Source organism: Condylostylus longicornis, unplaced genomic scaffold (assembly GCF_029603195.1).
Source record: "Condylostylus longicornis isolate FDR11 unplaced genomic scaffold, ASM2960319v2 ptg000013l, whole genome shotgun sequence".
NCBI classification, from domain to species: Eukaryota; Metazoa; Arthropoda; class Insecta; order Diptera; family Dolichopodidae; genus Condylostylus; species Condylostylus longicornis.
In genome coordinates this window covers 8,913,400-9,033,021 of record NW_026577982.1, presented here as the reverse complement: position 1 = coordinate 9,033,021, position 119,622 = coordinate 8,913,400, and the positions used below count along the sequence as shown (strand labels likewise).

Below are 119,622 nucleotides of genomic sequence, written 5' to 3'. Positions count from 1 at the left end.
AAATTAAGTGAATTTAATTAAATTTAATTAAATGTCAATTTATTATCAATATCATTAATTATTTTTATTAAAATATTTTGTTTTTTTATTATTTTAATATATTGTTAATTATATTTCTAGTCAAAATTTTTGTTATTATCCTAAACGTTATAATACGAAACAACCCTTTTAATTAGATTTATTTGACATTTTTTTGAAAATTACCATAAAATAATTAATCTAAAATTAATTTATTATGATTGATTTATTTGATTGATTGAAAAAAAAAACAGCAATCACAAAATATTAAATTTAATTATAAAATTCTAATTAATCATCATTAATATTTGAATAATCTTTACTTTTAAATTATTCAAGCATAAAGTATTCAATCAAATATTATAAAATAATTAATATAATAAATTCATTTTAATTTAAAATTTATTCCAATAAAGAAAATCGAAAACATTAAATTAAATTAATGTTCTTACAGAAGTTCTTATTTAATATTCTTTTAACTTATTTAAGAAACTGTGTTTGTGCTCATAAAATCATAAAATATTTCAATCATAACATATGAACAGTTCGAATTTCGAAAAATTATTTTGCAAACATTCATAATTTTTTAAAATTTGAAATTTCAATGTTAAAATAAATCTAAATTATAAATAATTTTATTTAAATTTAATTTAAATATTTACTTTAAACCAAAATAAAATATAAATTTTATTATTAATTAACAAAATAATAAATTCGATGTTGACGGCAACCTTATAATTGTTCGAAATTTTTTTATTTTTTTTGTTCACTATTTTCGAATATTTACTAAAACATTATTATATATTGAAAATTTTATTATACATATTTTGTTTTTGTATATTATATTGTATAAAAAATTAAAAAAATGTCCTAAAATTAATAAAAAAAAGAAATTATAAATTATTTTTATTTTTGCAAAAAATTATATAATTACTTTTTCATAGAAAATGTAATTAATGTAATAATTATTAATTATAGTATAATAAAGTAGAAAGAATTAAATTTGAAGCAACTTTTATATTTTATTATGCAAAAAAAAAAAAAATAAAAATGTAAAACAAAAATAAAGTATGGAACACAATGTAATTAATAATTTTAAATTTTTTAATTCTATAGAAAAAGCGATGAACTAGCAAAATATTTTACTCTAATATATAAATTAATTATAATTTAATAAATTTATGTATAGTGCCTACGCCTAAATTCGAAATGATCCTATCTCTGAACAAATTTTAACAGTCACATGATATTATTTGTCTAGATTGCGCTAAACGATGAATATTTGTTTATTAAACTCATATTTATTCTAAAATTTAAATCTTATTGGAAAATTAATTATTAGAATATTAATATTAATATTAAAATTAAGAGTGATGGCCATTTTGAAACAAAAATTTAAATATTATTATGCAATATATTAGGCATAATATGTGATTCTTATATGCGTGCATTTCATCAATATTATAATAAATTATTTTGTTAAAAATTAGCGGCCTAATTATGTATCTCGCCTTTTTATCTCACTCTTTATTCACTTTCAAATCAGAATTTTCCTTTTTTCTAATGAATATTATCATTTTGCCAATAAGATTACTCAGTTTTTCAATTAGATTTTAACATCTTTTTTCAGATTATCGTATATCACCCTCAAAAACAAAGTGAATATAAATAATGACTAAATTTAGTAAAAATAGGTTTTAGAAAAAAACGAAATTCACAAGACGGAAAAATTCTTCTCATTCCAAAATTATACATTATACAAATACATGTAGTCATTCACTTTCTTCTCATTTGGCGAGTAAATTAGCAAGACACGTCCTCAATTATTTTTCGGTAATTAATTAATTAATAGCATAGCAATTCAAATTTCGAAAATATTTTCTACTTCATAATAAATATTAGGATTTTATCCAAAATTTTAAGTGTTAAGTTTTTTTTTTGCCCAAAAATTGCTTACTTATTAAAAAATTTAAAATTATCAAATACATTTTATAATAACTTTTTTCTTGTTTTCATTTTTAATTTTCATCTTAACTTAATGTTTTAAATTCTCTAAATTTAAAAAATAAAAAAAAAACAAATCAATATATTTAAATTTATTGTAGCGTGAAATCTGTTTTAATTTTTAGCATTATTATTAAATATTTAACTTTATATTTAATAGAAGATTAGATTAAAAAAATAAAATAATAAATCATGTTGAGCCAAATAAATAAAATTAAATTGATTTTAATTTTATATGAATAAAAAAAAAATAAACTAATTAAATAAAATTTGATATCTCATTGGAATAAAAATTTTAATTATTATAAAAATTTTTTTTTTAAAAAATATCTTCTTAATTATAGTTATAAAAAAATAAAAATTTTAAATTTTACAATTATAAAAAAGAAAAAAAAAATAAAATTTAATATTATTATTATTAAAAAGTTTAAAAATAAAAAAAAAACACATAAAAAAAAATAAATTGAAAATGTTGCCTTATTAAAAATTAAGCATAATTATTTTAATTTAATTTTTAATTTCGTTTTTTTTTTCATTCTTAATTATTTTTAATTAATTATAAAGGAAAATTGTATATAATGTAGAACAAAGAAAATTTGGAATTCATTAAATTTTAATATTAAATGCAAAATGCAATTATATTTAAATAAAATTTTTGATTTTTATGATTTTAAAATTTTCATTTTAAAAAAAAATTAATTATAATTTTTGAAATTACTTTTTGAATAATTAATTAACTATATACATGTTTTTCTTAAATTCATAATAAAAATATTTTAGTCATGCAATGGGTATATTGAATAAAAAATAGTAAATACTTAAAAGTAAAAAGTAAATGAAGAAATATTGCCTCCCTAGCAAAAGTATAATAATTTCATTTAAATAAGTAATTAAATTTATTTTTACTACTAAGAAATTTCTGGAAATTTTTGGAAAATACTACAAAGTATTTACCTTATGTTTGAAAAATAATGGAAATTTACTAAAAATACATGATTTTGAATGTGATGTGCAACAGAATTAAAATGTTTTTTAGGAATTATGATAGATAGAATATTTAGGTTACTGTATTTGGCTTTGCAAACATATCATAAGTAAAAATATTTCCATTTAATTTTTATCTGTGTAAGTGATCCTCTTCTGGATTCGTTAAAAATTCATTCCATAAAACATCGATATTAGTAGACGCTCAACTCATAGATTTTTCAATTTATCGGGACTAAAATTTCTTCTTCTTCTTCGATAATACTTAGATTCACGTATTTGCTGCATATCAAGCCCTCAAAATTTTAAGTTTTTACTACAAATATCACATCATTTCAAAAAAATAATCAAAAAATTTTTTTAAAATTAGTATTTTGTACTGTATACCGATAAAGTAAAAGCTTAATATTAAGTCTTAACTTATTAAGTAATTAATTTATTTTTAAGTATTTAATTAATATTCCCCTAGTAAAAGTATTTACTATTTTTTATTCAGTAGGCTCAATTATAATATTATTCTTCTTTATATATTATTATTATTCACAGTTATAATTGTCAATAAAATATTTGCAAATAATTTTTAAAAAACAAAATTTTTGACAAATATTTAAAATTATATTTTAAACTTACATATTTTAACTTATATGTACTGTGTAAATATTATAATATAATAATCGTTGATAAGTCAATTATATTTTACAATTATATATACTTGAATTATTTCAATATAATTGACAATTAATTAATTATTTGAAAATAATTATTATTTCTATTAAATATTAAACAATTTTAAATTCCTATATTATATATACATATTTATTAAATTTACATAATGAAGATAAAAGAATATTATTCAATAACCATTCCAAAGATTTTGGAATTTAAAATAAATTGAAAAGCATTTAATTTTATTATTTCTTATTGTAATTTTTGTATAGTTTTTAATTTTAAATAATATAAATTATTATTGTTGAAAATTTTACAGTATATAAGCTCTAAATGCATTTCAATCTAAACTAAAATTATCAGCCCTATCATGAATCCCACTCGTAGACGCCTATGAATTACGAGCTCAGTTACGTACATTTTTTTAACATTAATTTTTACTACGAACGTAATTTACGAATTTTCTCTTTTACGAATATTCGGATCACAATGTTAGTAATTCGACATTAAAAATTTAACATTTTCAAGACTACGAACGAAATTCATGATAAGACTGTGTAATTTGTATAATATTTTCTTAAATATAATTTATATTTTATTATATAAATTAATACTTTAAAATATCTTTAAAATTATAAACAAATTTTCAAATTGCATACCCTACTTCTGTTTTTATTAAATACCTACTCATTTTATTAAATTAATTATAAATTAAATTAATAAAATGAATTTAGTTTCAAATTATTCTATTTTATTATACAATAATTCTTATTATTTAATTTTATTGTTATATTATATTATATTGTTTAAATAATAATTATTTTGCAAAAAAAAAATATTTGTCAAAAATTATATAAACAATTTCCTTATTATCGTAAAATTATTTAAAGATTTGTAATAAAATATTATTTAATGTTTGAATTCTAAAATATTTTATGTGAAAAGAAAATTCTTAATTCAAATCCCAAATAAAATTAAAAAAAAAATCAAATAAAAAACTAAATTTGAAAAAATTCAATTTTTTTTTGTTTTTAGATCTCGTATTTTTAAAAATAATATTGTATATAATATACATATATGTATGTATGTATTTCGTTTAATAAATCTTGAAAAATTTTTAAAAATTTATTTTTATTAGAATTTTAATCAAAACAAAAATTTTTAACAAAAAAATTTAAGGAATTAGTATATGTATTTATATTTGATTCTTTATTATCGCATAATTAATTTCTCGGGGAAAATATTATTCAATGTGTAATGAGTTCTTAAGTTTTTAAGTAATTGTTTAGTTAATAGCTTAATGTAATAGTCACAAATTACTAGGTGATACACTATAATATAGTCACAAATTTTTTAATATTATTTTACTGCTGTTTTACAATCAGAAATTCTAATTAATTTTATTCTATACAATTTTTTTAATAAATATTGAATAACACGCCATTTTCATTCTTCACTTCGTGTGTTACTGCATAAGATGACACAAAGAATGAGTAACTGAATGTAATTTGGAACCTCTTCTACTAATATTTCACTCGATATTGCATATTACACATGTATAGAATTCCATGAAATTACTCTCTCTATTTATCCAAATGGATTAGGAAATGGCTAAAAAATAAGAAAATTATTTTACAATTTTTATCTACGTTAACAAAATTAAAATAAATAGTATATAATTTTCTTCTAACAGATGTTACTGTTATTCTTTAAAAATAATCAAAACTTAAATAAAGTTTTTAACAAATTGTTAATGTTAATTTTTATATTATTAAACAAAATTATTAAATTTCGACTTAATTTCAATCATATTAAATATTAAAAGCCCCTTTTTAATGAAAGGAACCCTAAATTTTATTTAATAACAGACAATTAAAATACAACCAAAATTTATTTTTTACTCATAGACGTACAAAATTTGAATTTTAAGAATAAAAAACACAAAAAAATATCACATAGAATTTCATACAAACTAAAAAGAGAAAAATAATTTTGAACTGATTTTTTATTAAAAACAAATTAATAAATTTAGAATAAAAACAAAAAATAAATAAATAAATCAAATTATAAAACTATGTACTTAAAAAATAGAATATTGAAAAAAATTTAGGTAAAAAAAAGGTTTAAAAATATTCAAAAAAAAAATCCCAGATGTTATTTATTTATTTTAGCCCTTAATGATTGTACACAATCCTTTATACATTTATGCATTTTATCCCAAGTATCGAATCACTACTTAATGAATATCGATATTTATCGTAAAAATTTTAAAAATTTTATTAAAGGCAAGAATCATAAAAAAAATATATGATCTAGTTTGTCTTTACAATAATAATATCGAACTTTATAGGATAACTATCGCTATCACCAAGAAATTCGATACTCAGAATAAACCCCATCGTTAATAAATTTTTAAACATATCATTTACATCAAAAATACAAATGCGACATGAAAATATATTTCAAAATATAATTTAATTTATTCCACATGTTACAAAATGTCAATTATATACTAAAATTTCCCACATTAATTAAATTAATTATGTATTTTAACTTTTTTTTTAAGTATACACGTATGTATTTTAATAAGATGATTTATTTTGAAAGTAACCATAAAGTCCATTTGCAGTTTTATTTCCGAATCAATAATAATATCAATAGTTTGAATTATTAGAACTTATGTTTTCGGATAGAAAAATAAATATTCTATAACAAAGCAAATATTCACTTAAACGAATTTTTAATTATTTTAAACCCAAACGGTTCAAGATTTTATTTTTAATTGAAATGGACTTGGAGTCACTTTCAATATAAACCATTCAAATGTATTTTATATTACAAATGTTAAATTTTGTATAACACTACATTGCATAAATCATTTTATTTCAAATGACAATTGTAAGTCAAAAAAACTAATTGTATACTGGTGCATATGTTTTAGTACACTTTATGGAACTAGTTTCATCTTCATTATTGTAACATTCTAGTTTTTTGTATTACTATTATAATTTATATTATATAATATATCAATATTAAATGTACAGGGTGATTATATCGACAATTTACTGAAATAATAATATGATAAAAAAAAAAGTAAACAAAATAAATATTATTAAAAGGGCCTAATTTTTTAATTGAGTTTCGAAAAAACAAAAAAAAAAAATAAGTAAACTTCAATGAAATTCAAGCATAGCCACAAGTTATAGTAACAACCCCAGAAGTAATGTTTGTTGTACCTAAAAAACAATATATATATTAACATTTGAATAATAATATCTGAAATATGTGAATTTGAACTTACAAATATACATATTTATTCAATATAAATATAGATTTAGAAGTATAACATTCTTATGATCTAAAAAATTTTAATATTATATTTAAAATATCTAATAATTTAATTGATATACTTAAATGTATATAAAAATATACTTATAATCACTCTGTATACCTTCTTATTATTTATTTATTCTTTAACTATATTTATAAAATTTTAAATACTTTATTTTTTAATAATTATACGTAATATTCGAATTCAAAATATTTAGCATCCCCGTTTTATTATATATAAGATCAATGCCACCCCCTCCTTCCCTCCTCTTTCCTAAACCAAAATATATGTAAATTTACAAATACAAAAAAAAAGTTTATACACACACACATTAATGAAACATATACATATATTATGATTGTACATATCGCAAAAGAAAAATGAAAAAAAATATGAAATAAAAAATTTAAAGTGTAAAATTAAAAAAAAAACAAGAATCCCTAAGAAATTAAATATTAAAAAATGAAAAAAAAAAATAAAATAATTAAATATTGTCAATTCTTTAATTCAATTTTTGTGCTATATAAAAAAAAATCAAAAAAAAAAAATAAATAAAAAAAAACAAATCCCTTAAAAAGCTAAAAAATATGAAAAAAAAAATAGAGAAAATTTTAATTATAAAAAAAAAAGAAATGAAAAAAATTAATTAATTATGTATACACACACATATATATAATTATATATTTAGAAAAAAAATAATAATTATATTATATATAAAAAAAAAATTGAGATGAAAAAATTGTAAAAATGAGAAAAATGGAGAAGAAAAATTATTATTATTATTATTAATTAAAATATTTAATTATATAAACGAAAAGAAAATCTTATTATTATAATTTTAAGTTAAAAATAAAATAAAAGAAAAAAACAAAAAAAAATTGAAAATTGCGGAAAATTTAAAGAGGAAAACAAAAATGAAAAAAAAAAATAAATAAAAAATGTAATGAAAAATTTGAAAAAAAAAAAATTCTTTGCATTTTTATTCTACAATTTTTTGCTCCAAAAATTCACCCTATACAACTAATTTAAATGTGTAAATCATCCTTAAATTATACTCTATTCAAATATTAGACTGGCTTAACATTCCTAAAATTAAGATCTATTTTTAAAATAACTATTTTTTGTTGCATTTTACAATTCATATTGGAATTAATTATTAGCACTTAGTACTTGAATAAAATATTCTTTGGTTTCTGATTTGAATTCCACAAGTTCCAACTACTTATGCATAGCGCCTCTTTAGAAGTACGTTGTAAACTGAATGCGCTTTATTGTATTTTACGACTTAATAGCGAAATCTAGTATTTGATGATAAGATACGTATTTTACCTGCTACATCTCTAATATTCTGACTATGTACTTCATTATTTAAAACAATTTCGACATTTTGTGTTAATGTTATTGTTACACATAGAATGCAATTGATTTGCAATTTCACTTCTTATTGTTTATTGGCAGCATTTTGTTTCCTATATGAATGTCATGTTTTGCCGATCTGATGTGATATCCAAACAAACATTTTTAATTTGTTTTGAGCTATTTGAACTAGGATGATATTTTCATTAAATGCGTTAACCCAAATATGAATGGCATAATGTTATTGTAGAGTGAAACATACTCTGGAGTACAGCAATCTTTTAAGTTTATTTGAATTATTTCAGCTTATTAATATAAATATTCCAGCTATTAATTTAGTTTTCATAAATTACTCGTACATTTATTCCTTCAATGTATTTTTTTCGTCCAATATTACTTCTAGATATTTACTGCTACGTACAATTTCCAATTTGTATACTACATCTGTTGTTTCTCTTTTGAATTTGAATATTTATTTATATAATAATTAACAGCATTTCTGATCTCATACAGAGTTTAAAAACTGGATCAGTAATTTCGATGACGATAATTACATTTACCCGTCAAACCAAAACATGTGCGGTTGTAGACGCAGCTTCATCATTTTTGATGTGATAATAAGTGTAGAAACAAATATGTTTTTTGAAGTATAACTTGACACTGATATAGCTTGTATGATATACATCCCTAAAAAAAATATTTAAAATTCATTAATTAATTAAAAACAATAAAAATATTTAAATATGTTCCTAACGTCTCTAATACAACTACAATATTGTATCAGTCAATTGACTGGAAGAATTCCTTTTTACACTTTTTTTATTACAACTTCAGTCATATTTATGTATATATATTTTTAGTTTTATACCAAAAGCAACTTATATATTTTATAATCTATATTTAAGTTTTTTTATTGTAATTTTGAAAAACGAAGAAACTTATTGTTGAGATTAAATCATTTTATATACTCATGAAGCGTGAATGATGCACGCGGATTTTTAAAAAAAAGTTTTTTTTTTTTAATTCACCTCAAAATTTTGTAATTTTAAAAATAAAAATTTTTCACCATTATGTTGTAATTCACCACACTGTGTGAAAAATTTACCACACACACTCTTGCGGTCAAATTTTGAAATACTAGTTGAAAAAATATTTTCCATCCATCTTAGTGAGTTTTGAAATCTTAAAATTTTTTTTTCACAAAATTTTGAGAAAAATAGTATAGATGTCGCATAACGAATCAAGAAGAAATTTTCACAAATTTATTCTAATAAATTATAGATGCTGTTGGTGTCGAACCTGACCTTGTTTAAATTTTAAATAAAATTTTAAAAAATAAAAATAAATAAAAATATAATATAAATTTTATATAAATTTTTCTGTTTTTTTTGGGCTTATTAAAGTCTTACTAAAATTGTACATTATTTATTACTATTATTGCATACAAATTTATTAATTTACACCTGTTTGAGAAATTTTTCGACGATATTAATTAACCATCACAAACTATACTTTAACAAAATTTATAAAATAATGTTAAATAGATTTTATATTATAATAATTAAATAATAATAATATAAAACAATTATAACTTTAATTATATCTTTATACATATAGTTACATCTACGCATGTCTCGTTTTTACCAACGGAAATTTAAATAAGGCAATTTATTTCAAACCATTAAATTTTGAAATGGTCATAATTGATTAATTTTGGACCTAATAACAGTACTGCAATAATGGAACAGAAATTTAAAATATAAAACCTGGTTATGGTTATATTAGTAAAATTTTTATAGCTATAGTATATAGATTTACAGTATTAGACAAATATGCGAAAGAATACTAATAATGCTTCATCATTCAAAACCGTTATTTAAAAAAATAATTACAAAAATCTAATTCCAGTTTCAAAATTTCATTATTTTTTTTCATAATTTATTTTCTATAAAGCTTGGACTACTTTGAAAGAATAAAATCTCATGATTCCAGTTAAATTAATTTAACAAAATATGCAACAAATTTATTAAATTGTATTTAAAATAAATAAAAAGTTTAATTTTATTAAATGTGCAAATTAAAAACAATTAATTATTTAAATTTTAATTACTTGTTTATAATATTTTGTGGTTAGACATGCATGCTATTACGCTCTGAAACACAAATTCTTATTTTAATTGCTTCGCTTGTAAATTAAAGTGCTCTTTATAAAAACATTGTTGCTATTTTTTTTATATTTTTAACGTTTTAACTGAATTTTTTATGGTCAAAAATTAAATGGAATTAAAAGAAAAGCATGAAACGCTTACCAGATTTCTTATGAATGCACTTTTTCTTTCTTTAATTATAAAAATAAAATATTTACACCTAAAAATATTTATAAGAAATTTTAAAATTTCACAGACGACTATTGATTTTCAGAGTTGTAAGTACAATAACGAATCGACCCATTCGGTATTTAAAATATTTGATAATGCGATCACGCCAACTATATTCAAAAATTGAATTAATATTATATATAGATATTTTCTGATTTAATTCCATTTTTAATATTATATTGAATTATTTATTTACAGTAGTATAAAATTTATTAAATAAAATAAAAATTCGAAAAAGAAAGTTCAAAATTAAAACTCATTTGTAAAATTAATGGTGCTTGAATTTTGATCGAACCATAATTAACAATAAATAGTTTTATTTAAGAAAGTGCAATTTTATTAAGCGTTTATTATTCTAGATATGCGTTCACATTTTATATAACACAAATTTAAAATTCAATTTTAATTCTTAAAAACTATATAAAAAATTTGTTTTTTTGGCAAATCATTAAAAATAACTTTTTAAATATTTCTTTTATTTTACGTTTTAATTTATTTTTAGAAAGTTAATCACGCATATTTTCGAATTTTATGAAATTAAATTAATTAAGGTTATTATGCTAAAATGAAAATCTACTGTGATCTCGATATCGATTAAAAATTGATATAACATTTATTCATTTAGTTTGTTACAATCTTCATATACTTATTTATCGAGAAAATTTTTGAATATGCTGTGCTGTAGATTGTAAAATACTTATGACTGACTGCAGATTACTGAGATATGAGCTAAAGAACTCCTTCAGCCACCGTAGCCAGCAATAGCTTCTTATAGCCATCTCATATTTTACTCATACTATCTCAATCTATAACATAGCAGTTCTGAAGAGAGAGCAAAAGAGAAGGAATAGCTTCATATGATGACATTGCTCTGTAGTCTCTCAAAGTCAGATATTGAATGTTTACAGAAGTTGACGTTTTATAAAAGTTAAATTCGAAATAAATTTAATATGCGATTCCTTTCATCATTTCAGAAATTGGATATTTTTAAAGACCAAGTTAAATTTTAAATATTTCACATTTGCAATAGCCAACATTAATCAAAATAGTAAGGATTTTCTAAAATGTCTTAAATATATTTTTGTACTACTAGCAACACACACTGTTATCAGTTTTTATTCACATAGTAAAACACGCAGTCGTTCTTTGATAGTCATACCCCTCCCTCGCACTTAATCAATAAGAACTTTTGCAATTAGTTTTCATAGTTTCAGTTCAAAATTATTAATCGCGTAAGTGCAAAAATAAAAGAAAAAAAACTTTAATTATTTTAAAAAAATTTCATCAAAACGATATTTTTTATAGAGAAACTTAATATCGATTTAAAATGCATTAAAGTAATCCCACCTGCATTTGCAGTAATATCTTATTAATCTCATAAAATTTAAGATAACATAAAACTTGTATTGTATATGGCACGTAAATCAAATACAAATCGTTATCATATCATTAAAAAAACTTGCTTGATCTCTCTAGTCACACTTCCACCTCTAATAATTCAAGAAATACATGTAGTTTTTAACACAATAGTTTTAATTGCTTATTTCAATTATCTTATATACGTATAAATTATATTGAAAATTTTAGAGTTATTAAATAATTCTTTCAATTAAGATATTTGTTTTCTGTCAACGCAAATTTATGCATTTTTCTTGTAATTCCCATATTACACATTTATAACTCCATTCAAATATTTTAATCAACATATGACAACAAAATGTCCAGTCTTATACCTATATTTTTGCATTAAAGATCCAGTTTTAAAAAATACCAAAGATAATGAAAATGTTAGCTGGTTAAACAAGTGTTTAACCCACAACTATTATTATTATTATTATTATTTTTATAATATAGATTTCTTAATATTTGTTTAAATTATTTAATTATTTTCGTAATAAATTATATTTTCAAATTACTTAAGATAATATAGGAAAAATATAGTGAAAATTTATACATGTGTCCTTGACTAAAAGTAACCAGATTTGTTTAGCATAAAATAATTATAATGGAAATAAATTCAATGAAGACATTTAACTATGTATACTATAGAAATTATTTACAAGTTGTAAATTACAACCAAAAACAAATTAATTTAAAAATACTCTGATTGTATATTATTTAAATCCCCAGCTTCAGTAAAATTAAGGTTTCGCCTCTTCTTTAATTACAATAATTTTCACATTATATTTTTAAAGAAGTTATCAACTAGAAATAAAAATAAATAATTATAATTAATCTTACTATATTACAAAAGTTATATTCGATATTTTCTTATTTGAATTTTTATTTTAAAGCATTGTAAATAAATAACTTGCCTGTAATACGATCGACGAACTGTTAATAACAACATGCAGAGCATCATTTGTTTTTTTTTAATATATTAATTCATATATGTAGAAATATTATTACTCGTAATAGAAAATTAAATTTTTCTATTTGTTACAAATAAAATTGTTAATTAAATTTAAATTTGAAGTAGAAAATCAACAACAAGATTTATCAATTGAAATTAAATTAATTTTCAAAATAAAATAAAAAAGATTTGCAAAATGTCCAGTCATTATACCAATCTCTTGTAAGATATTATTTTTATAAGTATTAAATTTAAATTAATTAGAAGTATCCAACATATTCATGTAAATCCTATAAATATTGCTGTTTATGTTTAGAGAAATCTTATTCTAATTCGAATTAAAATTCAATTGAATATTGGAGTGGTGTTACAATTTAGAGAAAATTCTTCGTACTATGTAGGTATCGAAAAATATTTTCTTACATATTATTTAAAAATTTCCGTAAGCCACATATGATTAGTAATTTTTATGTTTCTTCCATTAATCACTATTTGAGTTGAATCACTATTTGAAGGTTAAAGTAATTCCATATACCAATCTCCTGATCGTTTGATTCATCAATTAAATTTACCTAAAATTAAGAAAATTATTTAAATTTAATATTTAATTTAATTTCAATTTATAGACACAATACTAGGTACATAAATTTTGAATAAATTTTCTAAGAACTTATACATTACAAACTTTATTCAAAATTCAGATCAACTTAATAAAATGGTATGAATGTATTCATATCATATTTTATATACATGTATTATCACTCATTTAATCATGTTGGATGATAATAATATAAATTTGCGGTGGCAAATAAAAATATTCCAAACTAATGTAGAAGAAATTAAATGAAAATGTATTCAAAACCAGAAATATTTGTATAATTAATATCATTGCTAATTAAATTATTTTAATGTCTACCGTAATGAAAACAAACCATTTTTAATGTATTAGCATTCCAACTTGCATGAAACTGTTGTTTGGTATACGTACGATCACCAAAGTACTTACATATATGTAGGTACCTAACTATAGTAAAATCGTTTCACATATACATATCTGCATAAAAGAAATTTTAATAATTTTTTCTTTTTGCTCCAATAACTCTTTCAATCTTAAAATGTTATACTTAAATAAAAAAAATGAAAATAGTGATTCTTGCAACTATTTTTAGTTTTCATAAGGTGTTATATAACTTATACTTAATTTAAAGAGTCACTTTCCTGCTGAACGCCTTATTTCAATCAGATTCGGGAGCAATTTCAAATAGCTATGTAATTTTTGTAAAAGCATAAAAACCTCATACATATATGCTTGGAGTACTTCAAACATTTGCACTTTGGCAATATATTTTTTGAAAATCGAACAATTTTAACAAAATTATAATTTTAGCTGTACGAGTCTGCTATTTTCAATATCATTTACATACATATGCACAATTAAAACAAAATATAACTTAATTATGATGCGAATTCACGTCAATTTTTGACAACACTTTTGATTATACTAAATAACTTAAATATGTAATTTGTTTCTACAGCCTGCAGTTTACTTCTGTCGTACACCACACAAATTAAAAAATTCGCCACCTGATTAAATGCCTCAAATACTTTACAGAAAAATAATTTGAATTTCAACCAAAAATTACTAATATAGCAAAGTGCAAAGGCCGGATCATTTACAATTTGTTAATTAATAATAATCAACAATGGGCAAATTTCCGATTCCATTCACCAACAGCTCTAAATTTTATCTATCTATACGCTTGAAATGCATAATATTTGTGTAATATGCATGAACATAATACAACAATAGTTTAAACGTATTGTTGAAATTATCAATAAATTGTTTGTAGCAACCAAAACTCATTTAGTGTAAAAACAGACTTTAGCTTTTAAGCGCAGAACGAAAATGACAAACGACATCCGTCGCTAACACAGAACTTAACTTAGAAAATGATAAACAGTATTATTCATATAACGTGCCACATGGAAAGAGATGATGTCGAAAAAATGGCTAGCTACATTTTTATTATTTGTATCTGAATAAATTTTGACATTCCGCCGCGGAAAATTGCTCCAACTCTGCTTTCTCCTTTAATGTTATTATAAACGAATAATCAACAACTAATTAAATTTCTAAAATAAAAATAAAACTCCTTCACTCCGATTATTTAAAATTTTTTAATATTTTGAAAAAATGTAGAGAAAAAAAATCATTTTTTTCATTTTCTTTTTGTTATTTTTTTAATTCTCATGAATTATTAATTGAGAAAATTTGTTAAATTTAATAAAATTAATAAAGATAAAAACTCTTTTTTTAAACAATTTTCGTTTGGTGGTCAATTTTTAATTTTATTATTTTTTAATAATTTTCATTATTTCTGATCTGAATCATCGTATATAGAGCGAATTATTTTTTAAATTTAAGTGCGCGCATGAAAACTTTTCTTATAAAATATGCACATATTATGCCTACATATCCATGTCTATATTTTAAAGACATTGAAAATCATTGCCCATTTCAGACAGATGCGCAAGAAGTTTTTAATTCCGTCCGATTTAATTTAGATTTTTTGTTCTGTTTTATTGTTGTAAATGTGCAGAATGCAGAACAAAAAATCAAATGCAAAAATGCATACATCGACTTAAGAAACTCTGAATGGAATTCTTTTGATGTTTGTACCTATATAAGTAGGGGCCCAAAACCGCACTGTCACCTCCTAGTGGTGGGCCCCGGTAATGGCGGAGGATAAAGGGGTGATTGAAACGATCAAAGTTACGTTCGTGTCGTGGTCATGTCTCGCGGCGAGCCTCTTGCTTTGTGAGTTTCAGCCCTATATCTATACGTCAGCTGACGACAGGCGTCCCAAGTCAAGGTGGAACAGCATATGCCGATGACTGCGTGGCTAAGGGGGAGCTTAGTCGTTAGTATGCGGACTCTGGATACCAGGCGCCCTCCAGTTTAAATGAGCCTTCCCATGGTATGCCGGGCTCTGCCATGGGTGACTTTACTTTCCCGCGCTACTCGTGGGACAGAAATGGAAAACAACAACAACAACAACAAGACAAATAACAACAGTGACAACAACAACAACGACACTAAGGACAACATACAACCACTTAGTGCTCAAGGGTCTTCGGAACCAGAGCTTTTCTCAACTGACGCAGAGGAGGAACTCCTTCTCACGCCAGTGGAGGAAAAGGCGTCGCCTCCGATGGAGACGGATAATCAGGATCCTCTTGGACCTATTATCCAAAAAACTGAGGAGGACCTGAAAAGGTTGGACATCAGGGGAAAAAAACAATATTTCTCTGGTGCATCCAAGCGGCGTATCGCGGCTTATATCAGGGATGGCATGTCCCCAGAGGAAGCTCGCAGATACGAGAAGGAAAGGCTGGAAAAGCTGAAGGCCTGCGGATCGGTTGTTGTGGCCGACCATCCCCAAAAGAGGGAAAGGTCGGAAAGCAACACCCCTGATGCAGGGCCCTCAAAGAAGAGGTCGATGAAGGGCAATGTTGAGGGAAAGGTCCCTGGGAACATTCCTCAACAAAACCCGAAAATGACTTCTTATCGGGATGCAGTAGCGCAGGTCAAGGTGGCCATCACTCATAGACTGCATCCAGAGGAAAGGCTATCCGAAGTCCAGATGGGGAAAATCAAAGTAGCCATCATGGATGAAATGGATAGGGTTGTGGACTCTCATCCACAATTCACTGCAGCGTTGCAAAGGGACGGATGGATATCCGTAACATGCAACAATCAAGACACCAGGGAGTGGATAACCAGTGTCTGCAGGAAGATAAAGCCTTGGGACGGTTGCGATGTCGTGGTACTGGATGGCGGCAGCATGCCCAAACAGCATGTCTGCGTCACCTACGTACCAAAGGACGAGACAACCGTCAGTCTCTCCAGGGACAAATTTCTAAGTAGGATAGGGAAGCAAAATCCCAGCCTCAAGATAAGTTCCTGGAGGGTGCTGAGGATGGATAAGGAAAAGGACGGGGGCTGCTCCATCACCTTTTCCGTGGATGATTCCGGATTGGAAGATCTACGGAAAGCGGAGTTCCGACTTTTCCTGAATTTCTTCCGTGTTACCGTTCGGGTTAAAGGAAGAAAATCCTCTCAAGGTGCTGGCGGCAGGGCAGGACAAAATAAAAAACCAGTGCCCACCGCGACAACGACAACGACGAGCACTTCAGGCCAACCAAAAGAGCCAAAACTCATTGGAAAGTCTGAAGTCGCTCCGAAAATGGCGGCAAGGGAAACGGAAGGACCATCGACCAGCACGCCAAATACAAGCGTCCCGGGGGAACCAAAAGGGCTCAAGCCCATTGGGAAGCCCGGAAATGCTTCGGTATTTGCTGTTGGAGGGGCCAGCGTGGCACCTGGGGCGGCAAAAGAGGCTGTGGCAGGGCAGGCGCCCACCAAGATGTGTAAAAAGGCGAAAATGGGAGGTAAGGCTCATGTAAAGCCTTTGTCTAAAGGGCCAAAGCCCATAGACAAGAGCCGGAGGAAATAATATGGCTGTGAGGTGCATCCAAATAAATCTACAGCATGCTAGGGCATCTACTGATGTTCTGGCTCATAGATTTATGAAGGATCACCTCGATATCGCCCTTATCCAAGAGCCTTACATAGTGAAGGATCAGGTTAAGGGCCTAACAGGTGAGCTATTGTATGATAATACAACTGGGGGCAGGCCTAGGGCTTGCATCTTGTTTAGTAAAAAGCTAACGTATTTTCCCATTCCAGATTACTGTTCTAAGGATCAGGTAGCTGCGTTGGTGAAGGTGAAGTCCTGCGGGGGCTGGACAGAGTTCATTGTGTGCTCATCCTACCTCCCGGGGGACTGTGCCCACCCGGACGAGCAACTGAAGGATCTAGTGGACTTTTGTGGAAGGAGGAACTTCCAACTTATAATAGGAAGTGATGCCAATGCCCACCACACCGTCTGGGGAAGCAGCAATATAAACAAAAGAGGTGAGTGCCTACTTGAATTTATATATAGCAATAAATTAATGATTATGAATGAAGACAATAGGCCGACATTCATAAATGCAATTAGGGAAGAGGTCCTTGACATCACCCTTTGCACTGAATTTATCGGCAGTAGGATTGGTGGATGGCATGTCTCAAATGAGACATCCATGTCCGATCATAGGCAGATTAGGTTTGATATCATGGTCTCCGGGGGCCTGGCAGAAGAAATATATCGTTTCGAATTGACCCCAATCCACAGATTGGAGTCAATTCGAAACGCTCCTCATGGATGGGATTAGATCCGTTCCTGCTTCTGTCAGAACGGTGATGGATATCGAACTGGCCAGCGAGGCCCTGACGGCGGCTATTACTAATGCCTATCACGGGAGCTGCCGTGCTAAGCCGAGGCGGAGCAATAGGAAGTGCCCGTGGTGGAATGAAGAGCTTTCAAGGCTTAGACTAAAGACCAGAAAGCTATTCAATAAGGCCAAGGCGTCAGGTTCGTGGGAAGAGTATAAGGACTCACTCACAAAATACAATAAAGAAATTAGGAAAGCGAAGAGAATCTCGTGGAGGGCGTTCTGCAAGGGCATTGATGAACTCCCCAGCAGTGCGCGTCTTCACAGGGTGCTTTCCAAAAAGTATGCTAGTAGGTTGGGCCTAATGGAACGTCCTGATGGCTCCATGACTGAGAACGGAAGGCAGACGTTGGAGCTTATGGCGTCAACGCACTTTCCTGACTCGGAGATTCTTCGGAATCACTCAAATGCAGTCATCGAACCGGGGGCACCCTGGCCCAGAAGGGATGACTGGCAACGATCCCGTCTAGTCTTCACGATGGGCAGGATTAGATGGGCTGTTTTCTCTTTCAGGCCCTTCAAATCTCCAGGTGATGACGGGATATATCCTGCATTTTTGCAGAGGGGTTTCCAACATATCGCTAGAGCACTGTTGGGAATTTTTCGCGCCAGCTATGCGTGGGGTTACATCCCTCAGGCATGGAGGGTGGCTAAAGTGACGTATATTCCGAAGGTGGGTAAGCGACCAAGCAACCACCCAAGGTCTTTCCGTCCAATCAGCCTTACTTCTTTTCTATTGAAAGCAATGGAAAAAGTGATTGATAGATTTATACGGGACGGTGCACTGGGAAGCAATCCCTTGCATGAATCTCAATACGCCTATCAGTCGGGAAGGTCTACTGTACTCGCTCTGCAGAGTCTGGTGGGGGTCCTTGAAAACTCACTGGAAGTGCGGGAGGTAGCAGTTGGCTGCTTCCTTGATATAGAGGGAGCTTTTGACAACACCCCATATCATGTCATCTGTGAGTCGTTGCACAAACGAGGGATTGATGCGACGACTAGCAGATGGGTCAATCGGATGCTACAGGATAGGATTATTAAGTCCACCATAGCTGACGATATACTCTTCATCTCCGCTGCAAAAGGATGTCCGCAGGGCGGGGTTCTTTCGCCCCTCCTGTGGTCCATTGTAGTGGATGATCTAATAGCTGCTCTCAGGGGCTCCGGGGCGCGTGTCTGGGGATACGCTGACGATGTGGCCTTCGTCGTGCGGGGAAAATTTGAGAGCACTATTTCTGATCTTCTACAGCAAAATTTACGTGTTGTGGAAAGGTGGTGCAAAGGCGTTGAGTTAAATATAAATCCAAGCAAGAGCACTTTGGTCGCCTTCACCAGACGCAGAAGCAGGGACAGATTAACGAGCCCAATTCTGTTTGGTGAACGTATCAGTTACTCGAGGGAGGTGAAGTATCTGGGGGTAACCCTGGATGATCGTCTCTCTTGGAATACCCATATCGATAGAGTTATCGGGAGAGCTACGGCGGCCTTGTGGACGTGTAGGAGCTTCATCGGGGGGACCTGGGGAATTGGTCCCAGAATAGCACTGTGGCTATATACGGCCCTTGCTAGGCCCATCGTCACCTATGCGTCGATTGTATGGTGCCGTAAAGCTCAGCAGGCGGGTGTGCGGGCCAAGCTGGAAAAGCTACAGAGGCTGGCCTGCCTGGGAGTGACCGGGGCGATGCGGACGGCTCCCACCGCTGCATTGGAGGTGATGATCGGATTGCCGCCACTGCACCTCCATATATTGAAGGAAGCTCGGCTGGTGACTTACCGACTTCTCTCTGGCGAGGACGGGGCAGGGCTAAAGTTGGCCCACAGAACTCACAGAGACTTCATTGAGGGCGATCCGATTCTAAGGATAACCATGTCAGATACCTGTCTGCCGCGGTACAACTTCGACCACAGGTACGGGGTTCTGTTTCCTGATCGATGGACGTGGGATCGGGGTGGTCCGGTACTTAGGTCGGGTTCGAGCGTGTGGTATGCGGACGGATCCAAAACGGAGTCGGGTGTGGGCTCGGGCGTATACGGTGTCCGCCCGGACACGCGTGTATATGCAACCCTTGACCCGTATTGCACAGTGTTCCAGGCCGAAATACATGCAATAGAGATCTGTCTGAGAATCAATTTGGAAAGGGGGTATAGAAACCGCACCATCTATGTGTTCTCAGACAGCAGGGCTGCACTGCTGGCGCTCCGTTCAGCTCAGGTTACATCCAAGCTGGTCTGGAGCTGCCTTGCTGCACTTATGGAATTGGCATCGGAAAACAGAGTGATGCTCATTTGGGTGCCGGGCCATAGTGGCCATGCGGGCAACGAAGTTGCCGATGAGTTGGCGCGGAGGGGATCTGGGGCTGCCTTTGTGCAGCCGCTGCCTTTCTGTGGTCTGCCTTCTTCCGCCGTGGGGGCCAGGCTTGCCTGCCTACTCGCGGCGGAATGCAGTCGTCACTGGCGGGACACGAAAGGGTGCCGTCATGCGAAGGTGTTTGTTCCGGCGTGCTCCGGCGGATTCGCTGCGGAGTTGCTGGGGATGAGCAGGAGCCGGGTTCGCACTATTGCGAATTTCTTCACGGGGCACTGCCCGGTGAAATACCACCTGCACAGGCTGGGGAAGTCGGGCTCCCCCCTGTGCAGATTTTGTGGGGGTGGCGATGAGACCGCCGTGCACATTCTCTGCGACTGTCCGGCACTGGCTGTTCGGCGCCGCAATTGTCTTGGACATGGGTCCCTAAGTGTTCGGGAACTATTGTCCAACTCCCTTAGGGATATCTCCGGCTTTGTGATTGGGACGGGGATATTATAGACGGGAGGGTGGGGTGGCTACAATAAGTCAAAAATGGCTGCGGTGGCTTGGGGGGATACTCCTGTCCCCACTCAGTTCCCTTAGAATCTACAATCTATCTACCTATATAAGTAATTCATAAATAATTTTTTGAATTCAATAAAAATTTAGGATGTGGAAAGAATTATATAAAATGTAAAGAAAATAACAGACAAAACTGTAATTTAAACATAACGCTACAAGTATATGGAAACAAATACAAGGCAAAAATCTTTATTTCAAATAAAAACACGTGTAAACATAGTAATTAATTATTAAAGAAAATTTTATTATTATGTATTTTAAAATGACAGATTGTCATTGATTTTGTATTGAAAAATTTATTTATTTAGCATTTAATTGACAAAATTAAAAGAGCTATGAAAAAATAAACGAAATTCTGCAACCTACCTTCTATAATCAAAACTGTATTGCTAAATACTCGTTGAATAAGTCATGCTGACGACAGTCACGTCACGTTACATCTGCATGTTCTATGATATCAAATAAACGCAAATATATGTAAATACATAGTTCATCCCATGTGGCAATGTAGAGTATTTGTTACTTTGGCTAATATTCCGCAAATTTTCAGTTGCTCTTACTCGTTTTAAGATAAACCGATGGAAAATAAATAAGAAATAAAACTATTGCAAAAATAAAAACTACATGTGTGGCGGCGATCTTCATACATGATTCCACAAAATTAAAAAGGAAAACTGTTATATGAAACTTATAGTTCTGTAAAACTTTTATACAACTTCTTTAATTATTTTTATTTTTATAACTTCATTATATCTATACAAAATTTCAAGATTAACTTTAATATAAGTTTAAATAGATTATTAAAAATTCAAAAAGAGAAAAAAAAAAGATCATTAAACTTTCTTTTATTTATTAAATTTCAGAATTTACTCTGTATTCTGTATTCATTATATTCTCTTCATTGACAAAAATCGAAAAAAAAAGTGTAAGCAAATAATCAACATTTTGAATACAAAAGCTTTAATTAAGGCACGTTTTCTTGCAAAAATGGATTTAACAATTTAATAGACGTCTTAATTTTGAACTCATCAAAAAACATGAGATTAGTTTGAATTTTGTATTTGAAAGATGGAAAGACTGAACTTAAAGAAGTTGACAAAAAGAAATTAATACTTGATTAACTTCTAAAATTAAAGATTTTCAATATTTATTATTTTTCTTAGTAAATATTTTAAATTATGCAAACAAAGAATTTAATCATCAAGACCAATTTATAGTTAAAAAATTTCATTATCAAACACAATTATTGTTAGATCAATAGCTTTGTGGAAACACCATAATGCTTTTTTGTACGTTAAACCGGAAATTATATTAGAGGGGAAACGCAGGTTATTATAAAACCCTGTCGTTTTAATAATAATGCTTTATTATTCAAAAAAATAATACTAATGAAAATTATACTATTATTAATACAAAATAAGTATTAAACACTCATGTACACATTGTACAATAAGCAAATGGGTCTAAATTTTCAATTTTAACACATAGTTACAGTGTCATAAATCTTAAAATAAAATTCAAATTTTTACTCTAGCTGCTAGCTAGCCTAATAAATTTACTTGAAATTTATATACATATACATAAGTATACATAAGTGCGTATGTAAGTGCTTTTTCCAAATAACCCATAAGTAGTTACTATTCTACAATCGAATTTGAAAATTTCTTTAGTTTAGAAAACAGGGTTAAAATTTGTTCAATAATCAATTGTCAAAATTGTCGTCAATCAAAATTTCTGATTTTTAATTTCTATATTTTTACTCTACAAAATCTAATTATTTTTACTCTACATTCTACAATAATTCTTATATTCTATAATATTCTATAATACTTTTTTCTCCCCACTTTTCAATGGTGCATAATCATAACTTGAATTGTCAACTCTTTCTTATATCGTTGATATATCGTATTTTTATGCATCCTACATGTTGTATTGCACATCTATCTACTACATCGTTCACACCAAATAAAATTATATACATATATATATAAATGTATGTACATATCTGTATAACTTCAAATATGTTACGTACCTATGATTGTACCAATGTAGAATTATATATAGATAATACATGTAACTGTCTACAATTTATTTTATCGTTAAAATTAAAGACTCTACTCTATTGCTGAGATAAAATTTGCAAAATTATTTTACGAAAGTGTATCAAAAATAAGAAATGTTTATGTATGTACATATGTACATACATATATGAAGTTCTATATAACGTTCATGCATCAATATTGAGAAAATGTCGTCAGAAAGTAGAGTACAACACTATTGTTTCGATAATTTATCATATATGGCAAAATATAAGAAAGAAAAAAACTAAAAATAACAGAACAAAATAATTTTCGTGATAAAATCATCATACCATGAAATTTATTCTAAATGTACTGTGGTAATAAAAAACACATATGTATATGTATGTACGAAAATGTTTGGATTTTAGATCAAATAGAATTTATGTAAGAAAAATTAAATTCATATTAATAGTGGTTTGTGACTTCCTATTAGTTATTTATAAAATTGTAGATATTAAAAGTCCAAAAAACGAATATATGGAAGATATGTATGGGCATGCATTAAGAATTTATTTATACTAATTTGCATTGCCTTTAAATATAATCAGAAACTGTAATGTCTGCAAGTTAGAACTTTTCTTTCGAATATGTAATGTAATTTATAAATTAGTTCACATAAAATTAATAGTTTGTAAAAATTAGTTCTCGTAGTTATTAAAAGCTTCTTTGAATGATGTTCCATTTGTTAATATTTAATATATGGAATATCGCTGAATTGCATACTTTTAGGAGTACAACATAAATTAAGTTAAACCTTAACAATAGAACTTTAAGTATTTATTAAATACAACTAATAAGAACAGTTAAAGTAAATTATGTATCTTCTGATCATGAATTAAAAGTCTTAAATACTGATGGACTAAAAATTTAACCCGTAGCAAGAACATCATGGCAATCGCAAGGCCATTACCAATCTTTTAGCAATCTCTCCACTATAAAATTATATATGTTTGTAAATATGTATGAATTACAAATAAAATAAAAAAAAATAAGACCAATATATAATAACGAAAGTAGCTTCGGTGTGTTCATCAAGAATATTAAAATTATAACAAAATCTACAACTTGAAAAAAGAACGGAGAACACTGCAACATTATTTGAATTACCGTATTGAAATCAGAATGAAGAGTAAAGGTAGTTACAAGGAAAATGCTACAAAATTCAATTCAACTCACATGGTATCTATTAGCAATATTTTTTTAAAGTGACTAAAAACCTATAATAACTCTCAAGTTATTTAAATAATTTTAATTAATTACACAAAATGATGAATCAGTTCATTATGAGTCAGTCTATTGTAGTCAGTCTAAATAAAAATTAACTCTAAATAAGCTGAACTTAGTCAATAATTAATTATGCTAGCATAAAGTGCTGGTTTTTCCGTTTTTGATTAACATCATTATCATTATTTCACTACTACCTCCAAAACCCAAAAAGTATATCTACTGTAATAAAAATTACAGCTTCCACACTTAATAAAGTTTCTATTACAGTTACAGTAAAAAAAAATCCCCAATTCCAAATGTTAAACAAGAAAAAGAGGGTATCCATCCAACGAAAATAATAATAAAAAAAGGAAAAAAAAATAATAAAAATTCAACATTAAAATTTTTGCAGCAATACCATTTTTACCGAATCAGGCAAAAAAAAAAAAAAAAAACAACGTGCAAAAACAAAACAGAAAATCACCACATTTTTATAACAACAAAACAATGTTATGCTTTCCTGTAAATTGGAGTGAATGTTTCGTAAAAGAAAATACCAATGTAAAGCAAATACAACAACAAGAGCAAAAAAATAAGAAAAGAAAAGAAAAATAATAAAATAAAGAGACACCAACATATCATCAACGCAGCAACAACAACAGCAACTACAACAACAATTCAAATTCTCTTTTCGTTCAATAAAATTTTTCTTTTCTTCTTCCCCAATTTTTTTTAACTTTTATTTTATTATTTTTAAAACCTGGTTACATTTTACTGTACGCTTGTATGATGTGTATGTTCCTTTCCTACATACATATATTTTGTACTGCTACAAATCAACTAAGGAGAGAAAAAATTGGTTTCGTTCATTAGTTGTTCGATTGGTGAAGTGAGTAGACGCGTTTCGCTCCGTTTAAAAAATTTTTTCATTTTTTTACTTATTTAAAAAGCAAAGCAAGCAAGCAAGAAAAAAAAGTTTTTAATTAAATTTCAATATTTAAATAAAAAAATTAATAATAGCTATTTATTTAAAAAAAAATTTATAGAGTGAGTGTTAATTTTAAAAAAAAAAATAATATTTTAAAAGAAGAGAAGAATTAATTTTATAATTTGATTAAACTCAAAAAAATATTTGGAATTTTTACTGTTTTTTTAAAAGAAGATTTTAGAATTTGAGAAAAAAAAGTGAATTTGAAAATTTTGCCCAGTCTAGACTACCAAAATTTTGTTTTAATTTTTTTTCTTTCTATTTTTTTTTTTATGATTATTTTGAATTTTGTTCCTTTTTTGAAAAATTTTTCTATACAAACATACTGCCTGCATATATGTACATACATTTGTATATAGATATGTATATTATGTACTTATACATTAGTTGGTGATACACAAATATTATATACAATTGTACATAACCTTTTTATATATTGAACCGGCTTTTTTTCCCAAGTCGCTGAAAAAACAAAACTATTTTATGAGTGCACAAACTTATATACATATGTATTTATATTTATGTAGGTACATAGGTACATAGTATGTATATTGACTTAAGTAGCTTATTTTTATAATTTTTTTTTTTTGCTGCAAAAATGTAAAATAAAGTAACTATTAAAATTTTAAGCACAATTTTATTAAGTTTTAGAGGATTTTTTTTTGCTATTTTTATTATTTGTGAAAATTTAGAAAATAATATTAAATTAGACTATTTAGGTAGGTATGTTGGTAGGCTGGTATGTGCTTAGATTATTACAATATGGAAGTTGTTTGCAATAATAATAAAATTTCTGCAATTAAGTAAGGCTGCAAATTAAACTAGAAAAAAATTGGACATTAAAATTTTACTTAAATAATGTTATTAAAAAACGAAAAATTTTGTGAGAATTGTCAGAAGTTTATTAAGATAAAATTAAGCTTCGAAATGATAATAAAATTGTTATTATTTTTTTTAATCTTATAAATTTCACCTGTTTTTTTTTTTACTACCTAATATAATACATACATAATTTTCAAAATTTCTCAAACATTAATATTAAATTTTGAAAAATAATTGGAAAGATATGTAAATAGGGGATACATAACTATCCACCTATATCTGCTCCATTAAAAAACTAACTATAAACTTTTAAAATTTGATAAAGTTGGTTCGAAAAATGTGCTTCTCCATTCAGATCTGAACATCTTCCTCAAATGTGTACTATATATGTATGTACGTATCTAACTACATATTTTGAGTTCAAATTCGCTCATGATATTCTTAAGACATTTGAAATTTAGTAATTATAGTTAAATATGCTGGCTTAAAATTTAATTCTGTAAATTTAATGCGAACAATTAGCTGTTCAAGAATTTTTATTACTTTTCTACGATAATTTTAAAGTGTAATAAAAAATGAAATTGTAGTACCACAAACTATGTGTTGTATTAAAAGTATCTAATTAGAATTTTCTGTTTTAATTAAAAAAATTCTTATAATCCTATTTAATTCCATTGATTTTACTTAGTAGATGTAAGTGTAGGAGTTTAGGTGTTTAAATAAAGAACTTTATAGCTAAGTGGGTACCTACCAATTCAAATATATTTTGAAAAGGTGTTTTCTAATTTCACATTATAATTTTACTTTTAATTATGTAAAATAAGGTTTGGCTTATCTAATAAGAATCATATTGCTTTCGAAAATTAGAAACTAATCTTATTAATTCACACCATGTGTTTAAGTATAGGTGAAATAATTAAGTAGGCATATAGGAAAATTGTAAAATGCTAAAAATATAAGAATTCTATAGGAGGGTACCTACCTACCTGCTTACCAACTTCACATTTTTAAAAGGAAGTATAAATACAGGAAATTATAATTAAAAGGATATAATTATAGGATTTATAATTAAAATTTCGCTTAGAACTAGTTTTCAAATTACTAAAATATAAATACTTCCTACCTTGTACCTTATGACCAAAAAGTTTATTAAGTCTAGACGAGAATTTGTAATTATTTTACATAAATTGGCTAATATTTACAATTTTTTGATTTTCTTAATTAAAAATTTATTATTAAATTTCTACTCTATCAAAATATAAAATAATTTTTTAATATTAATAAATAAAAAATTAATACAAATTTCGCAAGAGCAATTTTAAAAAAGAAATTCTTTTAAAAAATTAATAGTGAAATTAATAATTATTTTTAATAAAAAAAAATTAAAATAAATTTGTAAAACATTAAAAAAAATATAATTTTAGTTAATTGTGCGGTTTTAAATTGTTTTAATTTATAAAACAAAAAAAAAGGAGTTACCAGATATTCAAAATAATAAAACAAAATATTAAACTGTATTTTGAAATAAACATTCCGAGATTTTTGCGATAAAAATAAATAAATAGCGAAATATTTCCATTAAATAAAGGTAAGTTATTAAAAATTAAAAATAATTTTCAATTAAACTAAATATATAGGTACAAACGTTGAATATTTCAAACTTCTTAAGCTTGATTATATTCCCTTAAATTTATTTTTAATCCTGTTCCTGGCAGATTATAAATTTTGCACACATAGGTACGCAAAACATAAAAATTCAAATACATTCAAAAACAAAATGTTTGTATAAATAACAATTTTTTTTGTTTTTTTCTCCTGCGCACACTTGTTTTCTTGTACAAAATAAATAAGGATTGTATATAGAACACCAACAAAACTGAAATGACAGGAGAATTTTTGAATACAGCCACACCATACAAGAACAAATCAGTATATTAACATGCATACATACTTACATATGTACAGATAAGTGTTTAAATTGTATACACACAAAATAGTTCTATTCTTTAGCCGCATAAGGGCTGCAAATATCCTTTTTTTTTTATTTTATAATTTAATTCTTCCCTTCCATGCATTCTTGAAAATATTTTCTTATTCCTTATTTTAGTTCGAAAAATAAAATATAATATTTTTTTTTTGCTTTTTAGAAAAATTTACTTTAATTCTTTAATATCCTGCAGATATATGCTTGTACATATATAATTGTGTTCATAAGTATATTATGTTATTATATAAATGTATATATACCTATGTATATATATATTATGTGTTTACGTATATAATATAAGCTATAAAGATATGGCAGCATACACGAGTAAAATTAAAATGTTGAAATGACATATATGTATATACATACGTATACATATATATGAACAACATTAACATAAAGATAATATTGAAATTTTGCAGTGTCGAAAGAGGCTTGCCAACCGTAATTAATTATTCAAAAAAAATGTTAAAATTTTTGTTGGTAATAAGAGTAAGCGAAATTATTTTGAATTCTAATAGGATTAATGAATTATTTTTATACTTAACATGTTTTTATTAAAAATGCTGAAATTTTACATAAATTGCAACATGTAAGCATAACTATGAAAACCTTGTACTTATATCAACGTTGCCATTAAATTTAAAATTTTTTAAAGTAAATTAAAAATTAAAATGCGATTGAATGCAATAATGAGGTCTTATTTTTCTTAAAATTTATTAATTTATTAATAAATGTAAGTGCAATGTTATTTGATATTTCAATGAAATTTGTCAAACGTAAAAATTTTATTACTTGTAAATACCTAGAACAATTATAAAAATTTTTGAATTTCATGTACTTACTTAATTTTTGAAATATTAAATTACAATAAAAGTTATCATGTACTTATAATAAATACTAATTTGTTAAAGTAAATTCAAAAAACCAATGTTTTTACAACTAACCAAACTTGTAGCTTGTTGAATTTTTCTAGTTACAAGAGTATAAAATTACTTTCAAGTAGTTTAGTAATTTTTATATATATATATATATGCACATAGTCACATACATAAATATAAATTTTTCAATTGCTTGTCTGAGCATTTTACAAAAAATATGCATATATTGCTTGTATGAATTTTTTAAATAAAATTTTAAAGTGGTTTTGTGGTTACAAGCAAAATTAAATATTAAATTTTATTTTTTTTAAGGTTAATTTTATTTGACATATTATGTAGTACCTTAATACACGAATGAATTGAAATATTTAAATATTTTTATTTTTTTGATATTTAAAACAATTTTTGAATAAAATTTGAACATAATTTACAAAAAAAATATTTCAATTGCGTAACGTAGTTACTTTTACATATACGACAAAATCTAAGATTTAATCTCAGTGATGAGCGTCGTATATATTTAAAACTGATTTAACAATAAACTTTGTCTAACGGCAAATAACTAAGTTTTGAGCAACGATTAGCTGATTTTTATTTTGGTTATAATTTTCTTAGCAAAATTATTAAATTTTGAGGTAAACTCTGACCACCATCAGATAATTTCAGTTATCAGACTTTGTCGTAAATTTAATCTTAGATTTGGTCGTATATGCAAACAGTACCTTAGGTTTTACTTGCTGAATTATAAATTGCGCCTTTACTTCAATTGAAAATAGTTTAGGTTGACGCGTCGATCCGAGCATACACTTAGACCACTTGGACCCGTTGTAATGTCGCTCCCTTTTAAATAGTTTAGTAATAACAGTTATTAATTTCCACAAAATTTTAATTTCTCTAAGGTATTCTGTATATTTCAATTATTAACACATTCAACTAAAAACTGAATAATAAATAGCTAATTTTGAATCTGCTTTTTTGATTTCGTCAAACGACCTTGAACTTTTTAGTAATTTTCTACACAATTTTGTTTTTTTTTCCGTTAATATTAACTGAAGATGTTTTTTTTTATAGAACAATACGTAAATAGGAATAATTTCTTATCTTTGTACAAATGTAACGAAATTATAAGTAACTTCTATCTCTTTTGTTTTCTCTAAAAAAAAAGAAAAATATTGTGATGATTTTTCTCTACAGTAAAAGAAAAGTTGGCGCACAATACTATTTTTAGTATTTTTCATATTTTAATTTTAAGATAATGGCCCCCATATCTTATCATAAAACAGAAAAAATTAAGTTATTTAGAGAACTTTAAATATAAAATAAGTGTAATAAATAAGTGCTTAACGCTCTGATGTCTCTTCTATTTGCAATTTGAATTCGTCATTAGAACAGAGATGCCTGTATTTGTGAAGTATTTATACCTGTATGTTGTACTTATGTATGGAAAATAGCAGTTATGTTATTTGCTATATTCCAAAAATTCAGATAAATTTTTTATATTAGTCACTGGGCACGTCAACTTAATGTTAGTAACAGTAATTGTATTTTAAACACTTGTTCTTTCAACGCAAATAAATTGTTAATACAGGAAAAGTCTCTCCTATCAGAAATTTTTAAATATCTTAAAATTTAACTGAAAAAAATTATGAATTGAATTTTAAACTTAATACCCTCACAAAATTGTGTAAACCCACACATTTCAATGACAAAATTTTTAAATTTTGTGACATAACTAAGGCCAACTTTTTTAAATAACATTTTTGCAGTTGAACGGCAACCTTTACAAAATTTTGTAAAAAGAATAATTTTAACATTAAGTAAATATTCCACTTTAGAATTTCCTTTTAGCCGCATAACAAAACGTGATAATATTAGGTGACTAAATGAATAAATACGTGAATCCCAAGAATAAAAATTCACAAAATAATTCCAAAAAACAAAAGATATTTATACCAAATATTTTGAATAGTTAAAGAAAATAAATTTTTTTTTATATTAGTCATGTTCCCAATTCTAGTTATTCTTCACTCCATATCATTTTAATGAACATTTCTAAATCCGAAATTTTAATCTACTTGTATAAAGCAAATATCAACTAACAAAGTTGTTAATTTAAAAAAAAAATGAACCTTTGCAGATACTTACGTAAATTAGAACGATAATATTAACAAAAGAAATTCCTCCAATTTCGTTTCTTTTTTTATTATCCACAAGAGTTTTAAAAAATGATATTTTATGAGAACCCTCACACTACATAAAGATTCGTCATCGATAAATTCTTAGAATATTAAAGCGTATATAAGGACATTTTACTTCTTGTGTGTGTTTTTTTTTTTTTTTTCGAAAATTACAAGGCCAACAAGAATGAAAAGAAAAAAATTAACTTGCATTTTATTTACCTTATTTAAATTATTTTGTATTTTTAAAGTTAGGGTAAATTTTTCTAACACTATCAACACATATGTTCAAATATAATATACTTGGGAACAATATTGTGAAGTAAACAGGCGGTGAAGTTATGTAAGGATTATAATATAAGATTCAGTTCGAAAACATATCGGATTTTGTATGCATCTATTAATATATGAATACAGAGGATTTGAAAAAGAAGCGAAGTACACAATAGCAACCATGGTTTGTAGCGCAGCACATTTTCCTTCAATGAGCTTGATTTAGAACGTTATATTAGTTATTAAGAGCTATAAGTCCAAATAATGAGAACAATGTTCTATTATTATGAATATTAATTCACAAAAATGTTATACCAGAAAAAAATTTGTATTACTTACTAATTAATAATAAAATTAAGACATAACCGCATTCTTTTGGATAAGATGACGATTACATTTACTTTTTTGCCTTCATAGAAGGCAAAGTAAGTGAAATAAATCACGAGTGGGATAAGACACAAGAAAATTTTGTTCCAATGAAGTCAAATAACCGATATGAAATCCTGAAGTTCGAACATAAGAAGTGATAAGTAAAAATATCGTAAAATAATACTCTCACTAAAATTTTCTCACTAAAGCCAATGATATCCTGACAGACAGACAGACCGTACTTAATAGATACATTTTATTTCCAAAGCTAAAAATATAAAAAAAAAATCAAAAATTTTATGAACTCATGCTGTTAAAAACCAATAGCGACCGTATGTTATCCATGTGATTTACTTGTAACTGTCTCGTGCCACATTTATTAAAATTTTTCATTTTCTTCCTCTTGGAAGGAGGAAAATTTTTATTTGATTCCGTATTTTATTCGGTATTTATTTTATTTAATATTGAACACCCCAAATTGTTAGAATATTGCTAAGAAAGGTTAATAGGGGTATAGAATGCAGAATAATTTCCAAAATGACTCGTTAATTTCATTTTTGGGTTTTACTTCTACAATTTAAGCAAAATACAATCAAAATTTTCTAACACTTATGAAAAATGAGCTAAAGAATAAATAAGAATTATAAAACAAAAAAAAAACATTAAAAATTTAATAATTTCCGGATTAAAAATTTAAGGATATTATTTTTTTTTTATTTTTGTACAGGAAACATTTATTTTTTTTTCTATCCTTACCTATCGGCACAGTTTTACCACAATAAAAAGTTTCGGATATTCGAAAATCATTGAAACGATCAAAAATATATTGTATGAGGAATAACAATTTGTCAAAAATAACAATGATTACTTATTAATATGAAAACATGATTTCTCGAGGATATTCTCCTATATTTTCGATTTAATTAATTTCCTGTTGTACTAATTGTTATATACGAAACAATTTGTTCATATCCACTAAACATTATAAGTATGTGTATATGTAAGCAAGAATAGTTAGATGAGTTTATATATGTGATTTTATTATGAAATGTTTCCAATTTATCTAATTGGAATTTTGTATAATTCTTTAATATAAAAAAAAATCTCAAAGGATAATAAGAAAAATTAATATACGTATAAGTAGTATATAATATATTTTGTATATGAATGTAACTAAAAGAGGAAACTATACATATAGAATAAATCACAAAATTAAAAATACATTTGCATTCAAATCACATATTAAATAGTGAACTATCCTTTTGAATTTCAAAATAAAACTTCCTTTCGGAAAGAAATGATTTTTAGTCTTCATAAATTTTGATTTTCTTTTATATTTTTATATTATTCTATTTAATATCCATACAAACACAAATACGAGTATCTTTCATTAAATAATGGATGATGAACGCTCAGGAAGGTTTTTTTTTTTTTCAAAAATTTTGCTTTTAATGCTTTTAAGGGAGCTAGCGGTAAATATTGTACATAATTTATTGAGACTGTAAAAACAATTGTTTAATTCTTACTCGGTTGCTTATTAAATCAATATTGTTACCCATTCAATATAATTTACAAATTAATCTTTCAAATTTCAAAAGAAATACTCGAAATCATTCGAAATATAAAATATTTTAATTTTGCGACATCAGTAGAATTTGTAAAGAACATAGACCATCTGTCAATTCTCTCTGTCTTGCATATTACAGATTTAAATTTCAGCGTTAAAAAACTGTCATTCTTATATTTATTCTCCATTTTATTCAAATTTCCATTCTAATTGTTAATAGTATCTAACCCTGTAAATAATTTTCTATATACATATATTGTACTCTATACTTACATAAATGTGTCCTATTTTATTTGTATAGGAAATTTTAAAACATTGTTAAAATTCCTGAATGCTCATTTCATCTTCCTATATTTTTTTTGTCTCTATATTCTCCTTCAAATTAATTTCAATCTCCACTCCTTTCCTCTTATCTATCTTTAATTTACATTGGTATTTTTTTTTCTCTTTTTTCGAATAGATAAAACCACTTCCTCTCTGGTAAAGCCTAGAACAAAAAAAAAAAAAACTATATAAATATATAAAAACAAAAAATATAATAGAAGTGGAGTTAGAGGATTTTGCATTTGAATTCAAGTATTTACTTGTATTTTACATTAAAAGTATGTAAATTTAAATACATACAAAGAATAACTGTAAAAAAAGCATATATCTACTTAAATACATACTCATATTTTGATCATAAAATGAATTTTTATATGCGCTTATTATTTACAAAATATAAGAATGTATTGTGTACATACAAAATAAAATAATTATTGTCATATTATGCTTATAAAATATAAAAAAAAAAGTAGACATTTGATATCTGTAATACTCGTACAGAATCAGGATGTTGTATAACAAATAATTTGTATCTATATATAGATAAACATCATAGTAAACAGTGCGTACTTAAATTAAATGAAAAGCATCCTTTTCTATAGTATTATTTCACATAAGATGAGATTTGGACGTGCAGATAGATACATAGATATTTTTAGCATTGAATAGAATGAAAAAATAATGTAAAATAATAAGAGAATTAAAATAAAAGGATACTCTTTACAAGTATAACATTTTTGAAATTTTTTAAAATTAATTTTTTGTTTTCACATAATTTTTTTTTATATTTTTTTTTTGTTTTTCCTTCTGTTGACTTTTTTGACTTGTTTCTTTTATTTAAATATTATATAGAGACAGGGAGGAATACCCTCTAATGTATACATTCAGTGTTTTACTTGTTCTAAAATAAATACTTGCATATCCTTATAGATAATTGAAAAATAAAGGATTTGATTTTTATTTATGGTTAAAAATTCCATTAAAATTCAAGTAAAATTGTTTTTTTGTTTAAATAAAATGTAAGAAAGACTTGAAAATTAAATTGTACTTTAAAGGCAATAAAAGAAAAAATTATAATTAAAATCTTTTAATCATTTAAATTTAAAGAAAACAATAGAACAAATTTGAGGTCTACATTAAGGTCTTAAAGCACAGATATTAGTACTTATATTTTAGTAATAACTTTTCACAATACCGAATGGTAAGAAGTAAAAATAATTAAAATTTGGAAAGAAAATCAAATAAAATTTAAGTTTAAATAAAAAAAAATTTCAATTACTTGCATAAATATTGAGAAAAATTGGATTGAAATCTGGTCTGTTCATTAATTTAAACAATAATTTTATTTTTTAAGATTAAGAAATAAAAAATTCTCATAAAGCTTCAAACTACATACATATATGTATTTGTCACTTAAGTTAATTATCCAACTCATTTAGACTAAATAATCAGCTCAACAAATTGTTTTTAATAAAACTTTAGACTCTAACATAAAAATACTATATACAATACAACAAAATGTCGGGTTCAATTATTTTTATAAAGTTCAGTTGTAATTCAAACCATGCTCTTCATATTTATTTTTGTAAATATTTAACCTCGGATTTTCACTTCATTAACCTTAGTTTTTTGATTCTAAGGAAAATATTATTTATTAATTTATTAATTATAAATATTTCGTCGTAAGTTTTGTTGACAAAAATGTACTAACAACATGCATAATATCCTTAATGTTATTCGTCTTGGTCATAATACCTTTGCCACCAATATTTTGTGAATGTTACTCTGCGCCTCTATGATTCCGGTGACAGAATATCATCAAATCACGGACATGCTGTACATAATATGCACGTACATATAAATTTGTTAACAATTACAATTTTATTAGCCAATATAGTTAATTAAAATATTTAATTGAATCATTAAAAATTTAAAAGAAAAAGTAAAAACACTATAAAACTTAATATTTTTTTCATATACTCAAAATATCTATTTATTAACCTATCACTTTCATAGTTATGTACCCATCACATACTTTCATTTTTAAACCACAAATACCCACCCATATTATGAGAATCTCATCGTAGCATCCTCTTATCTTCTTTATTATTAAACGACAATTTCATTGAACATTATTTGTGTTTTTTTTTTGAATTGGTACATTAAAAAAATATTGTTCGGCCGCTTCATTTACCATGACCAAAATAAAACACAAAAAAAAGGTGGTTCATTCACTTTATACAAGAATAATAAAGATAATTGAACATAAGAGCTAATAAATTTCAAATAAATAAACTTTGTAAATAAAAATCTCGAAAAAAAGAGATTTTTTTCTATTTTCTTCATTTTCTCAAGGAGAGTTTATTAAAGTATAAATAATTATTTAAGATATTTGAAATCGAGATGCATACATAACGAATATTTTGGGTGCTTGCTATACAAACTTGTAAATAATCTAGCTATACGTATATGTATAACATTGTTAAAATGTCAGGTAAACTGAAAAAATATTTTGCAATTATTGCATAATTTTTCGTTATTTTTTTTTACCGTTTTCTAATATTTCATATTATATTTTTTTCCTATTATCTTCAAAAAGGCGCGTCTTTTATAAAAACCAATTTAAAATATTTTTTGTTTTAAACACACAAAAAGTGAAAAAAAATTATTTTCTACTTGTATGCGGAACAAAAGAAATTCAGCACGATTTTTATTTTATTAACTAACATTATTGTTATTGTTAGTCTTATTGTTTTTTTTCTTTTCAAGCAAACTAATTGTACATAGTCTCGATTTTTCTGTTTTCTATGTTTTTAATAGATCAACTATAAAAGATTAATCAAAAATTTTATATATATTATGCACATACAAGTACTACGTCTTATTCAAGAGTATGTAGTTATATGCCTAGATATTTTCAACATAACATACATAATATTTACGTAACCTGAAGGCAATTAAATTAATAACAAAAATGAAAAAGTTAAAGAATGTATGTATTAAAAAAAAGGGTATTATAAATTTAAAATTGAAAAATAGAACATAAAAACAAACGACTAAAATTAAATTTTTTTCTAAATTCTTCCAACTAAAATTGTAATTAAATTTGATAAATATTGCTAAAATTATTGAGGAAGGTGCATATTTAATGTTAAGACTTTATTTATACATTTCTGAAATGAAAAACAAGAAATTGTAAATTTCGGACTCCTTCGCAGTTGACGAATAGGATGCGTAGTGTAAGCCAGTAGATTTTTAACAAATGGTGTTAGAGGCGCAACCGTTTACGGTATTCTTTTTTTAATTCCTGAAATTGAGGTTAAACCTGCAGTTAGGAGCGGAAGTATAATTGACACTGTAGTGAAAGAGATAGTCGAAATTAGAGTCAATTTCCGAATTCGTATTGGTTTCGATAACGAAGGCAGCAAAATAAAATTTTCAAACCACATGTGAAGTCCTCAAAATAATACGAGTAAACTATACGAACATACGAAAATAATGAAGATGTTTAAGTTCTTAGTTATCAAATAAATCACTAAACTCAAAAATATTTTCAATTTTTCCAGAAATATGTCGGAAAAAACCATTTTATGAAGATATTTTTAAGATTTTAATATTACGTTAATTTTGATTAAATATTGATTTTACCGTTATAACAAGTTTTTATCAAATTAATATATCATAAGCCCTTTACACGTGCGCAATCATATGTTTCAATAACATTTAATAAAATTGCAATATTAAAATTTTATTAGAACTAATTGCCGATGTTCATATTTTTGCTCAACTCCCTAATATATTTCATCTATAAGTATACCCTATCGTAACTTTACAAATTAATATTTTTAAACATTAATATTATTCAGAAATAGATAAAAACAAATTCTAAAGGCCATGGCAGTATTATTTTGCTCTATTATAAATATACTTACGGTATTTAACTAACTAGCTAGGCTATAAAAACATTGTATAGCTTCAATAAATTGAAATTTAGACAAAATTACTTTAAAAGAAAAAAGTAGAAATATGATAGAAAATTATAGATCTAGACTTCTTCTCTAAGTTTTTGTTTCATGTTATACGGTCTCTTTTTCATGAAGAAAAAGAGTTGCTTGCATAAAAAAAGAATAAAATTTGCTATCCTGTTATTTTAATTTTTCTTTTGTTTTTTTTGCTAAGCCTAAAGGATAAAAGCGAAACTGGATTTTTATTATGTTTAATATCTAAAATAACCATTAATCAACCACACCAAAATCTTACATGTTGTCTTGTTACACTTTAACTCTTGTTTTTTCTTATTTATTTTCTTGATTTTTTTTCTTTGTATAATAAGCACATTATGTGTACACAAGCATACTAGCATTTCGCATACCAAGTAATAAAATTATGAAAAAAAATCATTATTGTTTTTATACTTTTAGTGCTTTTGTTTTTATTGTTTTTCTGATATACGCTTAAAAACAATAACTAATTTTCTTTTATAAAATGCTTTACTTATTTTTTTTTTTCTTGATCTGTATTGAAACTTTTTTTTTCCATTTAAAATTAAATTTTTTTACTTGTTGTTTCTGGCTTTCTAAAACTAATAATTATCTTAAATCAATTTGCCTTTCTCAATTTTTACGATATGTATAATAAAACGTATGTTCGTTAAATTATTAAAACATTAAATAATAATGTGCGCTAGGGTTACTTTGAGCATCAAATTGTTTGTTGTTATTTATTAAAAGTTATTCTGAAAAATCTTCAGTTACGTTTTGGTGCATTTTGACTTGAAAAATTTCCCATACTCGTATCACATATAAAATAATCACTTAGTAATAAATAATCACTTAATTTAAATGATTTTGCACTTTAAATTAGTTATTTGATGTACTGGAATCAAAATAATCTAATACTAATACCTCCTTAATATACAATTAAAGATTTCAATATACAATCAAACATAATACAAAATCTCAAATATACAGTCAAACATTTTAAATATATTTAAATATATTTAAAAATTATTTTAATACTCAGTTTATTCTTAAGTTCTCCCTTTGTCTATTGCTATAATAATATTGTATCGTCCTTAATTTCACGTCATGTACCTGATGAATGATTCAAAATATTTATATGAACAATGTATGATTTAAACTTTTTGTAAAATTCTAATTCTAATACAATTCCAAACTTTTGTATTATTTAAAATCTTTGCATTTTTTTTAAAATGTTTGTATGATTTTAAATGTTAGTATGATTTAAAATTTTTGTATGATTTAAAATTTTTGTATGAATTAAAATTTTTGTATGATTTAAAATGTTTGTATGATTTAAAATTGTTGTATGTATTAAAAATTTTTGTATGAATTAAAATTTTTGTATGATTCAAAATTTTTGTGTAATGTAAAATGTTTGAATAATTTTTTGTGTCATCAAAACTTTCTGTAAGATTTTTTTGGGTGTCAAAATTTTTAAATGATACCGAATTTTCAAATACATAATTGTTAAAAACTAATTTCTGCTGTACACTATACATTCAATACACCCCTGTCATCTGTTTATAAATAAATTAAACCACATACTTACTTATTAATTGACAATAGTAATTCTGTACATTCATATACATACATACATATGTAGATTTAATACATGTTACTTTTTATTCATAATACGCTCGGATCTATAATAATGTTCAATATATATAGAAGAAAGATGCCATCATAACAATGTTATACTATTAAAATCAGTTATAATAAAAAGTTGTGTTGTGCATAAATTTCATAATATATAATTGTAATAGAAAAGAAATCTAGTTTATTTTAACCAATAGTAGTAGCAAGAAAAAAATTTTTTTCGTGTTACCTGAAGTAAAAATAAAAATTCTTTTGAAATTATAAAAGATGACAGAAGAAAAAAAAAAAGAAAACTAAAAGTTCCATTTTAAAAAAATAATATGCAATTTTTCAATTGTTTTAGAAAAATTTGCAATTTATAATTCGAAAATGCATAAATAATTTAACCAGATGTTTGTTTGATAAAACAAAACAGAAAAAAAAAGCAAAAATGCAAGCAAGCATTCAAAATTTAAAAATTTTTTTATAATTTCAAAATTAGCGATTAAAAATACGAATAAAAAAAATCAAGTTTTTGTAAAACTATTTTAGCATAATTTTCCCTTGAATACTAATTTGTTTAATTTTATGCATAATTTTAATATTCTATTGTCACTGTCAATATTTGAATTCAGTTATTAAAATTGCCGTATAGTGAAAGAGAAATTTGTAAATGTCAAAAAACTGTCAAAAACATTAAATTTCAATTTAAAAAACTATTTTAATTACAAATATTAGTTTTAAATAAAATTTATTGGCGACTACAGGAAAAAGCGAAGATATGAAATAAGAGTGTTAAATTTTAAATGTCATTAATGTCAATTGTTTAATCGCTGTCATTAATGTCAATTAATGTCAGTTGGTTAATTTGACAAAACAAATATGAATTTATTTTTTAAATAAGAAAGAATTTTCAAAATATTTCAATTATTTAATTCCGAATTTTATAACAAAAATACATACAATAAAATCGCCTTTGAAATGATGCAGCAATTAGTTATGTTCTCTGTATCTCTGTAACACATAATCGTCATACTTTTTCCTAACATTTAAAATACTTACATAATTCAAAAAATATTTACACGATTAAAAATTTATTTTCTCAGTTTACAAATAAAATTTATTAAATAGGAACACGCTTAAAAATATTTTCACATTTAAAATATTTTATAAAAATCTCAGCTGTTTTTTCTCTCTTTGACAGATTATTTATTTTTTCTACATACATATTTTACGTGATTAATTGATAATGTCAATTTAAAAATACATAAAAAGCGTTTGCCTATAATGACAACATAATTAAAAAGCAACATTACTTTTGTATATAATTTTAACTATGATTTTTGTTGTTATTTTCTTTACTAGCAACCATAATCATCATTTTCATCACTATTATATTATTATTATGCTTATAATTTTTACAATTATACACACTTACTTGTAAGTGAAATATTTTCAAGTTGGTAATTTATTTTACATTGCCTTTCTTCATAAAACAACAACCATTTGATTTTTCTTCATAAATTACAATTGATATGAGTGTAAATTGTAACAATTTTTCTTTTCCTTTCTGTTTTTAAGGAATGACTGATTTCAAGACTTTTTTTATTTTAATTGTCACGTTTTCAACATTGTTGCTTAACATTTTTTTTTCATGCGTTTTTTATGTAAATTTATCTTGAATGATAACACTATTAAAAATATTTTTATTGATTTGGAACCAATATACAACAACTGCTTTAAAATCAATTTAATTTTTTTTTTCTACATAAATTTCAACCGAAAATTCAGCTTTTACGGTTGAATTGTTTAATATTATCAACAATTTTTTACAAAGTTTCATCGTCACTCATACTTAAAGATAAATTACTTACATATGTTTGATTATAATGATTTTTTATGTACAATAATTTAAAAATAAATAAAAGCATATATAAACACGTTTTCATTACAAAATGAAAGAGAAAGGGCTAAAATGATGATGGAAATTGAAAAGAAAAGAAAGACAGAGATAAAATATGACATACAGAAAGAACTTGAATTTTCCAAAAGAAGAAGAAGAAGAAAATCAAATCTTTTTTTTCTTATAAAAGAATGTCGTCTTATTTGAAATTCTCTTCTTCATTATTATTACAAAGCCATCTTAAATTATTTAAATCAAATTTTTTTTTTCATTTTTCTTCACTCTTTCGTATAACAAAATTATTTATTATACTCGTACTTATATATACATTTACACATATCGTATAAATATGATATGCGTTTATTAAACTCTATTTAATTTTGAACCATTTGGTTACCATTTACGGTTTTTTCAATTGGAAAAAAATTCTAGAGTTGTTCAATTCATTGGCAAAGATACTTAACATAAAAACATGCTCATTAGTTATATATAAAAATGAAATAATGTTAAAGACTTCTAAAATGAAAGTAATTACGTTGACCAAATCGATTATAGGATATATTTTTATTAAGAAAATATTGAATACATAAAATATTTCCACCATGCCAATCTTAATGAATCCCAAATTGTATTCACGAATTTACTTATACTGAAGTACTTAAAAATTTTTTATACTTAACCCATTACGGAACGGTGATCCCTAAATGAAGATCAAAAACGATCATAATTTACGATAAAATTGAAAACATTACCGAAAAATAAAGCAGGTCGCTGAAATTCTCTTGAGAAATTCAAAATTTACTTGAAAATACTTAATTACACTTGTATTTCATTTGATTTCAATTATGTTATGATTCAAAATATCAATGTACGTAATTTGTGTTCTAAAAATTAATTAAAGAATTAAGTGCGTTGAGATTTTGCTTAAATAAACAAGGAATTTCGTTTAATTTAAAATTTAAAAGGAATAATACAAAAAATTAAATTCAATTTTACTAAAATTTTATTTTCTAAAAATATTTTTGATATTTTTATTATTTTACAAATTTTACAATTGTCAATTAGGAACTTTCAATGAGAAGATACTTCTAAATAAAGTTGAAAACGCAAAATAAAAAGGGAAAAGTTAAGTCTATAAAATTTTTTTAAAAATATTAAACGATACATGCAATAAGACGTATAAACAATTTCTTAATTAAAAAAATAATATACATTATATAAGTATAATGTAACTGCATGCATACCAAATTACAAATGAAATGTTTTGGCTTGAAGTGGTCATTTTATATATACACAAGTCACTCACACTTATAATTTACACTTAAATAATAAAAACTTAAAAAAAAAGATCCCAATTCGCTTAACACAAATTCTCATTTTAAATGAAATAAACATTGACAGCGCTCTCAGTGATTGTTATTTGGAAAATGTGACAACATTAATAACAATAGGTGACATGCATAACATTTTGTATAACAGTTTTTGGTCAATTGACTTAAATCCAGATTCAAGTCAAGTATTTTTTAATTTTTTTGTCCATTTTCTTTTTGATTTTTTTTTTAATTTTATTTAATGATATGAATAACCTGCTGCCATTTGATTTTCAGCTTTTTGATAAAATAATGCTGTTGTGCTATTATTTCATCTCATCTTTAATTTTTTCTTTTCTTTTTCTTCTTTGTATTTTATTTATTTATTTTGATTTGTACTGCAATTCTGTTATATATGTATAAATGAACTTGTATCTCGTGAATAGCGCGTTTATAACATGATTTTGAACTAAATTTAACCGGCAATTTTTATTTTTTTTTGCTTTATGATATTTATTTTATTATTTTTTTAATAAAATTTTGCACAAATATTTCATATATAAAAATTGCTTTATTTTTAAATTATAAGAGTTGCCAAATAGTTAAATGAAAAAAAAAAACGATATTTAATTTTTAAAAACTCAATCTTGCCTATTGATTTTATCAAGAAAATCTAAAAAAATTATATAAATTTATTGTTATACTGAGTAAACAGAGCAAATTTGTTAAGAGAAAATTATTAAAAAATTTTCCTTGAATTTCTGCTAAATATTAATTTATGCTGCTATGTCCGTTATCAGCTATACAGACCAAATGCTCTTATCTATATACCGCATAATTACAATAAGTTATCGTATTTAAAATATTTACGATATACGGTATTAAAAATATTCCATTTTTATAAATGATATTTTTTTTATAAGAAAAAAGAGCTTATACTAAAATAATAGAAGAGGACTGTAGTAATCCAAAATGATAAAGTATTCATTTAAAAATTTTAAGTTTTGGTATGACCGTAAATTTTTAAAGAAAACTAATCTAACGAATTATTTTACAAAATTTGGAAAAATCATCATAAAATAATCCTGAATTATCGTTCAAAATATAATACTTAAAAACTTGCATCTCGTATCAGTATTATGTAATTTTTACGATATACTTTACCTATCATAATGTATAGTGTTTAATGAATTGGTCACGTGTTTAATGAATTGGTCACGTGTTTAATGAATTGGTAATCCTAAAACAAAAATAAATTTTAATTTAATGATTTAACAACAATCATAAAATCTATTTGTATTGCATATTTTGAAAGCATTTAATAAATTTAAAAAATATTACATGAATGCAATTAACATAGTTTTCTTTTGCTCCACTCAATATGAAAGTCTTCTATATAGTTATACATACTTTTATTTAATTTTTTTCAACAGCTTGACGTGATAAAGTGAAATGTATTTCATATTTTTTTCATTTTTGTCAAATAATAATACGAGTACAAGGTGTTTATATTTACGATATTAAAATGATCATATAATATATAAAAATAATATTTGAAACCAAGATCGTTGCACAAAATGAATGAACTCTATTGAAGTAAAAACAAAATTAGTTGACCACCATTATTATTATTATTATGTGGAATAAAGACAGCAAAAATAAATTGCATATTTTCTTATAATAACGTATACTCATATAACATATAACACTTAAAATGAAAAGAAATTTATTCACAAAAAATAATTTTGTTGTATTATATTAAAGAAATTTAATTTTTTATAAAAAAAAATTTAAATTACATATTATTATTATTTTAGATAAAAATTATATGAAATAATAATAATGATTTAGTTATTTTTCCAATATGGACAAAACTTTAACAAAGCAAAAAATGGAAATGGTGTCAGGCTTGGTTGATATTCAATTTATGAATATTAAATATATTGATTTCAATTCATTGTCCATTAAAGTAAAAATATTCAAAATTATTATTTTAATAACAAAATTACATTATGGACATTATATAAAATTAAATCGATTTGAAAGTCGTGATCATTTACATAAAATTATGATGTTAATGTTATACTTAATAGTATAAAAATATTAAAAGAAATATGGCATAAGTTAAAAGTTTTTATTGCCAAATAAAGCATAATATTTATCGATCGCGAAATATTTTTTTATTAAAAATTTTTTAAGAAATTTCAAAATTTTGTTATTTAAAAATAATGCATTAAATTTATGATTTTTCGATAAAAGACCTACGTATATTTTTTTACTCATAAAATTTAAAAAAAATGAAATCAAAAAAATTACTTTTTCGTGAAAAAATTATTATTCCATAATGGCTAATCAATATTAAAAATGGCACTTGTTTTATTATAACAATTTGTTATAACAGTTTGTTATAATGACACCGTGATAATAAATTAATATGTATGTATATATTGCTTAAAACATATTTATTATGAACGTATACTTGTAATAATTGGATTGAAGCACTTTGCTTTAAAATTTTAATAATGTAGCCAATAATTTACTAAAATTATTACTTATCCCGTTTATATTATCAAAGATTTACTTTGCTATTAGAATATCTATGGTACACTGCATGGGCATTACTTTGCTCCGAATTGTATAATCGATAGATCGAGTTTCGTTTTTTATATCTGGAATATCATTGGCGAGAGCAACGATATACTTATAATTATTTTAAACTTAACTTTTAATTGTTATACCGTAAGGGATTGTTAAGAATATTAAAATAGTATTGTGACCCTAGTGAACACAATCTCCGTGTCCAAAGAAAGCATATGTATTTCTAAACAAACTCCTATGTAAGTAGGCTTCATTTACAATTTATTCTATATTAAAAATGATCCTAAAATAAATTGAATTTAGCTCATTTATATATAGTTATTATATGCTTATATAGTAACGTGAGGATTGGAATTTCTTTCTCTTGTTTAGTAATTAATTTGGAATTTCAAAAATATTTATAATCAACAGATTTTTTTTAACACATATGTATATATTGTTCCTCTAAGACATGACCACATTTTTGATCCTTATCCTTTTTATCAAATATTGAACAAACATTTAGTGTGTCAATCAATTGACGTAATAAACTGTTAAAAATATTTTCATCCAAAAACAGTTAACAGTTTTATATCTCACATACATTCATATACATATGTACATATTTGTATTTACCAGCTGTGAATGTTTAATTTAGTTGATTACTTTCTATAACTGACAGCTTAATCATTTCTTCTCTTTTGTAATTTATTAAAAATTTTTAAATGTGATTCTTTTCTTAATTTTTTTTTTTGTTATAAGTGAACATAATAATTTCTAGACATAAAATGAAAAATAGGAATTTTTTCCATTACTTTATTTAATTTCTTTTTAAATTATAATCAAGACAATAAATGTAATCACATTCCATTAAGAATAGTTAGTTACTCATAAAGTAAAATATACAACAATAAAATCGTATCAAATCAATAGTTTGTAAAGAAGCACTTTTCTCTTGTGCAATTGAAAATGCTGCTTTTAATAACATTCTTAACTAATATACCAAAATACATCAATTTATTGCATACATTTAGGATGAGCGAAAGAAAAAAAGTGTTAACAACATAATGGTTGAACTTGACGGTTAAGCTATTGAGCAAAGATAAATGATTATACTTTTTGATGTCATGACTTTTACCGTCACGTTTTTGCTTTTATACAAATTCGGAAAAGTTTGCGGTTCCTGAACTTGGAGGAGGTGCAGATGGAAAAAAAATTTCTTCTATTGAGGGGAAATAAATAAAAACTTTCTTCTACTGAAATAAGCTTCTAAAAGAGATCTGTTTTTAGGAAGTTGTAGAAGTTTTGCAAGAGACACGGACGAAGAGAGTGAGACTAACAAGTACTTTTTTTAATTTGTTTTGAATAAATGCTAAAAATGAGAAAGTAAAGCTGGTTTTAATTAAATATGTAAGTATGTATGTGTGTGAAATAATTTTATATGCACATGTGTACAAATACATAAAATAAATTAAAGTAAATAATAATATTAAAAATTTTTATTTCTGTTGTTAGTCGCGTCTTGAGAACTTGATTGAATGAATGAATACCTTAGTTAGTTAGATACGATGATGTTGTTTACTTATATAGAAGTTTTAATATTGTATATTCTAATCTAATTAAAAGATTCTTTTGTTTTTCATTTGTTATGTTTTCTCCATGTCTATTTTTTTTTACGTTCAAATTATCTTTATTTTCTTAGTCTATAATAAACCGTTATTATTTATTTACAGCACACAAACAGCACATAGTTTTCTTTTCTTTTAAAATACAATTATAAACACCACGGATATTGCATTTAGTTGCACATTTTGAAGTCATAAAATAGAATTTTATGACATAGATCATAAAAAAAATACTGAACAAAAAGAAGAAAATAATTAAAATATTTTTTTAAACACCAATAATTACTGAAATTTAATTTTCAAATTAATATACTTTTTATAGTTTAGAAACAAAAATTAAAAAAAAAAAAGCAAAATTACTCTTATATCGTTTATCACACTCTGAACGCACCCTTAATTTATTGGTTCTGTTCTATACTATAATAAATTTTGAAATAATAGCTATAAATTATAGAAATTGCTACAATAAATTAAATAGTACGAACAATTTATTATTTTTTCTTTTAAAAAATTAAGTTTTTTAAGAGAGAAATTGCTATCTGTAGAAAAATTAATAAGAAAAGGAAAATCTAATCATAATCACCATCTTTATGAACACTTCGAAATGTGATTTTTAATTTTTTATTTTTTAATATTGAAAAAAAAAAATAAATATATAATTAGATTTTTTTTATTGTAGAGGTGAAAATATTTCTTTTTCATTGCCATAAAAGTCAAGTATGTAAGGAGAAAAAGAAAAAGGAGAGTCAATTTTTATAGCGCCAATAAACGAGGAAAAAAGAAAACAATTAATCTTTAATATTTATTATTATAAAAGCCGTTTAAGACAATAGCGTTATTTTTTTTATAGTTTATAAAATTAAAATTACAATTGCATATGTAGAAATCAAACAAATTCCGGCTGCCAATATTTTATACTTTGAGTTGTTCTTATTAATTAAATATCAATGAAATTTAGATTGAAAATTTGTTCATTTCGGTGACAATTCATTGAGGATCATTAGTGATCCTCAAATATTTAAGGAAAATGTTGGACTGGAACAAGTAAGCAAAGATCTAGTAGAATTACAATTTGTGTTTTAAAAAACTTTTAAGACGTTTAAGAAATGTTAACAACATGCCAAACTTTGAAGAAAAAAATTGTTAAATGCTCTGTTTGAAAAAAAAAAAATGCTCTGTTTGATTATTTCAAAATATTTATCTAATAAAAAAAATTTCAAATATTTTTACAAAATTTCTGGCAATTTATTTCTTCAAAGAAATATCTTAATATGCATGGCAGTGTGAACGTACTTTTTTCTTACTTATTTAAGTAAGGTTTGTGTCTTTGATAATTAATCTTAATTGAATTTATTGTATTTATTATAAAACTGTTAAATAAATTTATATTCACTTTGTATTTATAATGACACAACGTTCCAATTAAGGGCATATTAAAATCTAAACGTATTCCACTAACTACATCAGTCTAAGAACATGGGCAATTGAAATGAGTAGTCACGCATATTTTTTTCTGGTAGATGTTTTTGGTAGAACATTTTTATATATTGAAAAATAAACATCAATTCCTTAATATTCAATTTTATTGGTAAGTTTTTACTTCTTTGTACCAAAATTCTAATACAAAACAGTGTTCCATATATAAATTACTCTCAAGCACTTTAGAGATGAAAATGTTTGAGATTTGTGTCTTATATAAAATAAAGAAAAATCTTTATTTTCCTGTATCGGGACTAAAATTACTAAGTATGTAGTGCCCATAGGGCACTTAAATAAAATGTATAATTTTATCTCATAATTCAATAACTAAAAATTAATTTTAACTGGCCGCATGTAAATCTAATTTAATATTTTAAATTTAAAGCAATTTTTTAACACAATTCACAAGTACAATTTCTTAATATGTATGAATGTGTATGTATGTATGTGTAGGTACATAAATGTATAGATTGAGGGCTATAGAATATAGGTTTGATTTTACTCTAGTTATTTACGAGCTACAAGCATATTATTATTTCATAAACAACATTTTTCCATTACTTATATTTTCTTGATAATTGTGTTTTTTTTTTTTGTTCTACATTAATTCAATTTTATTTTATTTTACTATAATGGATTTTTAACAGTTATTGAACCGCGAAAAACAAAAACAAACGCACAAACATAATTCCTTTATCTTGTACTTACAACATGATTGTTTTTTCTTCTTCTTCTGCTTACATTTTTTGTTATACATAGTTTCAGTTTCATAGCCTATTTTTTTCTACTTTTCAATATTTTTCCTTACAAGAAATTATTTTCAAAATTTTAGGCGAGTCAAAAGGTAAGTAGGATGAATGTTTATCCATATAATATAAAACATAAAAAAACAAAAATTAGAATTATTCCGATGAAAATAACATTAAAAAACGAAAAGAAAACTAAAAGAATCAAAAAACAAAATCAAAATTTTTTGTTATATAGCTTTGTCTTGCCTTAAAATCACATTAAAATATAAAAATATGTGAAAAATATCGCATTCTAAAATCGATTACCTAAAACAACAAAAAAAAGAAGTCAAAAGAAAATATGAAATTACAACCATTAGAAATTCTTTGATAGCCACCACTATACAATAATGTTATGGTAAAATTATTCAATAATAGCCGATGAAAAAATGACTGACGGCTGATATTTTTTAAATCTTGTAATTTGTCTTGTTTGATTTAAAATTCAAGATTAATTTGGAATATTAAAGTAGGCTTTAATATGGAAGAAACAAGAACACCATGGGGGTACTCTTGAAGTTTTTAACTTGTATGCTTCAGTTTTAGTGTGTGTTTAGAAAATAAAACGTTAAATAAATTGTGTATAACGGATTGTAAATTGAAAATTACTTATATAATAAATGTAGATTTTAAATAATCCGGAAATTAGGAGAAAAAATGATACACATAATATAGTTTGGTTAATAAGAGCCATAATGTAGACTGAACTAACTGAAATTTATTGAAAATTGTAAAATGTGAAATTAGAAATAGAAGCATTTGTCCAGTTTATGCCAAGAACATAATAATTATATCTTATGTGAAGCATATTATGACCAAACGCATAATAATCGTAATAAAAGGCTTGGTCATTTAAAAATTTTTAAAGCGATTTTTTTTACATCTGATAATTGTATCCTAATTACCCTTTGTTTGAGTAAAACAACTAATTTTGAAAATTTAACTATTTAAGCGTAATTTACTTCAGTTATTCTAACAATTTTTAACCTATTTTTTCACAGTGTATTTTAATGTATGTATACTCGTATGTGATATAACGCATCTTGTTTCAAAAAAATTGAAACTTTCCCATTCTAAATTATTCATCTGTGTGTTAAGAATAAACACAAAAAAAGGAGACATTTAGAATGTAAACACTGTTATCTTCATTACATACACATTGATATTGTATCTGAATATAATATGCATAAATTAGTATGAAAAACAAGTTGTAGAATTGCGTGTTACAATCTTATAAATTTCCATTTATTCAAATTACTTATTATCACATGCGTTATTCATGCGATTGCAAAAGAAAAGTTTATAATTTCTGTTTTCTTCAATATTTTATAAAGAATAAAGTTATAAGTCAAATGAAAATTTCATCTTTAATTTATATCTTCATTTTCAAAATTTAGACATAAATTTGAAATTTATTAAAATTTAGTTATAAATCTTAGAAATAAATTAAGTAGAGTAGCACATACATACTAGTTCGTAACATTTAAGAGTAGTTCATAATTTACAAATAAAGTTAGTTTAAAAATATATGAATTTTAATTATTCTTTAAGGGAATTGTTAATTAAAATCATATTGTTTGATTAATAGTTAAGCTTCTGAATTTATCAATTAACTTGAGATTGTTGCATATTTTTTTTAATTTTTCCATTCTCATTCATAATTGGACTACTATATATATATATTCTATTTGAATAATTACAAATTTTCTATTAACATGAAAATATATGCTATTTTGAATTGGAAATGTACTTTGCTTCAATATCAAATTTTATTTAAGTTTTATACATGATGTATAATGTGTGTGTGTATAGCTTAGTATGGTTACTTAATATTTCAGTTCAATAATCTTAAGTTCAAGTTTATTTAATTGAATTTAATTCACAAAAATTTTTATTACGATCATCAGACACACGCAGCTATACAAGCATATTTAATGATTATTAAATCAAAATGAAAAATAATTAAAAAAAAAATTAAGTCTATAAAAAATTCAGTTTGTAAAAGAGCACATTTCCTTTCAATAATTTAAGTTTAGAGCTGGTAGATGTTCGTTTATAAATATTAATAATGGTCTTATAGAAATACATAATCTTATTAACAATGAGATTGCACTTACATTTTTGTGTTCGTAAAAGAGCTTATAGTGCCAAAGAAATAAAGTACCGAAAATTAAAATTGAGCAACTTGGAAAACTTTATACAAATTCGAGTTGAGATAACTAAATAAATTTGAAAAGTCTGTCGAGCAGTATAAACTATTGTTTATAATTTTACATGATAGTAGAAATAATTCGTGGTAATTCGGCGTATTGAAGGCTGAAACTGATAGGCAATTGTTTTACTGTTAACTACCAAAGATACCAAAAATCTACAAAAAATTGGGCAAAAACTGTTAAAATTTCATAAAATATTTTAAACGTGTTAAAAATTTTCTTTTAATTTAGAATTTGAATTACATTACATAGTTACTATTGCAAGTAAGAATATTATAAATTTTAATTACATGCTTATATACCATAATCGGTTTCGCAATATGCACAATCATTAAAACCTTTCGGGGTCATCGATATCTGTATTTCTATAGTCACTTACTTACCTTTTGTTTTGTTGTTTTCTTATTCCTTTTTTTTTTTTGTTTTGCTGCTTAATAATAACTTTTTATTCTCGTCATAAAGTTACCCATGTCAACTCAAAAATTACCACATTAAAACTTTTAACAATGCATACATAAATGTTTTTTGTCTTGTGTTAATATTTTCGCAATAATTTTAAATATATTTTTAGTTAAAAGTGAATCATAAACTGTTTAATTCAGCATAATAACAATTATAAACAATAAAAAATAAAAAAACAGCATATTTAGTGGTCATTGCAAAATTACCATAATAATAAAAACATGACGAAAAGTTATACTTAATGCCAGAAACAGAAAAAAATTCTGCGCAACTAAATAAAACTTCTACTCTATAGCTACAATTGTAGTTACTTTTCTTCTGTCTGCCAAATAATCAAATGACAATCGACACAGTCACACAATAGATTTATCAGTGGGTTTTCTATTTCTAAATTTATATTTTGTAGTTTTTGCATGTTTCACTCTTCACATGTGACAATTATAACTCCCATTCAGCAAGAATACAACACAATAACAAAAACAAAAATATTTATTCATATGTAATTTTTAGCTAGAAAAACATGTATGAAACCTCAACAAACATCAATCAGGTCGTTCCCTATGATAATTATTATTAAAGCCCGCTTTTATTTTTGTTTTTATGTTTTTTTTCTTTTCTGACTTATAACAAAATTTTTCATTCTATTTTTTCTTCTTTACTTTTTCATTTCGGTTTTTTTCTTTTGTTATTTTTCCATTTTTTTTTTCTTTCATTATTATTATATTTTTTGCGTTCAATGACATGCCCAGCATATTAAATTACAACAAAGTCATGAAAAATGAAAATAATTTAATATGATTTTATTCATAACTTTTCAAAAAAAGAAAATAATATTTAAAAACAAAAAAAAAATATAATAATAATTAAAATATAAAAATTGCAATAAACTAAAATTGAATTGCCAATAATGATAATTTTTTGTTATATTAAAAATTTCATCTCATACAATTTGTTTTCATACATGAGTCATAATAAAATAAAATAATCTGAATACTTGTTGTATATCAATGTTATGTTGTACAGGAAGTATGTAGAAGGAATAATAATGAGGTGAAAATTAGTTTTGGAATGTTGTACAACAAGTAAGTTCGAGTTCGACTCATAAAAAATTTGTATGAAACAAATTATTTTTTTTTTCATCGAAGGAAGGAGGAAAGCATGAATGCTACTAATATGCCATTCCCTGGCAACCCATAGTTAGTTATGTGTTTTAAATTAAATTTTCATATTTTCAATGGTTATTTTGCTAGTTAAGCTTATCTCTAATTCTAACAAACATTTCTATATCACTATTTGATTTAGTTTTTTATTTCGCTATTTACATTATGGCTCTTCGTCTTTATATGAAATCGACAAGATTTTAGTAAATTCATTTAAATAAATATTTAAATTTTATTTTAATTTCATAGTATCACTGCAATTAATTTGTAAATTGTTGTATTTGATTTAATACGTATTTGTTGTGGTTGAAGTGTGGCTGTACACAATAGATTTAATACAATAAAACTTTTATAGAACTTACGAAAGATGTCGCTTTCCAAAAGTATTTTTCAAGCATTCAAACATGACTTATAACACACGGAACATTTTGACTGACCATCAAATCATTTAAATTTCACACAAGTATGTGAATGAAAAACAAGTACTTTTGTACTAAGTAAATAAACTAAATAAATTCCCAGATTATTTTGTTTTGTATCGTTCAAACGCTTAAGGAAAATCAATATGTGACCATTTTGCTAATTAGTAATAGAAAATAATAAGAAAATAAAATAAGTATTATGCTTTATGAATATTTCTATATAAATTAGAAAAAATAAGAATGTTAATTCAAAAATATTTTCAAATTAGTACTTTTTTTTATATGATCTTAAGTTTAAAATACTAAGAATTAGAGATCTAATCTGGTTGAATGAAATCCAGTGATTCTGACTTTGTTCATCTTTGTATAATAAATATTTTTTACTTTGATTTTGAAGAATCATACAATTTCTTTCTTATTATCCGACAGAGATTTGATTAAAATCATTCCTCTTTATTTTTTTAATGATAATTCAAAAAAATTCGTTTAAAATCATGGAGAATCTCATACTTCATAAAATATACAGACAAAAAATAAAATATTTTTAGTATAATACAAATATTTTTAAGATCAGATATTAAAAGATAACTACATACATACATATATAGAAATTTTTAAATACTTGAAAAGTAATTACAAATCATGATGGTGGCATTTAATAAAATAGTTTAACATATAATACAAGAGTAAAAAAAAAATATTTCATTTTAACATGGTACAGCAGACAAGTACACTATGATGTACACATGTATATAAGTATGTACATAATGAATAGTACGGCAGTACAATTATGATTTGATATGTGTGAAGAAGACACAATAAATGCCATTTTCAACAATGAGAAGCTGAGATTTTTATATTCTATAGTTTTTTGTAGTCTATAGAGTGTAAAATGTTGAATATAGAAAAAAATATAGCTATAAAATATAAGTACTTATATGTACATATTCTGATACACATATACTTTACCTTCCTGCATAATACACTTGCAGAGTGTAATCAAAAAAATATATGTATATATATTTTATCACGCTATTGTGACTTGTTCTGAAAGTAAAATAAAAAAAAAACTACTGTTCAATAAATTTTACAATATAATTTAGGAGAGCACACTGCTATTGAAATAAAAAATAACAACAAAAATATTACTATTATAGCAGCATAACATAACATTTAACATTATTAATGTTAAATTTTTATCTTTAAATACTGTTGATGTCATTGAGTGAACATAATATAGGCATAAACATTTATACGTAATATACAAAATATACGTATAATTTGTACATTAAAATAATGCCGGTTTACCGGATACCGGCAATGTCACTTAATTATATGTATATAAATGAACCAATGTATGGATGTACTTACAAGTTCATATTATTTACAAAATATTCAGCAGAAACACAAACACTAAAACCTTTATTAAGTGGGGAAAAATGACCTTCTTGCTTATTGACTTTATACATAATAGACAATAAGGTAGATTTATATGTTCTTCTCGTGTGTATAGTATACATTTTTTAATTCTTGTTCTTTAGGTATAAGCCTAATAACTATTTTGCACGTTTAATATAAATTTACCTTTTATGATTCTTCTTTTATATGGAAAACATGCTTACTACATCACTTTTAACCATGTTTCTATAATAATAATAAACCATTACATTTCATAAGTACTCGTGAACTGAGTTCAAGGATATCAGGTTTTAACACAAAATATGTAATAATAAAAGAAAAATATAATATACACGATCGTTATATGAACATCACCAACATTATCATGACCATTGTGCGTATTTTAACATAATATATCTGTACTTACAGGTGATTCGTATAAATCTTCTTGAAAACTGTCTATAGAAGAGAATATTCAACACAATTTACAGGATTTATTAAAAAAGTGAATTTGGTTGTTTGATATTTATTTTAAATCAATTAAATGATTTGCATTGAAATATTATGAGCAATTGAGGACAATTGAGGACATATCTAATATTACTTATTATAAAGCTGGATATTTTTTGTTATGTTGTTTAGCAATGATGTGATATGCTGTATAGTTAAAAACCTAACATAAGTTTCTATCAATATTCTACCTTCATTGATAATGGGCAAATAAGTGCTCCTAAGAAAGAAATCAAACAGTTGGTCGGGGCGCTAGAGAAATTATTCGGAGCTGCGGAAGGCCAAGGAGTTGCTGAGATATTATGACCAGAAGCGTTTTGAGAAAATTATAGGAATGGGTAAGGATCTGGTGCGAATCCTCACCGGGCCCTTGTCGGGTCACTATAGGGGGCACTACGGCAAGCTGGGCCTGGAAAGTTAGAATGTTGGTTATGTGGGGGGGGGGGGGGGGGTATTCCGTATTTACAATCTACAATCTAATGGGTACATAAAAATAGATAAAAATAGATCATCAAATATATCAAATTGAGATGTTGTTCTGCTTTTGCGCTTGTATTTATAGCATTTCTTGCTGAACCAATTTTAATGAAAGTTCATACAATTGTGTACATTTTTGCAATTTCGTGTAACTCTTTAACTAAACCACCTAATCTAAATTTTTCTCAGAAAATACAAAATGCAGTCGGTTATGTGCTCATCACATCTCTTTTTTTTTGCAATTACTGTTAAACACTTGCTATTCTTTCATTTCAAATGTACATACAGTTTCCTAACATGTTAACGAAATTACAAAGTACAATTTCTAAATTATTCTCGTGCGTGATTTAATAGGTGTGTTTTAATTCTAGAAAATTTTTATATAAAATTGAATTAAATTACAAAACAAATACGAGTATTATGCTTGAATAGCTGTGAAACGCATAAACATATCTAAATATACATAAGTTTTACAAAGCCAGACAAGTGGAAAAAAAATCATATATATGCGAATATTTTGTATAAGATATAAGATTTAATGGGAAACCAGGATTAAATTAAAATTATTCGTGTAATATTATTATGATAGCATAAATTTCAAAAAAAGAAGTCAGACATTTAGATAGTTCTAATCTGATTTGGTATGGATATGCTAAATAGGTTTATGCATAAAAAAGAACTCCTACGGCATTTCATTTATTAAAAATTATAATCTGATTAGTATAACTAATAATTTTTTAACATGAATATATAAAACCTAGAATATTAGAATTAAAATTAAAATATTTGTTTTATAATTAAACTTGTTCTCTTAATTATCATATTACTCATACGCAGCTCATTCGACAATCACATAATGAAATATGTAGGTTGGTAATATGAGATTCATAAAATATAATTAGCTTTTATTTAAAATTTTTTTTTCTAATTTTAATTAGTGAACATAAAAAATTTAATTTTTTTTTTAATATTGACGCATATTTACATGAAATTTTCACTGAAAAGTCACGCATGTAATTTTCTAAAAAAAAAAGAAAAAAAAATCAAATAAAATTTTCCGTTACTGTTGATATCAATATGTGAGAAGTATGTAATCTTTCCTTTTAAAGTTTTATATATTATTTTTAAGCGAGACTTAATAAAGTAGGTGCAAAATCATTGATTTTCCATATCTCAGAAAACTAAGACATGGAGTAGTAGAACAAGCACGAAATTTCTATTCTCGAAATGAGATTCTTCCAAGATTGTAGATAGTATCTCCGCGCATAAAAATTGCGACGTCGGACAGATAGTCGCAAAGGATGCGCACGACGATTTCGTCATTGTCCCCAAAAACTTAAAAAAATAAATTTTTTTCCGCAAACTCCTGCTAAAAATATAAGTTAAAGACCTTCCTTTGGAACCAAACAATAGCCCTTTTTTTGGAATCTGTTCTAAAATCCTTGATGCTTCGTTTTAATATTTTGAAGAATTCAAATTTTCTGAATTATCAGTAAGTTTACGACTTTTGAAATCCTAAAAACTCAATTTTAGTTACCGAAATTTCTCCTGCGATACAAAATTTTAAAAATAGTTCTCTTAAAACTTTTACGACATCCTTGTTTTTTCAAACATTGCCAACATTTAAAATTAAAATGGTGAATTTTAATTTTTAAAATTTTAATTATTATTGACACAAAATCCCCTATTCACAATGAGTTATCACTTAAAAATTGAATTTTCCCATAAATGGACGATGCCTGATTTTTATATAATTACAATACCCAATTCATGACTGTGCATCTTACAGTCATTTTCTGTCATTATAAAATTTTCTAATTACTTTCATGATTTCTTTGTTTTATTTAATCATTAATTGCATTTCTTGAAATTTTATAAAGTCCATAAATAAGGAAAAAACAATTTAGTTAATCTAATTCTATGGGTTTGTAACAATTAATTTGATTTTTAATACACACTAGATTCGTACGTTTTAAAGAAAAAAAATTTTAAACAGGTTTGCAAACTAGTTACATCTTTGTAAGCTAGACTATAACTAAAATTAATTTATCTTTTTAGAAAATTAAAAATGGATATGGCACACAATCTTATAAAATGCAAACCGATTATATAGTATCTAAGAAAATAAATCTTATTTTAAACTTTCACGTACATTTTAATCAACAATTTTTTCTTAATTCATTTGTACCTTTTTCGATAACTTAATTTAAAATAAAAAAAAAAAAATAGAAAACAATGTAAGAATTTTTAATTATAGAAACAATTACGTTTCCTCTGTTGCGACAGTGTTGCCGTCGCTATGTACTAAAATTATAAGTGGAAGAGATTACATATTATTACCAAATTATTTGAAAATTAACAGCAACTAAAGCTAATATTTAGATAAAGGTGGTATGGATATAAAATTTACAAATTTATTGATTTTATGCAAGCCCCGAAGATTCTTAACTTAGTTTTTCTGCTTAGGTCGGATGAACTAATGTCGGGGTCAAATATTGTATTCAAGATGCTTTCCTCTGTATCACCATTTTAGTAATTATAATATGGGGTGAATTTTGTTACATCTTCTATAGTATTACCATTTATCTTGAATTGACATTTTTTACGGCTATTTAATGTGAGAGACTTAGTGTGTGTTTATTGGGAGTCCAGTTCTTCTTGCCTTATCGTCTAGGGATTGAGCTCCGCTTGCATTTCTTCATATATATGGGAAAGCACAGTAATGTCATTTGCGTAGACTAAATCTTTCAGACGACTTGCCAATGACCATCTCAAGCCTCTGGATATGCACCTGGAAATATTTTTATAACAAAATTAAATGTCATATTATGGTACAGGAATCATGACTACAGGGGTCTAACAGCCTACATTTTTTAAAGGATACTAGATGGCGCCCGAATTGGGGAATTTAAATTTAATAATATAGTAAAAATTAATTTTTTCAAGATTTCCGATAACACTTTTTATTGGTTTATTTTCCATTTATTCTCTTTTTAGTACCTGTATTAATTACTTTAGTTGGTATTTTTAAATTTTTATAGTCGATAAATAAATTGTTAAAACAACTATTTTAACTTTCAAATCTACAATTTAAAACCAATTAATAAAAAGAAGACATTTTAAGTCCTCCCAAAATAACGAGTAAAATAATATTTATAGCAACACCTTACAATGTACACATACATACATACATTAATTGTTTTTCTTTTCTCAAGTTCTAACTATGCATATCCATGTGAATTTGTTATGGTTGCAATAAAAATAACATTGCATTTTTTTTTTAAGAGAGTCACTATAAAAAAATATTTAATGGTTTTTCAAATTAAGAAAAAAAAAATTTACGAGAAATTTCATTTTTTATTACTTTTCTAGTTTATAAAATGGTTAAAAAAAAACCATTTGATTTTTATTACATTTTGCACAAACATTACATTTAACCGTTTGTTTGGAAATTTATCAATTGATCATTGATAATAATTTTTGTTTTAATACAATTATCCGATTTAAAGTCATTTATTTTAAAGTAAATTAAATAGGTGATAACACAACCAAAAAAAAAAAAAATTATAGTCGAAGGTTGTAAAATTTCAGTTGACATGTTACAAATTAATAGTGGCCAGACCAATTTAAAAAAATCTTACTCATAGATTAAATAATTGTCGCCTTGCAAACAGTTATTGCAAATTAAAAGCAAAAAATGAATTAAACTAGAAGAGGAACGGAAAATTTTTAAAATGTATAAGGAGCAACTGAATTACAAGAAGGACAGAGGTCATTTCAATGTTATTTATTATTTAATATTGATTCATTCTTATTATCTTAATCATTATCTTAATAATCCTTTAAAGATAAATTTATGGTGATTAGTTTTACAAATCTATGATGGTTCCATAATGCGTTCAGTCAAATATCAAAGTGATATTTGCTACAGTAGGACAGATTTAGGTACAAAATTTTTTTTAAACATATTTTAAGTGTAATGTAGAATGCTATAACCGCATTATTTCGACTTCATATAAATGAAATCCAACTATTCAGAAATTTTCCCGTTCAATTTTATCGTGAATAATATTATCGTGAACCTAAAATAGCATAGTCAATCGTATCGCTTAAAACCACTGAATATTTATTACTGACATTAGAATTCATAATTCATATGTATCTTAAGTGTTTGTAAATGTCTACTATAAATAAAATTTAAATTGAATTACTTTAATATTTATGGCTATAAATAAAGACGAGTTTATAAGTATAACAAAATAAATTTTAAATCTCTTAAAAGCATAATGGCTTTACATAAAATTTTGTTTTTACAATTTTTTGAATTTAATCGTGTAGCCATTAACAATAAATATTGTGTAAACTCTATAATATAATAATCGGTATTTTCCTTTTAATATCATTTTTAATATTCTACCGAACACAAAAAATAACAAAAATGTTAAAATGTATCGAGCTAACCTGAGCATAAATAAATCTCAAAATATTTGAAAAACGAGTAAATAATTTTAAAAGAACAGAAAACAGAAAAAATTTAATATTTGGTAACAAGTATCACTTTTCTAACATGATTTTAAATCCAGAACACGCTTAAGAAATTGCATGTATACACAAAAAAAAAAACATTATTTGTGTGCAAAATGTTGTTTTCTTATTAAAAAACATTTTTATAAAATCCGTAATTTAATAATTACTTTAAATTATTACTTATTATTTTATATGTTTTTATTACTTTTTAATTTAAAAAGTTCTATAGTTGAGATCGTCTTAATTTATAAATAAAATCAAATTTTCTTTATAGACCATGAAAATTATACTCAAAAGTAATAGAGTGAAAATTTTCAAAACAGTTATTAGATTTATTAATTACATATGCAGTGAATGTATGTTTGTGTATTACAGTTTAAATGTGACATCTATGTGTCAAAATGTAATTTAAAATAAATATGTATTCTCATATATCAAAAAAAATCTTTAGTTCCAAATTGGCACTCCTTATATCTTGATTTTCTGAATAATTTTTAGAGATTCTGTAATTTTTGAGGGTTTCAGTTTTTACGCTCTAAAATATCAAATAGTGAATAAATGCCACGAATGACTGAGAATGAGTGAGAGAAATTTTGTGCACTTGATATGGTATTCCGAAAATACATAAAATACCAAATCAAGTAATATATTGCTTATAATATGTCAAGCCCTTTACTAGTCCTTTCAGAAACAGTTTATTTGAAGCCTTTATCTTTTTCGGAAGGGAAGTTATATACAAGAAAGCTTGTATTTTGGAAATCGTTGGGTTTTGACAACTGATTCCAAACAAAGATTTTACCCATTTTTGAAACCCTAAACAATGATATATAATATTGTACTTCAGTAAAAGAATCACCCTGTATTATTTATTTGTGAACTAAATGAATGGTGATTGAAGAATTTCAATTAAGAAAATTAGAATTCAATATTTTTACTCACTCTAGTGGGTAAAAAGGAATGATTGTAATGAAACACTCTCAATAATTAATCTTGATCATAAAAATTCAAAAGACCGGTTAGGTTTGTATTCTACTGTATATATAAAGTAGTTATTTTCATTAAGTAATAATTTTTTTTTATAATTCTTAATAAAACGGAAATGTTGTTAATTTATTTTCGGTTGTAAACACTTTTTTTTTTTTACCAGATTGATTTTATCGTATTAATCACGTTATTTAATAATACTTAGAAGAATTCTATAGAAGTATATCACATACTAAATAAAATGAAATCTTATCTCATCTGAGGCGTATTATAAAGTTTAATCATCGAGTTAAAAAAAAAAAGGAATTTTTACTCTAGAGTTCAATAAAGACTTGATCGTAAATCACCATGTGACGTCGAGACAAGATTTCAACGTGAACAAAAAAGGATAAAAAATAAAATTTTTTTCATTTAATGAAATTGTAAATATTTACGTATATCGTATTATCTACGTTAAATATATCAAAAATAGTAGTTACCTATAAAATAAATTAAAATAAGGTGAATGACTCAGGAGTATGATATAAAAAAATTTTAATCCTAATATGAAAAACAATGCAAATTGTGAATTTTGATTGTGATTTATTATTATTTTGTGAATTTGAATTTATAAATTAAATTTTAATTCTATAAAAGCGTTCTTTTATTCCTTTTCCATCCATATTTGCTATATTAAAAGAAATTATAAAAAATATTGCAATTGTTGTTTGTTGCAATTCCAAAGCTATGTCGTAAGCTTAAGCAAATACAATAAGCGACATACTTACTTTATATTAAGAGTAATTAAATTAATCTTTAGTTGTTTAAAATCCAATCAAAAAGAGGCTTTCAATTCCCTTAGTAAAAATACGAATTTTATGAACAAATGCTTTCAAATTTATATCACAATTTCTTAAACTAGAATTCAAATTAGCAAAAATTTTGAGAATTTGATATTTTATTTCGAAAGTGACCTAAGCCGAATACAATTAAAAATGAAATATTACTCCCGGTTAACTGGTTATTCGTTTTATAGAAGATTTATTTTCCTGTCCGACAATATAAATTTTAATTCCAACTATTGAAGTTATCATTGGTTTGGAAATGAACTTGCCAATGGTCTGTTCCAATATAAACCATTCAATTAATGAAAATCTCAAAGCCAAGGGACTTGTTTTTTTACAAAGTTTTTTTAAAAAACAATTGAGAAATTTGAAAAATTTACATTTTCATCCCTCTGGGAACGATAAATTTTCCAAACAAAATAATTGTACATTAAAAGTGAATATTAAAATTGTTTGTATTGTTTGCTATTTGTCGAAGTTAAATTAAAAATTATTTGTTTTATTTTAAAAACCACGTGTAACGCAAAAAATTACAACTCTATTTTCATAAGACCTCCTCATATACATAATAACATAAGGTAAGTGTAGCTAATACTGACAGTGGCGGTAATACTGACATATATGAGGTTTTTTATAATTATTAAGAGATTTTCTCTATACAACATATATATATTTTTTTATTTCTAGATTAATTCAAATTATCGCAATACTTCCTTTTATTTAGTTTTGAAATAACTCCAAAATATTGAACATAAATCAGTTTTGTTTCCATAGACATAGCAAAAGTGGGTTGCATTGGAGAATTTCTTATACTTTTTGCTTAATTTTTCCGATTTTGTTTTTATTGTTTTTTGACTTATTTGAGGGTTAAAAATATATGTATTTATATTAAATTAAATATTTTGATTATTTTTTATCTTATTTTATAAGTAATTCGAAGTAAAAACGTTAAATAAATAAGAATTTTAACAAATAATTTCTATCAGTATTAGGAACATCTAAAATTCGACCCTGCTTCTATTACTGACATATGTGTCAGTAATACGTCAAAAATCCGTATTTTTATAAATGCCGTCATTTTTAAAATATTTAAATTTTTATTTTCGTATTTATTTAATTAAAATCAAATTTGAATTTTCTTTCTTATGTCCGAATTCTGACACTAAGAATTTACTACAGGTTCGGAGTATTTTAGCTTTAAAAACTGGTGTCAGTAATACGATCTAAAGAGGGTCAATTTTATGAACAAAATTATGTCAGTATAAAGTTTTAATTTTGATATTCATTTTAATTAATTAAAATAATTTCTTTATACTTTAAAATTGTTTAAACTATTTCTGTCGAATGAAAATCGATTACATTTGTGAAAACTTATATCTGACTACGACCTTTTTACCTTTTTAATAGTGATATTCGTCTAACAAATTGTGTGTCAATATTGTATACAATACTGTCAATAAAACAGTACAATTCGCTTTCTAAAAAAATGCTTTGAAATTACTGTAAACGTTAACGTCATAACAAATATCACAACGGAAATGGTTCTCTTTAAATAAGAAAAGGAGTCCTTTTTAATAACCCGAAATGTTGTTCCAAAAATTAAGAATGGGTTGCTCTCGTTACGTACTTAATACATAAATAGTCTTTGTTAAAGCAAAAAGCAGCTTTAGAATAGGCTTATTAGCAGCTTTAGAATATATTGATATGATTTCTTATAATTTCGTGTGATTGGTACATCATATTTTAGGTATTATTTATAAGAATACATCTGTAGCAAATATTACTTATAATACTTTATAAAAAATTATATAATTTCGAATTAGATTTTCATAAATATCTTTTAAAAATTTTTATTTATTCATTGTTGCATATTAAGACTACTAGCAAAAGTACATTCTACAGTAATAATAAATTCAAATCAGCTGAATTTCACATATTTTTACCTTTAATTCAATAAAAAATATGTTTTTTATTTTTGTTTGAATTATAATATGATAAATTTTTAATTTTTTTTTAAATAAAATGAAATATCCGTAGAAATCCAAATTATTATTCCATTTTTATTGAATATTATCATTTTAACCATTTTAAACCATTATTCATATATAGAATATGGATTACAGCATATAAAATTACATTGTCAGTATTAGGAACACAAACTGTCAGTAATAGACACAAACATTTGCGGTTATGTCAATATTAGGAACATTTTTTCTTTTCGTCTATAATCGAAAAATTATGAATTAAAAAATATTTTGATTAAATAATTTTATAAAAAACATTATTCTCAATTATCCAAATTATTCAAAAAATCGAAAATGCGATCATTTATTGTGTCCCACATATAAAATATCTCACGCCAAAGTTGAATTTGTTGCGAAATATGTCAGTAATAGGGACACTTACCTTAATTGTGTCTGATAATTTATTTTTTTTTCCTAATTATTTTAATTTCTTAATAAGTGTAAAAAATAAAAAATAAATTATAAAAATCTTTCACCATTACAAAAGGCACGAGACTTAAAATGCCTACTTAAAATTTAATTTCCAACATTTTTATACCATCTTATTTAATTAGCCTTTTTCTTTGATATCGCAGATGAAAAATCATCTGTGTATGCTTGCGGCATGTGGGTCTATGTTTTTTACTAAATTATATATAATGTTTACTTCTGCTTTTAACACTCAATGTTAAAATGCTCAAAAATTCTATTAAATTGTCAAAGAAGTGGTGCTGCAAACTCTCTTTGTATTCTAAAACGGTCAAAAGAAATATGTATGTATGCAAAATGCTGAAGAAAATAAAACGATAAAATTAAATTTTTTTTTATTATTATTTTGAAAAGTGGCATACAAACTCTGACACCAGTACGATATTTTTTAAACTTTTATTAACAGAACGTAAAATAAAGCCAAAAGAGTAAAATAAAATCAGAATTAAAAAAATGTTTGAGAACAGTAAACTGAAATCTTGTTTTCCCTCCGATTTCTCTCTTACTCGTATATGTATATACTACATATGTTAGTACGTCCTAAATCGGGAATATTGAGCAATTCTTATTTTAAAACAACTTAACTTAAATTGAAATTTATGTGAAAATAAAGTTGCCTTCTTTTTTATTTCAAAATAACAACAGAAATAAAATGTAAAAGACGGCCAAAAGGTAAAAATTGAGAAAAAAAAAATCATAAATTTTCAGTTCGCTTAGCTTTTGGTTTTTATTCGCTTTCATTGCTTTGTTGGCATAATTTTTTCATTTTATTTTTTTATTTTTAAAGAATTAAAAATTAAATAAGAAAGGAACATGCAAACGTCCACTAATTTCTTTATATTTTTTTTTATTTTCTTGTTTTTTTCTTATTTTTTATTTTTAAAGAGTTCATAATTATAAAATAATAAAAGTAATAAGTGAAATACAAAGAAGAGTCAATAAGTTTTCGAGAGTACCAGAGTTTTTGACTTTGTTACTGCTAGTTTTAAACAAATTCATATTCACAATTTGTTGCATAAGATAATATTTCGACAGTTAAAAATCGTATAAGTTTCATGCCTTATTAAGAACAAATTCACAATTGATTCAACAGGCGCTAAATTACCGACCCGCGCAGTGGTGCACATTTGGCGCACAAAATGATTTGCAAATTCCGATATACTCTCTCTTTTTTTTTAAATATTATATACGGAGTAAAAATTTTCATTGACTAAAGAAGCTTGCCCTCATTTTAATTTATCTATTTTGAAATATGCTGCCTTACGGCCAAAACTTATAGCGTATTTTTAGTAAGTTTTCTTAGAACACTTTTATTGGAGTATTACTTTTCAACATCTCCCCATAAAGACATTTTTTTATAATTTTCAAGAAACAAATTCGGTTACCAAATAATAATAACAAGGTAAGTGAAAGATTAAAGTCATTATGATATTCTTGCCCTAAATGCGAAACAATATATTCATATTGTATGTTGTATACTTATAGATATGTACTTGCACATACTGTATCGAAAAAGTCAGAGTTTCCGATTATAATGGAAAGCTCGTCAGTATAGATTTTGCAATTGAAAATTTCCTCTTTAGACAGTAAGTTTCGAATAGAAATGAATTTTTCATCAAATTGAAGCCGAGCCTCTTAATTAAATTTCTTTTCTAAAATTCAACTACAAAATAGAAAATATTCTTTAAAAGCTACACGTGACATGCCGGACCATATTATTTTAAATCAAACACTATTTTAAGATTCACATGTACCACAGTTTATTACGATTCGCGATCATGTTTGTATGTAAGCAAATGCACAATTTTTATGCAATAAATACCTTACATAAATATTTTTATTACCTTTGTTAAAAAAAATAAAATAAATTCTTTTTCAAAAAAAAAAACCAGATCATTTAAACTTCTTTTTACTTCAATTTTTTCTGCTCTTTCTACTCTTTCTTCATACTTAAATGCGATTTACTCTTTCTAACTTATTTTTATTACCTCATTATTGTGATATTAATTTGCTGTTTTTTTCTTTATTGAAACTAACCGTTATTGCGCAACGTTAATACTTGTTTATAAGAAAAAACACCGTTCTTGATTTTTTTTCCTTTTTCTTTACATATTGTTACATTTTCGCTTCTCCTTTAATATTTAAAGTGAAATTTTTTAAGTTGAGTTGGCAGAATATTGAAAAAATAAAAAACAACAGCAAGCAAATTGAGTATTTAGTCGCAAAAAAAAAAAAAAAAACGTGCAACAGTTCCGCAATTTTTATTGTTTTCACATAATCTGTAAATTTTTTTAAGAATTTCATTCAAAAATAGGAAGTAGAAAGCAAAAAGAAGCATAATCTTATATAATTTCTAAGTGAGTTTCATTTTTCAAATTCTCAGCGTAATTATTTTTTGTCATTCTGCATTAATTTTGAGTCGACATTGTATAGAATCCTTTTTCATACTTTTTTCGGGCTAGAAAAGTATTTCGGTTTCAAAATTATGACATCAATGTTAAAAGAAGTTGGAACAGGAAAAGTAAAATTAAACACAAATCAGAAAAACATTAAATTCTGGAAATTTCTCTGTTATTCCACATTAGAACTCTATTAAAACCCTTACTAACCCTGGTTAAAACCTCCCGTTTATCTTAATAAAGAAAAATATTTTATTAAGGTTTAAGTAATTTTTTTAAGAAATTTTTACTCATTTTACATTGATTACAATAGTCAGACCATTACAGCCTAACACACAACTTACAGGACATTACAACTTAGCACACACCAGGCCACACAACTATTGTAATTTATATTTCTTGAAGCACCCCGCAGTTTTCATATATACATACATATATGCAATTAAGATCAAGTAACATTGACTAAATTTTAACCATTTACTCATTTGTTTACGCTTACACAATGCATTCAAATTGTCAACATGCAGGATAGGTACACCACTTCAATTCCAAATAATAATGTTGGTATTTGATAAATGGTACTAATGTGTGCATTGACCACATATGTACCGGCTAAAATGAAAAATTTAATAAAAATATTATATTTTAGCATATACATAGAAAGCAAAAACCAAACTTAAAAATCATAATGAGAAAAACCAGATGATAAAACAAAAAAATATTTAACCACAATTTTTAACTTTTCTTACGGGAAACGGTCAAAAGTGGATTTTATTTTTTTTTTCTTTTTTCATGGTCGATTCACTTCACTTTTCATAAAGTCTGTTATTTTTTTTGTGTATGTACTTGTGTTTTTTTTTTAAGAAAAGTGGTTTTTTATGTTTATTTAAAAAAAAAAATATTTTTTTTTGTCGTTCCTTTTTTGTACCTACATTTTTTCCATGTGTACATTACACTCAATGTTTTATGATTTTTCAATGGTTGAATCTCCCGTAATTACTATAGTAAACGACTGTAAGTACGAATGTATGAGGAAGCAGAAGAAAAGAGCAAAAAAAAAAAAATTATAACTCATATCGGATATCTAAAAGCTGTGATTATTGCATTTTATTTCTCTTATACGCTCATTTATTTATTCGTCTGGTTTTTTTTTCAGTTGGGTTTGGGTTTGTTTATTTGTTTGTTGTTTATTTTTCGCTTTTCTCTTCCAGAAATATGAGTCAACCACGAAGGTACAGTAATCATAATTATTATTTGTAATACATACTTTTTATACCCTGCACTTCGTGAAGGGTATATTAACTTTGGTATGGAGTTTGTAACTACTTGAAGGAGTCATCTGCGGTATGGACATATATATATATTCTTGCTCAGCGTAAAATTCTGCGTCGATTTAGACATGTCCGTCCGTCCGTCCGTCCGTCCGTCCGTCCGTCCGATCGCACGATAACTCAAAAACGAATAATGCAATCGACACCAAACTTTCACAAGTTGTTTCTTTTGTGCCAAGGACGAACCCTATTGTTTTTGGACCAATTCGGACAACGGGTTCGGGTAGCTGCCATACAACTCAAAGAGTTTATTTTAAATATTTCAAAAACTAATAAAGGTACAAATATGAAATTTTGTATACATGTGTCCAATTATATTCTACATATTTTCTAAAAATTTTAATGAGGCAGCTGCACCGGTTCGGGTGGCTGCCATACAACTCCAAAAGCAAATTTTTTATATTCAGCAAAATAATAAAGTCAGATTCATGAAACTTGACAGTCATGTGTCCAATTATAGGTCAGATATATTTTTGAAGTTTTAGTGGAATTGCTTGACAGGTTCGGGTACCTGCCATACAACTTCAGAAGCTAATTTTAAATATTTGGAAGAATAATCAAGTCAGATTCATGAAACTTGGCAGTCGTGTGTCCAATTATAGGTCAAAGATATTTCTGAAGTTTTGGTGGAATTGCTTGACAGGTTCGAGTAGCTCCTATACAAGTCCAAAAGCTTATTTTAAATATTTGGAAAAATAAAAATGTTAGATTCATGAAACTTGGTAGTTGTATGTCCAATTATAGATCAGATATACTTGCGAAGTTTTAGTGGAATTGCTTGACAGGTTCGGGTAGCTGCCATACAACTCAAAGAGTTTATTTTAAATATTTCAAAAACTAATAAAGGTACAAATATAAAATTTTGTATACATGTGTCCAATTATATTTTACATATGCTCTAAAAATTTTAATGGGATAGCTGCACCGGTTCGGGTGGCATCCATACAACTCCAAAAGCAAATTTTTTATATTCGGCAAAATAATTAAGTCAGATTCATGAAACTTGGCAGTTGTGTGTTCAGGTATATGTCAGACATATCCTTGAAGTTTCTATGGAATGGTTTCACAGGTTCGAGTAATTGCTATACAACAACGAAAGGTGCAGGGTATAATTCAATCGGTTTATACCGACTGAAACGTTTTTACTTGTTATTAGTTACTTATGATTTTTTTCTTCAAGTCACTATGTTCTTAATATAGCGTTACATTAGTGCTAATAGTTTGACCGTAGAAAAGAATAATGAAATCTAGAGAATACAAATAGCATAGATTTTTGTTGTTGAATAAGAATTCATCATGAAATTTTAACAAAAAAATATAACATAGAAATTTAATACATACATACCTATATAGATATTTAAAAATTTTGTACTTACTTTAATGGGCCGGTAGAATCCATTAAATGGCACAGTAGAAATGGAGAGATTGCTCTTCATTTTTTTAATTAACAATGAAGGTTATGGATATTAACATTCAGTAATTTGGAGAAGTGGATGAACACATAGATTCGTAAATGACAAAGTCAACTCACTAAACGAATCACTGTAGCCTATACGAGTAGGCTTATAGTAATGTTGCTTTAAACAAAATTTGAACCCTTGATAATTTATCAATTCTTTATTCTATTTACTTCTACAAAAAAAATTTCAATTACGATTATTCTAAATTTATTGAACGACATGAATTATCTTTCAAAAATTTACCATAATTGTTTCATTCTGCAGTTCAAAATTTTCACCAGAATTATTGGAATGGGATTGCCCTTTAAGCTCAAATACAAAGTAATGATGTAGTATAACGAATATAACGGGATTAAAACTTAAACATTTATGAAATTTTTTTTATCTTCCATCAACAAAGTTCTTAATTTTTTTTAACATGCATATGATACTGGAAAATTTTCCGTTACCATTTCTGTTAGCAAATAATTTGGCTTTAATTTTTAAAACGATTTAATTTTTCGCCAAAAACATAAAAAAATTGTAAATAATTTTTGGAAATTTTTTTATTAAAATTAAATTTAATGAGATTTTTTCGTGTTAAATGCAATGTAAGACAAAAGAACATGACAATATTTTAGTAGGCGGCTTTCGTGCATATTCTTACGTATTATGTAGGTGCGGTTCAATTCAAATATCCTTAACCAGAGTTTATTGTACAAAAAAAATATTTCTACGCATATGAAAATTTACGTAAGGAAGAAAGTAACATGATTTTTTCAATGTATAGAAAGAAATATGTACAAAATTTAAGGTCAACGCACTGAAGAAGAAATTTTCCAAATTAATTTGCACGTGGAAAAATCTTATCTAATTTGCAAATTCACCTATATTTGTTTATAATTATCGACTATGTACCCTATAATTATAATATATACGAGAAGAAATTCAAATTATGAATTTGCGAAAAATATTAAAAGTTTCAAATAATTCAAAAATAATAAAATAATTAAATTTTATGAAATATCAATATTTGCGGTAATATTTACTCTTATAAAGTGTTACGTGTTGATTTCCAAAGATTTAAAACTGATTTGTAATAAAAATTAATTAGAAAAGCATAATTAAAGTTATAAATATTGTCATTATTATGCAGAGATAAGATAATTTTAATAATAATTTTGAGTAACATTTGTAATATTATAATTTTTATCATTTTATTGGAATATTTAAGCAATTTATACCCATGCAATTAAATCGCGGAATTATTATTATAATGAGTATTGTGCTTTAATTGCTCCATCCCATTTATTGCCAATTATTAAAAAACTAATTATGACTTGATTTGATTTTCTAGAAATAATCACACAATCATACAAAATGAATGTGTGTACGCGGTTCGATTGTTTGATTTCCAGCTATATGAAGGATTCAATAAAAATTTTTCAAAAAATCTGAATAACTTTTCAGTTTTCATAAAAGGTAAAATATTTCACCTGCCATCTCATACTTAATTCACCTTATATTACTCATACTTAATTAAAAAAAATTTTGTAGAAAGAATTCCTCACAATATTAAATTTTCTGCAAAGTAAATCGTGAATTGAATTAAGAAATAGAAATTTGTTTTTAAAATTGTCTATGCTATTTGAATTTTTAATGCATATACATACATACATATATAATATTCTGATAAAACTACGATACTTAATCATTAATATTAGGAATACAATCATGTTTTTAAATGAAAAATTTTGCATTGTTGACTCCTGCAATTAACTATTACACTCTAAGTTACAGTATAATCTGTTATATTATAAATTTTTAATACTATCGGAGAATTCATTAATAATATCGAATTGTGATTGCTTTTACCACTAAATATATACGCAGATTATGTGGTTGATTGTAAATGATATAGAATATTTTAAAGCTATATTCCTTGCAACTGTTAAAATAAAACATGAAAAAAACATGTGTATTAATTAATTTTAATAATAGATATAGGAATTCGAATATAGCATATTAAACAGCTTTATACATAGCAGAAATACAGTAGATATTTATCTATAGTAATTAGAATTTTGCACCTTTGCAAAAATTTTCTATTTAAAATAAATGATTTGATTATTTGAAATTTATTATCTTATTTAATCAATTTTAATTTTTAAAGAACGTAGGCTGAAAAAAATAATAAAATTTAGTGTACGTGCAACTGATTTTAAGACAATAGTGTACACGCAATATAGAATGAATTAGCGTTAAAACGCTATTTAAGAAAGAGGAGGATAAGGAAAGAGCACGAGCACAACAAATATTAATAGTCTCTAAAACTGCAGGTGTCTTGCTATACTGAAGAGTTTACTATGTCATTTACTATATAAAGTCGAGTATCCTTTCACCACCCGTGTCTACCAAAATACGTAATACTTTCCTGAATTTTGGTTTATAGATGGCAGGTATCTAGTTGTTCAACTGAAATATAGATGACAGGTGATATACAAAACAACTTAAGACCGCAAGAAATGTTTCCCCGATCATTACCTAAATTATTTTGTCTTACGCGTTGGAAATTTTGCTTTGCTAATAAGTATACAAAAAACCAAAATAATCGGAGTTTTCCTCCCTCCGTAAAATATTTATCTGTGCCGCTTTCCAATTGCTAAACAGATATCGAAATAAATGATGTTTCAGCAATCATATTATAGAAGAATGTTAATCTGAGTTAATGTAATCCTGAGTTGATAACAGTTTAAGGCAATAAAAATTATGTATAAATTTTTTTAATGAAAAAGTGTTGTCGTATGTAATTTCAACTTTCTCAAAATTAATTCTCTTTCGAATTGAAACAATTTTGCTGCAGGGTAACCCCGAGTATAGTTCAATGTATTCCGAAAATTTTTAAAATTTTCTTTAAAAGAATTCAAATAAATTTATGAATGACATTTTATGAATACTCACAGTCATAAAACAATAAATTTACGATATTTCAATCCGTCAGGTCTACTCATTATTAATTTTTTTTTTATTTTAATTGTAAAAGAAAACTATGGCTTCTTCACGCCATCTAAATTTCAATAGATATTAAAAAAAATTTTATTATTTTATTTTTCAAATCTTTCATGTATAAGGCAAATTAAAATAAAAATTTTAAAAAGTAGGGCACAAAATAGAATGTGCACCCCGCTTTTAAATCTTATTCACTTATATGAATGTGTGTATGTATATAGAGAGCTTAAATTTTTAAATCCTATTCATTGAACTTAAATTGATTTTCCTTTATAATATGGTATTTAAATGAAGTCTTTTATAAACTCAATTATTCAATTTTATATTTGAAAGCGAACGAATATTTTCTTATAAATAAAATTTTATCACACTTTAACAATCACGTTTTTTCTAATTCAAAATATAAATTTCATTAAATAAATTCCAAATTTTGATTTCCTTTCCATCACATATCAACACTTTTGTGGTACCTACACCTATAACATAACATAACCCATTCGTGTATGCACGCATATTTAAAAAGTGAGCTCATACATAAGAGACTCTAACAATAAAACTTTCAATATTTTAATATCTTCTTCCTTCCGAATTCTTAACTAATAAATATTTTTTTTTTGGTATTTCAATAGCCAAAATAAAAAACTAATAAATATTTTATTGATATATTGGTAATTGTTATTGACGATTATAAACCATACTTAATTATAAATAGCAGTCATCAATATTATGAAATAAGTACGACTATAACACCTAAAATTGAATTTTCACGTGACCAAATACTAAAGTGATTCCAAACGCTTAAATATTTCCCATCACTATACGGTCATAATTGTAATCTATTCAAAAAGTACAACATTATATAGGTACTCATTTGTTTGTATAAGCACTTGGCATGTTGGTGTATAGATAATTGGATATTTTAACTATTTATACTATGCATATTGGACTTATTGATCTATTCAATAAAAACAATTTTATTCGAAAATATCACGTACACAATGTTTCTTTCCTTTTCTTTTGTTCTTAAATTATGACAAAATATTTAATTTTTTTTTTTGTATAATAGTTATGTTTTTAGTAATTTTAACCAATTCAATAAATATTGTAGTTTAAAATTTTTTATTTTCGCTTGCTTTATAAATTATTCATGTTACGTTTGAATTGTGCTTCATCACTGAATTGAATTTTAATTAAATTATTTGAGTTATTAAATATTTTTTTTTGAAAAAAGAAATAAAGGAACAAAATATTTTTTTATGTCAATAAAGCATTCATTCCTCTTGCAATATTTTAATTGTAATTTTTTATATCCAAATCTAGCAGAATTATTTTATATCATCAGAATGCACTTAATGTGCCTTATGAAAAATTTATTAATTCTGAATATTTTTATTAAATAATAAATATTTAATTGAATTTCTATAATTATAATTAATTTTATTGTTTAAAATAATTAATTTGATGGTCTCATCTCAATATTGGTTGCAAAATATTTTATAAAAATTATGAATTTTAAAATTCCCGAAAAAATTATTGTTGCGCCATCAAAAGAGATTCGATAGCGCAACAATAATTTTTCTTCAAAATATATGTATGTTGATATACAGGGAGGTTCTTCATTAGATACTTAATTAGTTATTGCGTCAGGCTCTCAGATTCCACATGGCTTGGTTTCATCTTGGTAGTGAGAAGCCCTATAGACACTCTGTATTGTGTATAGAGTTGTGCCTGATAGATTTCCAAACATATCGAAGCCGTTCAAAAGAAAACCGAGATTTATTGAAATTCGTGGAAGCAAAAACGTGATAGTCGGTATTCCTACCACTAGAGTTAGAGCAACTTAAGAAATTAATAAATAAGAAAAATGGAATGTTACTGCGAGTATTGTTGTTCTATTTGTATAGTAGATGTGGATCTAAACATGTGAAGGCGTAATGAGTGCTTAAAAGGTATGTTGACTCTTGAATGAGATGCTTAGAATAGCGGCGGTGAAGGATGTGTGTTCTCCAAAATTCTCGTTTTTTGTGGGAGGATGTATATATTTTTAAGCAATTCTTCTTTGACGAATTATAAGAAATATTAGGTATCGCTTCGGAGTACTTACTCTATGGACTATTTCTTTAAAAAAAACATTCTGGTGTGAAAATCTAAAATTGTAAGTGTTATTACAGTGTTCTACATAAAAAAAAATTAATTTTAATTCCTTCTTCTCCTATTTATTTTGAACGTAAACTGCAGAAGAACATAACATAAGAGCGAATATCAGTTGCAATTTTCAACCTACACAAATTCGCTTCTTATATTATTCATATAGTTTATATACTTTCATTCCTTATTCTTTCTTTTAATTTTTAAAACCAATATCTAAATATATATAAGTAAACTTCAATTTCATTTTAATATACATGTTTTCAATATTCAACAGCAGCAGTGACTGATGAATAACACGTTTTTAATTATAACTATAGCAAATTTGCTACTGCCTATAATTATACAAAATAAAATTAGATTCATCTGGGTGTAACTTGACTATAAATATTAAAAGTTCTTTTGAAGCTCCACAGCACGTATGTTTTACTACTATTGCATATCGCTTAACCATTCACCATGCTGAATATATTATATTTGTAGAAACATTTATAAAGAACGCGAGAAATATAGTTTAGCTTGTAAACAATTGCATTTACAATATGTATGTACATACAAAATTGAAGGAGCGCATATTGTGTAAAGAATATTGAATATCATTTAAAAAAAAAATTATCTACTTCCATTGTAATAAAATCAGAATTTTATAAATTCTTTAATTATGTATATGTAAAGTCTTTAAAATATGCACGAAACTTAGGCATGAGCTTCTTTTCTTAATAGTTCTGAATATTTACAATAAAACCCACTTTCGTACACAATTGTTCTATTTTTCGAACCCTGGGGGGAAAAAAATAAAATTTTATTTTTTATAATCTTCTTTTCTTTTATCTTTAAAATTATTTTATTTTGATATTTAATTTATAAAAGAATAGATTTGTATCTATACAATAAGATCATTTGTGCGAGAATAAAATTTCGAAATTACTCACTTATTACAATATTAAATCGTTCATCATAATGAAATAATTTGAAAGAATGTAATCAAATGTGTTCCTACCTTTTGAGATTGAAATAAATTTCATTGAACATAATTTGATAATTGAGAAACGTACAGAATGTAAAATAAAAATTTGATGTGAACAGTTCATAACCGACTACAACGTTCATTGTTCAACTCAGCGAAAGTTTTAAAAGAGATTATGAAAAACCTTTTATACATTTCCTTCCAATTTTTACTTAGAAATATGTAAATTTAACACTTTGTAGATGCCATCAGAGTTCCGAAAAATTTGGTTTGTTATTTCTCTTTATATGCGCAAAAGTGTAAATTATATAGACCCGTAGTAAATATTAAAAGTTTGATCCGTAATAAATGGTTCCTACTATTGAAAAGTGCGTTCCTACCGAAAACTCGAAATCCGAAATTTGGTGCCATCACATAACCTTTCTTATTATATGCAATACTTTCGGTATTAATGAAAGAAGTCATCTAGAAAAAAATATTCTTCATTATTGTGAAATGCTCTGATAAATTAAAAGAATATGTAAGCCATATAGAAAGCATTATAATCGGTTTTAATGAATTTGAAATTACTTTTGAAATAAGAAATGCATAGAAGAGAGCTGTTAGGTATAGATAGAAACCGATTTTGTGCATTTGCGGATTCCTTACTTCGCAATTTCTTTACTGGGCACTGCCTATATAAGCTGAGAAAATCAGATTCCGCCTTGCATGGATTTCATTGAGATAGTATGGAAACCCCAGTACATAATCTTTTCGACTGTTTGATACTGATGTCGCAATTGTTACGGATGAACTTTTATAAGCACTCGGAAGCTGCCATCTAATTCCATTGGGAATATTTGGAACAGGGAAGCTATAGGAGGGAGAGCTGGGGGAGGCTATAATAAGTCGCAAATGACTTATTTTAACCGCCACCAAAACGGTGGTCCACATTTGCCTCACACTGAAATATACTTAGTCAGTTAATATCACATTTACACTAAGCGCAATTTGTACACTAAAATTATTTAATCAAAATCAAAATAAATACGAATTAAATATAAAATTACAAGGTGTAAAACCATGAAAATAAGAACATTAAAAAAAATCCAATACAATATGACACCTCTAAATTATATGGTGCAAATAAAGGTAGCAATTTATAAAAGGGTGAAATTGATACCAACATAAAATTGATATTATAAAAAGAAAATCATTGATTTCCCAAAAGGGAACAATGCAAATGCCAATACGGTTATTGTTTTTGATTTTATGCATGAACAAATTTTCATTATAATTGAAAATGATTTGTAATGTTCCACATTATAAATCTGGGAAAAAATTTTATAAAGTTATTTTTGATGGTTTTGTTCATAGGTACTCACAAAAATAATTTCAGTCACCTTCCTTTCAATTGATTTTTGATTTATTTCGCTTGACACGTTTCCATAATTACGATCTAATAACGATTTAATAAATTATCTAAGACAAAAAGAATTTTAAATGCCAAGCTTATTTTCAAATCCCAGAAGAGTTTTTCAATTTATAACATTGGTATTTCGCGGATTAAGTTGATGAAATTTTTCTAATTGTAAAGATATTTCATTTTAACTTTCAATCAAAGAGATGCAAATTTATTTTACATAAGCATATTGATTCATTGGAATGAATTGAAAATTTCTGTAATTTGACATTAGAGTTTATCTTCATCGGTTATTAATTCGTGTTTACTTAATTCGTTTTATCAATTTTCCAAATTTTCTGTTATGAGAAAAATTTTACATTTTTTCTTCAACTCAAACACAATCTTGGTGATACGAGTAGCTCAAAATCCATACCGTCCAAAGACACAGCCTCATATTTGAATATCATCAATTAAAACTTTAATTTTAAACAACAATTATTTACAAATGTCATAAAATTCTTCAAAAAAATTGCAATAAGCTGGTACTTTCTACAAAATCAAACATTAAATAATTAATTTTACTTTCTTGAGCCTGAATACGAGTATCAAAAAGTGTGACTGATAATTTACAAGTAGATGACATTTAATTCATTAAAATGCAAACTACTTAAAATAAATTGTAAGCTTTCACAAAACACTCCACAATAGCATACAAGTAATAATGGACTACTGGCATATAAGATCATCCAATAATTTTATATTATTTGAGATAAAATATGGAACACCTCCACATATTAAGTAAATAACGATTAAATATAATGTAGAAAACATATGACAACAACAAACTCTAATAAATAATCATAATTTTTTATATATGTATGTATATGTAAGTATGAAAAGTGCAAATTAAATTTGATGGCCGGTAATTCATGTGTGCATAATACACATAATAATTTATACTAAATTATGGTTTTTTAAATGAAATATTTTCTGCAGTTCATTTTCCATATTTGCATTACATTCATTTCTATTTAAAAAAATTAACAGTACAATATTATGCCATGCTAAGATATACATCAGGTGGCTACAAAATTAGAAAATGTAGAAAATTTACGCTTACAATCACAAACGCCAAGGGTCCAAATTTACTTGCTATTTTAGAAATATGACCATATTAAGCTCCTGCCACTCCTAGAGTAATATTTGGTTCCACAAACTATTAATAATTAAATTTGTTCATAACTCTTTCTACTGTTATGTATATAATTTCTTTTTAGATCCAAATCCTTTTGAGTGAGCTTGTTGCCATTATACATTGCCGGAATTGTGTATTTCATTGCGTGTGAAACGAGATATACCTCATTTATATGTTCATAGTTGCCATTTCGTTCCTCTTTTATTTAATATTTCCGTTCAACATCACTATTCTCAAATCTTATCAAAAAATGGCGAGAGATTGTGAGCTTTAAATAAATATGAATTGAAATAATTTTAAATTAAGTAGGTATGCGGTGACATTTTAATATGCTTAAATAAGCACGGTTGTACCTACAAAACAACTTCTATATGTGAGGTTTATAATATGTAATGCACTTTTTGATGACATTTCATTGTCATGCGAATTATTATAAATTATTAATAAACACTATAACAGCATATAACACTAAGTTTACATATCTAGGTGAATTTCCACTGCATTTATTTAAACTACATCAATGAAAATTTGTGTCTTTGGTGGATATGGTGTAATTTTTAAAAATTATTAGGTATAAGTTGATTGGAGTATGTTAACCGTTATAAAATTGTTATAAAAAATAAAAACACGTTTCTGATAATTTAAATTAAAAATTTATATTTAATTTTTGAATACAAATTTTCAACTCTTATAATTGTCACAATACTTATTTCAATTTTGATTATTAGAATGATTAATCAAATTTTGCCATTTTTATTATCGACACTTAACTGACAAATAAGTGTTAGAGTTGCTAAGCAATTTTTGAAATAACGCGAGCAGTTCACAACCGGAAGGTGTAAAATATCTTTTGTAAATTGGTTTCATATTTCAAGAACATTTTTAAGCAATTATCCAAAATAACTCCGATAATATTAAATTAGATTTCATTTAAAGCTCAGTTTCGCAAATTTGATTTTGTCGAGAAATTTATTGTACAGTTCAGTTACCCAAAAGAATATCAGGAGTAAAAATTACGAAAACATAAAATTGAGTAATAGCGAGAGGCGTTTATATAATACGACAAAACGGACGATTATTATTAAAACAAATTTTTGAGTTGTTTTGTATGCTTATTCCCACAAGTTTTCAGCTCCATTTAGACGTGTTAATATTTCTCAGAAATTTTCTATCGGCGTTGAAAAGCAAATTTTTTCGCTCTTTCTTTTTCTTCTTCTGCAATTTCTAGCAAAAATATTTTATAATTGTGTATAATTCCGGAAATCAATTTAATAAAATCAAAATATTTAGAAGATTTTAAAGAATAAACACAATAATAAAATATAAAAATTTCATTGATTTCGCCAAAATAATTTGATTTTTCTGTTTAAACGATTTACCCGCTTTGTACACACATACGTTTAACTAAAAATTTAAAGTACCTAAATGATTTTAAGGAATTTCTTTATTCAATTGCCATGAAAAACATTGTAAAATTTTATTTTTTTTCATTTTAATTTTTCTTATTAATTTAATTGATCAAGCACATCAATTTCAATTTGAAGAAAAAATTGTGCCCAAAAATAAACCACTTAAATATTGTAACGTAGAGTAAGCATATGAAAGAATAAAATTTCATATGTGAATTTGGATTCGATTCCGACAATTTTAGAGCAATTAATTTGGGTATAAGGCGCGCGCAAATTAATCGAAAATATTTTTTTTTTTTTTTTTGTTATACAATTGAAATTGCCATTTAATATGGAAAAGAAAAAAAAATTAAGAAAAATTTAAGAAATTCAAATTAATTTTCATGGGAGAAAAGAAATTTAAAAAATCAGCGAACAAATTTCATAAAAAATAGAAAGTTTTTTATTTTTGATCCACCGTAAATTAATTGGTTTTTGGAGTAGCAAACGATTTTAATGGTTTGCTCATTTCTGGCTGCCTCTTTTTTTTTCTTTTGTGTTCTTCTTATTGTGATTTGCGGAAGAAAATTAATTTACTGGAATGATAACGAAAAAAATTAAAATATGTAAAAAAAAAAAGGCCAATGTTCATTTTCGTGTTATAAGTAAAGTCACTGTCCTACTTATTGTTAAACTTTTTTTAAAAATTTTCTAGGTTGTTGTTTTGTAATTAATTTACTTTACAAATTAACATTCTTTTTTGTAATTTGTTTTCAATTAACTGGAAATTATTTCGTCATGTAGTCATTCATGATTATACTAAAATCTTTTTTTTAAAAAATTACTTAAATCTGAGAGTTTTATAAATTAGAAAATATAGAATGGGCACAATATACAGGTGACTATTGATAAAATAATATTGAATAGCTGATGATTAAATTTAATCGTTAGTAAGATTATTATAAAGAAAATATAGAAAATTTCTTCACTATTTAAGATAAATGCCTACAAATCCTTACAAGGTACGCTCGGTGTTTGGAATTGAATGGCAATTCCGGTATTTACAAGTCAATATCAACTGTTGACCTTAACTCAAAATTTCAACAAATACATATTAAGCCGTACAACAACAGGAAACGGTAGATTTAAGTGTGGCATCCGTGATCGATGAATGATTTTGGGTTGCATGATTTTAGATAATCTTAGATGGTTCTCGAAAATCGTTTAAACCTGAATGAATACTTTGATTAATATTGTAAATTTTATTTTTGAATAAAACTAGGAACGAGAATCGATCAGTAATTGTGATAAATTAATATGAACTTCACCATACCTCAATTGGTTAAATATTTAAATATTTTTTATTATATAAACGCTACTCTGCACAATTTTGCTAGTCATTATATCACAAATGATCTACTTACAGAAAAGAGTTAAGTTTTACTCAATAACCGGAAGATCAAGATCAAGCTGAAGACATTTGCCTTCTCTATCACAAAATCATTGACATACAGAGCAAATTAAAATATCTCAGACCGAGTGAATGAGTTTCCAAATAAATTTCAATAAAATCAAAGCAATGAGAATAAACATAAGTAGCACAGCGAGCATAGAACTGACATAATAGTCAGCAAACAGAGTTCGCTAGCAATTTCTGCTATTTGGGCAGTATAATAACACATGAAGGTGGGGCTCTTAATGTCGGCTATCTTAATGTCGTAAATTTATTTTTCAAATATATTATTCAATAAATTTTAAAGATTTTATAATTAATTCCACTTTTTATTGAAAGTTATGTATGTATATAATTTCGATGAAATTGGGAAACGCTAACAAATGTGCATGCATGACTCAATCATATTGTTAATATTAATGAAAATTTTTGTAGTAAGGGATCATTGCCGTTTTTATTTCTTTTTAAAAATGTTTTTATTTTTTGACTTTTCACGTTTTTTTTCTTATCTTATTCATTATTGCTTTTTTTTTAATTTATTAACAATTGTGCAGAGTGTTGGAAACTAATAAAATAAAAAAATATAAAACAAGAAGTAAAAAAAACAACAGAAAGAGCAAAACTCCACATCCTTTTTTTTTGTTATTAATTTTTATCGTTAAAATTCACCATATGAATTTTAAATAGTCATCATTTTCTTACGTCAGTCGTATATCGTTTTTCATTGTTTGTTTGATTGCTATGTACATTTTTTGGTGCCGACTTAATACTTAGGTACTTATTGAAATCAATCCGTCTGGCATACTCATTTGATACCAACTCAACATAAAAATGCTTAGGATCTAGTTTACTGAGTTTGTGGTGAATGCTTGATTTATTAATGTTCATACTAAATGTTCTATAATGTTTGATCCAAAAGTTTGATGTACGTATGAGGATAAGGAATGTTTGACACCAGACTTGAAGATTAATAACACCGTAAAATTTTCACAATATGTTTTTTTTCAATGTCTGATGGTTAAACACCATCTAACGATATTTTCAGTTTTTCAAGCATTTTAGTAAGGTGCATAAAGGTTCACAGTTCACAAAAAGTAAAGAGAATGTTCCAACATAATCGAACAACTATTGTATATCAAACTTCAACTCAAAATTGTTATGTTTCATGGCTCAAAGTTGCTCAAAGCGGCTCAATATACGAATGTACTTTTTTAAAAGCCTAAATTTAAATAATTCCTTCGTATTTATTTTAAAATATTAAAAATTCACTCAATATTTTTTTCATTTTTGTTCTCTTTTCTGATTTTATTCTTTTTTGAATTTCTTTGTGAATTTCTATACTTATTCTTATTGTAAATCGTATGAATATGACGAATGCAACATAAATTTTCTATCTACACACATATGCACTTTATTTATTAGTGTGCATACATTGGAAAAGGATTTCTTTTTTCTTCCCTCCATTTGTTCTCATTCTACTTGCATGTGTATGAGTGCTTATTATCATTCAATTTAAATTCTTTTTGTCATATTTATCGTTGTTTGTTAAATTCATATCGTATTCACAAAGGTTTACAAATGCGATTTCTTAAAAATGAAAGAAAAAAAAAACGAAAAATTTGAGACTCACTTATGAATATAGCGACAAAAATATAAAAATATTATTGCACTCCTCCATTTAAAATGCAAAAACAAACAAGAAAATCACACATTTTCTTTTTATTGTTGCATGCAGCACATATACGATACGAATTGATGAAAAGGACATTGTCTTCATCACAGACACTACAATTTTTTTTTTATATAAATAGACATTGGAAGACGTTTCATTTCTGTTTCAGTGTTACTCTCTTCCCTCCATCATTTTTATTTGTACTTAAATACCTTTGAATTTAGTATGATATGGTGTCATGCCATGAATTAATTTAAAAAATTTAGGGTGATTATATGATCATGATGATGGTGATAATGATGAAATATCGAAGAAAAAAATCGTGATAATTTTCAATTGAAGGTGATTTTGTCTATACATAATAAATATTTATTTAGATTAATTTATTCATACAAAAATGGAGTGCATTATATAGATTCAGAATGTTGCAATTTTCATATGAAGGTCTTTGTATTAGAAAAATTATCATTCTAGATAGTATTTTATTGCCTCCTTATCATTATTGTATAAGATAATTAAAAAAAAAATTAAATTGTATTGCGGAATAATCTTAATTGGAGATAATTTTAATTTAAGAACAAAAAAATATTTACCTAGATGCAATTCACCTATAGATAGATTACGACTATAATTACGTTACCTTCACGTAGCGTGCATGGTTTTCAATAAATATGACCTATGATAACAAATTCTAATTCACTTAATGTATTTAATCAAAATTTAAAAATCTTACGTTTTTTTTGTTAATTAGTGATTAATTTTTCTTAAACATTTTAAAATTAATTGCGAATTCTCTTTTACTTATAATTTGTCTTTGAAATCCTAAACAACACATTTTAAAAAATAATTTGAAAGTTTGTATAACAAATGAAGCAATTTGTCCTACATTTGTTGCAGTATTTTCAATATAACAGCAACAAATTTGCTCAATTTCGAAGAGATTACAATTTACAATTAAAAAAAGTCCTAGTCATTTTCATAAGATCATTTGACATTACAGAGCTCTTCTGAGATGATTTTAATTGTTAATATGAAATGATATTACTCTTTTGAGATGACGGAATGAAATTTCTCTTCAATTTACTTAATTTGATAACTCATATTTTTGTTACTTTTTACTCTTATCAAATTTCTGCATTGAACGAAATTTTTTTCGCGCAGTACAACTCTAATAAAAAATAAATTCCTTAGAAAATGAATTTGAAAAATTTATGCAATAAATTTGAAAGTGTAAATTAATAAATAATGTTAAGAGAAAAGTTACAATAAATTATTTACCATAGGCCAAGACTTTTATATTAAAGGACAAAAATTTCTTTACAGCTATAATTTTTATTTTCAAAATGGTAAAAATCATTGAAAAAGAAAATCCTATTTGATAGAAATTAATTTTTTTTTCCTTTTCTTTCGTCTAATGATTAATTGGTTCTCATTAATAACGCTCATTCATTATGTGTACCACATTGGGTCATAGAAAATTTTAATTAATTTTCACTTCACTAATATGATTTAAATGCAAGAAACTCAATTTTTAAATTCAAAATTGCCGTCTCTAATATTTATTCCAATTTGCAAATTAATAGATTGGAATTTTTTTTTCAAAAAGGTTGATTTATTTTCACTTTATATTAATTACAAGCATATGTAGATGTCACATGAGCACATGATTAATTAAATCTGATTTTTTTCTTTTGGTTATTAAAATTATTATTAAAAGTTCATCTTTAAATATTTAAGTTTAAATTTTTTAGTGTAGGATTGTAAAAAATTTTAATAGGATGAAATTGGAAGGAAGAAAATTATGCTCTCATTTTTTGTTAATTGAAATTAATTTTGTATATGCAATGGAAAAGTTTGAATAGTTTGAATACGTGACATTTGAAATATTACAAAACTCTTTTTTATAATGTAAATACATTGGTTTAATTACAAGATTATTTATAATTTTAAAAATTTATGTTACAACGGTAATATCGAGGTAGAATTTTAAACATACTGTAATTTACATGTTATAATTTTAATTTTGCATTTAATAAATTTGTTTTAATGTAATTTAATAATAGAAAATAGTAATTAATCAAAATTGTTAAAAGATACATGATTTTGCAAGACATATTAAAACTTGATCTCACTTACAGTTTATTTAATAGTTATTACTTGACATAGGAGAATTAATTGGTTCCGGAATCAGATTTTTTGTTTATCAAATGAACATGCCTAATATCAGTAATATCAGAGGCACATTTTTTAAATATTTGTAAAATAAATTTAAATCTTTGCTAAAAAATCAATGCTCTTTTGAAATATTCGAAAATTATTTGAAAAACATTGTAACTATACGATTGTTCTTAATAAAACTTATTGGGCGAAAATATTTAAACGGGAAATTATTGACCTAACAGGAAATTATTGACCACACAATATTAAACGGCAATTTGCAGTTCGAAGTTCTAATTTTCATATCCAGTTGAGACTACACCTTGGGCAGGTTGATATTCTCCATATTTTTATACAAAAAATTATCAATCATAATTTAAACGATTTCTATTTTGTGAAGAAAACTGTGACGAATTTGTTTGTGACAAATTAAATTGGAGAGTCGTCACTAATACGTTATACCTAGCAAACTACCATTTTTTTTTTTGGAAGTGATAGAGCGAAAGTAAAAATTAATAAAATCAGTTAACAAAAGTATCTTGATATGCAAATTGAAATCATCGTTTTAATGTACAATGGCGGTAATCTTATATACAGTTACAGTTCTATACAGTTGAATCCATATATTCTACAAATTTATTTAATTAATAATTATTTAAACACTTTGTTTAAAATATCAATTTTAAATTTTATAATTATGACAATTAAAAATTTTTCTTTTTTTTTCAATAAATTTAAAATTTTAAGAATTCAAAATTCATAGAAATATTCAAAAATTAAAAAAATCTTTTTGGTTTCACAAAATTCTTGTGCTAAATTTGACATTTTTGGTTAATGGTACTAGAACTTATGTATCTAAAGTTATTATTAAAATTCCCATTTTATTATAAAATTTTTAAAAAAATTCTGAATTTTTCATTGCATTTATCCTTAATTTCTTTATTTTTTTTATTTCAGCTTTTTTTCAACAACAGAAGAAGATAAATAACTTATCATCCAGTCAGCTATTATTATTATTATTCACTAGCAGTAATAAAGCGCCACTAAAAGAACTAAAAATAGAATTTAAAAAAAAATATTATAAAAAGTGAAGTTTAACGAACCAAAGATCAAATTGAAAGGAAGCTAAAAAAGATTGTGTATGTTAATAAAGAAAATAAAATAAAAAGTAGTCAGATAACACAGCAGAAGCAAGAAAAAGGAAGATTAAAAAAATTATACAATTCAAAAGAACAGAAGAGAATATACAAGCAAAAAAAAAAATAAATAAAATTTTTTTATATCTCATCACAGAGGCAGGCAATTTCATATCAGAGCAGTAGTGTGTTGACATTTTGTTTATTTATAACACGCAGCAAGCATACGAAATACGCATCATAAACATTTTTAATAAAAATAATTTTAAAATTTCTGAAAAAAATTTAGACCTTAAAAGGATAAGTCTAAATTAATACATAAAGAGAAAAAAAAATAAATTTATATTTATTGGGAATTTCACCAAAAAAGTTGTCGCTGTCCTTAACTCCCCCAAAAAAAAAAAAACAAACGACTAATTGTTTTTATTTGGAACGATATTCAATATAAGAATTAAATTTTTAATATTATAAAAGAAAAATATTTGATAAATTACCGTATATCAAAAATGAATGGTTCAGGTTATGAATTAAATCACACAAATGGTGATATTATTTTACAAAATCAACAAAAAGGTTGGTGGACTATTGGTCTTATAAATGGACTTCATAAATATATGACAGCTGAAACATTCGGTTATAAATTGAATGCAAATGGTGCTAGTCTTAAGAAAAAACAATTATGGACATTGGAACCATCGAATACCGGTGAAAGTAAGTTAAATTAATGTTTTTTTTAAATAAATAACATACACATTCATATGTAATTTACTTATTTGCAAAAATTCACCTAATTTTAAAAAATCAGACATTAAGGTACAGTTTTTGGTTGGCCTATTTAGACCTATAATTTTTATTGATTTATTTAAAAATACAATTTTAATTATTGAATAAATTATGTTGGCATTAGATTTCCGTTTAAATTTTTAACCTGAGCTTTTTCCGAATTGCAGTAAAATATTTTCGAATTTTACCGCAATTTCGATCGATATTTATGTTGATATCACTGTAAAATTCAGCAACCTAATATTTATAAGCTGAATTTCTTATTTATACCAAATTACTACTTATAAATTCCGAAAATGATAAAATATTTAAATTTTTAGATTATTCGAGCTTCCGAATAACGATATTATATTAAAGGATACCATAAAATTACGGTAAACAATCATTCATAATCAATTTTCAAAATTTAAAAAGAAAATGAAAACCACAAAAATCAAATCGTAAATTTTCATTAAAGAAAACAAGAAAACGATAATGCAAAAAAAAAAAAAACAAAAATAAATATAAAAATTTCATTACTTTTCATAATCAGACATTGAATTGCTTACTAATTTTTAATTTCATTCCTACATTAGTATTTTTAGTTTCGAAAGAAGACTACTTACATAATGTTTATTTCAATTTCAAAGAAGATAAAGATGATTCATTCGGGATTTATCGTCGTTTTATTCTATTTTGACAAAGGGTTATTTCCCTTCCTTTCATCCTCTGATTATTTTTAAATATTTTTTTTTTTTAGATTTCTTTAATAAAATGCAACGAGGGTAACAGTAAAAGTCTAGTAAGTTTATTTAACATCAATGATACACGAAAATTTTCATGTTTCCTTTGTTATGTTTACTATTCAAGTGAGCCGAAATTTCTTGAAAGCTTAGAATAGCTTAGACGACTTTAAATAGTATAATAATAAATACGACTCTAAAGTAAGAATTTAAAGTAACATAAGATTAATTCCGGAATTCTAAACTAAGGGTGGTTATCCGCTTTAGGCGGAATTAGATTTTGTTATACTATGTTACTGTTCCTGCCATAGGAATTGCAATATTGTTTTTACTACACGACATCTCTGTCCCATAATTCAGCTTATAATTTCAAATTGCTGAATGATACACAGTATTATTGCAAATCTTATGTCAGCATGTGTCTTAGAACTTAAACTTACATTATCAAAGGAAAAGTTTTATTCTTCGCGTAATTACTCTGCAGCACATCCATTTTTTTGATTATTTTCTAATGTAGAACAGAGCCGTGCGTACAATATGAATTAGGTACACATACAGGGACATACACATTCTTTATCAACTAGCGTATACTTATGCATGCGTATTAAATATTTGAAAACACCAACATTTCATGCAATGCATCTCCCAACTAATTTTAAAAATAAAATAAATTATAGAAAATTTTTTCTTCATCTTTCATCTTTAGGTCTTCTTCTATTTTTAGAATAATTAAATACTTAAATAAATTTATAATATGAATTTTTAACCTTGAACACATTTTTCTTATTTCATTCATATTATACAATATGAATGAAATTGAGATCCCCTCATTATTAATGATTTTGAACTAGGACTTAAACTTCATTCACACAATGCATGTTACCTACACAAACATACAAAATTTAAGAGCAGTCTAATGTTATTTCAGTATTTGTGTATTTCTGTTATTTATCACCACATTTTTTTTATATACAGTACTGATAAATTTTATAAGAGCCTCTAATACAATGTACTATAAAAGTGATATATGGATTTGGATTCCAAAAATACATTAACACTACCATACATACGGACATAAATAAATAAGAAATAAATAAAATAAATATAAATAAAAAAAAAAATGATTTCAAATGCAACACCACCACTTTACATAATAAAATACACAAATTACATCTGTAAAACATCTGTCAATTAAGTTATTGTTATTATGTATATATTGTGTGGTATTAAAAGTTTGAAGACAAAAAAGGCAAGGAGTTAATGTTGAATCAAAATGAAAAGTGCGCGTCATTTGCTTCTTCCAATTCTTTTGTCAGATGACAGAAAATGCATTAACAGTCCACACTTTATACTTATCTCTTTTCCTTTTCTGATTTTGTCTCATTTTATTTTTGATTTCTTAAACTAGCTTTATAAGTTTTTGAAATTGAATTGGTTTCGTTTCCTTTGCATTTGCTTCTGTTATGATTTTCAGTTTTCTCCATTTCCATTTCTTTTTGTTATGTTTTAATTTAACATAACTGTGGTTTTGAAGGTTTTTAAATTCATATGTCTTCTCTGTATAATATCAAAATCAGCAAGAATGATGATAATAGCAGAAACTTTAAAATAATAACGATGATAGTATTGGAAGCAGAACAAGAAAAACACACATACACATACGCACACACAGATTAACGGAAGAAAAATGAGCTGTATAAAATGTTGTTGATGAGTCAAAGTTCTTTAAAATGTTGATTAAATTGAGATCAATAAACTTATAGATCACAGTATGTCATTTTTATTGCGTTTAGATATGATAAAAAAAAACAAAAAGTATAATGAATTTTGGCTTAAAGTCATATTTTTCTTCTTTGTCATTATCGTAAATCTTTTTGTTTTATTGCTGAAATACACTTATTCCTCTCGATACGTTTTCATTTTTCTCATTTTACTTTAACGTTTTTATAATTTTAAACGTAATAAGTGATTATTCAATTATATTTAGTTGCTTTTAGTTAAATAAAACCTAGCAGTTTTAAGGGAATCTTCAAATCTAGTTAATTGATAACAGTTTTTGATTACAATTCTTATTTTCTCATTGTTTCGTTGTTTACACTATGTTACTTGTTTAATTTTTTCCAATTATCAGCTCTATTCTATGATTTTATCATCGACAGAACCGGAAAGGTATGGCCCTGTAGTTATCAACTTAATATTATGTGTTTTAAATTTTTTTTGGGTCAAGTCTCTTTTAAGTAAAATTCGGATAACTTGCTATCAGTAAAGATTTTCAATGTATATCATCACAATATAGACTATCGTAAAAATGAACTACTGATTATCGTGTTACATACAGTTAAGCTCAGACTTCCTAATAGTTTAGTAGTAGTTTCTACAATTTCTAAATGTTGATCGTTTTGTTGTTTGTACAATTTTAGTTTTGTATAATAATTTGTGGCTTGTCCTAAGCACCTTGTTTGATTTACGCATTTATAAATTGAAGAAATAAAAATGGAGTAACACATGTCGTATAAATGGGACAAGTGTATTTACATACAAATAAAATAGTTGTACCATATCAAGTATGCACGTACTTTTAATATTATAAAATTTAAAAAAAAAAATATTGAAAATTTCATAGACAATAATTGATTGATTTTAATCTGACAATTAAATTCAAAAATAATTTTGTTGTAGTTTCTAAATCTCAAAAATTTAAATTGAAATATTCAATTAAGCAAAAAAAGAAAGAAAATGTTATTGAATTTTGAAAGGATCAGATAATTATGATTTTATTAAAATTGATTTAAGATTGACTGACCATTAAAAATAAATTTTATTCGAATTCAAATTGCAAATAAGTATTTGCTATCGTTTCATCATTAACCAATTCCACCTGTATTTTAATGCCAGTCATCACATTATACATTTATACTAAATATGTCAAAATATGAAAAAGAAAAACAAGTTTTGGTGGCATGATGAAATAAACATGACATTGGTGATTTTTTTATATTTAATCGGTTTTTTTTTTTCTATTTGTTTGTTCCGTAGCAAATTTATTCTGTCTTGAAAAAGCAATGCGTGTGACTTTTAAAATATGCAATCCTGATCTGTCAATCTAATATTTTTTTTTTGTCTAAATATCTACATACATATGCACATACGCTACACATATACTCGTACATACCTTTGTGTGTTTGTTTTAGTTTTCTTTTTAATCTTAAAAGTTTTGTCGTTTCCTTCCATATGTTATTAGAAAAAACGGTAAGCTAAAATAGGAAAAAATTTTGATTGATTCCGTTTTGACTGTATTAGGACTGGCACTCCTAAAACAAATTTACTATAATTGGTGTATTAACAAAATATATAGCTACAATAGGAAATTTCATTAGTTTTATAGATTTTGAAAAGTTGCTCTAATTTATAAAAAACAAATTCTTGGTTGATTTTTTTGAGTTTCTATTAATTATGACGAATTTTCACGGTAGTCACACTTCATACTCGTTAAGCTATAAGTTCTTTCTGCAGTTTATTTTTGGTTCATTCATTTGACATATTCATATATACCTGCACCCAATTTATTTCCATACCCAAGTGGTTCGTCTCGCAAGTCTTCTGTAGCGTTTATTTCCTTAACTCAATGGTTTTCACTATTTTAAACACATTTTAATAATAAATCTGTTGTAGGTTAGGTTAGGTTGACGCCATCTCCATGCCTTCACTCACTTGAATAAACCTGAGTCCTTTGTAAACCGATTTAAATCCTTGGCATCTACATCCAAATGAATGATATCACGTTGCCGGCCAACCATTTTAAAAACCTCGCGCGGCAATGATTTGAAAAGTGAAAAAAGATTTCCACACCAAGTTGTTTGGAATAGTAAATCTGGTGTATCTAGGATATCAAAATTATCTGAACGAAACCATGAACCATAAGCCTGAATTTCTATATTTATACATTTTCATTTTCACACACATTTAACGTATAACTCCAACTAATATGTTGTAAAACTATACATTGCACGAAGAGGGTTGAATTGCTTCTTTGTTATAACCCAAATTCAATGATTTATTGAATTATTCGAAATTTAAATACCGTCCTGTTGTATTAAGAAACATGAAAATGCAATATTTGCATCAAATCTTCTAAGCAATTTAAAAATAAATTTAATTTTTTGAATAATTAATAAGAAGTACTGAATGTCATTGCATACTATTAATTAAATAATATGTTTGTCATCTTAAAACATTTGTTCTACGTATTTATAGTATTTTGAAATGCATAATAACAAATCTTCTCAAATTAATCAAAATTTCAACATTTTTAACACAATGCTTAAATTTAATTGCAAATTATTTACAATCTTACTACCTAAATCCATTTTCTTGAAAATATTTTGAAAAGTTTTTTTAAAAAATAATTAAATTTTTCTCACATTACTTGTTTTAACACCATAATATTTTTTATAGCTGAAAAATGCTTGTAACAAAATTACACATTTTATTTCAATTTTAATGCCATTTGTAATATACTCGTACGTTATTACAATCATTTTCCTGTATTTTAATTTTCAATTATGTCTACATTAAAATCAGTTAAACCATATTTTTTTTTTATTATTTTCTTCAAAATTACCCACATTACCCAATACTATTTTCATACATTATTGTTTAGTTAATAATAGCAGTTACAAAATAATATAGAATAATCATTTTAACTACACTTTGTTTTTCTTCACAATCGTACATGATATTAGGAGTGTATAACAGACACTTTAATGTTACATTTTAAGCATAAATTGTATTATAATATGTGAAGCGTATTGTGGTGAAATACAATTCGAAAATGAATCTATTACAAAATAATTTTAAAAGAATTAAATCGTGTGTATTAGATAATTTATTGTTATATGAAAAATTTAAATTGAAATTGGAGAAAAACAAATAGAAATTATATGAAACAAGGAAATTTAAAGTTTAATTTAGAAAAATAATACTAAATGCATTACATGAATCTGGCAATTGTATAAAAGTTTAATAAATTTTATGTTAGTTGTTGTTTATTCAAACTAAAGCTGTAGTTAATCGGAGCAAATGTTTCTGCTATAATGATCGCACCAAATTGATAAATTTTGGAGCATTCAACTTGCAAAATATTTTAATCAAATAATCGTTTTTATAACAAATTTCAAGTTAAAACTAATGAAGAATTAATAATTTTTCTACTTATATCTTAACAGTATTCTGAAAGATCTGAACCAGTTTTCTTGTATGGTACATAGATTAAAAAATAATATTCGGTTTGTCCTTCCTTACGAATTTTAATATTACTTTAGTATCGTTATTTCTTATTCCAATGACAATTATGAGATTAACAAGTATGAGATTGGTATTCGTTTAAAATCGTCTGGTTTGTAAGTTAACGATAAGATCAGTTAAATAAGAACAAATTAATTTCAATAATCTAAAAATTAAATATACAAAATACAAACAAATATAAATTTTATATAATTTTTATATTTTAACTAATTTTTTAAATAAATTTAACTCCCTAAAGAGCAAACTGCTACTACTAAAAATCAAGATAAATGTTGTTCAAGATGCCATTATGTAAAAGGTATTGTAAACCTTTAATTATTTTTTTTTCTTTAATTAAAATCATTAAATTTTGACAATTCAAAATTTGATTTATTACTCCATTAAAATTTTCTAATTAATTGTACAAAATTTGATTTAATTTTTTAATGAGTTTCTTAAATATTAAGCAAAATTTTTCATTATTTCGCTTTTTCTTTTATGGGTTTTATTGCACCGATGCATAATTTTTAATATTCTTCACAGCTCATTGTACCATAATGAAGATACTATGCGCATTTTGCAAAAGCATTCTAAGTTGCTTAATAAAATATTTATAAATAAATCATGTCAAATTTTAAGTCTACTCTCTTTGAAACAATTAACAATAAAATTAACAACGTTCGTTTTTTGTTCTTATAAATAAGACTTGGGAAGAACACCTTTTTATAAATGTAGTAATAAACATAACTATCGCATATGAAAACCAAATCACAACAGACTTTACATAGTTTACAAACTCTTCTACGTCCAAATCCAACTGGTAGTCGAACCTTACCTATTCAAAAATGATACCGAAGCCCGCATTATAGTTTAAATATTTAAATTGAATCTAACGAGATAAAACTATAATTTAAACTTGTTCAATGTCAGTGTGCAACACAAGTTATTAAATTTATTTATTAAGAAACTTTCAACACTTGCCTTACCATTCAAAAATGTAAATTGCGTCAAGCACTTGCAACTTTAATTGCAACAGGCATCTATTCTTCTTAAACAAAAAGTTGACTTTCAGAATCACATTCTTATTGCGAATGGCATTGACATTATCCTTCTTAATTTATTAAGACGTACTTTTAAGTGTATTTAAACAAAATTCATGTATTACACAAAATACCTTGCATATTTAATAGTCTGCCTTGCATTCATAAAAAACTGCTGTTTTTATTGGAATTTTTAATAACATAATCAAAAAATCTTTCAATTGCATGTCTCCATAAGTTTCATATATTAGACACATACATAGCTAAAAAATTTTGTACACTAATGCACAGTTCCTGTTTATGTAATTTCTATACATTTAAACATTTTTATTCCCCTGATTTGTTATTTAAGTATTAAGATCATAAAACTTTTTTTATCTTCCTACCTTTCCATTCCCGATTACCATAAAAAAAAGCCAATCTTCTTTTCATTTGCTTACATTCAATTTTTATTTTTCTTATTTTTTCTCATTAACTGAATTGTGTCAAAAGAATAGATCTTTATATAAAATCTAAACTGCTTCTTAGGAATAATGAAATAAAAAATTTTGATAGAAAACAGCAACACTAAAAAACCATTTCCATAATTAAAAAATCCGTAATAAAAAAAAAAAATGTTTATTTTCCAAAAAAAAAAAAAAGGCAAGAATTGATTTGATCTTTTTATTAATTTTTTTATAAATACTTTTAACCCTCTTTAGCGCAAATTGTAATTAGGTATTTATTATTAAATTTTTACTCTCGAACTAGTAGACGTGGTAACTAATAAGAAGTTATACGAGTACCAGGAGCACAAAATTATAATACATCAACCGAAAATAGTTTCCAGTTGACTGACAATAGAGTTGACAGAAGATACGTATTCCAAAATTTGCCTCTTATTTCTGATTACTGAAACCTACATCGAAGTTTCCATCATTTCGCACATCATTTTTTAATGGGAAAACTACCTTAAGCCTACAGTTTCATATTTTAATTTTAGTACTTCATATTTCGTACTCAAATTTATAATTCAAGGAAAACATATTCAATTCAAACAATTTTATAATTTTCAAAATTATAGATTGAGAAATAACACTTCTGAATTAATTTAGGAAAAAGATTTTTTGAAGAAATACGTAAGTCTAATAATATCGAAAATATGGCTAAGTCTAAAAAAATATTTAAAAATGATAGAATTCTAAGTAAAGATAAAATTTAAGTTACCAAATAAAGAAATCGATTCTAAACCAACAAGTTCAGCTTAAATGACAATTTCAATAAAGTCTTTATATGTATTAATATCATTAAATTTGATTTATTTAGAATATAGATTTGAGTTAGGCAGTTTTGCGTCATAAATATATTAAGTTCAAGGGTAAATAAATTACAAAATATTTTGCTTTGTTCTGGAAGGTTCAACAAAATATAATAATTTTGAATCTGCAACTTAAACTATTCCTGATTTCTTATTGAGCTTATACAACATTCAAATTTTAATTTAGTAAATTAGGTCACTTGTTATTAAAAGATAAAAATTGCTCTAATTTTAATTTTTTTTAGTCAAACTTACATATGTATAAGTATAAAAAATTAAAAAATTCAGCATTTTTTTTATTTTTTAAAATCTCATTATTTTACTTCAAGCAAAAAAAAATCCGTTCTATAGCAATTGTGCTTCTGTCATGATTTAATTCTTAATTGGAATTGCCATATTATATAAAATCAGAGCTAAAAAGAATACAATACATAACGGAATAATTTATTTATATACTCGTATACATGTATATTATATGTATGAATTTTGATATACTTCAAAAAAAAATCGATAATTCTTGTATAATCTTGCATTTAGATCATAAAATTAACTTTCCAATTGTTTCCAATTTCCTCTCTCTTTTTCATTTATTCCTAACATATGTTGCACATATGTATACCCACATATATTCAAATATCTACTTCAAATTTCATAACAAAATTTTAAAAAATTAATTTAATTTATATACTTTAAAGTCAACTTTGACAGTACAAACACAATTGTATTACAAACACAATCTTGCATTCGGATCTGATTCGAAACAAAAAAAAAATGTCAATTTAAAAAAGTGTAGACACATATACGCCCATTATTTTAAGATTTGTATCGATTTGTAAGATAAATCGATACTTTTTAATTGAAAAAACAAAAATTTAATAAAAAAAAAAATCGATTCATTGAATACAATGCGATACAATCGCACATTTGAACTGCATAAATGTGCCATTAATAATGACAAAATGTGAAAATATTTTAAAATATTTTCGTAACTGTCGTAACTGTTATGTTAAATAGGCTGTTACTTATACTTATATCTTTCCGCTCTAAATTATAATATTGCAAAATTATTGTGACTTTGATGGTTGACTTGATTTATAACCAATTTCTAAAATTTTCTATTGATTATTTAATAGTTTGATTTTAATATTTTTTTTTCAATAATATGCAAATTCGTATATTTCTCAACATATTATATTCAAAAGAGGAAATTTTGTGTTCGAATTTGATTGATCTTTCAAGTCAACAATGACATAACCTATAACACATAACCTAATATTTTGCAAGAATTGTCTGAATAAATAAATGCCAACAATTCAAGAATTTTCCCGATTTAATTTCAATAGAATTCTTTGATTTTCTTCCGTCTCACTTAGTGTCATTCACTTTAACAATATTCAAAAGTCGCTCATTCAAAATCTAACATCTTTCTTCTAATTATTCAAATTAACATTTTCTATAGCTCTTAATAAAGTTAGATAATAAATTTTATAATTTTAATCAAAATAAAAAAAGTTTATAAATAGTAAAATAATAAATATAGCATATATGTAAACCAATCGTACCTTTGGTTCAACGTTCCCTTGGAGTTCTAATTAGAGAAAAAAAAAGCACAACAAAAATTACTATTGAAGTTATTACATAATAATGTTGCTAAAATTGTACTCATACAACGGCTAAAATTTGTTCTTTTCTAAAAAGCAAACATTATATCGTAAAAGAATCGTATGACGTATGTACAAACACATACACATGTAATTAGAGGAAAAATATTCTACCGGTTTCACTTTTAGCAAAATTCTTTTTATATTATTCTTTAATTAAATCATCTTATACAATCAGCTTACCTAGTGCAAACTTTATTAAATAAAAAGAAAATTTAATGTGAGAACAGCTCATGACCGACTATCCTGTTACATTTTCGAAAATGATGATGAAGTTTTTATTTAACATAGAATTCAGTTGTTTTTCAACCCACTTTTCTCAAAAAGTTTTTTACATCATTCTTTCAGAGCAGCTGAAAGATTTGCTAACAAATTCGCAAGAAAAATTCTTTATTGCTGTCTCACGATATTTTAATGGTTAGAAATGTTACATGGAACTAGTTTCAGAAACCCCTGAAAAGTTTCAGAAGTTAGTCAATTAATCACATCCTCAAAGCCAATTAAAATTGAAAATTTCACCAAAATTAGATCACTTGAAACTTAAATACAGAAGTGCACCGTTAATTTATAGATTAACAGGCGGACATCTTACCAAAATTTGTTTAATTCATTTTTCTATATCAAAGATAAGCTCACTTCTACTGAAATTTCCATATGCAAAAATTAGACTCGATCACAATACCTTCCTCAAAGCGGTGAAATTTTTTATGATTTTTCAATGCTTTTTAATGCTTGTTGTTAATGTGATGGTTAAAAAGTCTTGCACATAGTGTTACATGTGAATACATAAATTTATGTTAAATGTGAGTACATAAATTTTATTAATAATAATTGACGTTTTTACCACTTTTACTATTAATTCAAAAATTCTTAGAGAAATTTAAATTTGTTTTTTCGAAGTTCGGTTAACATAAAATCAGATCAATTAGTATTAACCGTTTAATTAAAAAAAAAAGAACAACAAGTCTAAGGAAAAGGTTTTGCTTATTTAACATAAACCGACAATCTTCTAGAAATGAAAGCTCTTACAACTTAAGCGTCCTTTCGAAATTCCCATCTCAACATTGTAGTGTTCTCGTCACACCTTACTATTAAATTAAACTAAATTTTTCTAATAAAATGATTACAATGAAATGTCATTGGGAAAAATGCAATATAAAAATTACAGAAAAATTTTTAATGAGTTAAAGACGAATATTGATTTTCTAAGAAAACTCAAAGAAAATTGCACACTTTTTTCTCTGCACTTATGTATTTTATTCCATTAAGCATTAATTCTTTTACATTGTATTGTTATTGTCTTGGATACCAGTTTCAAATTTCCAATTAAATAAATTATTTTCATTAAAAGAAAAAAAAATTAACTTTTATTGCGAATATAATAATACTGTCAGTGATATCAGAAATCCCAGTAAATATTTTTGAAATAGTAGATTTTCTTACATCAATGATAATTTTAATTCATTAACATCTTTATTACTAAAAATTTCATGCGTACACAGTTATTATTGCTATCAAAATGTGAAAAAGTAAAATTTATTTAAGCAATCAAATCATAAGATATTATTTGGAAGTTACTGTGTATAAGAATAAATTCAAAATTGAAGATTTTCTTCTGAATTTTATTCTGAAGCATTTAAATGTACCCATTTTATTTTGCGAGTCCACAAAATCATCTTCTGTTCGAATTTCACATCAAATTTTGATTAATTATGCGTTAAAACTTGTTTATTCATGAAATGCAAATGGTTAGAGCAAATTAAATTCAAATTTTGGAGAATTATCATTTAAATGATTTTAATTTGTAGGAGAACTTGTAGCTTTTTATGGTTCTATTGAGAACTTAGAAATGTGCTTAGAGCAAATTCCCGAAAATCCGAATTTTTTAGGAAATTCAGAACTCTTTTAACTTTCAAACACAAATTCTGTTTAATATCGCGCGTAATAATCACGAGGTACTGTTCACATACACGTACGACAAAATCTGAGATTAAATCGTAATTATTAAAGCCTTGTACTAATAAACTGAGAGTAAATAAACTATTCCTAAATTATAAATTCACATTAAGAAATAAAATCAAAATTTCTCATACCTTACAAATTAAATATGTTTATCATAATGCGTTATTATTAAAACTCATTGTTCAAGTATCATTTGTGTGTTGTTTTGTTAAGCGTTTTCACGTTATAAAAATCACTTAAGCATTTTAATAGTGCTATAATTGTTGCCTCTTTGCTATTTCATTATTACTTACTACAACAATATTGTTATGTGTCATTTCTCATTTCTTCTCTTATGTTGCCATCATTATTTTGTTTACCTCGGCAAACGCAATAGTAAAATATAACTGAAAAAAAAATTACATAAAATAGAATAAACAATTGGAAATTCAAATGAAAATAATAAAAAAAAAACACTGAGAAAAAAAAAAACATGAAAGGATGGAGTGAAATTTTTGACGTTTTGATTTTTCTAATTTATTTTGATTTACTTTTTGGTTTCTTTAATTTTTTGCTTTTTTTGTTTATTGCTCCCTCTGCCTCTATTCCTGATGGGCTCTGGTATGGCACTCTGTTAATATTTATTTAACTTGACAAGAAAATTTCATTACACCGTACGTCAGTTCATAATTTTTTTTTTTTTTGTTTTTTCTCTCTAAATTTTATTATGCGGGTTACTATATTGCCGCATGGTTATCAAATAAAAATTGTAATGTGAAGAGAGTGCGGGTGAAATGGATAGACTAGAGAGTATTGAAATTGTTTAAACGAATGAATGAAGTTTCACATTTATTTTTATTTTATTTGTTAAATAAAAGCAACTTTTTGACACAATTTTTGTCCTTTTGTTTGATTTCATTTCAATTTGAATAAATTGTTTTTGAATGTGTTTTTTGTTTGTTATACATTCAAGTATTTACATATTTGTGTATAATAAAAGAAAAAAAATTATATGTATGTATATATGTGCTTTCTAACTTCATTAAAATTATCATATAAAAACTTTAACTAAGAAAGCAAAAGGAATTTTTTTTTTGGTGTTTTATGAGTTTTTTTCATTTTGGGGGAATGAGTTAAATTTGATTTACTTTGTCACATAATTATGTTAATTATGTAGCTTAGAAAGCAAAAGATTTAAAGTAAATATGTTGAAATAATAATTTGAATAAAAATATTTAAATATACAATGATTTATTTAACGAAATGGAAGGGTTTTGTTTATTTAGATTTAGAGAATGAATGAGTAATAAAATCAGAATTTTATAAGTTTTTTTTATGACACAGAAAGTCAGGTACAGAATTGATTTGAAATAAATTTATTTTGACGTTTATGTTATTTTGTACGCTGTATCATCGGCATTCGGCCTTCATTTCAGGCTCTTTTTCAAATAAATTCAAAGAGAAGAGATTCAAGAAATTTATTAAATGCTCAAAATGGTCTAATTAAATTTGATAAACCATTTTACGATTGCTAGACGAATTATTGTTTAACACACTTCACTTTCAAATTAGATTACGTAGACAAATAAAAACGTCAATAATTTCTTCATATCTTTATTGTTGAGTTGGTAGAGCTTCCACCTTTGAAGAGGGAAGTGTAGGTCACTGATCAATAGTTTATTGGTTCACTTTTAAGGCGGAAAAATTTCATTCAATTTTGATTCGTTTTTTCGTCCATGTTCGTCATCTATTCTAAAACCCGTATTCTTTCAAAGTATCCTTCTTTATTTTTACCTTATATGTATATGTCTGTAATTGAGTTAAATTAAGCTTAACAAGCTTTAAATATTTTGTTATTTAAATTTAATAAACATAAAATATTATATAAGGAACAAATGGCTTTCTTTAAAATATTCAAAAATTTATCTAAAACAAACGCTTTATGACTATTTACAATTTTATTAAAGAATAATATATTTAACAGTCGAATAATTACCCTGGACCATTGATCTGACCATTGGTGCAGTGGTTATGGCACCGGTCCTTTAACCGAAGGGTCTCGGGTTCAAATTGACCCCGGTCAGGTCACTATAAAAATTATATTCAATATTATTATAACTTAATATACAATACTAATAAAAAAATATTATACAAGTAATTTTCAAATATTCCTAATATTCGATATTAAAAAAAAAAACTAAGAAAAATAAAACAGTAAATATTAATAACCTCAAATAATTAATATATAAATAAAAACTACGGCAGGTGAATAGCCTAGTTAAACCCTATGACGCTATGAAACTAGTGCATGAGAAATCATGCACTAGCCCTATGCTCCTTCTAGGAAAAAAAAAATTTTCTGAAACTTGATTGAATCGTATAATTCTTAATTCTGAATTGCATATATATATAATTCTTAATTTAATTTGAATTGCATAAGTAATTATCTTCTAAAATTCGGAGTTCCGAAAAATTCTTAAACTGATCTTTTCTTCTTTATTTTAATTAAGATTTAAATTTTTTCATATTTTCTGATTTTGTTTTAACATAAATTCAATAATTAACTAATTATTTAAATTATAAATAATAAGTATATTAGAATTATAATTAATAAAAATAAAATTATATTTTATTAATTTTTTTTATTAATTATTTTAATTTGTGAAAGTAAATTATTATTTTCTTATATTATTTTTTACATATATCGCATGAGAAATGATATTAAATCTTATATTTTAATATTGTTAATGAAAAAATTAATTGCAATTAATTTATAATAATTTGAAAATTAAATGAAAAACAGAAAGAAAAGCGAAAAACAGTTTGCTTTCTTTCTTTTTTTTTTGTAATGGTTAACTAATTACTGTTAAATTTATTGCATGCATCATAATTACGGTGAAATTTGAAATGTACATACACATACAAATAATTATAAAGTATTATGCTTCATAATTTTTTTTTTTGGTTATAGCACACCTAAAACAATACTTCTCTAAATAAAAAAAGAAATTTTTTTAACAAATCCGAAATTTTCCCTAATTTTTAATTAATTTTTCTTTTTCTATATTTTTTCAGTTCTATTTTTTGTTTTACTATCTAAATTTTCTTCATATTTGTACTGCAAGCAAAATTTATTCAAAATTAATATTGGAGAAACAAGAGATAAATAAGAGCACATTAAAAAAAGATGTCCTTTTTGTTAAATTTTGAATTTTGATTATTTTTTTTATTTTTTTATTTTTTTTTTTATAGATCTTGCTTGCAGTACGAATTCAAGTGTGTTAATAGGTGAGATCTTAAATATTTAAAATTTGTTATTTACAATATAAGTAATTTAATTTGTTTTGACTTTTAAAAGGACGAATGATAAATTTAGCTTTAAATTTCATTTTAAATATTCAAATTTTAGGAGGCACATGAAATTACATTATGTAAAATGATGTTGAGTAAAACGGATTTTATATTAGACCCTTTCCCATTTTGTCAAATATTTGACAATCATGTTAATTACACATCATTCGCTTGATTTTGCAAATTATGTCATTCAATTTATTCGCTTGATTTTAAAGAAATACAAAAAAGAAACTATTAAATAATAGCCAAATGTGTTTGCAACGTGTATACGAATTTATGGCACATATTATGTCATTTCGGAATTTTTGACTAATGTCAGTTACGTACATTTGATATGCTGGGCAATAGCCTTACTTGTAGAAATAGTTATTTTTATAATTTTGGTATTGAAAATTGAATTTCTATTTATGTTTCTATATAAAATTAGTTTCACATAATTGTGCATCAAAAAATAGAAAATATTAAAACTCTTATATAAAATAAACAAACTTCATAAAATTCTAATAAAACTATAAAACTCCTATCCGAAACCTTTTTCAGTATTAACAAAATTTTCTAATCATTTTTGTCAGTATTAACAAAGAATGAAGTATTACTGACTTATAGAGCTAAAAATCAAATAATTGAGGCAGCCCGTTGTGAATAATAGAAATTATTTTTACAACTGATTTATTTTATAATATTGAATTTAATAACTTAACCATCATTCTCAAAATATTTCTAAAAACAAAATAGTCTTTCCCTTGTGGTGTTATAATTAATGATAATATATGCTACTATTATCGTATACCACATAAACCTAAGACATGTGTATATTTGTAAACATACATACGTCTTATATAAATTTATAGAAAATATTTAGAGATATGGTGCATATAAAATTTGTAGAAAACTGTTAATTTTAACGCCTTTTAAACTATTTAATTTTTTATTTAATACCATAAACATTCATGTGTACATCTATAAAGAAAAAAATAGTATCCTATATCTATACTTGATAGTATACTTGTGTTTAACATTTACTATTGCACATATACCGTAATTAGTAACCAATATACGTATATAACACACGGTAAACACTTTATTAAATAAAAATGTTGATGAATATTTGTTTAGATATGCTTGTAAATTAAAGAAATATTTTATAAAAAAAAAACAATATTTAACTTTTATTAATTAATTAATAATATTCTTTTCCAAGCCCATATTGTTTTAAATTATTGTTATAAAAATTAAATTTTTAAGTTATAAATAGTGCGGTAAGTGTTACCTGAATGACTTCAATTTTGAGTTTGTTTTAAATTGTATAACGTTGATTTACTTAATATATTCGCATTACATGATATGTTACATGATTTGTAATATACTACAATTTACATATATATTAATTGATTTGTAATCCGGTTAAATTTTTCTGTTATACTGTTATACTTCAGTATAGTAATTTCAGCAAGCTCTACATAGTAATTTTTTGAAATGTTTTAGGAAAGCAATAACATATTCTATTAATTTTAAAGCAATCAATGTCATGAATGAAGTTTTTGGTTTTTAAACCGAAATTTTGCACAGTAAAATGGTAGCTTACTGTCATATATTACGTAGACTGACACCGTACATATTGAGAATGAAACTCATTCAATATTTGTAAAATTGAGTAAAGATGTACATGTATACACACATGTTGGTGGTTTTGAGTTCCCCCGAGTCGAAACAATAGTTTACAATTCAGATTTTAAACTTTATTTTGAATGTTGCTGCCCTAAACGTTATTTCAATTTCTTGTTATTTTTGATAATATTTTCCTACATAAATTCTAGCTGAAATTTATTTTATTGAACAATGCTTAAAGAACAAAGATAAGAAAGAAAAAAAACAAAATGCCATGACAATGACAAATCTTTATTTCTCTTATTTTTCCCCAATATTCAAATTAGAATCATGAGATTCAACTATAAAATATTTACATAATCCTTCAATTTAAGAACATCTATATACCATTTACCAATATTTAAACAAAAATAAAACAAAATATGTAGATTATTCTGTAGCAACAAAAAAAAAAACCAAATATTATGGTAATAAAACTAGTTTCTTACTGGTTACATGAAAAAATTGTTTGATAAGTTCTGATTTACATTTTACAACTATTTTAATAAAGATTGTATAGAACAATAATACATGCATACAGGAATTGTATTTGCTACAGTTCCCCTATGGTAATAAATAGGAATTTATATATGCATTTGCGCTTACCCATTTTCAAAAAGAACTACTAAGATTATTGAAAATTCATTGATCTTATGAATTTAGAGTATTAGAATAGAAAATGTATTAAAAACAATATTTTATTTAAATTAGTACTGTTATAGGGTAATATTGATGTTTTATGATTAAATCAATATTGTGGCAGACATAAAATATAAGTATAATGTGCTCTCAAGCCCTTTGAACTTTTTATAGGTCATAATAGAAAGTAATTAAACTGGAAAAGCAAAAAAAATCCGAAATTAAAATTCTAGATATTTCAAAGCAGCACATGTTCGATATCAAACTTTGGTATGACAGTGTTGTTGCTTGAGATGTGAGTAAATTTAATGTGTATTGAACCATAGACTCCTATAATGTAGATAAAGATATATATGAGAATAATGAGAATAAAGATGTGTGTGATTGAACACTTTGAATTGATACCTTTGATAAACAAAAATGTCATGTAATTCAAATCGTATCGCTTCGCAAATATCAATTTGACTCTGATTTTAAAACTATAAAAATATAAAATCAAACAATCAAAACGAACACTTGAATTATTTCCTTTATTAAATTTTTGATTACGATTCCATTTCATATTGTTGATATACTTATGTACATATGTATATACGTATGAATATGTAACTCACAGTTTTTTAGCAGAAACATTTCGGTTCGTCTAAATTATACCCTGCACTTTGACAATCTGAGCATAAAAACTTGTTTTTGAAAGATTTAGAACTAGGTTTCCTAGTTGTATGTGCAGTCAAACCATTCCATAGAGTTTTCATCGATATAATTGATCTATAGTTGACTATATAACTTAAACGATTTGTGCCATTTGTAAATCTAAAATGTACACACGTTTACAAATTAATTAATATATTTATTAGTTTTTGAGTTATTTAAAATAATCTCTTTGCGTTTAATGACAACTACTTGGATCCGTTGTCAGAATTTGTCCCATTACATTAGGGCCCGCTCTCAAAGAAGAATATTAATATATACATGCATGTATACCGCAGACGGCTTCTTTGAGTACAAACTCCATACCAAAACAAATGTACCCTTTACGAAGGTGCAGGGTATTAGAACAGAGAAAAATTTATTTTCTCACCTCTCTGTATTTTATTATATACTTAATGTTGTTTCGCTCTTATTATTTTATGTCTTTACGGATGTTTCAATCGTCAACAACCTGTCAAATATTTTAATTGACAGAATATCTTTTAAACATGGTTATTGTTTTTTATTATCCGAGACAAATTTATTTCTTTATTCGTCATACATATTTTTGCAGTTGTGTATAATATTTTTATTAATTTACAATAATTGACATCTGTATCAGTTTTTATACGTATAGCAAATGTAAGATGTGTAAACTTAACATATATTAATAAAAAAGGAATGAATTAAAAATTACACCGGCTGAGTGAAGGGTGATTGAAGTCTTTTTTTTTTATTTAAATTATAGGAAATTTTAAATTTAATTTCAAATAATAATTCCTAAAACGTGCTTATCTTCACGTCAAATTTGATTTCAAACATATTAGATAGATTTTGATTGCAACTGAAAAGATTCCTTGATACCGTATCGTATGATATACTTACACTCATACTTTTTGTATGAATGCCAAGTTCATTTTATTGTTGATTAATAATTATATACAAATAAGGTAAAAATAGGATATTTCTAATTGACTAAAATAATAATGAATTATTATTTATAATATATTGCGTAAAATAGATTATGTTGTTAATTTGAACATTTATTAGTCATAAAGACATGTACACATTTATACAATTCTAACAGTTCTAAAACATGTTTGATTACAATATAATGGAATATTTGGTTATAAACGTATAATTGTATTTATAATTATTATTATAATCATTAGATGTAATTATTATACTTATAATTTAGTTGAAACACGTAGATAATATTTAATTTTTAAAAACCGACACAAGTGTCGCATCCTGAATAAGAATTAAAACTCATATAACAACAACATTAACCTAAAGAGTAATTATTAAAGATCCAAACCATTTAAATTAATTAAAGAAATATTTATACATATAATATATACTTATATACTCGTACATGCAAAAATTCATGGAGAAGATGTAGCTTTTGCTTCTCTTAATTTTTCCAAAATTTTGTATAACATGTAATTTAGAATATTATATGTTATGTGTACATATGAAATCAATCTTTGTTAACAGTATTAACAGTAAATGGTTCTATTAAAATAACATTAATTATCAAATAAATTCAAATTAATATAAGTAAAATTTTTAAATGCAAATATTACGAACCCATCTGTTATTAAAATTAAAAGCTATTATTATAAGAAATTTCAGATTAACGTCATTAATTATATAAAACCTTAAAATAATTAACTTAAATTTCAAATGATAAAACGGTGAATTAATCATTAAAATGTGCTTTATAAACACACACAAACACTTGTATATGAAAATTGTGCACATTAATGCACCTGTGAAAAATTGCATGATGGCCGGTTTTTGCCGTTTAATTTCTCTCTTTATTTTTTTCCATTATAATATTTATTCTTTCTGGCTCAATGCTATTTTGTGTTTTTCTCTCTAAACTGTAATTTATAATCCAGTTTCAAACAAAACAAAAAAAAAATCAAATAATATAAAAGTATTTTTTATGTATAATTAAAAAATAACAAAATAAATACAAAAAACTAAAAATAAGAAAATTTTTTTTTTAAATAGAGCGCACAATTATTTGATTTTAATTTTATCTCTTCAAATTGAATGAAAGAAAATTCACTTAATGCTCATATGATTTTGTGGTTTAATGGCAATTTTTTTAGTTCTAATTTTATGTTCTGATCATGTTAAAATATTTAATTAAAATATTAATGTGTGCAAAAAACTGAATATATAAATTATTTCTGATCAGTCCCAGAAGATTTCTGGGCATATAAAATTGCATTAATCTTAAATCCTCTTAAATAAATAATCCTTGACATTTGATTAAAATTTCTGTATTTTATTTATTTAAGATAAAATGTTCACTAGAATTTTAATTAGATAACAAAAAATTTTAAAATATTTTGAATTTTTTCCGCTTTCTTGCCTTTAATTTGCAAAAAAATACCCAAATCAATCTATTTTATTTTACTCCAGAATTCAAATTTTAATATGATCAAAGATAACGCAATTTTAACTTGAAATTTAGTTTGGATTTCAAATCTAATTAAAAATATTTTATTCCTTAAATAATTTTATGGGATACAATTTTTATATTTGTTATTTATTGGGACGAACTTGAACGCCTTGAAACTGTTTCACCTTTACATTCTAATTAAATTAGAATTCTCAAAATCTAAATATTGTGTCAGAGCTATCTCTATGGCAGAATCTAGGCCGCTATGTATTTAATCTACTAATCTTATGTAAATATGCGTTGTGGAGTTCGTGCATAGTTATTAAGTTGTTGGGGAAATCTAGAAGTGAAAAGTAGTTTAGTCTCAAAATTTCGGAAATTTTTTTATAATTGCACAAAATTGAAAGAAAACTTAATTAATTTTTTTTTAAATATAAGCTATTTAAAAAGTACTTACGGCATTAAAATTGCATTTATAGTATAACAGTAGTAAAAACCGTATGTACACAGCAAAAACACTTATATACATACATATACTCACATAAGACTTCAAAAATTTTAAATGCCTTCTAGTAAAATCCATCATATTTTTCATATTTTGTATGTTTTCATGATAAAAAGAAAAATCAAAACGTCAGACTAGATTTTAATGTTTTTACACTTGATTAATTATGTTTAAGAACAGGAACAAATATTTCATATATGGATTGGAAGATGAAAAATTAAAATTACAATTAATCAATCAACAATTTCTTGTTCACGATAAATCACTTTAACGAATTAGTGGTTTATAACTTGTATGTATCAACAAAGGTTGCCTTATTGACTTACAACAATTAAATACCGAACATGTTATGAATAAGTCGTATATAACGTTATGCAACATTTTGTATGATATGCAACATGTATGTAATTATGGATTTATAATGGCATTTGATTTATTTTTAGAATCTTTGCACCTTCATTTAAATTACCTCAGTTAGTTATTTAATAATTACCTCAATTCATATTAAGTAAATAGTTAATAATTACCTCAGAATTCATAACAAAAGCATTAAATTAACAAAATTTTAATTTTATTTTACAGGTGTTATTTATTTAAGATCACATTTAAATAGATATTTATCCGTTGATCAATTTGGAAATGTATTATGTGAATCAGAGGAACGTGATACTGGTAGCCGTTTTCAAATAAGTATTGCAGAAGATGGTTCCGGTAGATGGGCATTAAAAAATGAATCTCGTGGTTATTTCTTAGGTGGAACACCCGATAAATTAGTGTGTACTGCAAAAACTCCAACAAAAGGTGAATTTTGGACAGTACATTTAGCTGCAAGACCACAGGTAATTAATTATTCGATTTGAATATAATTTTAAAAATAATAAATTCGAAAAAAAAACTACTCATTTTAATTTCTTATACCGTTCAACTAAAATTTATTCTATATTATAATTCGAAACTTTCTTTAACGGTTTAATTTGTACTGTTCTGTTTTCATTATATAATTTTAGGTTAATCTACGGTCTGTTGGACGTAAAAGATTTGCGCATCTATCAGAATCACAAGATGAAATTCATGTTGATGCTAATGTTCCATGGGGTGAAGATACTTTATTCACACTTGAATTCCGTGCTGATGAAGGTGGAAGATATGCATTACATACATGCAATAATAAGTAAGTGCATGAATATATATGGTAAAAAATAATATAAAGATGAAATCGTAACTGAAATGTGAAATTTACTATAATAAATTAATTATTGTAACAATATCGTTCTAATTTTTGGGCGTTCCTGTAATGCTATCATAATTATAAATATTTAATTGTATAAAAAATGTTGCTTAATATAACACAAAATATGCAGACCATTAACATTCAAAATCAAACATGATTCACTGAATATTAATATAAGCTCTCGTTTAATTACATAGGTACTTAAATGCTAATGGTAAATTGCAAGTTCTTTGCACTGACGAATGTCTATTCAGCGCTGAATATCATGGTGGACATTTAGCATTACGAGATGGGTAAATTAACACATAGTTATATAATATTTTCAAATAATAATATAATATTAAAAACAAATTTAAAAATCAAAACTTTGAATTAACAGTGAAGGTCAATATCTATCACCAATTGGTTCAAAGGCTGTACTTAAATCAAGATCATCAACTGTAACACGTGATGAATTATTTTCATTTGAAGATTCTTTACCGCAGGCATCATTTATAGCTGGTTTAAATTCACGTTATGTTTCTGTTAAACAAGGTGTTGATGTTACAGCAAATCAAGATGAAATTGGTGAAAATGAAACATTTCAATTGGAATTTGATTGGTCTGCACATCGATGGGCATTAAGAACAACTCAAGATCGTTATTGGTGTTTATCAACTGGTGGTGGTATACAAGCAACTGGTAATAGACGATGTGCTGATGCATTATTTGAATTAATATGGCATGGAGATGGTTCCTTATCATTTAGAGCTAATAATGGAAAATATTTGGCAACAAAACGTTCTGGTCATTTATTTGCAACATCAGATACTATTGAAGATATAACAAAATTTTATTTCTATTTAATAAATAGGTGAATAAAAAAAATTAAAAATATAAATATTTAATAAAATTTTAAATTATGCATATAAATTTTTTAGACCGATATTGGTATTAAAATGTGAACAAGGTTTTGTTGGTTATAAAGCACCTGGTAGCACCAAATTGGAATGTAATAAAGCAATGTATGAAACAATTTTAGTTGAACGTGCTCAAAAAGGTATTATACATTTGAAAGCACATAGTGGAAAATATTGGAGAGTTGAAGGTGATTCTATTGCTGTTGATTCTGAAACACCAGTTGATGGTTTTTATTTAGAATTAAGAGAACCTACTAGAATTTGCATTAGGTAAATAATAATCATTAAATAAATTAATATTTTCATGTTAATTAATTCCTTTTTATATATTATTTTAGATCTTGTAATGGTAAATATTTGGGAGCAACTAAAAATGGTCTATTTAAATTAGTTGGTGATGATCCAGAAACTGCTACACAATGGGAATTTTAAATAATTGAAAAATTTAAAATAAGAAACAGAATAAAGAAAATAACACATTCAATTTTAAATTAACAAACAAAAATTTAATCATATTATTAAAAATATTTCTCTATTATTATTAAAAGTAAATATACATAAAATATTCTTATATTAATTAAGAAACAACCTAAAATTATATTTTACTATAATTAATCATAAACAAATCGAAATGATAAACATTGAAAATATAAATTTAAAGTATTTTTTTTTTTTAAATAATCATAACTAAATCTTCAAAAATGATTGTATTGTAATAAAAATATTTAATTTATAAATATTAAAAAATTATAAATTTTATGCAATTATAAAAATAACGATAGCGAAATAAAAACAATTATTAAAACAAAAAAATAAAACTATGATACTTTTATATAATTTTTATAAAGAATATATTAAAATGGAATTTCAGAAAATAGACCAACAAAACATCAGAATTAAAAAGAAACAAAACTTATATCCTTCTTATAAAAGAAATTAATATATTATTAATATATAAAGAAAAAGGAAAAAATAAAATATACATAATAATAAATAATCCTTATTATATACAAAAAAAAATATAATCAAATAATTTACTATACTATTATTATAAGCTGATAAATAAACATAAATGCATAATTTATATTATTAAATAAAAAAGAAACGAAACAAAAAATAAAAATACCTCCTTTTTATACATAAAATTTTTATAAAGAAAATGTAAGGAAATCTAAGCATAATTAATATTAAAATTGCAAAATTAAAAATATAATTAAGAAATTTATAAAAATTCTTTACATTTAGTTTTTTTTATCTTTTGATAATTTTTTTTAATTGGTGTTTTTGGAAATTTTTTATAAAATTTAATAATTAGATAAGAAATAAGAAACGATTCCTTAAATAAATCTTCAATATTTTATTCACTTGTTAATCAAAATAAAATTTACATTGTCAAATCGGAATTCGAATAATATCCTGGCTTCCATATTGTAATAAAATAAGTTTTTAAACCGGTTTAAAACGGCATTTTTGTTTTACTTAAATACTTCGATGTAAAAAATTTGTAAAATATCGTGTTTAGATTATAGAACAAATTTGAAATTTAAATTGTTAATGTCGAATATTTTGACATTGATTTTAACCTAAATTACTACTAATGCAGAAAATAAAATCAAAAATAAGTAGTTTTTCAAATGCGCTACTCACTTATAAAACTAAATTCTAAAAGTTTTTAAATAGTATCAAATTTTTTTTTGAAGCGCTCTCTGCTTTTTCCTGCGCATTCAAAACGATTTTTAAACGATATGGAATATGGTTGCTTCGTATAAAGTTATGCATAAATTGGAAATATATGGAAATTAATAGTTTTTACAATATTGGAACCAGGGATAATATAAAAAAAAGTGTAAACATATTATGTATATTTCTACAAAATTTTAATAATATTATAAAAATAATTAAATTAATTTATTTTGTATGCTAACAATAAGTTAGTAATTTTATTTTAGTATGAAATTATAATAATATGTATTTTTAATTATATGTTAGCTATTTCAAAAAAAGAAAGTATTTTAACAAAAAATATATTTTAAAAATTTACTATGAAATTTTTGGTAAATTTTTCAAAATAAAATTTTGTTTCAATTTAAAAATTGTATAGTAATAATGCTTTTAAAGCAAGCAATAATAACAATTTTGAATGTATATTTTAAATTATTTTTAAAGACTAGATTTATTCCAATTAATAAAAAAGAATGAAAAACTAATTTAATCGTTGAAAGAAGAAATTTAAATAATATTATTCAACAAAACATCGACAATTTTCGGCATTAAACTATATAAATGATGCCTATATTTTTTGGTATTAGTTCAATAACCATGAACGTAGTTTACATTCTTTTCGCCGTTTCTATACTCAAAAAAGAAACTAAATTTTTCTATCATAATTTGTACATTACGAAATACACAATCCGATTAATCAAGTAAATTATTATTTTAGACAAGTTTCAATTAATATTGATAACTAATTGAAAACGAAAGAATCACTTAAAGTTGTGAAAAATTTTTTATATAAAAGATAATAAATCCGTCAAAAAAAATAAAAATTTTTTTAAAAAGAAAAAAAAATTATTATAATTCAAAAAAAATTTTTTTATATAATTTTGTAACAAAAGCAAAATGACGAAATTTTCTAATAATGAACAATTAAAAAAATAAAAGCCAAATTATTTTTTAAGATCTAAAATGAAAACAAAATTTTTTATAAATGAAAACAAAAAAATATTACCAACAAATTTTAAAAATACAAAATAAATAAGAATATTTAATTGTACGCTAAATTATCATGAATATTTATATAATAAAAAAATATATTTTATAAAAATTACGAAAAAAGAAGTTATTTCTGAGTTATTTTCAATTTTAAAAACACAATTCAAAAAAATATGTTTTTTATAGATTTATACAAATATAAAAAAACTCAGAACTTAAAAGATAAAAAGTAATACAAATAAAATAATTATTGAAATCTAATAAAAATAAATAGTGTTATTGCTTTTATAAAAAAAATTAAAATATTAAAATGCATTAAATTAGATCTGAAATTAGAAAGAAAAACCAGCACTCTTTAGATTTTTATAATTATAAATTAGAGCATTTTATACAAAAAAAGCATTAAAAGAAAATATTGAACCAAAATATAAGCATAATAAAATAATAATCGGCATAATATAATAAATAAAAAAACACCCAATTAATTGGAAAAGAAAATTATAAGTTTTACTAATTTTATAATAATTTGAATGTAAACATATTTGCAGCAAAATTACTGCCAATTTTTATATATTATATAATTGTAAAGTTTACAATGATCATAAAAGTCTTATCTGTAATAAATAAAAATATTCGTAAAAATTAATTATGAATCTTGAAAAAAGTTTTAAAATTAAATTAATATCTGATATAATTATCAGAAATTATAGGAACATATTAGATTTATGTATTTTATTAATTAAAATATCTTGATAAAAACTTCATTGTTTCAATTATTTAAGAGTGTTTAAATACTTTCTCGTATTACTTATAATTTGTAATTTATTCTACATGATTATACAGCAAATAATTAAAATTGAACTAAATTAGATAAAATTGAAAATTTCTCAATATTAAATATCACATGAAAAATATTAAAATTTTTTAATTGAATTATTTTAAATTTCGTTATAATGTACTCGGAAACATATTTCAAAACATTTTGTAAATGATACTGCAATGCAAAATAATCCCAAATTTTAGTACCAATTATCAAGTATAACATTTTATTTGAAACGATAAGACTTTCGATTAAAAATCAAATATTTTAAATAAAATCAAATTTCTATAAGAAACACCACATTGTAGACTAACAATTAAAAATAATATAAAATAATTTATTATCAATATTTTATAAAATGGAAAATAAATTTTTTCCAAAAGTAAAAAAATTCCATTAAAAATAAAAAAATAAAGAAACATTATACCTAAATAAATATTATTATTATTTTAGTGCTAGCTTTACATTATTGTAATGGCATGTATTATATTATAAAAAATTTGCTTAAAAATACTACATTATAATCAATAATTAAATTAAAAATAAATGAAATATTAAAAATTTAATAAATAATTAAAATAATTCATTTATATTTAAATATATATTATGAGGGTGTCACATTTATCCATTTTTATTTAAATGAAATATTAAAATTTTTATATATACTTACTAATTGAAATATTATATTAAATAATTTAAATAAATTAATAATTGTGAATTAATGAAAATTAAATTGTGAAAGATTATTTAAATACAATTTTATATAAATTTTTATCCTTTTTTTTGTTAAATATTATGTTTATATCCATCCCTTCGTACCAAAATTACTTTTAATTCAATTTATTTTTTAATATAAATTTTTTTCAATTATTCTAAACTATTATATTATAGAAGGGCATAAAATATATTCTTAGAATTATAAAAACAAATATTATTAAATAAGTAATTGTATTATAATAATAATTATTAAAATTTGAGCTTTTTTAATTAACATTCAATGTACTTAGCTATGCATATATTTATATTTAAAAATATATATTAAAACACAGAATAATAATATTTGCATGCCATATTACATAATGTAAACTAATAAATAATTTAATAAAAAATTTTTTTATATTAATATCAAATATTACAATATATTTTAAGATTTATAAAAACAAAACAAAATTATTAAAAGAAATTAAAACATAAAAAATTAAATTTAAATTTCAATTATTATTATACTAGCTCTATATAAAATAGTTAAAAAAACATTCTCATTGAATAATTAAAAAAAAAAAAAAACTATTTTTTATTTTTAATTCCTTTGTATTTTAAGTCACATACCTACATTTTTACATTATATATAATACATATACTTTTAATATTGTGAATTATTTATATATAATTAGAATATTATTAAAATATATTACCTCTACAATTATTATATGTTAATGTGAGACATTTTATATTATATATTTATATATATACACTAATAATAATCAATTATTTTTTTTTTATATAAAAAATGGAAAAAAAAAAAAACAAAAAATTTTCTTACTATTTTCTTCCTTTTTTTTTTATTTTTTGTTTTGTTAGTTTTTAAGGATTTACATATTAAATAAAAAAAAAATATTATAAAACATTTAATTTATAAAATAAAGAAAAAAAAAATCAATTGATTTTCAATTAAAAATTTCTATTAATTTTTTATATAATATAATTATAAATTTAATAATTAAACAAAAAAATATTATGAGACATTAATGATGGATGACCTATACATAAAAATAAATTATATGATAACAGTTCATATTAAATATTAAAAAAATAAAATTAAAAATCAATAATAAAATAAAAATATTAATTGAAAACAGAAAAAAAAAACAAAACAAATGAAAAAAATGAATAAATATAAAACAAAAAAAACATTAAAATAAAATATTTGTGTAAATTAAAAAATAAAATGTGTTTTATTTTAATAACAAGTTAGGGACTTTTGTTAATTCAGACGTGGAGGATTTTCATTAATCCTCTTCATAATAATTCTGACTTTTAGCAAGTTAAAAAATGCACATATTGAAAATAAAGATCATTCGTCATCAAAATTATTCGCTGTAATAAAGTGACTTTAAATGCTAATTAATTCTGTGACTTAAAAATTTAAGTTTTAATGTAGAACTAAAAGCAGTGCACTAAAAATTCTAAATTAAATTTTAAAAATCTTTTCACATATGGACTTACAAAACTGCAGAAACATTGAATATTTTACTTTTGGAATATTTTACTCTAGCTGTTCTTCAAACATTTTTGATTATGTTATTCTTTTAATTTATAACATTTTTGCAGTAGTTATAAAAAGAAACTTAAAAACTCCTTTAGAACTTTAAGCATAATTGTCATTTTCGAAAATACTATTTTTGCAGATTTTTTACTTTGGATTGGATCGAACGTGCTCTTTATATTAAGAGCTAAGTTAAAACTGAATTACAAAAAATTTTCTACAAGAAATACCTATTTATTCTCTTAATTAAATTATTGGAACAAAATTTGATTTAAAGAAAAAAAATTGAAATTAAAATTTAAAAGTTACTTCAGAATTAAGGTATTTCTAAAAATGTGTAGTCAATTTGATGTAGGTTATTTATTTAAATTAAAAATGTAGTTCTTAAAGTTAAAATACCCTTATTCAGCAAATTGTGTTTTTGAATAAATCAAATTGACACTAGATCTGCATTTTAGTAATTGTCCAATTATTCTATGGAAAATTTTTAGAACACATTATATACAAATATATAATATTAAATTTCTTTTTAAAACGTTAATTCGTAACAAAACGCAATAAAATCATTTTAAATAATTAATATAAAAAATTCAAATTGTTTAAGGACCATCTATTTAATTTTAAATAAGGATAATTTAAGGATTAAACCAAAATTTTTATTAAACATTTTAATTAACCTTAGTTTAATAAAAATAGCACCTTAAAGAAAATTTATAAACTGTGAAAAAGGATGAAGCAATAAATTTTGTGTATACCTTACCCAAACTCCATCGAAATTCCTGAACGTGTCTGTTGGTATACAGACATTTAATTCCAACGTTTATATGTGTATGTATGTGGGTATACATTTTTATATTTCCTTACTTGTTGAAAATTAATTGATAAAAGAACAATATTAAATACGCAGTAAGTTTTAAAACTGCGTCACATTTTTGAACAAAAATATTCAAAAAAAAAAAAATTTAAAAAGGCAACAATTGTAATATCAAACCCACTGTATTGTATAGCACACCTTTAATTTTAAATTTTTTTACAAACGTGCCTTCATTATTAAACAAAAATGACCATTTTAATCCTTAAATTTAATTTTATTTAATTAAGATGAATTAAAATTGAAATCGTTAAGGTATTTTATTAGGTTATGTACGGGCGTTAAGCAAAACAGATAATTTGTTGCTATTGTTGCCTTGAACTATCTAATATTTTATACCATTTTGTTAAATAATTTTAAATTTTTTTCAAAGTATTATTAACAATTTAATAATACTACGTTCTTTTAAACATTTTAGGTCTAACTTTATTGGAATGTAAAAAGAAGACGTTATGATGAAAAAAATATACAATTTCAAGATAACAAGTTTGATTAAATATGAAATAATAAAAAAATATTTCCTGAATCTCTATTTTTTGTGGGATCTTTCTTTAACATTATAACTGTTATATATCTATTATACAGTACTACCATTTATTACTCGTATACAATTCTAGTACTAATATATTATACGATTATTATAAACAATTTTTTTGAAATTTTTATAATGGAACGAACGAATTTTTAAATACAATTAGTTGTTTTATACAAAAAGGATTAGGGAGAAATTTTAAATGTTAGACATACATACATTATTGGATGTCCAATATATTAAAAAATTAGATACTAATTAAGTATAAAATAAATTGTAATAAATATTCGCCTATGAATCATTAGAATCATCCATTCTATGATTCAGTCATGCACTCGAACTCATAAGGAGATAAACAACGTAATTTAATTGCACATTTTTATAAAAATAGAACAGATAAGTTTTCTTCTCTTTTTTTTTTCTCAAAATTATTTCCTACGCAACGCAAGAAGTATACGAATGTGGTATATACAGTGCCATTGTCATATATTAATGATAATATTTGTTTTGTTTTCCCCCCATTTTTTTTTTTATTTTTCCTTTTATTTATATTTATTCAATAAATAATTGACTTTAATAGTTATACAATATTGATTTTAGGATTCATTCATTCAATCCTTTTACCTTTAACACGTAATTTAAATTGGTCATGTTATACAAATATAAAAATCTATATACGTGATATGATGGTATATGGGTATAAGTGTACCATAAAATGTAGGTTGCTTACTCTATCGGTACATATAGGAGATTTTCATCACTTGATATTTTATGTACATATGTATACATGTATAACAATATTATAATTTAATGAAAAGGAAAATAAGAATGGTAAACAAAAACAATAACAACAAATTATTTTGTATATATGTGTGGTAAAAATGTTACCTTTTATTTTTTTAAATTATTTCACATCTATTTATTTATATTATTATTATTTTTTCTTTATTACCTTTATTCTGATTGGTAATCTTTGGTAAGGAAGAAAAACGACTTACATACCTACGAATTTACTTATTTGTATTTTCCATATAAACTATTTATTTATTTTTGTTATCTTTTTTTGGTTGATATTTTTGTATAAAATTATTTATATAATTTATTTTCCTTTCTATTATGTAATATAGTCTGATTTCAAATGTATTACAATTTATTTTTAGTTAAGAAATGTGAGAAAATTCATTACAATTGTAAAGCAATTCTTATAATTCTTATAAACAAATGAGAATTTTCAAGTTAGTTTAATATTTTTTTTTTGAATTTATGGAATTTTATTACCTTCTTTAAAGGATAAATAGCTTACTAATTCAATAATATTGAGTGTGAGTGGCAGAAAAAATCATCACAATTGTATTTTAAGTATGACTTAAGCAAATTGTACTAAATTTTTACACTGTCATACAAACAGTACAAACAATAGTAAAATCAAAATATCTCAGGTAAAACTTGATATAGAAATTTAGTAAAATCACATTAAAACTCACTTTAGACTCAATAACAGTGAAATTAATAAATAGAAGTTAACACATTTGTACTGTAGTTGCTTAATTAATTTAATGTTAAGATTGAACAAGTGGTCGAACACAAAAAGTTATTAACATTACAAAAACTTCATGTAAAAAAAAATTTTGAAGAATTTTTGTATACTATAAAAATAATGAATTTTATGGGACACACACATGTATGAACAAGAAAATATGATTGTATTGCTGAATTACAGTTCAATATTACTGTCAAGCTAATTCAAAATTACAATTTAATTAAAAGCTCTTAGTTTAATCCTTGTTGAAAAACATAATTTTTTTTGATACTCGTATTATATTGCTTAAAAATTATGTATTTCTATCTTGTTTACTCCTAAATTTAGGCAATTTTTTCGTTTTATTTATTATCACTATTAGTGTTTCTACATTTGT

The 119,622-nt window shown here is 24.8% G+C and overlaps 1 protein-coding gene across 3 annotated transcripts; it reads left to right on the top strand.

Moving 5' to 3' along the window:
* The first annotated feature begins 25,472 nt into the window (after window positions 1–25,472).
* On the top strand, window positions 25,473–111,122 carry LOC129605252 (protein singed). 3 transcript variants are annotated; one of them, XM_055514890.1, is made up of 10 exons: window positions 25,473–25,630; window positions 27,818–27,981; window positions 86,219–87,108; window positions 102,377–102,412; window positions 108,958–109,214; window positions 109,383–109,546; window positions 109,804–109,899; window positions 109,986–110,459; window positions 110,527–110,775; window positions 110,844–111,122. In XM_055514890.1, the coding sequence occupies exons 3-10, from the start codon at window positions 86,904–86,906 to the stop codon at window positions 110,935–110,937; spliced, it is 1,575 nt and encodes a 524-aa protein (XP_055370865.1). In that variant the 5' UTR covers window positions 25,473–25,630; window positions 27,818–27,981; window positions 86,219–86,903; the 3' UTR covers window positions 110,938–111,122. The 3 variants fall into 3 exon arrangements, with proteins under 3 accessions (XP_055370865.1, XP_055370868.1, XP_055370866.1); XM_055514891.1 differs by lacking the exon at window positions 25,473–25,630 and adding an exon at window positions 26,096–26,113; XM_055514893.1 differs by lacking the exon at window positions 102,377–102,412 and having other exon boundaries at window positions 110,844–111,120.
* Window positions 111,123–119,622: the final 8,500 nt, after the last annotated feature.

Bases quoted from the DNA above. Each gene is read 5' to 3' on its own strand.
- LOC129605252 (XM_055514890.1), top strand. From the start codon at position 86,904: ATGAATGGTTCAGGTTATGAATTAAATCACACAAATGGTGATATTATT. The intron at 102,413-108,957 runs GTGAGATCTTAA...TTTATTTTACAG, and splicing joins GAATTCAAGTGTGTTAATAG to GTGTTATTTATTTAAGATCA. The intron at 109,900-109,985 runs GTAAATTAACAC...TTGAATTAACAG, and splicing joins CATTTAGCATTACGAGATGG to TGAAGGTCAATATCTATCAC.